Below are 109476 nucleotides of genomic sequence, written 5' to 3'. Positions count from 1 at the left end.
AGCAAGGAAGACGTTTTAAAAGCTCAAAGGAAATAAGGCACTTTAACAAAAGAAGCTGATTCCCATATCCCCACCGTCATCTCTTGCCCTCCAGCTGCCCCAGTGATTAAAACCCAACCCCCTGAGGAGTCCGGACGTGGTACCGGTGGGATGCAGTCCCCGCTCAGCCCCATCCCAGCAGATGTGCTGAGGAAGGACGATCTCTTAAAACAGTAATTGCCATGAAATTCCCTGGATCCGGGCACTGCAGTTTGAGGCTGACACGGACCGATCTGAGTTCCCCGAGGGATCACACTTAGAGTGCGATGAGGCTTTTTTCTTCCTTCTTTCACTCCTAATTGAGTTGTTCTGTCACCTAATCACCTGAGCAGCACCTCTAAAGGAAACTGACCCAGCCCGGAGTCCCCCCAGCCGTGCCCCCTCCACACCCCTGCCCCACGCTAGCCTCGCTTGGCCCATTCTGACTCTTCCCAGCTTTTGCTGTTATTTTTGTGGTCCTTTATTTCTAGATCCCCTGACTGCTGCCATCTGGGTCTGTCTCGCAGCTGGTGATAAAACCCTTCCAAGAGCTTGGGAAGTAACCAGAGGGGCGGTGAGTCCCACTGGGAGCCCCAAGCCCAGGGCAGCGCCTTCGGATTTGTGCCCCCATCCCCAGGCAGCGCTTTCAGCCAGCTCCATCATCCGCTTTGTCTGACGAGGAAAAGTTTTTGAGGATCTTGGGATGCTGCTTTGTTGGAGAAATTTTTTTTTTTTTTTTTTCCATGTTAGTGTTTGGAGGAAAGAGAGAGTTTAGTCTCCTGGCTGCTGGGTGCCGCTGTAGCGGGTGGTAGTATCTGTGTGTTTTGGTACCATGAGGTTACTTCTGCTTTGCAGCAGCCACCTTCCTCCTCCTTGCTTGAGAGAGGGAGGATGTGGGGTAGGAAAAGAGATATCTGTGCTGGCTTCTGTTCCATGGAAAAGGAAAATAAGAGATGGGGCAATGGCCAAAGCACTCCTTCCCATTCTGCCTCTCCATAACGGGTCAGGGAAATCCGGGAGCGGAGGGTGGGGAGCGTTACCCAGGCTGGGGCTGCACCCCAGAGGGAGGGAGGATTTTTGGGGTGTTATAGGGCCACATTTAGACCTTTTCATGTGGTGCCTTATAGGGATTTAAGCAGCTCTTGCCCTGTGCCCAGCCAGGTATCACCTCGCAGCCGGAGGGATGCTGGCCGGGCACATCCACCTCCCCCTCCTTCTGCCATCGGGATTTTTAGTTATTCAAGTATAAGAAACACGTGGAAATTTTTATCACGGCGTTGAGCCTCGTTTTTCTTGTATTGGCATAGCTGGCTTGGAAGGTTGGGCCATCGGAAGGGGAACACTTGGGGCAACTGTGGAGTGAGTAGGAGACTAACGATAACGAGGTGGGACGTGTCAGTGCCCTTCTTTGCCGGGCTCCGCGGAGCTCGTTACGTGGCCGGTCAGAAGCATTTGCCCTGAATTCCTCCGTTCACCTCGCGCTGAGCGATGGAAAACTCATGACATAAGTGGTCCCAGGGGTCTTTTCCCATTTCCCAGGGCAGATGACTGCAGCTGCCAGCCGGCTTCGCTCTCTGCTGTTCTTGTGCCCTGTTCGACTCCATCTGCGGTTTGTGTCCGCAGGGATGCCAGGGGGGTTGCAGCCCTGGCACAGGGAACACCTTAGAAATTCATAAATTGTTTCATCACCCTCATTTTGAACACCTAAACGAGGGGGCTGCTGGCGAGGCGTCCTTGGTGGTCTCTCCTGGTGCTGCACCAGTACAGCACGGGGAGCACTGGGCACAGGGCTTTGCTTTTAATTTAAAACCAAGTTCCCACCAATCAGTTTTCCCACGTGGTTGTCTCATGATACCCTTTCTTAGGAGGACTCAACCCATTTGATCTTCCCGAGGAGCCTAAAACCGGAGCTGCCTCGCAAAGCCCCATGCTGGGGCACAGCCATTCCTGTTGTCGGGGCACGGCAGTTCCTGGCATCGGGGCACGGTGATTCCTGGCGTCGGGCCACGTCGTTCACGTCGTGGGGTTTGCAGGAGCTGCCGTGAGCGAGTGTCCCGTGTCACCAGGTAACGCTGTTTAACTCTGTAAAACGCGGGGAGGGAGCTGTTTGTATGAAATACAAATAAAATTGTGTTGTTGTTTTATGTCTCATGTCATTTACCCGGTCTGTGCCCGGCCGCTGGCCGGATCTCTCCCATGGCAGTGCCCCTGCGTGCCGGGGTCCGTCGGTGTCCGGGTAGGGAGGTTACTGGAGAAACTTTAAAAACCATCTGGGAGACTGTGAGCTGCACTTCTCAGGGCATTGTGTGTCGAGAGTCTTGTTTGAGGTTTGGTCTGTGTTTTGGCAGGGTGTTGGTTGGTTGTTTTTTTAACTCTTTAACTCCCATCATGCACAAGGGCTGTTGTGTCTCTGCCTGTTAAGTGAACGCCCGCGGGTGCCCGGCTCCTGTCCACCAGCGTGATCCATCCTGCAACGGTCCAGAGCTTTACTGCTTCTGCCAGTGCATAAGGCCGATGGAGAAGAGAAGGCTCTGGGGAGACCTTCCAGCACCTTCCAGTACCTAAAGGGGCTACAAGAAAGTTGGAGAGGGGCTTTGGACAAGGGCGTGTAGTGACAGGACACGGGGCAATGGCTTTAAACTGGAAGAGGGCAGATTTAGATTAGATCTAAGGAAGCAATTTTTCACTCTGCAGGTGGTGAGGCACTGGCACAGGTTGCCCAGAGAAGCTGTGGCTGCCCCATCCCTGGAAGTGTTCAAGGCCAGGTTGGATGGGGCTTTGGGCAACCTGGTATAGTGGAAGGTGTCCCTGCCCATGGCAGGGGGGTTGGAACTGGATGATCTTTGAGGTCTCTTCCAACCCAAACCATTCTGTCATTAGGTTTATTAGTGGTGTCTAACCAGCCACAGTGCTGCTCCAAGGGTACTTTCTCCCACCTGATGGCCCAGGCTCTTGCCAGACCTGGAGCTGCAGCTCTGCAGGCCTGGGGATGACACCTGCCCCATCACCGTGGGAGGGATCTGGGCAGCACCCAGGCTGGAAAACATCCTTCTTGCCAAGGATGATGTAAACCACGGTACAGCTGTGAGCCAGCGGCGTTCCTGAGAACCCCTTTGCACAGCACTGGCTGTGGCACTGCTCTGGCTCATTCCCCGAGCCCGGAGCTGTGACACCAGCACAGCAGGGGCACAGCTGGTCCCAAAAACCCTGTCCCACCCCATGGTTGCTGACCCACAGGTGGATCCACAGGCTCACAGGATTTAGCAGCTATATGATGGAGGGATGTTTGCTTATGTAGCTAAATCTCCATAGCTCTGGGTTTAGTCGTTGATTGGTGTTGGGTTCTGGTACGTGGGAAAGCCAGAAGTAATGTGAGTTAAGTGCCCCCAACAGATACTTGATTTAAAAGGTTTTATTTGGAAAGTGTTCATATATGGAAATTGTTGCTTGGATGTGCCTAAAAATATTTAAAAAGACAAAGCCTCTGAGGATCCGCCTGTGGCATGGGAAGATTTTCACAGAGTCTGGGGCTGTGTAACTCCGTGTCTAATTAGTGCACATATTCAAATAATTAACATGCTTATAACTCTCCAATTAGTGGTTTTTCCGTTCACCTTCGAATGCCTACGGACGTCGGATGTGTTTATACGTTACAGCCACCAAGACCCCAGGGCTGCGCAGGGCTGTCCCCGGGGGTGACGCTGACGGGGGGCACACGGGGTGCCCGGGCACCCCCCAGCCCCCACACTGTCCCAGGGCAGCCCCAGCTGCTTCGGAAAAAACGACACGTAAGATCAGACCCAGCCAAGGGCACCGTTTATTAACTAAATGAGGTGGGACGGGGGCCAAACCGATTGAAGTTCTAATTGTTTAACTTTTTCCATGTATCATCATTAAAGTTTCCTACTTAGCCGGGCATTATTTTTACCACCACACCCCTTTTCTTCTGCTGCTTTTGTTTGGAGTTATTTAACTTTGCTTTTGTTGCTGGATGGCTGCCCCAGGGACCTTCAGAAAAATCTCAGCTGGTCCCTTTGTGTTAGGGTAAAAGTCCTTGTGCCATGGGAGGGAAAGACACTCTTTGGAAAAGTTCCCTCCACTCCCTTTCTCAAAGAGGCTATTTTAATTACTTCAGGGCAAAAAAATCTTCGCCACACGTATAATAAACCAGACAAAACCGCTCCTGACTGTAAGGGCACTTACCTGCAAGTTGTTTCGCCCCTCGGTTTGTCCCTGGAAAAGCACAGGCTGGCAGGAGACACCCCCAGAGCTCCCCCAGCCCTGGAGCAGCTTCTCACACTGGGACATTTAAATATTTTGAATTTTTACTGGTGCTGAAGTGGTTCCTTGGGGCAGGGCTGGCTGGTGGGGAGGGCCGGGGCTGCAGCCAGCTGCTGCTCAGGGCAGTTCCTGCGCACAGGGACACTCTCCTGCTGGGCAGAGATGCTGCTCGAGCACACTTCAGGCTTTTACTTTCATAACTACTTTTTTTTGAAGAAGAAACACCTTAGTTCTTCCCTCCCAAACCCAGGCAGGTGCTGGGAGGCCAGTGGCAAGTGTTTGTCCTGCCCAAGCTGGTTGACTTGGAGGACGTGCAAGCTGCTGGCACTGCAGCACCATGGCACAGCGGGGATGGGGCTCACCTGGGGGATGCTGACCCCTGTCCCTGGAAAAGCTGGATGGAGGAGACCTCAGGAGGCTGCTTGCTCTCTGCTCCTGTCCCCAGGCAGCACCAGCCACCCGGGAGGTGTCCAGTGTGCCCTCAGGATGGAGGCTCCCAGCTCCCCACCAAGGACCCAAGACCTTGGTGAGTGGTGGATAGTCTCAGGAAAGCCGACTCTGTTTGAATAGATACATTTTGGGGATTTTATCCCAAATCCTCACACGCCTGGCCATGCTGGCTCCATCTCTTTTACGGCATTCCTACCACAAATGCAATTGCTTGAAAAATAATCATGTTGAGTGTTTGTGTGCCCGGCTCTTCTTCGCAGGGGAAAAGCTGCCGCACCACTGCCAGGAACTGGGAAGCGACGGCCACAACTGCCCTGAAAAGCTCTATGTCCCGTAAATTAATAGGGTTTCCAGGGAGCCTCGCACCAGGCAGTTCTCGGCACTGCTCCGTGGGTCAGGGCATTGCTCTGCTGAGAGAGCAGCAAGGCCAAAACGAGTCAAGAGCCTTTTCAAGAATTGGCAAAGACCTTTTTTTCCCAGATGCCATCAGTCCAGCGGGATGTGACCCTAAAGGACGTGCTCATCGGCTCCGGTTGCCCCAGGGCAGACAGCAGGCAGGGGGGTGAGGGCAGGGCTTTGGGCAGAGCATGGCTGGGTGACCCATGTGCCGCAGCACCTGGGCGCGGAGCCCCTCGGAGAACGCTGCTGACTCAGCAAACACACTGGCAAAACGGGCTTTGCTTTACCTCGTCGATAAGAAAGCTGCCAAGTGATCCGAGCGCTATGCAACCAGCACGGAGTTACAAAACTCTCAATCATCACGTTTTTTTCTCAATTGCCAGCTCTCGAGATGGCTACTGGGAGGGTGACACAGTGGTCCCACCAAGGCGGAGGATCCCTTGAGAGGGGCCTTGCCCATGCAGAAGGGCAGAGCTGCCGCGGGCAGTAACGACCCTAACCTGGAGCTGACCAGGCGCTCCGGTGATGGCCGAGCTGGGCAGCAGTGTCACACACGGCCAGGGTGATGGGACGTGACCGCAGACGAGCAGGAGCCGGGCAGCTCTGTGGCCGCTGGGCAGCTTCCAGCATCACCGCAGCCCATCGGTGCCACTGCCCCAACCAACCTCTGCCCGACAGGTTTAGGCCATGTTAGAAAACCTGTCTGCACAAGAACAAAATCTTTGCACAAGAGCTGGTTTCTCAGCTACTCAAAGATTTGCTCCTTCTCCCCCTGGGATGGAGGTACTTGCTTTCGCTCTGCTGGCTCCTCAGCATCTGGTTTCACTTTACTGGCATCTCCCTGACTTCGTTTCCCACACACTGCTTTTCGTCTAATAGCTGACTGTGGTTTAGAAGGCTGCAGAGAAATGCCCTGGCTGCTGTCAGACAAGTCATTTGGGAGAACTAGGACTGGGCTCTCCTCTACACTCAATTTGCTCTGCGACTGCCCAAGCCGCTCACCAGCTGCTAATTTCATGTGATTTTCATAGTGTCCGTGCCTGGGTCGGAGCACCCCTGATGTTGGATGGTAAGTGGGGTCTGCAATCTGGGGAGCCCCTGGCAAAGGCTGGCAGGAGAGCGGCATCGCTCTGGGCTCAACCAGTGTGTGCAGCAGCCAGCGGTGCTGCGGCAGAGCTGGCTGGAACAGGGGGCATTTCTGGAACTGCTGATTTATTTAGATCCACAATATATGAGAAAACCCCGCGGTGTTTTCCTGTGAACACATGAAATTTATCATTCATTAAGGGTTCATCTGCAAACCAGATAAACCTGAGCATGTCATACATGTGTAACACTTTTATGAGCTAAATTTGCAGCCTAACCGCAGTTATTTACGAGCACTGCAAATCATTCCTCTGTACAAGATTACTGCTGACTGAATAATTATTACTATGGCATTAACATTAGTGCTTAAAACAATACACTCCTAATGCCTTATTTCCCCACGGGAGCAGGCACGCATGGCCTGGGTTTGGGGTGGCTCTCACCCAGTCCCAGGGCCGGGCCGGGCAGGGCAGCTGCCAGTCCCTGCCTGCTGCTGCCTGGGGGTCCCTGATCTGCCCCAAAAGCCCCAGCCCCAGCTGTCGCCCTGCCCTTCTCACTGGGGACAGCTCCAGCTGCGTGTGGCCCAGGCCTGGCATAGAGATGCCACCTCCACCCTGTCTCCAAGCAGGAGATATCCAAATCTTCCCTGTTGATTGCATGACATTGCCTCTCCATTCCTTATCCCGAGCAGCAGCAGATCTCTGCCTGGCCCGGATAAATGCTGCCATCTGCTTCTCCTCCCCAGGCATTGCTGCAGCCACCGCTCCCCGCTCTGCGCCTCCACCTTCCATGTCACCTTCTGATGGTCTCTGCTGCAGGGATGCCTCCCAGCTTGCCCTCGCCCACCGCCGGCACGGCCATCCTCGGCTCTGCGTGGCCAAACCATCCCGTTCCCGAGGGGCACCTTGCTGTAGACCCCCGGCAGCCGTACCGTGAGCGTATTTTAACCACCACCGCGTTTCTAAGTGCCCCTTGAGTTGTTTCAGAAGATGCCCCGGGGGGTTGGAACTGAATGATCTTTAAGGTCCCTTCCAACCCAAACCGTTGTGTGACCCTGTGACAGCGTTGCTGAGATTTCTGGAATGGCTTTAGCAGTTATCTACGTCTCTGACTCCGGGCGAAGCCAAGTGTCACGTGCAAAGCATTAATAGTTAACAGACAGGACACTGGGATAGAAAAAGCTCCTCTCCCTCGGCTGGAGCTTCTGAAGGCTCCTTCAGAGCACACGCTGCTGCGTGGAGTAAATGCTGGGAAAAAACACTGGGCTGCAGACAACGAGGGTTTTTCAGGGGCTGTGAGCACATTTGATTTCTAAAGCTGTGTCTGATGCTTTTCTCCCCCTGCCAGGGTGCAGGAAGGGCTCACCTCACCGCTGCCGCCAGCTCCGTCTGCGTTTCACCGGCTGCTGCTGCCGGCGAGCTGCGGGGGGGAGAGACCCCGCGGCTGCTGCGCTCCGGCTGTGCTCCCACCGGCCCCGGCAGCCCCCCTGTTCGTGGTTTGACCGATAACTGTCCCATTTTCCTGTCTATTGACTGTTGTCGGCTCTGCCCAGCCTTCGCTGAGCGCGTTGTGCAACAGCATCCGTCCATCTTGCAGCAGCGTTCCCGGGGGGATCCCGGTCTGGGATCCAGACACAACTGGATTCGGGGCTCCGGGAAGGGCTCGGGGCGGCGAAGCCATCGCGTTGCTCCCAGACAATCCCACCGGGCGCCGGTTTCTCACGGGCAGCAGCTGCCGAGGCAGCCCCCGCCCCACCGCAGCCCTGCCGGGGCCGGTCCCGGCGCAGCCCTGCCCGCCGCGGCTGCCGGCCGCCGCCGCCGGGAGCGACTGGAAATAAATCTGGGAAATATCCTCGGCACAAAAACGGAAAACGCCTCCTTGGAAAGCCCCGGAGCCGGCTGCGGGGCAAAGGCGGGAGCGGAGCGAGAGGTGCCCTCCGGCCCCGGGGGAAGGCTCCGGGGATGCTGCGGGGCGGAGGGGCCGGCGGAGCCCGGCGCTGGCAGCATCCCCCCCTCCCCGCCGGGACGCACCGCCTCCGCGGGGGGCCGGGCCGGGGCGGAGCCTCCGCGCGGGGTGTCCGCGGTGCGCGCAGAGCCGCGGAGGAGCCGCGCCGCGCCATGCGCGACTACGATGCGGCCACTGCCTTCCTGGGCGAGTGGGGCCGCTTCCAGCGGCTCATCTTCTTCCTCCTCAGCGCCAGCATCATCCCCAACGGCTTCAACGGGATGTCGGCCGTCTTCCTGGCCGGTACCCCCGAGCACCGGTGCGCCGTGCCCGGCGGGGCCAACCTGAGCAGCGAGTGGCTCAACGCCAGCATCCCGCTGGAGCTGCGGGGCGGGCGGGCGGAGCCGAGCCGCTGCCGCCGCTACCGCCTGGCCGCGCTCGCCAACTTCTCGGCGCTGGGGCTGCGGCCCGGCTCCGACGTGGAGCTGGAGTCGCTGGAGCAGGAGCCGTGCCTGGACGGCTGGGAGTACAGCCGCGATGTCTACCGCTCCACCATCGTCACCGAGGTGCGCGGCCGCGGAGCGTGTGTCCCCCCCCCGCCCCAGCCCCGCTCCCGGTGCCCCCCGCGGAGAGGCTGCGGCCGGACGGGCTGTGCCGGGGCTTTGCGGGGTCGTTCTGCCTTGGGGGGGGGCTGAGCGGGGGTGAAAAAGGAGCAGCAACCAGCGGGGCTGGTGGCTGCGGGAAAGGGTGCGATGGTCCGGGGAGAGGGAGGGTGTGTGGGGTGAAGAGCCCCGGGAGGAGCTGCCCGGCCTCATTCTCTCGGCTGTTTTCCCTTGAAACTCCAGCTTGGGTTTTTTTTTGGAGAGGGCTTTTCTATGGAGGGGGAGGCGAAGGCTGAAAATAGAAGCCCGATAGTTTCCTCCTGCTGGCACGCTGACCATCCCGCCTAATTTTCCATCCGCTGGCATCGCTCGTTCCCGGTGTCATCTCAGATGGGGGACATCAACACAAACAGCCTGGCTGGGTCTAGGGCAGTGGTGGCCCTTTGCTGGCCCCAGTACCCTGTGCCAGCACTGCCAGCCACGCAGGTGGCTTTGGTGGCCACCAGCACTGGGCTGGGCGAGTTGGTGTGAGGCAGGTGCCATGGCTGCTGCCCGCGGCGTGCCCGGCTCACTGCGGCAGGCTCCTGCGAGAACCTTGGCACCAGGCTGTGACCAAGCTGTCCGCTCGGATTTTATGGCTGTACAATGGCATCGTTTGTACCGGGTGTCTTGTGGGAACGTCGATGGTGACGGGTCATGTAAGTGCTTGTTTGGGTTTCCTGGCCGTGCCATGGTGCAGCGGCAGGGACGCGCTGTCTGTCCCTCTGCCCGCGCTGGCAGGGAGTGCGGAGCTCTGGTAAACACGAAGGAAAACCCGATTGCCCTAAAGCTGCAGGGTTACTGCTGCTCTTCTGTGTTGGGTGAGGGGGGGTGCGAAGGAATAATGGGCTCATCCTCACACCAGGCAGTGCTTGGGTTCGGCAGCTGGCGGGCTCCGCATCGTTCGGCTGAGCAGCATACCCCAGGCAGCTGAGGGCACCCTGTTCACGCTCCAATGGCTCATGCACTGATGGCTCACATGCTGATGGCTCATGCTCAGGGTGCACAGCATGGCAGGGAGTGGGTGCATGGCCCTCATCTCGAGTCTCCATGACTCAGCAGCAACATCTGCCACCAAAACCCATTGCATGAGGGCACGGCCAGGAAGGGTCCTGACTGAGAGGTGTGTGGCTGTGGGTCCGTGTCCCAGAGACACAGTGAGGGTCTGTGGTGGGGGTCTGCAGACACAGGCTCAGCTGCGCTGAAGCGTGCAGGGAGCAGCTGCGGGTAGGGGAGGGCAGGGCGCGGGCTGGGAATGCCAGCCTGCCCTCGGGTGCCCACAGCCAAGCCATCGGCACCCGTGATGCCGGCATGTGCCCATCTCATGCCATTTGTGCTCAGTTGCCAGGGATCCCTTGCAGCAGCAAATCGAGGTGAGGGTGCTCGGGAAGCTCGCCCCGCTCCCAGCCGTGGGCGAACTGTAGTGGCAGCCCGGCTGCAGCCCACGTGCTGATGCAGACGTGCCTGGCCGTAACCCGTGGGCTGGCACGGCTGCGTGGCGGATGGGCGGATGCCTCGTAGCCACCGCCGGCACAGGCAGTGTCGCAGCACTCGCTGCCGGAGGGAGGCTGGATTATCCCAAGGCAGCTGTGAACTCGTAATCTGTGGCTGGGAGTTAGCAGTTGCTCTGAGTGAGACAGCAAATGAAGCAAAAGGAGGAGAAACGCTGTTCTGTCTTAACAAGCAGCAAACAACTTGTGCTGGCAGATGCCAAACAAGAGACTTCCGTGCTGGGATCGGATGGGATGCAGCAGCAGGGTTTGCCACGGGGCCTGGGACACGCCAGAGAGGCAATAGCACATTCAGAGATGGAAACCCAAGTGCCAGGTTCCCATCTGTAAGCCAGATGGAAAAGAAGGATACTTGTTTTGTTTCAAAATTGTCACGGACATTTGGAAAAAACACAGAATTTGGGTTTAAAACAAGGAAAAACAGGCGCTGATGAAACCCTGAAAAGAAGTGGTTTGGTTAAACTCGAGATGATTATTTTTGTACCCAACATTTTTCTCTGTATTAGGAGAGACAAGCCAGGACATGCCATCAGGAGGGCTGAGTGAAAAACACATCTTCGGTTAAAGAACTCAGTTGAGGAGCAAAACTTGACGGTACAGGATTAAGTGCTGGAGGTTTTATTTGATTCGTGCTGTTGCATCAAATCCTGTTGTTACTGTTGCTTGCAAGGAACAGGCTGGGAGATGCCAGCTCAGCACCCGTGTTACCTGGTGTGCAGGGACATGCTGAATCCTGGGAACAGGGGATCCCAGACTCCATCATCTGCTTGGTCTTAAAACAGAGACGATGGCAGAAAAGTGAATGTGTGCACAGCACGGGTGAAAAGGGAAATGGCTCAGCCAGGGTGATCAGAATGAGTCTGTAAGTGCAGTGACAAGCAAGTGGGATGGTGGGGTCAGCGTGGGGTTGGGTGTGATCCCACGGCTGCCATGAAGGGGCTGCAAAGTTTCCTTCTGCTTCAGGGGGCTCAGCTGGGCGCCTCGGCAGGCTCTGGGGTGCCAGAGCCCCTTGGCCCCGTCCGCTGCAGCTGTCCCGACATAAAACTGCTGTTTTCCACCCAAGGAGGTGGCCGCGGCGCTGGGTCGGTGCCACCCGCGCTCGCACAAGAGGGTTTGAGACGATCTAGCAGGTCCTGACCCCAAAGCAGGGCTGGTTCCCTCTCACCACCCCTTCCACTTCTGCCAGCTGCGCTTTGAAATTAATTTAAACGTTAACATACGTATTTTTGTTACCTTGGGGTTTTTCTATCTGGAACTTAACCTACTTCTGCGTTAATTCCAAATAATGGTGCTGAGATCTGACCGTAATTAAAGGTTCAAGCACAAGTTTTGCTCTCAGCCAGTTGATTCCCTTGTGCCAGGCTGCCCAGCAGCACCTTTCCCTGCTCCCGGGGCCGCGCTGGCTGGGCTGCTGCCCACCACCGGGGCACAGCACCTACCCCTGGCACCTCGCAAGAGTCCTGCGCAGGGCAGAACGAGTCCTGAAGGCTTCGCTGGGCTCCTCACCACTCACCATGTTACCCTGCCCAGTCCCCTCTCCCAGCCCGCCCGCTGACCTCTCAGCCAAGGCAGAAACCAGAAGTTTTTGGACCCAGCAGAGGCGAGAAGCTGGATGCGAATTGCTGTGATTCGAAGGCATCTGAAGGATTTTTCTGTTCCCAGACAGCTTTTTCCAGCAGTGGTGAGCAGCCCTACCCAGCACTGGGAGCCCACCCTGCGTTTGGGCATGGAGGTGTCTGGGCTCATCGCTCGTGCGCTGAGTGGAGCCGGTCTCAGCGCTGGCCTCGGTGCCCGGGGTGCAGCATGGGGCAATCTGTGACTATTTTTTAGTATCTCTTGAGCTGTTTAACTTCAGATATACTCTTGGCAACAAGGTCAGATTTTCCCTGGTTTACAGCCTCGGCTGTTTGCACAAGGCTCTGCTCGTGTTTTCTTCTCTGATGTGAACGGGCTGATACTCAAGATGGTTAATTAGTGATTTCTGATTGAGAACGCGGGCAGCTGGGTCACTTCAGGTAGCCAGGGCACCTTCTCTGGCACATTCAGTTTTTCAGAAAGCTTGTCTGTCCATGGCGTTCCCACCAGCAGCATCCAGCAGAATTGGCTTTTCCAGTAGCTGGGAGCTCGTGGGAAAGAGTTGGAGGGATTTGATGTTAAGGAAGTTATTTAACAGTGTTCTTCTCAAGCAGCTCTTATTCCTAGTGTTCAAAGCACTTTCTTGGAAGCTTACATGAACTTTGTTCTCCAGTATGCTTAGCCAGGGACAGTACATAATTACTTATTTTCTGGTTAATGAATAATTAGTCCAGTACAGACAGTTTGGAAGTCGCAGCTGTAGGTGTTTAGCTGTGGCTGGGCTGTAGCTCCGGTGTCTGCGGTGTGCTTGGTGCCGGCTGTGATGGATGCAGCCTCGGAAGAAAGGGTCAAATAACTTAACTTTCATTTTTTCCCAAGTATTGCAGCGTGCAATGGATACCTTAAAGCCCTACACATCCAAGCACAAGTGAAATCTTACTGTGTCAACACATGCTTCATCACTGTGTGGTGTGAAGTCATGAGCCTCCATCAGAGCGAGCGCCTTTGGGGAGGGGATGAATGGTTTGGGTTGGAAAGGACCTTAAAGATCATCTAGCTCCAACCCCCCTGCCAGGGGCAGGGACACCTTCCACTACAGCAGGTTGCTCAAAGGTGGTACCTATAGCGTAGGGCTGTATAGATCATCGCCCAGGTCCCGCGCACCGTCTGTGGTATTGGATCTAAAATAGGCAGCGTGGTTTTTTCACTCGGCAGCATCAGCTATACCTGGAGTCGGGTGGATTTGATGTGTTCGTGTGTTTTCTGGTCGAATACAGCGTGTTCCTGCAGCCCGTGACCCCTCTCCAGCCAGCCGGGTGCTGTGTGCTGTTTACCACATCCCGCACATCTTAAAGGCTCGACCCTGCATAGAGAATTTTTGCTGCCTGTGCAGGATTCATGGGAAAAGGTGGAGTGAGCAGCTGGGTACGAGGATTTGGCACCAAGGAAACACAGGAGGCAACTCGATTTCGTGGGCAAGTTATTATTTAGCTGAGTTTATTTTGCAGCCAAAGCGCCTTTGGCACGGTGGAGGCATTTTAAAAACACCAACCCTTAACCTTGAGTGACCGAAGTCTGAAGGTCTGGGAGCAGGCACTGCGCTGGCAGCCCCAGAGTGGGGTGCTCAGCACCCAGATAATTAATACTAGTCTGTGTCGGCTGCAAATCCTGCCACCCTGCTAGCCAGTGGCCATGGAGCTGGGAAGGGAGGTGCAGAGGGACGTGGCAAAACATCTCCGGAGTGTGGGGTCAGGTGAACCCGGCCGGTGCGGAGCTGCCATGGGTCCCACAGCCTCAGGAGCGGCCCCTCTGCCGCCTTCCCTTCTTCCCTGCTCGTGCCATGTACAGAAATGCTTATTTTTAATGCCGTGTTTCCTGATGCTGAGTTTTGCTTCGTTTTGAATATGGAGCTTGATTTCCACCAAACTTCTTTACAGAAACCGCTCCCCGGGCACCGGGTGGGCGCTGGTGCAGGTGATGCCCCCGCTCTTTGATAGCATGGCTAATAATTAAAATTACGCTATCCTTTGATCTGTGGTCTAATTAGCTTACCTTTGTGTTAGAATTATCTGATCTGAGACTGGCGCGTTTGAAGTCTGTCCATGAGCGCTAACTGGGAGCGCAGGCACTGGGATGGGAGAAAGCCGTGGCCAAACCACGCTCGGCTGTAACGTCGGTGGACTGAGACTCGTGATGCTGTTTTTAATTTTTGTTCAGCCTCGTCTGGGGTTACGAGTGGCTGCAGGTGGAAGTTTCCACGCTGGCTCCTGTCCTGAGCCTCCAGCCCCCACCGGGTCCGGTTGTGAGGCTGAGTGATGGGCAGGGAGTGAGCCCTGCAGGCTGCGGGGATGGAAAGGGATTTGGAAACACACCAGTGTGGGAAAAGATATTTTATTCCATACATCTTCTTACATATGCTTTGTCAAACCCAGAAGTTGTAGAAATGCAGCAGGTTTTGTGCTGGCAGAGGTCAGGTAAATGGGAAACTGCCCCTCGCCGGGGATGGGGCAGCCCTTCGCCCATCTCCATCGCTCTGCTGTTCCGTGGGGAGCATCCCGGGCTGCGGGAGCCAGGCCCGGGGTGTCGGGGGGCTGATGGGTGTGGGGTGGGGAGCTCGTGCTGGAAACGGGGGCCAGGGCAGCCCCCGGGCCACACGCACCGGCTGCCCGTTGGGTTTGGCACCGCCGGCCGCTCACCCGCTCCAGAGGTGATGGGGTCCCGTCAGATGACCGCGGGGGTTTTGGGGGGCTCTGGCCTGGCAGGGCTTGCCGGGGGGAGTTGCCTGCTTTCCTTTTTACTTTTTTTTTTCTTTCTCTTTTTACTTTTTCTTTATTTTTTTCTTTTTACTTTTTTCCTTTTTCCTTTTTTCTCTTTACTTTTTCCTTTTTCTTTTTCCTTTTTCTTTTTCCTTTTTCTTTTTCCTTTTTCTTTTTCCTTTTTCTTTTTCCTTTTTCTTTTTCCTTTTTCTTTTTCCTTTTTCTTTTTTTCTTTTTCCTTTTTTCTTTTTCCTTTTTTTCTTTTTTTCCTTTTTTCTTTTTCCTTTTTTCTTTTCCTTTTTTCTTTTTCCTTTTTTCTTTTTCCTTTTTCCTTTTTTCTTTTTCCTTTTTCCTTTTTCCTTTTTCCTTTTTCCTTTTTCCTTTTTCCTTTTTCCTTTTTCCTTTTTCCTTTTTCCTTTTTTCTTTTTTCTTTTTCCTTTTTCCTTTTTCCTTTTTCCTTTTTCCTTTTTCCTTTTTCCTTTTTCCTTTTTCCTTTTGTTTCTTTTTCCTTTTGTTTCTTTTTCCTTTGTTTCTTTTTTTTTCCTTTTTTTTCCTTTTTTTTCCTTTTTTTTCTTTTTTTTTTTTTTCCTTTTTTTCCTTTTTTTTTCCTTTTTTTTCTTTTTTTTCCTTTTTCCTTTTTTCCTTTTTTTCCTTTTTTCCTTTTTTTCCTTTTTTTCCTTTTTTTTCCTTTTTTTTCCTTTTTTTCCTTTTTTTTCCTTCTTTTTTCCTTTTTTTCCTTTTTTTCCTTTTTTTCCTTTTTTTTCCTTTTTTTCCTTTTTTTCCTTTTTTTCCTTTTTTCCTTTTTTTCCTTTTTTTTCCTTTTTTTCCGTTTTTTACTTTTTTTACTTTTTTTCCTTTTTGTCGTTTTTTTTGCTTTTTTTTACTTTTTTTCCTTTTTTTCCTTTTTTTTTTTCCTTTTTTTTCCTTTTTTTTCCTTTTTTTCCTTTTTTTTCCTTTTTTTCTTTTTCCTTTTTTTCTTTTTCCTTTTTTTCTTTTTCCTTTTTTTCTTTTTCCTTTTTTTCTTTTTCCTTTTTTTCTTTTTCCTTTTTTTCTTTTTCCTTTTTTTCTTTTTCCTTTTTTTCTTTTTCCTTTTTTTCTTTTTCCTTTTTTTCTTTTCCTTTTTTCTTTTCCTTTTTTTCTTTTTCCTTTTTTTCTTTTTCCTTTTTTTTTCTTTTTCCTTTTTTTTTCTTTTTCCTTTTTTTTCTTTTTCCTTTTTTTTTCTTTTTCCTTTTTTTTTCTTTTTCCTTTTTTTTTCTTTTTCCTTTTTTTTCTTTTTCCTTTTTTTTTCCTCTTTTTTTCCTCTTTTTTCCTCTTTTTCCTTTCTTTTTCCTTTCTTTTTCCTTTCTTTTTCCTTTCTTTTTCCTTTCTTTTTCCTTTCTTTTTCCTTTCTTTTTCCTTTCTTTTTCCTTTCTTTTTCCTTTCTTTTTCCTTTCTTTTTCCTTTCTTTTTCCTTTCTTTTTCCTTTCTTTTTCCTTTCTTTTTCCTTCTTTTTCCTTTCTTTTTCCTTTCTTTTTTCCTTTCTTTTTCCTTTCTTTTTCCTTTCTTTTTCCTTTCTTTTTCCTTTCTTTTTCCTTTCTTTTTCCTTTCTTTTTCCTTTCTTTTTCCTTTCTTTTTCCTTTCTTTTTCCTTTCTTTTTCCTTTCTTTTTCCTTTCTTTTTCCTTTCTTTTTCCTTTCTTTTTCCTTTCTTTTTCCTTTTCTTTTCCTTTCTTTTTCCTTCTTTCCTTCTTTCCTTCTTTCCTTTTTTCCTTTTTCCTTTTTTCCTTTTTTCCTTTTTCCTTTTTTCCATTTTTAATTTTTTACTTTTTTCCTTTTTTACTTTTTTCCTTTTTTCATTTTTTACTTTTTTCATTTTTTTACTTTTTTCCTTTTTTCCTTTTTTCCTTTTTTTTCCTTTTTTTTTCCTTTTTTTTCCTTTTTTTCCTTTTTTTTCCTTTTTTTTCCTTTTTTTTCCTTTTTTTTCCTTTTTTTTCCTTTTTTTTCCTTTTTTTTCCTTTTTTTTCTTTTTTTCCTGTTTTTTCATTTTTTTTCCTTTTTTTTTTACTTATTGTTCCTTTATTTTCCTTTTTTTTCATTTTTTTTCCTTTTTTTCCTTTGTTTCCTTTTTTTCCTTTTTCCTTTTGTTTCACTTTTTCTTTTTATGCTTTAAGCAGGGCTTCCCGCCAGCGACCTCCGCTGTGGAAACAGCGCCAGTGCCAGCAACGGACGGAAACGGGAATGTGGGGGAACTAAATTTAATTACACGGAAACGTGTGTGTGTGTCTCCAGTGAATAACCCGGGTGCCTGGATGAGGCTCACCGCGGCGTTACGGCTGCGTCTGAGCGCGGGCCCTTCTCTTGCAGTGGAACCTGGTGTGCGAGGACGACTGGAAAGCCCCGCTGACCACCTCCCTCTTCTTCGTGGGGGTCCTCATCGGCTCCTTCATCTCAGGGCAGCTCTCGGACAGGTAACGGCCATGGGCAGAGCAGGGTATACCTGGTGCCACGGCTGGTGCACTTGTTTTTAAGAAGTGTAGAGGAGTTAAATGCCCAGTTCTTTGAGTTTTCCTTCAAAGGAGGTAACTGGCCTGGCTTCTTCAAGCATCCCAGCCTTCGTCTGCCCCAGGCAGGGATGAATGCCTCTTGGGTGCTTCAGGAGACCGAGAGCTGATCACTGCAACGAGCCCGTGCGGCTGCTTTACAGATCAATGCGGTGGTTTTCAGTCCACAACCACGTTTGTGTCTTTATCCCACCTTTTTAGTAGTTTAAAAGATGTTGTTCTTTGTCACTCGTTAGCGATGTTGTTCTTTGTCACACATTAGCTGACGGCCCATTCTTGGAGCTGCAGGGTAGAGACTTGTCCTTTGAAGGGAAGCTCTGCGTAGAAGAGATGGTTTGCTGGAAATAAAGTAAGCGTGTCCAAGAGGAAGGGAAAAAGGCAGCCTGTGAATGGATAGCAGTCATGTCACAGCATCTAACTAAGCAGATGTAAAATATCAAAAAATCAGTACAGGCATTTGACAACTATCTCAGCACTATTGAGGTTTTGGCCTTACAAGTGTTGAATGCAGAATATATGTTCCTTCCACTGATTTCTGCTTCCCTCTTTATACAGCCCATAGCCTTTTTCCCACGTCATTACGAGGGGGTCTCCACTACTGCTTTAATTGCTGCCTGTTAACGAGGAAGCTGCAGGACCAGGGGGGCTCCTCTGGCTGTTCAGCAAAGGGGTTTCGAAACTCGACAGGAGTCTTAATCCTAAAGCCTCCAGCATTAAATTCCATGTGATCCGTGTTTAATCTCCTGACTCCTACCCCAGTGCAGAAGTCAGTCGGTGTTACTGTCTGAAAGGGAGACGAGATAATCACTAAATCCCACTGGTGCCATGTGTCTACTGGGAGCATCGGAGAAAGCACGCGTGCCCCGGCGGCATCGCAGCTGGTCAGCCCGCCCGGCAGCCCGGGCACCGTCTGGCATCAGCTCTTCCTTGGAGTTTTTTGGAACTGTTCTGTCAGGACAGGGGTATGTTTGGAGCCAGTTTACCCTGTGCTGCTGCAGAAACCTGCCCTCAGGCCGCGGCCCGGGCAGCATCGGTGCGGAGGGCAGCGTGCCCTGGGCCAGCACGTGGGTGGGCAAACCTGCACGTAAGCTGGCTCTTTCCTTTCCATAAGAAACACTACGTACTTCCAATGCAGACAAGTGGGTGAGAGAAAGGGTGCAAGATATATGGCAGCTCAGAGACTGAACCCGGTTGATAAAGCTCTTTAACAGATTCACAGTGTTAAATAATTCATTGGTGTTGCAATGTTTAGATGCCAGTAGCCTCAACGCCAAACTGTGGCTTGCAGGCTTCATGTCTCTCACTTAGGTGCTGTTGTCTAGTCTCTTGAGTTCCTGTCTGGTGGCTCCCTGAAGTTTCTGCTCTTAATTTTTCTTTTTAGTTTATTCCCTGCGTCTTGGAAATTTTACTTTTTTTTTTTTTTTTTTCAGTCCTTAAGAAAATGGTAAACAAAATTCTTTAAAATGAATGAAACGTCAGGTTGTTCTGAGCTGCATCTCTTGAGGTTGGATATTTGTGCTCCCTCGTGCTCTCTTACATAGCCCTGCTCCATAAATAACCATCTCCTTTATCTTTTGCAAAAGGTTTGGCAGGAAGAACATCCTTTTCTCGACGATGGCCGTGCAGACCGGCTTCAGCTTCGTGCAGATCTTCTCCACCAGCTGGGAGATGTTCACAGTGCTCTTTCTGATAGTGGGGATGGGACAGATCTCCAACTACGTGGTGGCCTTCATACTGGGTATGACTATGTCTGCATTAGATTAAATGCTTGCTTAACATACTATTGTGGGTTTTTTTTTTCCTCTGAACCTGCGTTATTTAATTAGACAGTGGTAAATCCTCACTGATACAATTCCTAATTTAAGCCAGTATGATTTTTTTTTCTGCTCTTGGATACTCCAAGCCTATATATTTTAGAGGTTTAGAGAAAAAGAAGAGAGCTTTAGGAAGACTCTAAATAAACATCCCTTTCCCTCCTCTTTGGCAAAGAAGTTCAGGGCAGCGTTTAGGATTTGTTATCAGCAGAAGCAGGTCTGAGATGGAGGAGGCATTCGGGTCCCTCTCTCCTTCTCTGCCCCTTGGCAGAGGGGTTGGTGCACACCTGGGTGAAGCCTTGGAGCAAACCAGCCTTTCCAGGCACAGCAAACGCCAGGGGGGACCAGAGCGGAGGAGCCAGGTGGGTGTCAGAGCCTCGTTAGCCATAAAGTCACTGGTTTCAGTGCCGAGGCTAACGATAAAGTCCCTAATTTTAGCAACCAAGGTTTGTTTTATTTTCTGTGGGGAGCATAGAAGAAACAGCCAGGCTGCATGGGGACCCCATGGAGAAGGGGGGACCCCGTGGGGAAGGGGGGACCCACAGAGTCTCCTGCCAGTCATAGGGTTTTCAGGAAAGGCGACAGGTGAATTATGGAGAGGACTGATGGACACCTTAGGGGGGAGCCGGGATTTGCAAGAGCTGTCTTTAAAGTGCACACATATGTATTTATGTCAGCTTTTAAACCACTGGTGTCAAAATTAAAATACGAGATTACAATTTGTAGATCGTAACATGAGCTGGTCTAAATTCATGACTGTAAATTCATGTCTTCTCATCCTGAAGCACCCATGCCAGTCTGTGGTCCACAGACCTGCTTTCTCTCCTCCAGAAGTGCTCAGCAGTGAACTGCACATTACATCCCAAACGGGTGAAGTCGGGGAGCGGGCTGTGTCCCAGCTGAGCTTGTCAGGAAGGCTCCTGAAAGTCTGCCGGCCATTCCCCGTGCCTGCCCTTATCTGTCTTGGACAATGCATTAATCAAAGCAAACAGAAGTCACTTGTTCATCTGAAGGTCCCCGATAATCCCAGCAGCTTTGCTGTGCTGGGTGGGTCCGTGGCTGTGCCGGGCACCGCCACTGTCAGTGGTGCCAGCTCTTCGGGGCAGCACGGCAGCCCAGGTCTCCTCTGCCACCCCACAAACCGCTGAGTAGGACGGACACGGGTTTGCCTTCACGTTTTGTTCCCAGCTCGTTTAAAGTCCTGGCAGATGCGAGCAAGAAGGCTTCATTAAAAGGATGTCAGCTGTTTCACTTTGCCAGCCTTTGCAATAGAGGAGACCTCGCTGAACCGCGGGTCTCCAAACCCTCTGCTAGATCCGTGAGCAAACACTGATGGTAATCACTGAGAAACTGTGTAGGTGTTGCTGTTAAAACCATGTTTAGCATTGAAAATGGTTTTGTATTGGACTCTGCCAGACTCTTGGGACACCGTAAGAGCCCAAATGGTGCTGATCTCATGGGTGGTCCCACAGCAGCTCCAGGGGAGATGCACTACAAAAGTCTGGAGGAACCTCCCACCCGATTTATAGTGCCGTGATGATGATCATCTATTGGCCCATGACTCCTTGACAGTGTCCTCTGAAGAATTCTAAGAGAAACTGCTCTTTTCTGAGATTGCTGAGCTTATTCTTTTGTAAATGCAATAATTTAGTTGTGCTTGAACAGAAAGAGATAAAATGCTAATCCAACCTCCCTTGTTTTAAACAGGAACAGAAATTCTTGGCAAATCAGTTCGTATTCTATTCTCTACGTTAGGAGTTTGCATATTTTTTGCAATTGGCTACATGCTGCTGCCACTGTTTGCTTACTTCATCAGAGACTGGCGGATGCTGCTGCTGGCGCTCACCATCCCGGGGCTGTTCTGCGTCCCGCTCTGGTGGTGAGTGCCCCCACGCCCCCACCTCCCCTCCCACGCCGCGGAGTCGGGGGGTCCCTCTTTCTCCTCTTTGGGTTTTTTCTATTTGCAGTGTGAGGAGGCTTTGCCTCGAGGTGGGAATTGGGAGGATTTTTTTTGTTTGGTTGGGGTTTTTTTTGCAGTTTTAAGTCAAGTTAACGACCTGCTGAGCCTCGCGGGTGCTGGCCGAGTGCTCGAAGCCACGTTTTGGCTGGCTTTCGGAGCGGTGCGGGGATTCTGCACCTGACTCCTCACTCCATTGCGCTTGCCCACCCCAGCTCTAACGCACTTGCCCACGGTTGCTCTGCTCTGGGAGACTGAAAAAGCAATTTAGGAAACTCCCTGCTCTTCTTAGCTGGACAGAAGCATTGAAGAAGAGCAGATATCCTTGTTCTGTTGCTGCCTTGGTCATCTGTTGTTTTCTGAACTGGTAGATGTTTAGAAAAAAAGGGAAAGGCAAGGTATCATTCATGCTTAAGGATAATTTACCAACAAGGAGTTCCTCCATTTTTCCAAGGAGAGGAAAAACTGCTGCTGGCTGAAGGGAGCAAGGTAGCATCTGTTAAGATCAAAGGATTTAGTTAAGGAAAGGTGAGATTTTTCAGTCCTCTGTTTGGTGTTAATTCACTCAACATGTGCCTGGAATTGATTAGAAAATATCACCAGCTCCACGAGGGGACACTGCCACCGTCCCCTGCCTGGGAGAGTCTGCTGCAGAGCTGTAGTAAACCTGAGAGGTTTGTCTGTAAGATTCCTGTGACACAGAGCCTTTAAATATACCCTGTGCATATTTAAAGCATTTTCACATCGTGTGCAGTTTCCTAAGAATATTTTTGCTCAACGCTAGATAAGCCACCCCCGTCTTTGCTGTCTGTCTGGTGACATCTGTTGTTTTTTTTTCTAGTGGACATCAATTATTCCTTAAAAAACAACCAGCCAGGACAAGGGCCTGAGCGTGCATCTACTTCAGCATGAGAATAAACACATCCCATATATTTTAATTCTACTGTCCCACAAGTGGGACAAATCCATGAATTACGTTGCCCATAGCTTCTGTGCTGACTGTCTCTTGCTGCAAACAATCTGTGAGATGAGACCATAACTCCTAAAAATGATATGTGTGTTTTTAATAACTTCTGTAAAAGCGTTGAGTCGTTTTATTCTGAAACTTATTGCAGGATCATTCCTGAATCCCCTCGGTGGCTCATCTCCCAGGGAAGATATAAGGAGGCAGAAGTTATTATCCGGAAGGCTGCCAAAATAAATGGCGTTCCAGCCCCAGCCGTGCTTTTCGACACCACGGAGGTACGTTTCATACGTCCTGGTGCTTTACCTTGCTGGCAGTTTCCCCCTTTGCCCAGTTGACCTGTTGGGAAGTACCAGCAGAGGAATGGTTTGCACCAGCAGCTCGGGGGCTGTTGGTGAGAGGTGGGTGCTGAGCGAACGAGTTCAAAACGAGAAGCCAGAGGGGTTTTTCATTTGTCTGGTTTTTACAGTAAAACTCTCTTCCTCAGCAGTGGTCGATTATGGTTTTCAGAGCCAGGGAGACACAGGTTGCTTCATCCTTTGGGCACTGAGAAGACCCAGGGAAGATGTGTTTGTCCCCATTTCAGCCTGGCGCGGTGTTGGCCATTTGCAGTTTAACAACAGCCCTTACTGGGGCTCCACGCAGCCCCGGCACACGTGGGTGCTGATTTAGGGTCCCCTGCACAGCCCCACGTGTGCCGGGGCTGCATGGAGCCCTGAGGGACCCCTCAGGTTGCACAAACCAGCCAAAGCACCCAAGTGCTACGAGGGCACTTGAAAACCATGACATTAGCAAAGGCAGTGAAGAACATGAAGCTCTTCTTCAGGCTTGTTTTTTTCTTGTATTTCATATTTGTTGGGCAAAAGGAGAAAGCCTAGCACAAACCTAGCACCCCAGCGAGCTGGGGAGCGGCACGGCCGCAGCGGGAGGGCTGGATCTTGGGCTCATCTCCCTCTTTAGTGGCTCTGCCCTCACCAGAGCTCCTGCCGAAGAGGCACAGATGTTTTTCTCGTGCGAAGAAACCAGCAACGCTTCCAGCCTCACGTCAGCAACGACCGCGTGTCGGTACGTCAGGTCTTACTTTACTGCGTGACGCTACTGCCTGCGTTCTACACCTCCTGCTAGAGCAGAAAGCAAAGCACCACGTGGTCCTTCGTGGTGTCTGCAGGACAGAGACGTTGCGTGCTGCACCTCTGGCGAGCAGGATCCATCTCTCGAATGTCACGCTTACGTTCCGGCTGAGCTGCTGAAGATGTCTTTTCCAAGTGTATGTTCTAGTGTAATTTGGGGTGCGTGGTCCAGCTATGGGAAGCTCATCCTACAGAAACCATGGAAAAGCACTTTCCTTACATCACAGCCGGAGTTCAGATGTCTTTCAGACCGGACATGGACTTTTCCAGGCTCCAGTACATGAGTTTGCTTTTCGTGACGAAAAGTGTGCGTATTTTTGAGCCCAAGCAGCAGCTCAGCTGTCCTTGGGAATCTTGTGTGGGAATCTTGTGTCCTAAAGCGTCTGTCCACAAAAGCCCAAGGGTGGTGGTTGTATGTGAAGTACTCCGTTGGAATTATTTTTCAAACATTGCTAGGAAGACATTCCTTGGAAACCATCCTCTCTTCCTAGGAAAGAAAATCTCCGGGGTAGCACCATAGGGAGGGCCAGGGTGGTTCACTGCTTGGGCTTGGGGGGAAGCCTGGCCACGAGCGCTGGCTTTGCCCCGGCGAGGGCTCTCCGTGCAGGCAGAAGGGCACCTCAGTGTCACCCAGAAGATTCCTGCTTCAAGCCTCGAACTGGACCCTCCATCTCTGATCTGGGGTTGACAGATGCTCCCACGATGCGCCTTGGCCACCATGCCAAGCTCCAGCATCCATCCCCTTCCCTGGCAGGGTGCCAGCAGGCAGCAAAACTGGGTGACTTTCTGCATTTATGTCACATCGTTCGTGGAGGTTGAACAAAAGAGAGTTGAGTGGGCAGTGCACAGAAAAATGCCTTTGGTAGGATGTTACTCCTGGAAGTACTGTGTTAGATCCTTAAGGAAATGTTAATGCGTCCATCTTGCCAGCTCATCCTCCTTTCCAGTTAGCATGGTGCAGGGGGCTCAGTGCTACAAAAACCTGGAAACTACCACGAGCCCAGCTGGGTGCAGGGACGAGCTCTGCCTGAGGACTGCCCTCCTGGTGCAGAAGTGGCCCTTGGGCTGAGTAGTTATCCCCTGGTAGAGTCGTAACTGCCCAAACTTGTGGGTGTGCAGAGGTTATTTTGCTCTTAGGTGTGTGGGAATTTTTTTGGTTTTGTTTTCCTTTTTCCTTCAGATGCAGGATTCGAAGCCTCAGCAGCAGCAGAAGGCTATCCTTCTGGACCTATTTCGAACCCGAAACATTGCAACTATTACTATTATGTCATTACTTTTGTGGTAAGGAAATGTGTATTCCTAAAGTACCCAGGTGATAGAACCGTTTCTAATTTGAGGGCACACGCCACAGGTTTAGATAATGAGTCTCAGCCTTGGAGCCCATCTACACATGGTCCTTGGCCAGTACGTGGCCCTCGATGTCCTTGCACCCACAACACATTAATACACAAGAGTGTGGAGACAGTAGCCTCAGCTCAGATGTAAAATAGTTGGGAAACTGTGCGTAACAACTTGTGTATTTTAAATTCTGTTGCCTTTTTTTATTTTTTTTTAAGAAGCTCCCACCTCTATAATCTCTATTTGAAGAGCAATGTCCTTCTTGAAGCAAAGGCAGCAACCCAGTATCATAACAAGAACCAGACCCATGACCAGCGTTTTTGTTCTGGTTCTGTACAGTGCCCATCTCAGTGAGATCCTGGTCCCTGCCTGGGCAGCCACGAGGAATGAGGACCCAATAATTCCATTTAGATAAACCAGGACCCTTCTCTGTACATATTCCCCCAGCAGGAAGGAACTGGCTAGCACACTTGACATGCCACAGGAAGGCACTTTTGAGATTTGAAGCCCGAACGTCCAGCTGTCTCATGAAGATTAAATAAGATGTAATGGAATTGCTGAGGGTGGGAGACCCTGTCACTGGAGTTGGCTACAAGTAGGAATGTAGTTGGCGAGGGAAGCTTTCAAGAGTTATTTCATTGTGCCATTAATGAGTCCTTTGCAGTGAAAAGCCTTTGTGAACGACTTCCACAAAGCCTTTTACTTGGTATAGCATATCAGGAAGGACAGAGAAATCCGAGGTCTCTTCAAAGCGCTGTGGATATGATCACTGGAAGGGATGACAGAATTAGAAAGATGAGGTTGCCACTGAGATATTTTTTTTTTTATAAGCCACGATGCCCGTGGTGCTGCGTTGCGACATCCTGGTTTTGTAACAACATCTGAGGCAGCACTGGAGGCGTTCCGAGACGGGCGTTTCTGGAATCATTTGGTTTTATTGCTTTTCTCAGGTTTTTCACATCAGTTGGTTACTTTGGCCTGTCCCTCAGCACTCCAAACTGGCATGGAAATGCCTACATCAACTGTTTCCTCTCGGCTGTTATTGAAGTTCCAGCGTACGTGATCGCCTGGCTTCTCCTCCGCTCCCTCCCTCGGCGCTACTCCTTATCCGGCACCTTGTTTTTAGGGGGAGGGGTTGTCCTCTTCATTCAGCTGGTTCCAGCAGGTACAAGATGCAATATATGACTTGAGTACCTAAAATGTTAGAAATATTTTACAGTGCCATCTCATAGTTCTGTAAAATTCCTGGAAACCGTCATCAAATTTAGAACTTGAGGTCAAGTTTATGCTGATCACTTGCAGCCGTCATTATTTTTTTCTTTAATGCATATGTGTATGCTGAGTCATGCACAGCTCTCATTTATTGTGTCAAATTACTGAGCTTTTTATAGTCCAGGGGCACCAGCTTGTAAAATGAGAGCCAAAAGTGTGCTGTGACTTATCTGGTTGTGTGTAGAGGCCAAAAGAACCCGCAAGTCTTCTAGATTTCACTATGAGTAAATCTCCACAGGTTTTTGCAAAAAAGGGGCAGATTTAAGCTTGTACTTTGTTGCTGCGTAACCCAGAATTTTGTTCCGTTTCAAGAATGACGTTTTACTGGGAGGAACCCAAAATCTGAAAAGTACAAAATAACCTGAGCATCTGCATTATGCTCGGTGGGAAGTCTGGAGCCAAGTCATCTAGGGATGGGGCTAATACGTTGTGTAATTAAAAAAAAAAAAACAACCCAAAATCACAACCACTAGGACAAAAAACAGCGATATGATCTTTGTAGAAGAAATATGAGTAATAAGTACAGAGTGTTGTTTATTCACCTGGATTTTGTTTTTTCTCCTCCAGATTTGAACATCCTGGCTGTTGGCCTGGTGATGCTTGGAAAATTTGGCATCACAGCTGCGTTTTCAATGCTTTACGTCTACAACGTGGAGCTATACCCGACGCTGGTCCGAAACATGGCAGTCGGAGCTACGTCCATGGCTTCCAGGCTGGGCAGCATCCTCTCTCCTTACTTTGTTTACCTGGGTGAGAGATCCTGAGTTTTCTGCCTTGCGCTCTGCAACTGCCCAGAGAAGTCATCGGAGCTTCTAGAGCGCAGGCTCAGCGTTAAGTCCCTTCAGTTGTTGGCTTTTAAGTCCCTTCTCTCACATTGGCTCCAAGTTCACTATCAGTGTAGAAACAAAGTGGAGCTATTTGGGTTTTGCAGAAGAACAAGACACTTCTGTCCTTTCTTGAGGTTAGGGACCATCCATATGGCACCAAGTGGGTGATGACGACGATGATGTTGATAAACTGCAAGTGGAGTGGCTGGGATGAAAACTGGTCACATCCTGGCAATGGGTGTTAGCCCCAGGATGCCAGTTAGTTTCCCAGGAGAGTGTGACAAGAAGTGACCTTGCAAGTAAGGAAATCCAGCATAGGACACGTGTTGCATTGTTGCATTGTACTCGTCATGCGCATCCCGCCATGGGTATGTCCCGGGCAGATGGACCAGGCAGGAAGCAAAACATCCCCTGAAGCTGTGCTTTCGGGAGCAAGCTGTGGAAAATATGCAGATTAAGCAGCACAAGAATGTGTTTAATTGTGACCTTCATGAAGTGATTTTTATTTTTTTTTTAGTTACTAAACCAGGCACCTCAGCACTCATTTTTTTTTCACACCTTGGTTTGTAAGCAGAATTACTGATTTTCTCACAGGCTTTTTTCTGACACTCATTAGCATCCATTCTGAGTGCTGGACAAATATTAATTGATTTTTTTTTTTTTTTTTAAGTACACAGAAATGATCCTCGTGTTGCAGACAAGAAAGGGTGACAGAGATTAGAGGATTAAGGGTGGGAGAATCTGAATATCAGCTGCAGTCCGGGGTGCTCAATTTCCTGTTCCTTTTTCCTCCCACATGATTTATTTCCTTCCACTATCACTGGACCTGTCTCAGCTCTCCCCTGCATCTACAAATTTTGATTCCTGCTGAAACCTTTGATACTAAATGAGCATGACTTTGCTGGCTCTGGCAGAACATTGCAGATTCACCAGGCCAGAAAAGGGGACAGGAGCAGCTCCCCTGTGTTGTCTCACCTCTGCGTTCCAGTGTGACTGTAACACACTGTACCAAAAAAGATGAAAATACGTTTTCTTTATGTGGTACTTGAACAGTGCAAACATAAAGTAAAAGGGACAGCAGGACTGTGATGCTCCTTAGGGTCTTCAGTCTCCATTGCAGAACAGGTAACAGTGATAGATGCAGACAGGATAAAGTTTTTACTGTTTGGTGGGGTTTTTTCTCCCAGGTTTTCATAGGCTCAGCCTTTAAAAAATCTTGTTCCAGTCATCAGAATAGTTTCCTAAACTTTAGGAGCTTTTAGGAGAAACTCCTCAGCTGCTGATACTTGCTACGGCTAAATTAGGACCTCGCAGTTAATCCAGCTCATGAACACAGACGAGATCAAATCACAAACTTTGGCTCTACGTGTGATACCCAGGGGCCCTCACTTTAATCTGAGTTTATTCCTTACGTTATAAAAGCGTACTGCTCTATCCCAACTGAAAAATAAAGCTGTCAAGTCCAGTTTGGTACTTTCTCTACCTTAAATACTTGTAACTTTTAGCTAATCCTTTTATTGAAAGACCTTTTCACTGCTGTGCTATTGTGACTTGAAGATCTTGCATCCTGCCCAAACACTTGTGTCCCAGCTTCAGGCTGCTGGCAGGGGCCGCTGCCTTCTAGTCCAAAATAACATTCTGAGTAGCCCAAGGTCAGAGCCTCTTGTCTGTCAAGGGAAGCCTGACGCCTCCTCCCTTCTCCCTTTGCAGTAAGTATTTAAGGATTCCCCCATTAATGGCCCATTAGTCTGAAACTGGCCTGTTCAGCTGCCCTCAGCCTCTCCCCTCCTGTTGCAGAAGGATGCACGATCCCGGGCAGCTGATGAGTGGGTAGTTGCTTGCAAGCACTTTTATTCCCTCGTATTGAATTATTTAATGGAGGATTTGGCTCCTGATGATGGTGTAGTACTGGAGACTCCAGCAGTGATCCCAGCAGAGGTGTTACCTTGCAAAGATGTTGACTATCCCAGTTGAAAATCTACAAAAAACCTATCAGCTGCTATACAAACATGAGGGATGGCATGATGCTGATGGCGGGCGGTGACCGTCCTAGAGCGCATGTTGTAGTTTTAAAATTGAAAAATGCCTTTGTTTGCTAGCAGATACCAGATGTAGCTCGGTTTTGGATTCACCTTTGATGTTTATGAAGACTTCAGCTAATTATTCCAAATTAGTTCTGCGTTCCAGCTATGTCTGGAATGTAAATTTTACACGTGAGTTCATTGATTGTGGACATGTATGTACTGGTGTCATGTTTTGTGTTCTGTCAGGTGCCTACGACAGATTCCTACCATACATCCTGATGGGAAGCCTGACTGTGCTCATCGGGATCCTCACCCTGTTTCTCCCGGAGAGCTACGGCAATCCCCTGCCTGAGAGCTTTGAGCAGATGCTGAAGGTGAAATGGTAAGGCGGCTGTCCTTCAGCCCACGCTTCTCAGGAATTCGGGACCTCTTTCTACACAGAGTCCCTTTTCACAATCAGTAAACATGTTTCATCAGATCCACTGCAAAACGTCAAAGCTTTCAAAGTGCCCTTCAGGTTATTTTGTTGTTTTTTTTTTTGTTGTTAATTTGACAGACATTGACACAATGCAGTTTCTCCAGAATCTCTGAACCTCAGAGCTGATGTGCTTGAAAGAAGGTGCTCACAAATCAAGGCTGACCTTGAGGCTGTTGTTTTGTATCTCCCAACACTTTCCACCCTTTTATATCATTCACTATCCTTAACTCTTCATTTAAACTACTCATTTAGCAGGAGGATTTACATTACAAAACACTTCACTCTCTCAGTGTAAGTTCACTAGGTACCGCTCCAAAGTACACCCAGGATTTCAATATTCTAGCCTCTTTCGTTTGGGAGGCTGGAGGCACGCCAGGACAGCTGTCTCCTGCTTTATTTTATTTAGCTGTAAGCAGTGGCAGTTCTCTTGCCCCACCACCATTGCTATTTAGGGTTCTCTGAGCAAACATCTCCACTGCAACCCGTGCGCCTACGTTACAGTGCTGGTGCAGTGGAGATGGCCAGAGTTCACCAGTTGCTATTGTGGGAGGAAAACTCTTGGGAGCAGCAGAGGGAAACTCATTTAGCCAAGAGTGCAGCTGCATAGCTACCATCCAGCTTGCTGAGAGCTTGTACCGGAACAGAATTTGTCCTTACAAGCAATAAGAGCTTGAAAAAGCTTGGAATTGCCTGTATCTAATCCCTGGTCGGTTTAGGGAGCTGTCATTATGCTTCCAGGATAAAAATTATTCTCAGGCCAGGTTCCTGAAGAAGGGCACGCTGCACTTTATCACAGTTAGGGGCTTCTCGTCTGTCTGACATACAGCTTGACGAACTGCACCTAGAAATCCCAGAGTCAAACCAGATTCCCTCCGCAGGCTTCTCGCACAAACAGGCTGACGTAACTGAATTACAGTCACTGAATTACCTCCAAGTTCCAGGTGGTGGTTGCTGCGCTGCTTCTGCCTTTTGGAAAGGTGTGCTTCCCAGAGCACTCTCTTTTTTTCTAACATGGTTATTGTAGCAGTGCTGATTAGGAGGGGGAAGTGTCTGGGTTACCCTGTAAAACGTTCTCTGGCTTCTCAGTCTTTTACTCACTTTCAGTTTCAGAAGTGGGCCACAAACCACTGGCATTAGGGATTCAAAGGAGAGTCCTAAGACTCTGGCAACCCCCTTGTGAAGAAGGATGCACGCTCTTGGAGGGGCTGAAAGAAGAACAAGATCTTCTCAAGACGCATTTTCTGCCAGAGGAAAACAAAACCCAACAGTCAATGCTACTGCACCGTAGTTATTACCCCCTGTGCTACTGTACCCAAATACACCGTTCGCTGAACAGATGCTGTCTGCTCCCATAGGACTCGTTGTCTGTAATTCCGTGTCCTGATGCCTGGGGTTTGTCAGCAGATGCAGTCCCTGTTGAGGGATGGGGGCCTGCCTGTGCTAAACACCATCCGAGGACTAAGCTAGAAACGAGCCTTAGGAATAACACAGCAGTGACTCCATCAGTCAGGTACTCAGTTAAAGCTGCTTAAAGGGAAAAAAAAAAAAAAAAAAAGATGGCAAATGTAACAGTGATGTTTTCTCCTGACTGTGCGTATTGACTGGATGAAGGGGAGCTGGGTGTCTGTCTGTGACAATCTCAGCTCGTGCCCCTAAAGGGAAGACCCCGGCCTCCTTTGAAACCTGCGACCAAAGCCCGAGAGACTAAGTGGGATCAGAATTGAGTTGCAGCAAAGCAGACACAGAATTCACTGTAAGTACAGGTTTTTTTAAGCAAGACATCAGAGTATTTTTTGATGTTGCTTGCTTTTCCCAGGACCTGTGATCCACTTCTGATGGACTTGTCCCTGTAAAAGCTGATATTTTTTCATAAAGCCTGAGCCTGCTGAGGTCCTCAGACTTCATCAATGTCCGATGTCTTTGGGGACGGGGAGAGCCTGTAACCCAGAAAGGACTATACCTTGCCGACCTGATGGGCCATGCCTGCTCTCAAAAGAAAACAGGCTTAGCAAGTCAGTGATCCTATCCAAACACACTGTGCAGTTTTAGTATTCAGTTTTTTCACGGAATATTGGTATAAACAGTTTTTTGGATCTTTTGAGGGTTTTTTTCCAAAGCATTTAATTTCTCCTTTGACTAGGTACCACATTGTTTTGTACCTTCAGAGAAAGCTCACTGCAGTTTCAAAAGCCTCTGCAAAATCTTTGTGCCACTTACAAATTTAAAGGGGATTTGATGCTTGAAAAACCTGATGTGCTCTACTGGATATGTTCACCTGTTAAAAATGCAAAAGGACTAATTTGGGACCACAGTTTTTTTTCAAAACAGAAAAAAAGCCAGCAAAGCCAGTGTTTTGTTTTTCAAATCCTACAGGTTATGTATGCATTTCTAACAGTTCAGCAAAGCCAGACTGGATGAAAACTCAAATGTAGAGCTCAGAGTTGTGCTACTACTGTTTTGTGAACGCTACACGGTTTGAAAAAAAGTATAATACCTTTTATTTTTCTATTTATTGGCTGTGCATGCACTTCTTGGCCACATAAAGTCTATCAGACCTGGCAGACTGATTTTTATTCTCTGTAAAATAACAATTAGCCACGATTCACCTTCTGTAAGGGCCAACAAAAGCACTGTTCATGGCAAGTTGTCTTGTGCTGGCACTTGGCAGGAATGAGGCTCTCCCTGGAAGTTCAAGCACAACTATAAAGCTTCATAACACGTAAATGTAAGGAACTTGTGCAATTATTTCAAGCTGCTCTTTGGGGTGCGGAAATACTATTTCGTATTAATTTTCTGCAGTTATGCTTTTGCCATAAATGTAACGTGGTATGAGGCAACCTGGCACGAGGGGTCCTGTGACCCCTGACGCTCTCATCCCTTCTCACGCTGGAATTTCTCTAATAACAGCAGTATTTAATCTTGTTTTTACTTACTACAAAGTTAATGTACGGAACAGGTGTTTAGACATAACTACATTTCTCAACATAACCTTTGTATCAGCGTAGGACAGGTTTGAGGACTTGGTTAAATGCAGGTGGCCGTATTTTTATGAAATTTTTATATTAAGTTGATACTTATTTTATGTGATCGTAGGGTTGGGTATTTCTAAAAGGTAAATATTTTTGTACTCTTGAACTTTGTAGTGTCTTAAAGCTTAGTTTTCCTTTTTTAAATAAGAAAAAGGGTTGTGGGGTTTTTTAAATATCTTGTTTTAATCAGTCTCATTTTTCTTGCTTATACTGTTGATCTCAAGCTAGTGTCACATTTTAGTATTTTTAATGGTAGATTTTTTAAAACCTAATCTTTCACAAGACTGGAATGCCTTTCTGAAAAGTATGTGATGTTGCTATAAGGCCTTCAGGTGTCTGAGCATAGTAAAAATGAGAAAAGCAGATTGCTTCAGCTGATGAAGCATTTGCAAGGAGGATTTCTGTCCTCTGCCAGTATCTTTCCCAGGCTCCAACAGGGATTCCTGACGAAACCCAAAGAGCAATAGTCTGAGGAAGAAACTGGGATGAAGCTGGAGGGCAGGAGTGCCTGTTTCTGGCGAGTTACTATTTTTTTTGATTGTAAAGCTGAGAAAACAGCTATTGGTGAAAACTAAATGTATTGCAGGTGAGCTGCTTAAGCCTCTCACTGCAATCTTCAGTGAGTTTTCGGTGTGTCAGACACCCGGCGGGGCTCAGCATGGGCCCTGCGTGCTCGGGCACAGGTGGGGGGTGTCTGTGAGGCTCTGACCTGAGGACGGGAGGGATGCACTGGCTGGATCGCTCCTGCTGACCACAGGGGTTGTTGCACCGTGCCCCATCTGGCACCTCTGGCATCTTCACTTGGGTCTCTCTGTGTAACCTTCGATCCTCAGCTGGGTTACTGGATCTGCTAAAGCATGTATGAAACTGTAGTAACTGTCACTTGTTCACTTCTGTCTTTGTTGTAATAAAAATGTGCACTGGCACTGTATGACCCACTTTCTGTGTGCATTGTAATTGAAGAATAGTCTCTGAACTTAAACACTCTGTGTTTAAACAAAGAAGTTTAAAGAAGTAATTTAAAATTTATTTAGCATGGATAAAGTATGAAAATCAACCCCTAAAATAAGCTCTTCCACAAATAAGCTCTTCTACACAGGAAGAGTGTTACGGCGGTAGTTTTTCTGCTTTCGGATGGTTCAACGCTGACGCTGCAATCCTGCTCAGCCCGAGACACAGACCCCACCAGGCTCAGGGATGATTTCAATGTTTTACTTTCTATTTCATTTCCTGCTTTTGCGATTTTTCACAATTGTGCAATAGCGACACGGAATAAAACCCATTTTTAAATACAATAATTCAAAAATGCTCGGCATTTAAGGCATACGCTCGGCTTTTAACAATTAGAGGCGGGGAAAACAGCAGATACAACAAGAGCGGGGATTTTCGGCCTGAGAACAGGATATTATTTATGAAACACATGGCACGTGTCGGTGTGGTCAGCAGCACCTTTTCACAGACGGGACGGCGGCTGCTGCAGACGGAAACAGCGCCAGGAACCGTCGGAACGGTTGGACCTGCAGAAAGCCGCGCGCCGTGACCGTGTGCGGAGCGGGGCGACGGCTCTCGGCCCCTCCGTGGCACCCCCCGGACCACGTTCACCGGTAAACCGGTGCAGGCAGCCGAGTAACGATTCGATCCACCTCAAGCGCCGTTTCTCAGCCCTTCGGGCGGTAAATAAAGCGTCTCACGCCGGTATAAACGGGCGGCTTCCAACACGGAGGCACCACGGGGCAGCGGACAGCCCCCCCACCCCCACCCCCGGGGCCGCGGTGCTGAAAGCGGCCTCCGAGCGGGGTGACGCTGGCGCGGAGCCCGCAGCGGGGCCCTGCCGCCGGTACGAGCCGGTGGAGCTCCTGCCCGGCACCTCCCGGCGCACCGGGGCCGCCTCTCCCGGCCGCCGCTGCGGACACGGGGCCGGCGCCTTCCCTCCAGCCCGGCGAGGCCGCCCGGCCGGGCCACGGCAGCTCCGCCCGCAGCGGCGCGGCCCCGAGCTCCGCAGCCGGCACCAGGCCCGGCCTCGCCTCCGGGGCCGAGCCCCCGCCGCGCCTCCCGGGCGGGCGGGCGAAGGGCACGCCGGGAGCCGCCCGCGCCGCGCCGCGCCGCGCCGGGCCTCGGCGGAGCGGCGGCCCCACCTGCGGCGCCTCCGCCCGCAAACCCCACCCCCGGCCGCTCCCCCGCCGGCCAGGCCCGGCCCATGGCGAGGAGCAAGGCGGGCTGCGCGGCGGCCGCGTTCCGCCCCGCGCCAGACGCGCTCGCAGGTAGCGGCGGCCGCAGCTCGGCCGCGCCATGCGCGACTACGAGGAGGTGACCGCCTTCCTGGGCGAGTGGGGCCGCTTCCAGCGGCTCATCTTCTTCCTCCTCAGCGCCAGCATCGTCCCCAACGGCTTCAACGGCCTCTCCATCGTCTTCCTGGCCGGTACCCCCGAGCACCGGTGCGCCGTGCCCGGCGGGGCCAACCTGAGCAGCGAGTGGCTCAACGCCAGCATCCCGCTGGAGCTGCGGGGCGGGCGGGCGGAGCCGAGCCGCTGCCGCCGCTACCGCCTGGCCGCGCTCGCCAACTTCTCGGCGCTGGGGCTGCGGCCCGGCTCCGACGTGGAGCTGGAGTCGCTGGAGCAGGAGCCGTGCCTGGACGGCTGGGAGTACAGCCGCGATGTCTACCGCTCCACCATCGTCACCGAGGTGCGGGGGCTTGGCGGGGGGTGGGGGGGCGGCGGGAGCGGGGCCGTCTCGCAGCAGGAGGTGCGGGCGGGTTGTACCGGGAGTGCCAGGAAGCGTGGGGTTATCATAGCGCCGGTATCTCCTGCAGCTTTCCCGTGGCCGCACGTCCCTGCCTGGGTATCGTTCTGCTGTTGAATTTGTTTTTTGAGATCTTCTGTTTGCTCCCACTGGCAAAAGTGGTCTCCAAATGCAGCGCGTTTCCTTGACTGGCGCGGTATGTGTACGGTAACTGGTTAATGGGTTTCATCTGAGATGTGTGCAAGTGGCTCGGAGCAAGGGTCAGCGCGGGGAGAACGGGCTCAGCTCCTCGGTGCTTCAGAGAGGTCTCTTTGAACGGGTTTGGTTTTTCTTTCTCTTAAAAAAACCAAACAAACAAAAAAAAAAACCCCCAAAAACCCCAAAGGTAGTTGAAGTCACCTTGAGTTATAGAATCATAGAGTGGTTTGGGTTGGAACAGACCTCAAAGATCATCTAGTTCCAACCCCCCCAGCCATGGGCAGGGACACCCTGTACAACACCAGGTTGCTCAAAGCCTCCTCCAGCCTGGCCTTGAACACTTCCAGGGATGGGGCAAAGCGCAGCCGTCAGGGTGCCCTAGTTTGATGCTGTGTCCAAAAGGACCCTGAACTTTCCTGTGTGCCCACGATGCCTCTGCTTTGGTCATGCCTGCTGCTTTGCTTGCCCCGTGCACCTGCCAGGTCAGGTCAGGTTCTCCTCGGCTCAGATATGCCCCTTGAGTCGAGCTTCTGGTCAGGGCAGCCAACCAAAGTTGGAGCTGTATTGATTGTCCCTCTTGTTTCAGGTCAAAGCTGTACAGACCCACTGGTGCTGATTGACTTAAGATAACAAGGAAATGGATTTTGAGGAATATTCGAATTTCAAAACATGTAAAAGTTTTTTTTCAGAAGGCTTACAGACCATTTGTACAGCCCCATTGCCTGATTGTGCCTGTGGACAAGTTTTATGGAGCTGGAACTATATTTGCCTTTGTTCTTTGCTTTGCAAAATGGGTTGTGATGGGTGTTTGGATAGTGATGGGTGTGAGCACTTAATGACTTTAAGCCGATCTGAGCACAGAAATCTTCCTCAGCAGGAGGACTGGGGTGAGGAAGGGACGGTGGGAGAGGAGGCACGGAAATGGTGACACTGGGGTTGTTGGAAACTTCCCCTGAACATGCACAGCAGCAGGGTCTGGAGTGTGACAGGTGGCACAAGGTGTTGCCTCGCCTGTTTCTAAAGAAGTGCTGTCTTCCTCGAGAGGAAAGCTGCTCTGAAGTCCTAGACCCTGGTCGTTGTGAAAATGGGCTGTTGTGACAGGCTGAGGTGCTCTTAGGGCAGTTGGCATCTTCTCGGGGCAGTGCCGTTCACGGTGGACGTAGAGGTTTTGTTGCAGGTGCCTTAACAGAACAGTTGGCCTGGCTCAGGCGTGGGTTCAGCCAGGACTTTGCTTCTGGAGCTTCTTCGCAGAGCTTTGCCTGGGTGCAAATTAAAATGTCTTGAGCTACCAGAGTCTTACAGTCTCCAAAAACCAGGAGCTGCTCACATTGTGCTGAGAACCCCCAGCAGCTCTGGCCCGCGTTCTGTATGGTTTGGCAGATGTTTTGTGTCTGTGGGAGGTAATGTTTGCTGCCCAGACGTTATGCACTGAGGCAGTATTTTTTTTTTCTTCCCTTGAATATTGATGCTTCTGCGGGAGTTTTGCAAGAGCTGTGGCCTTTCACACACTTAGAGGTTTTCGGTGTTAAACTTGTTTAATTTCTTGGCTTGGTGCTGCGGCTTTTATGATTCACTAATCCTGTGTTTGGTTGCATATCTCTAACTTGTTGAATAATCATGAGGACCTTTGTCCCAGATTTCTGTAGTCAGCGCTGGGAGGGGGAAGGGGTTTGTTTTTTTTTTTTTTTTTTTTTTTTTGAAGAAAGCTTTTTGCTGCATCTCTCATCACTCTAGAGAAAGTCCTCGTTTATGGTTCCGCTTTTCAGGCGAGACTCCAAACATTCAGTTCTCTCTCATTTGAAGAGAGACTTCCTTTTCTCACACAGACTAACAACAGAAGGTTGTTATTAGCTGGTCTGCAGGATTTAACCAGCTCCTGTGTAGCAGAATCCCTTTCTGTCTTTTATTTTTTGAAATCCTGTATCTCAGGGAATAAGAAGAGCTTTACTTTGGCTCAAGAAGCCATCTGTGTCATTCTTATTGCTCCATTAAATCCCATTAAAAAAGAATTTTGGAATAATAAAAGTTCATATGTGGTAGTAAAAGGAGTAAACCCAGGGGTTTACTAGAGGCTAACTACTGCTGGTCATATCTGTTATGGGGCTATACTGAATAACTGGGAATAGAATGGAGCAGTGGAGTTATTAAGAGCATGAGTGGACTAGAAATATGATATAATGAGAAGACAGTAGATGATACAGCAGCCAAAACGCTTTAGCTCGTACAGGAGTAATTCTTACATACTGAAACATGAATAGACACTGAATTTTGTATACATGTATTCATCCTCAACTTCTAAAAACATGTTGGATTGTTGATCGATTTGAAATGAGTTCAGTGCAGGAGGTGTGCTGCAGAGCTGCACGTTTTGTGCCTGTTGTGCTCTTAACGAGCTTCAGGGCCTGTTTGGCTTTTGCTGAAGAAGGATGTGCATGGTGGGAATCGCCACGTGTCCTGGGGCTGGGCTCAGGGCTAGGGCTCTGGGTCTCGTATGGATGGGCCAGGAGAGAAAGTTCTGGGCAGATACGAGGACCCAGAGGTTTCCATTCCTGCAGCCCAGGGATTGAAGTGCCCTGCTGTGCTGTCAGACCCCCGTCCCTGAAGATCAGTGGGTTATACCAGACCTTCAGGAAACACGTGGAGGCTGCAGTGGTAACATCTGGAATGACACAAACGGGCACTGTGGTACAGGTCTCAAACTGGGGGTTTCCATGTTCATTCTTTGTTGGAAGGCAGAGGGATGTATTGTTTTGCTTTACCAAAATAAAAACACAGGCTTGTGTTAGGCGTTGTGATTTCCACAGGCTCTTCTAAGAGTGGAGCCAGCAGCTGAAGTGTGAATCAAGCCCGTGTCATCTGGGTTTGGCTCTGACCAAACTCCTCATCAGTGTTAGTCACCTCCCTTATTCCTCATCTTTTAAACTAGATGCATCCTCTTTCTTGCTGTAGGTTAGTACCTGCCTGTTTTTCTGGCTGAGGTTCATATTGACAACTTCTCAGCCCCAGGAGCTGATAAAGCTATAGGAAGACCTTTCAGGTGCTTTGTAGCTACAAAATCTGAATATTATTAATCTTGTCAGAAGAAGGAAGAAAAGTCTAGTTTTCATTTTATAAGTAAATACGAATGTCTGACAGATATACAAAAGTACTTCTAAAATGCTGAGGTTTTGAAGGTGTGATTTAAGAAGCACATAATGCAAGATTCTTCAGAACTGTACAACATACAGACATTTCTGACCTTGCAAAGTGAAATAGGGTTGTTACTATTATTAAAGAATGATAGGCCTGCAGTTGATATCATTAAAATGGAAACAATGCTCTTTTAGACGTACCCTGGACCATTGATGGTAGGGTAAAGTTCCCATTATGCTGTCTGTACTTTTAGATGAAAACTCAGCTCATGTTTCTCAGTTTCTGATGTCAGTGCCCTGATTCCTTGTTCTCCAGCCGTCTCAAAAATGCAACGTGTAGAGGAGAGTTAAGTTTCTGCACTGGAAATAAATTATGAAATATTTGGCACTTGACCTTCCTGTTCTATGCAAGTTTTACCTCTGTAAAAATTTAAAATGACTACAAGGGGAGAAATTGAGTAGAATGTATATTTTGTAAATACAGACTTCTGTTTACATTTAGATAATAGGCCTTAATGTAACATCTAGAACTTCAAAGTTTTTGAAATATACAAATGTATTTTCACAGGAAAGGGTGTTTAATAACACTCATGGCTCTCAAGTAAGCAGAGAATATTTATAAGGGTATAAACAAGACCAGATTCTGAATCGAAGGTCATAAGTACTCAGTTGTGAGACTGAGATTTTTTTTGAAGAACCTGCCTCTACTTGCAGGGAGAAGCAAGTGGTAGGAGAGAGCACAGGATATTGGATTAGCTTCAAAAATTCTTGCCAACGTGTTGATTTTTAAAAGAAAATATTAGCACATAGGACTATCCCACTTCATTTTTCAATCATGCGTGTTTTCTCAGCAAGAGGGGAAAACAGTTTGAAAAAAAAACAAAGGAGTGGGAGGGCACGATATATTGTAGCTGTAAAAATTCCTTTTCCTCTAAGGCTTTTGCTTATCTGACTGGGGTGTATCATAGAATCATAGAATGGTTAGGGCTGGAAGGGACCTTCAAAGGTCATCTAGTCCAACCCCCCTGCAAGGAACAGGGATATCTCCAACTAGATCAGGTTGCTCAGGGCCTCATCCAACCTGACCTTGAACGTCTCCAGGGATGGAGCATCCACCACCTCTCTGGGCAACCTGTTCCAGAGAGGTGGTGGATGCTCCATCCCTGGAGCTTATTCTGTAACTGAATAAGACTCTCAAAGTTTTTTTATTTGTCATAGTTCATCTTTGTTTAGGTTCCAGTGATGCTGTTAGGGAAGTGCGAGTGCTCCTGCGGTGGAACAGTTCTCTGTCATCTGAGAAACACGCTTTTTTCAAGAGACTTCCTAGGTTGTGTTGTTGGTGGTCTTGCACCTACTTCTGTAACTTTCCAAACATATTTGGTGACGGTCTGTATTTGGTTGCTGTGACGCTGTATTGCATGAACTTTTGACGTTTTGAAGAGCTCCCCTCTAATTAGACTTGCAATTTCCATGTTCTGATGAATTAAAAATAATGGGCAAATTTTGTGCTCGAATAAGATAGGCATCTCGTTATTAGCAGCTAGAGTTTTGTTATTCCCGTTATCCCATCTTGTAACAGATGACAAAATTGGGGTGAAAATGAAGCAGGAGAAGGGATCTGCATGGGTGTCTGGCTGAGAGCCCCTGTGGGATTTGACATTAGTGATTCCTGAAGTGCCAGCTCTCCTTTCGAGGCAAGTGGTGTTCTGCAAGTGCAGTGGATGCACAGCCTGTGCGCAGGAAACTACTCTTAAGGTTTTGAAGTGCATAGAGAACTTAGAAGAACCGTATTTTTTCACTTCTGGTATGGCAGTATCTTCAGCCAGGCTCGTGCCGTCCTGTCTGCCTAAACTTGCCTTGCAATTTCTGTTTGATACTCTTATTTTATGCTGTGAAACTATTCCACAGTTTGCAGTTTAAAGAATTCAGATGTTTTGTCTTGGAATCTGAATTGTGTTGTGATTGCAGTGAAAATTATAGGGTAGTTTTCTTTTTGGATAGAGGTATTATATTAATATTCAGTTTAATACTGGAAAGTGTAAGACAGTGTCAGTCTTGCTAGACTGGTATTTCCTGAACTTCGCTGGCACTAAGCACATACTTCTATGCATGCTCCTTACTGTAATTCTAGCTAAACCTGCAATCATCCTTCTTGTTCAGGTTGTGTTGTGCTAAAAGGCTGGAAGATAATAAAACGTGGCTGGGGAGGGTCTTGTGTTTGGGAGAGGGAGGAGGTCTGAGGGAGTAGTTTAGGGTTTTTTATTCTTCTCAGTTTCGTGACTGGGTTTGTCTTATGGCAAGGGAGTGGGGATGGGGCTCCAGGTAGCTGATTTGCCATGTGAGAGATGAAGCAGAACTTGGAAAGTGCTCTCCTAGAGAGACACTTAAGTGATGACTGTAAGTACCTACTCATACTCACCCCAAACCTGTGCTTGAGAAGCAACGGCTTCAATCCCTCTCCCCTGTGGTGTCCTCCCTCCTTCTCCCCCAAGCTGTCCACATTTTCAGGCCTTCTCCACAGCCTGTCCTCTTTTTCCCATCCCTTCTTCCCACCCGTCCTCACCAGCAGCTGGCATCAGCCAGGAACCCGTTACGAGGTGCGTATCTCACCATGCATCTCGTGTCTGATGTGTAGGTGGTTATTGCTGCTGTGTGTGAAGCTGCTGCTGAAGGCATCACCCCAACCTGATTCCTTGCTTGGGAAGTAGCTACAGCAGAAAACATCTGCAAGCTGTCTGAGTAAGAAGATAAGTTTAAGCTGCCACAGAGGATGTCCTCTTCTAAAGTTATAATAAAATTGAGAATGCCCCCAGCCATGCCTTGAGTGTTGAGTACCAGCGTTTAGGAGCTTGATGCTTCGCAACATCAGCAGCTGCTCTTTGAACAAAACTGGGATGTTTTTCTCCTGTTTGGAGCCCTGATACCTTGCTGAGGTTAACCTTATCTCATCCACGGGGGGCAAAGGCCGTTACACCTAGCAGGCTGACTCAAAGGATACTAGGAAGTGAAAATAGCACATGATTTAAGAGCAGTGGGTCACGGTGTACTGTGTCCAAACAGCACTGCCAGCAGCAGGATTTAATCAGTAACTGCTCCTGGGACACTTGCTCTTTGCCATGCTGGTCTTCTAACAGTGATGCTTCGTTGACTTCTTTTTGGGCCATGTACGGTTGAGGGAAGGGTCCGGTTGCAGAACAGTTCTGGAAGACTGGTGCCACCGTCACTGACAAGCAATACAGTAGACCTTGTTGGTGAGTCATTAAAAAGTTGAAGACTTCAGCATTCATTTACCCCAGGGCAAGGGGTAACAGACCTTAAAATCCCTTTGTTCTGACTGCTGTGCGCCTGTAGAGTCTGCAAATAACTGGCATTGCACAACCAGGGTGGTTTTCTCTTGGAAATTTGATATTGAAGTTCACGTTGGTGCTGGGTTCAAGTGAGCATCAGCGTAACAGCTCCTAACGTTGCTTTAATAGAGCAGACAGAAAAACAACCTGGTGAGCATTGCCACGTTTTAAGGACTGATACGCTTCCACCTGGCAAAGTAAGGAGCTTTTGGCAGAACAGTGCAAAACATTTTAATACCATGAACTTTTCCAAGCAACGTCTCTACCTCAGGGGTCAGAAGAAAAGGTTTGTTACTGGGCACAAACGTGCCAGTGTCTGGAGAGCCAAGTGTTGTGCAGCCTTGTGCCAACGGGCAGAGTGTAAGATGGATAAAAGGAGATGGGGCTCACAAGCACAGGGTGATCAGCTGGAAAATAATGACTCACTTCGTAATAACGGACTATAAATCACCAAACGAGATGTTTGGCTAGTTAGATTTTAATTGTGTTACTGAAGATGTCTGGCTCCAGTAGCTGGTACGAAGATGATTCTTTGTGAGTAGGCAAGTCTTAATTAATGCAGGATTTGTACTGGGGGTGGTGTTTGTGTTCCTGCTAAGCACGAAGGCATATGAAAACCACCAAAACCTTTGGCCTAGATTCAGTAACGATAATTTACTGGATATGCTCAAGGTGCAAGATAGGTTTTGCTGAAGCTTCCTGGCTCAATTAGCCTCTGTGGTCCTCACAGAATGGCTCCTGCTTTCTTTGGTCTGTAATGAAGGAAAGCTTCTGTTGAATGCATACAGACTGAATTATGAATGTTAATTACACTTATTAATCTAAATTATATTTAGAACTGTGGTTAAGTTATATCAAGCCTTAAAACATACTCCAGGGTGTATTTGTAGCGTGAACCGTTAATAGACTGAGGGTTGTGAGATTCCTGGAGTCGAAGGCTTAATGCCAAGGAGATGGGCTTGGTGGGCAAAGCAAAGGCTGGCGTTCCCATGGGCAGGACCACGGGCAAGGTGGATGGCAGAGGTGGGACACACGGCAGCTCTGCCTCTTGTGGGGCAGATCAAAGCATTGATGGGTGTTCCAGTAGAAATTAAAAAAAAAAAACAAACTAAGAGGAAAACACACTATGCTTAATTATTTGTAATTGAGGAGCAAGGGGGATTAGTTATTGGGGTCAGGGTGAATGTTTTCTTTTCATTTCAACCTTTTTAATAGACACTAAAAAGAGAAAGTTTCCGTCCCTAAAACATCAGAAGGTGCCCTGTGGGAGCTGTCCCAGAGGTGTCCCTGCTGGGTTTTGACTTTTCTTCTAATATTTACATGGGTTTTTTTTCTGCCCCAGATAACCAAAATAAAAGTGAGACTCTTTCAATAATAGATATTGATATAGATACAAAAATAACAGAAGTCTTATTTCAAAAACATCAGAACGAAGTGGGTAGGAGATTGGAAGCTATTACATTCTTCATTTCATAAATATTTTGGGTTTCTTCCTTTTTTTTTTTTTTGTTTTCATTTTGGAAATCTTTGTTTGTTTGGTATGTATTACAATTTGTATTCCAAAGATTATAATTATCATAGAATCACAGAATGGTTTGGGTTGGAAAGGACCTTCAAAATCATCCAGTTCCAACCCCCCTGCCATGGGCAGGGACACCTTCCACTAGATCACGTTGCTCAAAGCCCCATCCAGCCTGGCCTTGAACACTTCCAGGGATGGGGCATTGACGTTAGTTAGGTTCCCAGTAAGCAGTGAACAGTCTCCAGGCTCTCAAAACCAGTGAAATGTAATAAAGGAGGAGGTTTTTTTTCTATATTCTTATTTGCATAGTCCAATTTCTCTTAAATTAGAAATGTGAATTTTTAATGACAAACTTTACTGTATGCAAGAAGAATCAAGTTTGGGGTTTATTCTCAGTCCTTCCAAACCCAGCAGAACTGGAGCAGTTTAGGGAGCTGCAGAGCCTTTGAAAGGGAGTTGAACCAAGTGCATGATGAAATTATTAGTTACTGTCACTCATAGGTGTGTAGGGCACATACCACAGCTGAAGAAAGAAAGAAAGCCTGAAGGTACCGTTGGGGCTCTGGATTGCTCCCAAGATTGTTCAGGATGGGTGGCCTTTGCCCTCTGCTGCCCGGCATCCCTTCCCACTTGTCCTGGTTTCTGCTGGAACAGAGTTAGTTGTTCTTTGTAGCAGCCAGGCGAGCTCTGTGTTTGGGATTTAGTTCAGGATTTGTTACAAGAAGAATGTTGGCAGCGCACTGATGGTCCTAGTAGGTGCTGAGACATCAAGGACCTTTCAGCTTCCCGTGTTCTGCCGGTGTGCAGGAGCACAACAGGCTGGGGGGGGAATGGCCAGGACAGCGGGCCCCCAACTCCCCTTAGGATTTGAATTCAGGCTTAGGATTGAGGGGCAAATTGGCCAATGGAGTATTCCATATTATGCACTGTCATGCCCAGTATAGAGATGAGGGTTGACTGGGAAGTTTGGAATTATCTTCTGTGGGACTGGCTCGGCCTGTCAGAGTTCTCTCTCTCTCCCCTGCCCCCATTAATCTGGAGTTGTGATATCAGGACTTACGTATTTTGGGATCACTTGCCAGGATGGGACATGTGTTGGTCAACGGGTGGTGAGCAATTATACCGTGCATCACTTGTTTGTATATATGTTTATCATATTATATTTATATCTATTTGTATATTATTTTACCAGTATTAGTTTTTAATTTTATATTATTATCATTATTATATTGTTCTTATCTCAACCCATGAGTCTCCTTCCCTTTAATTCTCTTCCCCATTCCCCCGGGGGGTGGGGGAGAGTTAAACCACGACACCGCTGTTTTCATGGAGCTCCACCTGTGCAGTAGGTTTGTTACTCATTTCTCTTGTGGAGTTTTTCTGTCCAAAGGGTACGTTTTCATCTGGGCTCAGCCAAGGCGTTGAGAAAGAGGGAGGGGAAATCCTGTTTATTAGAAGATTTTCATGTTCTCTCTCCCTACAGTGGAATCTCGTATGCGACAACGACTGGAAGGGACCCCTGAGCACCTCCCTGTTCTTCGTGGGTGTCCTGCTTGGATCTTTCATATCAGGACAGCTCTCAGACAAGTAAAGTATCTACACCAGAGCTGCTGGCTCTTTGATGCTGTTCTGTAAGCAATTCTTGGGCGTGAAGTTTGCTCTAAGTGCCTTTCTACAACTACTAACACGTCTTTGTTCTGTGCATGTCTCATCTGAACGTGCACAGATTGTATAGAGTGAACGTCCTGAAGTAGAACAGACTGTAACAAAGATTGTTAGTGGGTGTTATCGCTCCCTGTTTGGTTTTGTTTTTGTTTTTTTTTTTCAAAATCAATTCTGGAGCAAACTGTTTTTATGCCAGAAAACAAGTGTAGGAGATAAGTTTCATCTGGAAAAAATCAGATCAATTACATTCTCTTCTAATTACTTTGGACTATGTTCAGACACTTCCCTGAGGCTTGTTTTCCTTTTTTGAGGTCAAACTTCAAATTCTCTTTAACACCCATAGCTTCTCTTCCTCCTCATCAAATGCAGCATCTAAGTCCTGTGACCTGTGTTGGTGGAAGCTGCAGAGCATGAATGCTGTTCAGCTGTACTCCAGAGAAGCCAAACTTTCTTGTTTGGGGATTTGTTTAAAAAGAATTTATTTTTTCGGCATTTCTAGTCCCAGAGTATGCTGGCTTTCTTGAAAATGGAAGACACTATGCATTTTTGTGATTTTTATTTTTTATTTCTTTTAAAGCTGAGTTTTTCTGATTATCTCCCTGAGATTTGCTGTGCTGTCTTCCTGATTCCCAGAGAACAGTATGTGGCCTGTAATTTGCTGATTTACTTGTCAAGTTTCTGTTTCTTTGAAACGCAGTCCCTATGCCACAAACCTCGTAGCATCCATTCAGGGCCTTTGAGTGGTTTCCTACTTATCAGGTTGGGCCAATCTTGAGCTTGGAGACAAAGATCCTTGAAAATCAACCAGCTCTCCTGGACTTCTCTCGAGAGCTATGTTCCATGGGATTTTTCCAAGCAGATCCCAGCTGCTCTCCCATGTGAGGGGCAATTTCCCCATCTTCACCGCTTCATCCTGGTGCTGCTGCTGAACTTGGGTGCTTCGTTCAACAGAGCTCCCAGCCCCTTACCTGCTACAAGGGCACCGAGTGTCTTCCATGGTGGCTAACTGGCAGGTGAAGCAGGAGCTGTTCTGGTGCCAGAACGGTGTGGAGGAACGTTGGCACTGACTTAGAACAGCTTGATGGGTTGGGTGTAGTTTAATTTTTATTTTTTTTAGTACTTCATCAGTAAAATCGTTAGAATCCCTTCAATTGGTTCATTGTTTTACCAAGTGGAATGAAGATTGCAGCACGGGATCCCCTACTGATAATGGTATCTTACAAACCTGAGTTTTACCTCTCTTTTCAGAAGGTTTTTTTGTTTCTTTTCTGAACTCACTGATCTATGTCATGAGCTGTCTGCTCCGTAGAGGAGAAGGAGCATCTAATGCTCTTGCATTTTACGTAGTTTGCTGCTGTGTATCTGTCTCCCGGCTCATCCTATCAGTAAGAAGGGAATGACATTCCAGCACATATTTAAAGGCAACTTCACTAGCAGCCCTTGGAATATTATTTTCTCTTGACCAGTGGATTTTTTTTTAATGTATTTAGAATAGTCGTCCCTGTGTCGTGTTTCCTGAACCTCTGCTTTTGTGTCTCCCTAAGTATGCATTCGAGTAATCTTATTTTTCTGTTGGTGAAGATGTTGCTCATGCTGTTGAATAATCATCTCTTTTTTTTTTTTTTTTTTTAATCTATCCATGGAAGGTTTGGCAGGAAGAATGTGCTGTTTGCAACTCTGGCAATGCAGACTGGCTTCAGCTTCCTACAGATCTTCTCTACCAGCTGGGAGATGTTTTCAGTGTTCTTTGTGCTGGTCGGCATGGGACAGATATCTAACTACGTGGCAGCGTTTGTTCTTGGTATGCAAGTCCTGCTGGGCACAGCATGTATTCTTTAGTCTTGTGCTTTTCCTGCTCCTTTTCAGTACTGTCTTAGGGTTGATTTGTTTTGCCAAGCAATGGTGTTAAGAGTGTGTACTCACCACCCATGGATAACTCATGATCTCCTTGGAAGTTTCCAGTTGATAGAAGTGCAATCTGGATTAGGTCTGTGGCTTACCATCCTAGAAAGGCAAAAAAAAAAAAAAAAAAAAGAAATTGAAAAAAAAAAGAAATTCCAAACCAAATCTGTCTTCCACTTGGAAAGGTAAGACATGATTTTTCAGGGATTTGTGTTGTCATTTTGGGGCCTAAGTGCCTATTTGATGTAAAAACTTGTGAAAGAGGAAAAAAAATCAAGTAAGCGTTACAAAGTCTCCTTAAAACAGCCTATAGTAAAAAATTAAATGGCATAATGATTCCTGCTTGGTATATTTTCAATTTAACTAAGACTGTATTTGATCAGATGGGAATGTGAATTACCTTATGAATCTGGGATTTTTTTTTAAAATTAATATGATTTACAGTGGCCTCACTGTCCAAAGTACCAAACATTGGCAAGAAATGCCTTTTGGGCCAAAGAAGAGCACTGCAGCTGTGAAACAGTGTTTGGCCAACCTCACTGCATGCTTCCTGCTGCAACTTCTGTAATCTTTAATTTTTGTGGAAATGAGGAAGATTGTATCTCTTACAACGTCTCTTGATTTTTCCAGGACCTAAAGCATTTCAGAGGGAAGCATTGGTCCTTGTTAGTGCATTAATTCCACTATGAGTAGCCTGGCCTTTCTTAGTGACCCTCCACGTGTGTATGCCAAAACACTGCAAGATTTTTGGCTAATAGCAAAATAGTCCTTTAGAAGGTGATACAGGTCAGGAACCTAATTTAGGTGTCTCTGAATAAAGAAGATGGTCTCTTGCCATAAGCTGGAGAGGACCCTCTAGAGATCAACGTGAGTGTTAAGTGTCATGAATGTTTTGTAGTATGTCAGGGGGTTTTAGCTCCTCAAGTAAAACGTGAGATTCTAAGAACATAGGATTATAGAAGTTTTAGCTACTTTGAGCTACAGAAATACTGTATGGCCTGGTTCTCTTCCTTTTATATTTACCTGGGTCGATGCAGGATCACTGCACGGAGCAGATCTGTGGTGCCTCTAAAATTGGATGGCAGAGCACTCCGTAACTACGCCGTGCAGTGTATTTCCAAGCCAATCAGTAGAGGTATTTTTGGTGAGTTAACTCGGTTGCTATTAAGTTAAAACACTAATCTTCCCTCTGTTGTTTTGAACAGGCACAGAAATCCTTGGCAAATCGATTCGCGTGCTGTTCTGCACTCTGGGCGTTTGCATATTTTACGCGTTTGGCTACATGCTGCTGCCACTGTTTGCTTTCTTCATCAGAGACTGGCGGATGCTGCTGCTGGCGCTCACCGTCCCGGGGCTGCTCTTCGTCCCGCTCTGGTGGTGAGTGTAACTAATTTACAAGACTTCAGTCTTCAGAAAGTCCTGTCTGCAGTTTTTTAAGATCCAGAGTCCTGAGCCAACAAGCCTGTACCAGTGGAATTGGGAAATGGGCAGGTGAAGAAGGGATGTTGTGTCCTTTACTCTTCCCAGTCGTTCAGCTGTAAGTCTGTAAGCTTTGTGGGTGACCTGACTCATGCCTGGAAAGCCTGTGCTTCATTTTCTGTAGGCTTCTATAAAATTAAGTGATGCAAAAAACCAAGTCAGTAAAACTCATCCTTCTGCACCAACGGAAATCCATGAGCTTTGATGAGTAGCCCTGAACTAAGGGCAGGATGAGAAAGCAGTTGTTTTGGGAAGCTGGGCAGCACTAGGGTAACAGAGATATAACAAGCTGCAAAACAGTACTTGCTCATCTGTGAGACTTCCCTGTTCCCATCCGTAGTTAATGAAATACTACTTTAAGTGGCATGTAAAGTTTAAATAGTCCACACGGTGGTGGTGTTTCTTCACTTACACTGGCATTTATGTTTGTGGTTCCATCCTATTTCTTACAAAGTTGAATGACTCAGGCAAATTCTTCTTTCTGACTTGCCTTTGTATGATGGTATTTACAGTTACTAATTTTATATTTGTTATTCTCTTAAGGATATGCCTCTTAATGTACAGCATGCTGCTGTGTATTCACATTTCTGAATTTCTTTAATCAAACTGTTTCCCCATTCTTTGAGGGTTTTGGTTGTTCTTTTTTGTGAGTCATTCTTTATTTCTTTAGTACTTCTAAAATCCACAGACACATTGTAGTCTATTCTTGTTCAGTGTGCCAGTCTGCTCTTGTCAGCCCGATTTCTGTTGTCATTGCTCTAGTTTCTGCAAGATGTGGCAAGTTTTGAGATCTTCATGTCTGCAATAATGTGTATTGGTGCGTGCAGCAGTGCTTTCTGTGGAAATGCAGGTTTGTTGTTCTGAACCTTTTCTGCAGGATCATTCCAGAATCTCCGCGGTGGCTCATCTCCCAGGGGAGATTTCAAGAGGCAGAAGACATCATCCGAAAGGCTGCAAAAACTAATGGTGTTACAGCCCCAGATGTAATATTTGACCCTAGTGAGGTAAGATTTCATTCAGCAATCCAGTTATTTGCTTGGACCTGTTAATGACCATGTAAAGGGATTAATTTCCAGACATATGAATGGAGTTATGCCTGCAGTGTGTTACATGCTTCTCCAATGGGTAAAAGATCATCCTTTTCCTGAAAAGCAAACTACCTTTCCCCACTTCATTAAGATTTTCAAAGCCCTGGCTGTCCCATTCCCATGGGAATGCCAACGTGCATTCTAATGCAGACGTCTTTTTGATCTGGTTTACAGCCACCTTTTTGCTCTTAAACTCTAGGTTTTGCAGGAAGGTAATGGATTCGAGGTACCTGTTGCTTTGTGTTCTAAATGCTTGTGCTGAACAGACATTATGCTTTTGCAGTCTAAGACTTCTATAAAAATCCTAACATAGGACTAATCCTGGCCAGTGGCAGTGGAAAGAATGTCGTTCTAGTTCAATTCCATGTTCAACCCCAATTTCTACTCCACATTAAGGAGAGCAAAACTTGAGCTCCTTTCAGGTGGAGTAACTAGCAGTATGTTTTCTTCTCTATCCATTTCTTTCAACATGTTCTTGTTTCCTCTAAGCAATCCCGTTTTTCTGAGCTGCTGGTGACCTTAAGATGTCAAAGCAGTTCCACACTTGTTCAGACATGACCTCCAGAAGTCAGATAGACAAACTGTTTGCATAATCCAGGAGAGTGGGCAGCTTTCTAGGGAGATCTGTAGAATCTGTCTGGGCAGTTGCCTAATTGTGTTCTGGTTGACAATTGACATTGTCTTGTGGTTGAAGTGAAAATACCGTGTATATTCACTTGCTTTACAAGGCCCCTGTACCAGACTAAGGAAGAGGGTGAGCCATTAAACCATGGTGTGTTTGCTATTGGGATTGAAACAGCTTCCCTGGGGTTGAAGTTAGCTGAGGTGCAAACAAACCTGTTTGTCCAGACTTATTTCTAGATAGCAGGACAGACATCCTGGTCTTGCTGGAAGAGAGTGAGAATGCCAGGAAAACCCAGGCCTTCTTATGACAGCTTTTTCCCTGGATTTTTGTTAGAACATGCTTTTTTTCCTTTTTTTATTTTTTTTTCCCCCCTCCTTCCTTCTTATGCTATAGGCCTGAAAACTCGTCCATTGCCAGCAGTACAGTAGGAGAACGAAAACTAAGCTCTGGCTCCAACATCTGCTTGAGGTCACTGTCCCTGGAATCCTCCATCTCCTGTTCTTAGAAAGAAACACTGATCTGTTTGCCATCTCTGAACGGGGCTGGATGACGAAGCAGCAGAAGGCGAGGGCAAGAGTAGGGATGTTGCCCCGGGGAAATGCTGACTTCTGGAGCAGCGTGGGCTGGGGTACACCCTGCTTCTTTACAGATAAATCGTTGCACATCAACTTTCAGAAACGCAGATTAACATGCTGACACTGAAAGGAAAATGAGCTCGATGAACAGGCACTGTTGAAATGCAGAACTCCGGTCCATCTTTTTACTTTTTAAGGTAAAAGTAGTGCCGTGACCAAAAAAATCTACAAAACTTTTCTTCATCAGCAGTCTGTCCACACTCTGCTTTCTGAAGAGCTGTAAAGCAGAAGGTTTGCAGCCTCTCTTGAGCTTGTAGGAAGCACATTTATGCTGCAGAGAGGTTCGCAGAAATCTGACCCTTAGCCCTCGTGTGACTGGAACGTGAGTTCTGGATGGAGGAGCAACCTCAGCTCATGTTTGGAGTATTCCTTGAACCTGTGCAGCTGGAGAGCAGCACCTGCAATACTTGGGCTCCAAAGATTTCAAAACCACTTAGGATCCAGCAGGTGACTAGTTGCAAACAAGGTGCGGAGCACGAACAGAGCCTGCTTGGCTGAATTATCCCATATGAGGGCGATAGAAATGTTTGGATGATAGATTTAACTTCAAATCATTGTTTTACCCTCCTTGCCTTCATAGCTTCATGTTATAGCCTGTCCTATTAAGGATTATGTTGTCTGCTTATCCAGCTCCTAAAAGGAAGAGTCCTTTTTTCTCATCAGCTGTGACCCTGAGTATTACTGTTCCTGGCTTTGTTTTGTGGTTTGTTTTGGTTTTTTTCCTTTTTTTTTTTTTTGTTTCCCCTTTGCTGGTTTCTTGGCAATGAATAGTGGCAGAACTGGAGCGTACTTAAAAAAGATCATGTGATTTATGAGAAAGGGCTGGGAGCTGTAAAGCTGACTGCAGCTCCGTGGTGGGAGGTTTGGCTTCAGGCAGGATGAAGGCTGTCGGCTCTGGAGAACTGCTTGCCTTTCGTAGAAAACGAAGATGTATGGAAGCAAATACACTGAAGTTTGGTGTGCACGAGCATCAGACTGCTATTTTATCCTCCAGGTCCTTAGGACAAAATATCCCTCAGTTCACAAGACATTGAGGAGATAATGTATATTTTGAGTTGAGAGACAAGAGTTAAGGGGCCCCAAATGAGTGTCCAGCAACGAGCTTGCCAAGAGAAACATCACTAACTGAATATGGAAGAGAGGCTGATGAGGAATTAAGTTTAATTAATGGTTGCTTTTGTCTCTTCAGTGTTGTGTTGTGTCCTGCAATGCATCCAGCTACTTCTGCTGGACCAGCCTGATATTTTAGGGGAAGAAAGTATTCCAAATTGAACTAATATAGAGTAGAGGATGGTATATTAGACCAGGTGGAAAGAGTTCAGAAAGGAGTAATTGCACTATTCTGAAGTTACAGTTTTTTATTGGTAACCATTTGCACGTACCATGAAGGAGTACGCAGTGCCAATAAAAGGCATTCAGTCTTTAAACATTTTGAAATTTAATACGTCGTTCTCAGGTCACGCTGACTTAAAAAATCAAGGGAGCAAGTAACCTTTGCATAGTTTATTGTGCTTGCACGTGGGAGAGGTCTGTCAGGCAAGAGTGGTTCTTCTAGTTGTGGAAAGAGAAGTCTTCACTTAAATATTGTGAGGTGTCTTGGCAGCTTACAATTCAAAAAATGTCAAAACGAAAAATATTGCAGTATTACCTTTTTTTCATTTGATAATTCTGAGCTGCTAAGGTGGGTGCTTGTTTTTTTCTTGGTTAGATTTCTAACTGTTGATAGAGTTGCAGACTCAGATGTAATGTGAACTAACAGAAAAAAGAATCTTCTGTGGAAGAGTGTAAGATCAAAATATTATTAATGTTCTTACTGTAACACTGTTAAAACACTGTTAAAAGTACCATTAAATCAATGAGTAAGTAGCCTGTGATAAAGCCTGAAAACATACCATCTCTTGCAGTAACAAAAATATGACCCGTCTAGAAAACTGGTTCTTCAGCCACAGTGTTGCTTTACCAGGATTGATAGTTTTAATCAATGGGACTTGTCCTCTTAAATCACCTTTTAAATATTTTGAAAAATCTCTGCCTTGTTACTCCTCGTTAGGGGTCTAAATTAAAGTCCTAAATGAAAAAAAGAAAAAAAATTTCCCTTTTTACAGTCTTACCAAGCATGAAACTAGTTTGCATGCTTCAGGGATGAATATCTTTGCACTGTTTACATGGACGTGGTTTTATTTTGAGGAGCTGGAAAGTTTCGTGGGGAAAGAAGTTTGTTGTCTTTCTGCTTATATTCTTAGAAGATCTCAAAAGCAGGCTGGATAGTGATGGGGGAGCTCTTCAGCTCATGAGCCAGTTTGTCTCAGTTTAAGTACATTGCTGTTAGGTCCAGCATGAGGAGCCATTCACTAAATCTGTCCTGCTGCAGTTTAATCTTGTTATTTCTTGCCTTGCCTGCAGTAGACGTAGAGGACAGTTTATCACTTTTTTTTTGCTGGTCTTAGAAGACCATTCTTGATCTTTTAAGATGCCCTTGGTCTTCTGGCCCTTAGGCTAAATAAACCCTCTACTTCTACAGATGATGTTTTTCAAATGTCTCATCTGCCTTGCTGCTCTCTTCTTGCCTGGGTGCAGTTGGTTTGCGTGATCCTTAAGGTGTAGTGCTCAAAGCTGGATGTAAGAACCCACCAGTAATGACATATAAATCATGAATTAATGCTGTTGCTTTATCATTCAAGTATAAAAGTAACAATAAGCAGGCAGAGAAAATGATTACTAATTTCAGCCTATATTTTAAGTGACTTTAAATTAGAGAGGAGCAGCTACTTTGACAGATAGTTGGCTCTTAAGGCTCATACATGCTTGGTTAAAAGTGAGGCACCAGTTTCAGCTCTGCAGCGCATGAAAATACTGATGTATATGTTGGGGGAGACTTATTTTCACAATAATTCTGCTTGCAGGAAGTTAATGTTCTCATGGTTGGTTGATTTGTTTGGGTTTTTTTCCAGCTGCAAGACTTGAATTCCCAGAAGCAGCAGACGTACACCATTTTGGATCTGATGAGAACCCGAAATATCCTGACTATCACAATTATGTCAGTGATTCTTTGGTAAGCAAGTGTGATTCAGGAGTATGTAAGAACAAAAGCAGCAAAACAATTAAAAACTGCTCTTAGAACATTAAGGTATTCTGAAGATACGGACAAAACCAGCTCCAAACCCAACGACCTGCTGGCTGAAGCAAAAAAATTCCGATTACGTAGATTCTTCATTTCAGTAACAGTCTGGGAACACATCTGGGTTCTTTCTTTCTGAAGCAGTCAGGCATGTCCTGAACTGAGCAAGAATCAGATCAGATGGCAATGATGCGTGGAAATCCTGCCTGATATCAGGCCTTAGGGAATCCTCATCTGACTGTAACAAAGTCTTTTAAGAGGAACAAGTCATGCCCTGTCCTCCAGTCAGACATCTACTGCCCGGGCGCCTGAACACAGCGATGCCTAGCTTATGGGGAGAGTCTTCCCATCTCTTTTGTATTGTCTGTTAAAGGGAGAAAGCTGCCTTTGAAGTTCTAATCTGAGGTTTCCCTAGGCTTTCCTGCTAGCTACTCTGTCTGCCTGCCATCGTCAGCTTGGTTTTGCACTAGCTGAAGCCATACTTTGTGCTCAATTCGATTAAACGGTTGTCATTTTCCTTTACTGGAAATCTCAGTGAAGCTGTAATTGCTCAGGAGAGAAACTGGAGCCTGCCAGAGGCTATAAAAGTGAGGTTTAATTAGTACATGTACCTCCAGTGTCCTAACCAAGAAGGTCTCTCAAGTGCTTTGCACCTAACGAAGTCTATTTGCTGCCTTTTTGGACAATGTTCCTGTGCTTTAGTAAGGCAAAGCCTTGGAGTTCAGACCACTGACCTGCTGGTGTGTACAAACTGATGTGGCTTTTTGAGTCAAAGGATGACTTTGCTAATATAATATTATTATATTATATTATATTATATTATATTATATTATATTATATTATATTATATTATATTATATTATATTATATTATATTATATTATATTATATTATATTATATTATATACGCTGAAAGGCGTTTTACCACATGATAAATGAAGTTTTATGATAGGCAGAAAGAGTCAAACGTGCAACTGACTTACATGTAAATCTGACCTCCTCTTGCAGAAAAGTATTCAGTTGATTTGGGCTATTTTTCCACTATTTTTATCTTGCATGTGAGTTGCCTAGACTCTTTTTACTTGATTTTCCAAAATACAAAGCATCTTGTGCTGACTCACAGTTTTCCAACCCATAGTATACCTATGGTATATTCTGTGTTACAAACTGAAAGATCTCGTGAAGGAAGCTCTGTAAAAGAGGATGGTTGCAGATGGGGGTGTATCACCTTATGTATTGCTGAGTGTTTTGTTAATTTTGAGTAAGCTGCAGGCCTTTAAACTAATCCCTTTGCTGGGTTTGCATCAGGGAGGAGGAAGTTTGGCTTCTCGTCACCCTGAGATGTGTAAACACCCTTAAAAGTTTTCCTAGAAAGTGTATAACTCTATCAAGGTTTACCAATGTGATAAACTAAAGCAAACTGCTACTGAAAGTGAGTTCCAGAAGCACAGTTTATTGTATATAAAAATAACTCCGAGGAGCACCGGGCTGGGGGTATTGCACAGCATCGTGGAAAGCACACGGCTGCTTTTGAGAAGAACAGCTGTAGCTGGCAGGGCACGCGCAGCAGCAGTGGGGCTACTCCCCAGGTACACTGGGCAACTTATTTTAAGGAATTGGACCGTGAAGGCTCTTCCCATGGGAAGTGAGGAGGAGGAAGAGCTAATTGTTTGTCAGTGATCCCCTTTGCGCTGTGCAGTGATTTTGCTCCAGGTTCTGTTAGAACAGAGGTGCTGAAGGAGATGAGGTCCTGATCCAGTGCCACTATTTCCTTGTTTGCCACATGTTACTTGTTGGTGAAGCTTAACCTTCTCTTCCCAGCACGTCCCAAGACACGACAGGGTTTGTCTCCAAGGCCAGTTGTGTGTTCCCCTTGATGTGTGGAAGCCAGCTCTCCTCTGGCAGTGGCACGGTTAAGATGGCAGTGTTCCCGGCCACTGAGCTCTGTCCTGCTGCACTCACCAGCCCAGGCATCGAGCCATGCAAACGTGACTTGGATGCTGCCCAGCCAGCTTGGGGCATGGCAGAGAAAATCCCAGATTGTTTGGGTCTGTCAGGATACCATACTCCTCCTCTTTGACTTCATACACAAAGCAGGAAGGCTAATGACCCAGAAACAATGTTCTCCACCCAGAGCTCCCTGGTAAAGATAATGAAAAGCTACTGTAGTCCTCAGCAGCAGTAAAATTCAGTAGCCCAAACTTTGAGGCTGAGGCTGTAACTACTAGTAATAGCATCTGCTGTGTCACTGCATTGTGAACGAGTATCAGTTATCTCCTGGGGTGACCTGAAATAGAGGGGCATACATGAGGAGTAGTCAGCCCCTCTCTAGCCACATGTCTAGCAGAGACAAATTAAATGTCTAAAAGTGACAGATAAGCAGAGTTTCCTTGCAAGGTCTGAATGAGAGTGGGATGGACAGTGGCAAAGTCATGCAATGGCATCAGAAATTAAGTACGACCACTGTAGCTGCAGGACCATCCAGCAGTGGTGGGCTCATAGGGCTGTGCCTCAGCAAGGCTAGCAACAGCTCCGGAGTTACCTGATTGTGTTAATGCTAAATAGGATATTTCTCATTTTTTAAAAAATGTTTTATTCTTTGAATTCAAGAGCAACTTGAAAGATAAAAAGCATCAACGCTGTTTAATCGTCATCTTGCTGTTTCTGAAGTCAGCACTTCAGAGGTGAATGAATCTGGCAGATGCTGGATTTGCCTTACATAGTGATTTCTGTGCTTAATAGAGATGTAAAAGAGGTTCATGGCAACCTCAGGAAGAAGAGAAACGTGTCTGATCCTGTTATTCTGCTCCTTTCAGGATGATAATCTCTGTTGGTTATTTTGGACTTTCTCTTGACACACCGAACTTGCATGGAGACGTCTATGTGAACTGCTTCCTCTCGGCAGTGATTGAGGTTCCAGCCTACATTATTTCCTGGCTGCTGCTTCGAAATCTCCCTCGACGGTATTCAATGGCTGCTGCGTTATTCTTGGGAGGCTGTGTTCTGCTCTTCATTCAGCTGGTGCCTTCACGTATGGAATCGTTAGTTGATCTCAAATATGCATGATAGGTGAAGTGCAGTGCCACGCACCGGGCAGATGTGAAGGAAGAGTGGTCTGAGCAGGCTAAATATGGATACTCATTCTCTGTCTTTGCCCCTGTTCCTTGGTTCTCAGTGCTGCTGCACAGGGAGCTCACACAACGTGTCAATTCACATACGTATTTAAATGTGGGTCGTTGGGTTTGTGGTCTGTTGAGATCAGCTCTGTAGTCCAGTTTTGCCTTAATGTACATCCCTGGTGAGGTGCCCTGGTAAGGTCCAAGTGTAAAACCAGGACTAGACCCACCAGAATTTGCTAAGAGGAGGTTACCCAGGCGCTGCAGAACTTACATCCCAAACTACTGTAAATGACTGTCTCTTTCTGGCTTGTTTAAAGAGTTACATTTGTGGAAGTCATTGCGGAAGCATTTTTGATAAGCAAAGATTCTTGTACTGAATTACTGTTGGCAGTTAAAATAATGTTTGGCAACTGGAAAGGAGGACAAAATAACATTGGATATCAAACCATATATATCTTTAGGCTGGTTATATTACCATCATCTTACTGGTAATGATGTTGAATATGATGAGGGGGTGTTGTTGCTTAGCACTTGTTTACATATCAAAGAGTAAACAAAAGAGAATGCACAAGAAGTGCCTTGCTTAATTAATACAGGTAATACATGTTGCATTCTCTTTCTCTAATCCATTGAGTCAATTAGACACTGATACGATCTAGTTTCATTTTCAAGTCTAACTGTCCCAGTTGAAAGTCAGCCTGGCTTTCTATAATTAATTTATTGACTTGTAGTTAGGAATTTTAATGAGAAACCAGGGCAGGAAACCAAAAATGTTTAACCTTGTTCACCTTAATAAAAAGGGATATATGGTATTGTTTGCAACAGTAGAGATCTGGCCCCTGAAATCTGAGAGCATCTCTCTAGTTCTTGCCTTGTTCTCCTTTTATTTTACTTAGTAAGAAGCCCCATGCTCAAAAGGAAATGAAAATGTTGAGTCCTAGCAATTTTAAAAAAGAGAAAAAGTTGCTTATGCTTTTAGACACGTACAGAGATAAAAAGACACCAGATGCTGGAATGAATTAGACAGGAGTTATGCAAACACAGTGGAATTAAGAGATACCATGAATTGTCAGAGCTTTATTGAAATCCTTACTGTGTTTTGATTTCAGATATTCGTGCATTATCTATTCTGCTGGTGATGTTAGGGAAATTTGGGATCACATCTGCCTTTTCAATGGTTTATGTTTACACGGCTGAGCTCTACCCAACAGTAGTGAGAAACATGGGAGTTGGAGCAAGTTCCATGGCCTCTAGACTGGGCAGCATCCTCTCGCCATACTTCGTTTACCTCGGTGAGTTAACTGGTCTGTGCCTGCACTGGGGAGCTGCTGGTGGTGGAAGGCAATGCTTCTACCCAGGTCAGCATCCTGCCGCTGCGGGTTGTTGGGTTTTTCTGCTGTTCTTCATTCCCAAATCCAGTTGTCTTGTGAAGCTGCAGGTAAAAATAGGTCTCTGAACAATGGTCATAACAGAGAGAAATGTTGTGCCCTGTTGAAAAATGCTTTGAAGACTCATCATCCTATTGACTCAATAGGACAGCTCTTAGAGCTATTGTTTCCCAGTCTCTTGAGTTCCTAAAACCACATTAAATACAATCTATGCTTTGAATGCCAGACTGGGAGGGGCTTTGGTTTGTTTGGTTTTTACTGAAAGCGTAAATCTTGCACAGATAAAGCCCTGTACCTAGGTGCAGACATTATTGGAGGCTTCGAGCTTATGCTAGCTTTGTTTGTTGTTGGTTTTGTTTTCTGCTAGGTGCCTATGATCGATTCCTGCCTTACATCCTGATGGGGAGCCTGACTGTGCTGTCAGGAATTCTGACTTTATTTCTGCCAGAAAGCTATGGTATGCCCCTTCCGGACACGATTGAGCAAATGCTGCTGGTGAAAGGGTGAGTGTCACCTTCTGATCGTAACACCTCTGTCCTGGGAAGGGGAGCGGACCTGCCTCGGTGTTGTCAGGGGGAGGGACTGGTTTCCATAGTTCAGTTAGTGCTCTCTTGAAGGGGGAAGAACTTGGCTGGAATCCTGGTCCTGCTTCCCAACTGTATGTACATCATTAGGCTCCAAATTTATCATTTTACGCTGAGGACTGAATAAAAGTACCTGCGAGGAATGTGTTTGTAAAAGTGTGGGGCTTTATGTAGTTGCTTTTAAAGGTCTGGGGACACTTTGTGGGTTATAATCTATCTTTCTGGGTTCTGAAAGTCATGTAAGTTCTGAAAGTCATGTTTTTAAAGTTATTTTCTTTTCTTTTCTTTTTTCCCCATAGGTTAGAATACAGGGCTGCATCTAGTAGCACAAGGGATTCCAAGGAGGAAGAAGAAAATCCAGAGATTTTTAAAAGCACAGCTTTTTGATGGAGCTCCTGTGTACTTCCTAGCGGACTGAAATGGACTTTTCTTCTAATATTCATTCTAGAAAGGGCTAGTGTCAACACTTTGTTTCCTGTCATTTTAACCTTATTTATTAATTTAAACACTGTGTTCTATACATTCTCTTTTTATATGACCATAAATACTGTATAAGCCTTCAATGAGATGTTTTCAGCCGCGGTTGTTTTAGTGCAGTAGTACCAAGGAACAGTGTCTGATCAATCCGTGTGACTTTAAGCATATAGTTCAGCTGAAAGATACTTGAAAATGAATTCAAGGGCTGGCAGGGTACCTGGATTCCTCAGTGAACCTTCTCCAGAGCTAACGCACATCAAGAAGTAAAAATTGCCAGAAAAAGCTGCTAATTGGTTTTGATTCCTTGACTTCTGTCTCTGAACAGAAAACTTATTTATTATAGTGAAGGTTATGAGAACACGCCTGTCCGTGGTCTTACTCAGATGACTTTGCACGTGCTGAATTTGTTCCCAAATTCAGAAAGATGCAAAGACAGATTTCGAGAATTAATTCTAAGTCAGCAGAGGTTGAAAGGATTGTCTTGCACAAAATGTTTGTAGCACTGAAGTTTTGCTCACAAAATTCACTTTATTCCAATGCTGGTTTTCAACTGTGCCTGTATGGCGAAGCTGTTTACGTCTGACCCTGGCTGTGGCCTGTTTCCAGGCTGTATTTATTTTAAATCATGCAAAAAGTTTCATCTGCCTGTGGAGGGCGCGGTGTTAGATTGTGGTTCTGCCCCTTTGATGTGTGGTGGAAGTTTTCTGTCTAAATTGTTTTAACGTCTTCTGTGCAATTTGGGTGACGGAAGCAATTCGCCTTTGTTCTGTGCTTCTCACACGCGTGCACACACGCACGCCATTAAATCATTTAGAGATAAATTTTTGTGTTAAATCTAGGCCACTGCTTTGACCTCATGGTGGAACGTACTGAGAACAAAATTCAGAATGTATTTCTGACCGCTGGTTCTCGATTCTCAAGTGCCAACTGTACGATTGCTGCGAGGTCTGTTATTTCACTTAACTCGTGTCATCGGTGAATCGTTCTCAAATTGTTCAAAAAGACAAAAACAAAAACAAAAAATCAAAAACCAGATCTTGTTGAGAGCCAAGAAGCTGTTTCTGAGGTCGTGGAAGCACCTTTGGCATTACCTGTGTTTCTTTGAATATTACAGTATATACGCTCAGTCTCGTTTGCGCTATTCTGATTATACTTTGACAGATGTGAGTGGGGAAAGATTTCTCTCTTGTGGCACTTGTTTGTGTTTTGTTCTGTCTTGTAGAGACTTAATAAACAGAACCTAAACCTTTGTGGCCAAAGCTGCTATGGGCCTTGCTCCCCGCTGCAGCAGCTGGTCCTGGAAGTTTTGCATTTTCCTACTGTATTTAAATACATCAGTGTGGCTGATTCCAGTCTTTCATTAACCAGTACCCCATATTCTGTCCCCAGTAACCGGCTCCAGTGGTCAGCCTGGTGTGTGCCCTCCAGATGCTCGTCATAGAAACAAGAAAGTAGAAAACACCGTATAGACTGCAGCGTTTTTGTTTTGTTTAAACTCTTCCTACCAGTGTCTTGATCATTGGGGTTTGCTCTGCTTTCCCTGTGTTTTCTCACCTGCTTGTTTAGTATTTGATTTCTGGATGCAGCAGGAGGTTGGCTGATGTTACTGGGTCAGAGAATGATACTGAGGAACATAGTTTTGTCACAGAATCACAGAACGTCAGGGATTGGAAGGGACCTCAAAGGATCATCTAGTCCAATCCCCCTGCCTGAGCAGGACCACCTAGATCAGATCACCTGTCGGTTCTTCCCAGGTGAGAAATCAGAACGTTTGGGCAGGTTGCCAGGCCCTTGGCAGGTGGGGTTAAAGTGCAGCGTGTGATTTGAAGCTAGTGCAGAAGTTTGGGAACGTGGATTTTGCACATCACAGAATAGCCTTGACATGAGCAAATACATGTCAGGAGAGTGCATGTAACAGCCGGTCTCTCTGCCCAAAAGACGTGATACAATTTGTCAGGCTTACCACCTTTTTCAAAATATTCATTGCAAACATAAGGGTATGTGCCAAAACTTGGTAGAGATGTTTTTCTTTGTAACCCTCGTTTCTAGGAACTGGAGTGTTTAGAAGAAGCCCCTTTTCCATGTGTTGTAGAAGAATTATCTGATAACGCAGGAATCTGAGGCAGAACACATTTAGCTGCAACTTCCTTGTGATGAATTTGCCAATGTAAACGACTGCGTCGCGTAAGTCTCTTCCTGTAAACTGCTTCAGAAAACATCCTGAAATGTAAGATAAGTGTGGAAATTCCTGTCCTAAGCTGCAGAGTCCACTGAATGTCTGATTTAGCTGTAATTTCTTATCCCCCTGTTTTATCCAGGTATGTGCCGTGACAGTGAGACTTTTGTTGAATATTTAAATGTTCTGATGTTTACTAAAGTTTTTTGTAGTTTTTTTTGGTTATTTTTTTTAATCCAGACAAATTAGGGAATTTCCTGGTTATGACTAATACAACAAAACACAATGACAATCTCTTTGTGTCGAAAAAAGAATACTTTTTTTTTTTTCCTTGCTTATCTCTTTATAAAGTATGAGTCAGAAGCTTTAGACTATATTTAATATGGCATACTGGCTTGTTTTGTATTTACTTTTTTATCCTGCTCTTTTCAAGTTTGTCTCTAAAACAAGGAACTTGTTCTAATGGGTCAGCAGAACTCAGCTAATAGGTATTTCCAAAAGAAGTTGAGGGAGTGTTTTAATCTAGGGAGGTGATCTGTGCAAATAAGATGTAGACGAAAGGACCTGATCCAGTCGTTGGCAAATCTCAGGGTGGCATCAGTGCTGGCAACGGGTAAGATTTGCGACACGGAGCGTGGCTACGGAGATAGCTGCAGAATAAAGCACTGGTGCTGCACCATGACTTGGCTTTGAAAGGTGCCTGCTGAGCACCACGTTTTCGGAGGTGCCTGGCTCCCAGACAGCGTACGGTTTCATCCGTAGACATGGTGGCACACCACTTTGCCATACGCTGGTGCGAAGCGGGATTGGGACCGACTTTGTGAGATTCTGCTGTAAACAGAGCACTTTGTAACTGAACGGTTTCGAGATGTGTTCCGCTCAGCGCCGAGCTGTGCGTGAGTGTGGTGAAACGAGCCAAGGTCCACGTGGGAGATGTCCACCGTGAGCTGGAGAGAAACGTGAGGGATGCACGGGACAGCCTGGAATCCTAAAGTGAAGTCACACAGAGGTTGTCCCTTCTGTAAAGAGCTGATGGGTTTTAGTACCAGTGCTTGAATGCACCCGAACACACCAGTCTTGCCCAGTGTGGTTGGTGGCTGGTGGGGCAGGACCTGTGCTGCTCTCTGCGAAAGCCACTTTTGCTCCTGTTATCCTCCAAGAAGTAGTGAGTGACACTTTGTAAGGGGGAAGGGACAGAATTTGCCTTTAGAAAGGGGTTGTGGTAAACCTCCTCGAGGAGCTCTGTGTGCTGGGGAGGAAGGCAGTGCAGACTTTGGCATTCAGGGTGACCTTAACCTGGGAACTACCACGTGGTTTTGGTGCAATACAGCAGCAGTACAGGTGGTACAGAATTACCTGGTCAGGCAAAATGCTCTGTTGCTGGAGAACAAGGCACACTACAGTATCTTCACCGAGGAAAGTAGGGGAAGGGCTCTTTATATTAGTGATGGGTGATAGAACAAGAGGAAATGGGTATAAGCTTAGTCAGGGGAGATTCAGGTTGGATGTTAGGAAGTATTTCTTCTCTGAAAGGGTTGTCAGCCACTGGAATAGGCTGCCCAGGGAGGTGGCTGAGTCCCCATCCCTGGATGTGTTTAAGAATAGGGTGGATGATCTACTTGAGGATATGGTTTAATGGGGATTAGGGACGGTTGGACTCGATCTCTAAGGTCTTTTCCAACCTAGAAATCTATGAATCTATAAAAACGGCATGTGGCCTCTAGTTGGGAGCTAGGATCCCTTCCTTTCCAGCTCTTAGACTGACTTCTTTCATCATCCTGGGCATGTTGCATAATCCTGTGACTTCAGTTTCTCTGCTTGCAAGTGGAAATACCGTTAACTCCAAAGGTACCATAATTTCTTGTGATGCTCATGCTCCACAGGCTGTGTTTGTGAGATTTCTCTGGCGCTCCCGACAGTGAATGTAATGGCTCACATAAGCATCATGTAGTATTTCATCTTGCAGAAGAAGGCAACTTTTGGTGCCTTCTGACACTGTGTTGGTTAAGAGGTGCGAACACCTCCTGCCCCGTTCCCAAGTTACCGTTTGGGAGAAGGAAGCACGGCGACGTGGTGCGTTGCCAAGGGAATTGGACTGCAGTACATCGGGCCAGGACTGGGGTTTGAATGCTTAATCATGTTCTTTTAATTGCACAACCCCTTCCCAGCTCCACGAAATCACCGGCAGCGTGTGGGCTGTGAGGAGGGGCGTTACTGGGCATGGTCACTGTGCACCTGACCACTGTAAAAGTCCTGTTCAGAGGACTTTCATGTTGAGACATGATGATGATGCTAATAGTGTATCGCTGATCTGATGAAATTTGAGATGAACAGGAGTTACACCCATCTCTGCTTTACAGCCCGTTCTGTTTTACAGTCTCCCCTGGGAGGGGCTGCTCTTTTCTGTGCTGCCCTGGGACCTACGCACACGAAACTGATGGGCCTGTCTGCAAATAAATACCTATTTCAGTATTTGTAGAATAGAACCTTAATCCTGGCAGTTATAAACTGTTTTCTTAAAGCGTAGAATCGCCTTGGGCACCATAATGCCTTCCTTGCAAATGCCTTTGTGGGTACTTTAAACTACTAATGGCAGAGTAGTTTATATCTACATATAGCAGATAACCTATACATAGTTTATATAAAGAGATACAGACATTTCTTCTAAGAATGTAAATATTCGTAGCTGTAACTAAACTGATTGGTACCTTAGTTTTTTATAGAAAAATGCTTGTTATTTGTAAAATTCAGAATAAAATCATGTCCGGAATGATCTTTAGAATGAAGTATTCTCATAATTTTTTTACATCTTCATGTTACAAGGTGTGTTGTATAACAGAGCTACTTCATTTTTGTTCTGATCTTGTAGGCTTTACCTTGCTTAATCTTGTATTATATATGACTTTTTTCCATGGCTTTTTTTTTTTTAAATACTTGCTCTAAGCAAAGAGGTGGTCTTTGTAACTTGAGCCCTGTCTGTAGCTGCTGTCCATGGGAGAGGTGAGTGGGAAGTGGGTGCCAGAGCAGCAGCGTGGGCACTGCCTTCCTCTCCTCCCTATGGAGAGGTCTTCCCGTTGGATCCTATTCTCATGGAGCATTTTCCAAATGCCAGCAACACCGAGAATCAGTAATTCAAAGTTTATTTAGAAATGGCAGGTTCAATTGAAAAATTGGAAGAAGTTTCTCTAAGGTACTACTTAAATGTTTGCAGCAAAACTGTATGGGAGCCTTCACGTGGCCCGGGAGAACAAGCTGTGCAAACGTCATCGCTAGATTCAGTCTCTGGGGTTTCATGGGGTTCCCCAACACGTGCTACATGAAGCTGTGTGCTTTAGAGAGGCAGAGGTACCACCAGCAGGGTCAGCTGACTTCCATACACCAGGAGGTTTAAGAAACAATTCAGGGACTCTGCCCGTCGTTGCCTGGTTTTTCTTACTCAATAATTAGAATTTGGCCCATCTCATACATGGTACACACAGGTCTGGTTTATCTGTAAAAAATCTTTGCCCGTCTTGTAAAGAAATCGCTCCTCTGAGTTTGGACCAACCTCCAAAAACTATCTTTAAATCTGGGTCACTTCTATTCTTCTAATATATTTTCTTCCTTCCTTTGAAGTGAATGCAGTAGAACAGCAAGGAAGTACAAAGATGAGATAATGGGGCAGGAATTTGCTTAAGATATTTACAGAACTAAATACTTGGCTGAGGGTCCGCAGATAAACCGCTGCTCTCATCGCCTGAATCGCTAATTTTGAGCGTGGGAGAAGAAGCCCTTGTCCAGCAGGAGCTGGGTTGGAGAGCAGCTTCCTCCTTCACTTTCCAGAAACCCACCCTTGTGGGAAGGGAGCGGGGGGCAAGGGCAGGTGTTCCTGCCGTTGATGGGCGCACGGTGCCCCGGGCAGCTCGGGGAGGACGTTCCCCATGGCAATGTGTGAAAGCTGGGCTGGGGGTGGTTTTATTTTTGTTTTCTTTAAAATAAATGAAGCGGTGCAGACATCTGTAGTGCAGAAATCCTGAGATATGAAGGGAAATGGATATCTTTAAGACAAAGCTCCTACACTGTTGAAGAGACCTGGGGTTTATTTTGGAGGAGTCACAAAATTTTTGTCTGAGAATTACGGGAGGAAGAGGCTGTTCTGAGCAGCTGTGACAGCAGAGGGAACAGCACACCTTGCTCTTTCACATTTGGAGAAGTCCAGAACCATGACTCGGATAAAGGAGGACTGCAGTTTTTTTGAGGAGTTTATGAATGCATCGTGAAACACACACACTTTGTTCTCCCTGCATCCATCAATCTAAATGATTCTTCCCAAGTTCTTTGTTTCCCCTTCAGTTCTGTCAAGGATAAAAGATAAAAGTCTTCAGAGATGCAGAAGTCTGCGCTGTGCACCAGGTGTCACCAGGAGATCTGTTGGCAGCCAGGAACAGGTCTTGGGTCAGAGTCTGAAACTCTGCAGAGCGAGTGGCGGGACTAAGCCCAGCCCTGAGGTGTGCACCCCCGATACCGCGGAGCCAATTAGACTAAATAACTGGGTGACTGGTTCCCATGACCCACGTATCAGATATGATTTGGATAACTGAAGGTTCCATACGTCTCCCCAGCAGCTAAAATTCAGGTAACACGTCACCTTCGAAGCAGCACTTTGGATTCCCAGATCAGTTCAGCACTTCTTGGAAACCTGTGTAGTCCGTGGGATGCTGTACCAGGACTGGGGGCTCTGGGGCTGTTCCCTTTGGAAGTTGTTCTTGTTTTCCACAGCTCACTTTTTTCCACCTTCAAAATAAGGGGCATGATTCTGCAAGTTTATAAAACAGTTGTACACAAGTACAGGCTGGGCAGAGAATGGATTGAGAGCAGCCCTGAGGAGAAGGACTTGGGGTGCTGGTCCATGAGAAGCTCAACATGAGCCCAGAGAGCAGCCCAGAGAGCCAACCATGTGCTGGGCTGCATCCAGAGCAGTGTGGGCAGTGGGTTGAGGGAGGGGATTCTGCCCCTCTGCTCTGCTCTCCTGAGACCCCCCCCTGCAGTGCTGCGTTCAGCTCTGGGGTCCCCAGCATCAGAAGGACATGGAGCTGTTGGAGCGGGGCCAGAGGAGGCCACGGAGATGATCTGAGGGCTGGAGCACCTCTGCTACGGAGACAGGCTGAGAGAGTTGGGGCTGGTCAGCTTGGAGAAGAGAAGGCTCCGGGGAGACCTTATAGCAGCTTCCAATACCTGAAGGGGCTACAGGAAAGCTGGAGAGGGGCTTTGGACAAGGGCATGTAGTGACTGGACACAGGGCAATGGCTTTAAACTGAAAGAGGGGAGATTTAATTAGATCTAAGGAAGAAATTTTTCCACTCTGAGGGTGGTGAGGCACTGGACCAGGTTTCCCAGAGAAGCTGTGGCTGCCCCATCCCTGGAAGTGTTCAAGGCCAGGTTGGATGAGGCTTTGAGCAACCTGGTGTAGTGGAGGGTGTCCCTGCCCATGGCAGGGGGGTTGGAACTGGATGGTCTTGAAGGTCCCTTCCAACCCAAACCGTTCTATGTTCTACGATAAACACCAACCCTCTTCCTTTATTTATCCCAGTTGTGACAGGTTTTAGAAACATCCTAGGATCTCTTTGAAATGCTGTTAGTGTTTGACAGCCAGTCTGGTGTCTCTTGGACTGTTTGGATACTGGATCCTTTTGCAGAAGGGGTTACTGTGTACGTCCGAACAGCACCAGTCCTGCAGGCCCCGGGGTGCCCAGCGGCCGAGCCAGCCTGGCCGGAATTGCTGCCAGCAGCCCTTGTGCAATCGGGACTTTTGCAGCCCCACGGGGAGCCGAGCGAGCCCTCCCCGTGGGATTCCCCTCCCTCGCAAATGAAACAACAAAACAAAACAAACCCTTTTCAGAACGTAGAACCCTGAGTGCCCCTGGCAGCCCGTGCACTGGGGTGTTTCTTAGATGTAGAGTTCTTCTGTGTGGAGACTGGGAGCCACATTCTGCAAATCCTTGTGCAGAAATGAGTACTTCTGAGAAAAAAAAAAACACACAAAACAACAACAAAAAAAACCCAGGCCTGTGCTCTGCTGAGCCAGTGCAGCTTCTGGGGATGGATATCCATAGCTGCAGGGAGACAGTTTTTCTGCCTCCCTTGCACCATGCATCTTGGACCTCTTAGCTAGCAGACCTTACCTCCATCACTTGCCTTTCCCTGCCTTCGGAGCACACCTGCTGCTAGCTCCTGCGTTAGCGTTACCTCGAGGCGAGGTAAATAATAAGAGCAATAAGCAGGAAATGCCCAAGAACACCAGGGAACTGATGAAATTCCTGAAGAAAATAGCTTTAAAGCATTAGGTGAGCGTTCGCCGTCGCAACATCCTGCCTTCGAGAGCGTGCAGCCGTGGTGCAGGAGGGCTGGGGAGGTGCGTGGTTCCTGCTAACTGCTCGTAGGAGCCCCAGCTCCGCTCCCCTCGGCTGTGGCTGTGCCAAGGTGGAGAAGCTCCTTGTCTGCTGGCTCCCTCCTGGCAGTCAGGCTTCTCAAAGCATCTTAATTGTCACCATCTGGAGGGTTCTTTGACCTTGGTGTGAACCAAGTTAATTTCCTGTTGATTAACTCATTAATTGCCCTTAGCCATCAGAAATCTCATGGCTCTGATTGCTTTTTCCAAGCTCCTGGAGTTCACATGGGCCCTGCTCCCAAGGGCAGAGAGGGGCTGGTCGGAAGGAACTCCCTTCTGTTACGAGGCTGCTTTCCCTCGAAGGTCGCTCTCTACATCCCAAACGCCTCTACTTCAAATCCCGAAAGGTACATCACATCGTAGGGGCCAGTTCTGTCACATCTACAGGGATCCTGGTCTCCTGGGTGATGAGCTCAGGTACCACCTTGCCCGCTCTGCTCCACGCCGTGGGAAACACGACCCGTACGCAGCCCAGGAGGAACCAAACTCACTTTGTAACGCGTGAGTGAGGAACCAGTTTGACCACCACCGGTCTAAGGTACCCCTGGCTCCAGGTCAGCCCCCCCCGGGGGCTCTGCCTGGGCTGCTCCCTGCCCTGGGCTCCCCCAGCCCGGCCGCTCGGGCCCGGCGGGGTGCAGGGGATGAACCCCCCCCCCCCCAGCCCCTTCCCCGGAGGGCGGCCGGCAGCTGAGGCCGCTCCTCCTCCGCTGGGAAAGGGAAAGTGAAAGCGCAGCGAGGTGTCACTGCGGAGCGGGGCCGCGGCGGGGTGGGGGGCGGCGGCGGCTCGGTCGGTACCGCGGAGCGGCCCCGCCGGAGCATCGCCGCCGGAGCGGCCCTACCGGAGCATCCCCGCCGGCCCCGCGGGAGCAGGAGGTAAGCGGCGCCGTTCGCCGGTCCCCGGGCATCCCCCGCGGGCTCGGAGAGGGGGACCCTAGGCGGGAAGGGAGCGGAGGATCAGGGTGCTGCAGGAAGGAGTTGCGTGTGCCTGGGGAGCCGGGCTGAGCCCGGCGGGAGGCAGCGCATATGGATCTATAGGTACCTGCCGGCAGCGGGTGGGCGCCGGGGCAGGGCAGGTTTCGCTGCGGGGGGTGTAGGGGAGCCGCTGCCCCCGGCTCCGTTCTGTGCTCCCCGGTGCTCTCCTCCTTCACCGTGGGCAGCTGCGATTTTGGGTGAAATAACAGCCAGTTTGGCGGATAAGATGGTGATAAAGTTTCCTCCGTCCCCCCTTCCCGCTGCTCCCGGGGTCCCGCAGGCTCCCTGCACCCCAAGGGCCTGACTTGGACTGCTGGGAGCTCCTGGTGACGCTGGCCCCTGTGAAAGCCTGACCTTTAAATCAGAATTTGGGGAGTTTTCTTTTGTGCGCGTGTTCCCGGAGACAGCAGGTTTCCAGCGGCTGTTGGTGAGCTGGGCACCACTGCCCATCGCTCCGGTTGTTCAGTTTATCTCACTGCAAGTTCCTGTTTCCAAGCTTCCAGTTGCTTATAACTGCCAGCTTTAGTTGTTTGAGCTTTGGAAAATTGAGACAATCTTCCGTCTTGGATGTCTGCCTCAGCTTGGCTTTCATTTCTGTATTTATTTCTTTTATTCCAGCCAAGAGGGAGGAAGGGATTGACCCTTGGCTCTGAGGGCCATAGTTTTGCTGGCCTTTCCTTGGAGCACCACTGCCCACCCAGCCTCCCTCTCTGCTCCGAGCAAGGAAGGGAAGGGAAGGGCAAGCAGATTTTTTGTAACGATGTGTTGCCTGAGTACAAGCTGATTTACACAAATTATAATAAACCACAAGCTCAGTTTTCCTTCTGCTCTACGTCAAGTCAAGCATTAATTGAGGCTCTGACAGACACTGCTGGTGGTGCCGCAGCAGGAAGAATAGGTCAAGGTCAGGAACCTGGAAGGGTGAGAAATAAATGTGGATTTAGAGGAGGCCAGTGGAACTGTGTGAGCTGGGGGGCTGGGACAAGCAGGCAAGGCTAAGGCTGAGCCTAGGCTGAGGACGGAGACCAGTGGGGACAGGGTCCCCTTGCAGGTAGCCACTGCCGGAGCCGAGCTTTACCCTTGCCTTCGGCAGGGGAAACTCAGTTTGTTCCTCTAGCAACAGCTGTGATCTGGAGTGAGCAAAAAATGGGTGCTGCAGCTGGGGAGAAAATCCCAAGGGTCCCTTTGGAAAGGCAGCCTGTGCTCAGTCAGTATTCGCACCGCTGGCTTGGCTGTCACCCTGTGCTCACTTTTGCTTCTTTTTAAACTGAGGGCATGTGCTGACCGAAGGTGTGTGCCCTGCGGGCACTGAAAGGGCTGGAGCTGGGCTGCAGGGTCACGGACACACTACAGGCAGTGGCTGGGCGAAGGCTGCTCCGACATCCTTGAACCAGGCTTGTGTGTTGTGCCCAGGAGCCGGGATGGAGGGAGCTGGGATGGAGGGAGCTCTGGGAGCGACGGCTGTCTTTGGAACCCGACCTGCCAAGGGAGAGGGTGGCAGTGACGGTGTGGGCAGGAGCAGCAGCTGAGGAGATGCTCTTCAGACATGCTTGGAGCAGCCATGAGAGAGCTGAGCTCTGGGTATGTAAAGTGTTTGTTGCTGTCGTTAGAAAATGAGGTGGTGTAGGTCAGTCACTGGGATGGCAGCGCTGTCACTGCGCTGTCCCAGCCCAAGAAGTGAGACTGCACAGCCAAGTGCAACAAGTGTTCCAGCGGTGTGTACCTTGGAGGAGCTGGTGAGATGATGCAGCTTGTCCTCAGAGCAGGGTTTTACCAGCACGGAGAGAACGCCAGGCTCGAGCGATGCGGAGAAGCAGCGAGCGAGCAGCAGTCATCTCCGGCAGGCAATGGGGTCGGGGCAACGGAGATGCCTTTGTGTTGCCTGAGTGTCTTGTCACCATGCGAGTTGGGGGATTTCAGTGTTTATTGTCTGAGTTTGGGACCGTGGCCCCATTGTTTTTCCATCAAAACATTGCTCCCTGAGCGCTCGAGCCCGTTACGATTCTGTACCTAAAGATACAAATTCATCGCTGGTAAAACTAAGCGTTGGGTGAATTTGGCTCACGGGTTCTTTTTCAGCTTACTAGGTCTAGAAAATCAGCACCAGTTTATGGTAGTGGGAGCTGAGTGCTCTGCGCCGGGCTTGGGGGTCAGTGGTGGATTTCTGAATCTTCAGCTCCAGCTCTGTCCGAGAGCATCCATCTTCTGCTTCTCCCCCAGGAATCAGCCCAGCCCCGCCGTCTTTCTTACCCTTCTTGTGTTTATAACAGCAGTGTCAGCAGAGCTTTTAGAGTTGTGCTCAGGACACAAGGCTGGAGTTTGGGGTGGTGGGGGGGATGTCACAGGGGGCCGTGGGTGTTGTGAGTCCTTGTTGGAGCTATGTCGAAAGCACCCAACTGCCGGAGCCCGTGGCGCAGCGCCCTTTCTTGTCTTCCACTTTCCATTTTGCAAACAAGCCGCGCACATAAAAGACTTCTTTTATGATTAACTTGCTGCTACAAAGCAAATACCCCTCGTGCTAGTGCACACGTAAAACACGAAGCTCTGTTTCCACTTTTTGCGTTAAGGTGTAGATTTTATTTGTAGTAATCTGACTGGCTTGCTAAGAAACGCCTTCAAAGCAGAAATGTTTATTTGAAACCCTAGGTCGAGCACGCCAGTGTGGCCAACGTGCTCAGAGCAAGGTCCATCCTGGCTGGCAGCCTGTGAGGTGGCTGGGCAGGAGCGCTGGGCTGGGCTGGGGCGCGGGCACTTCCCGGGGCACCTCCAAAACCCGTCCCCTGCAGCCAGCAGGCTCGCTGGGAACTTCTCCTGGGCTCTCCGTGCACTGGGGAAGAGCAGGGGATGGGAGCAGTGCTCCTAAAGCCTGTCCTTGCTCTTAGCTGCACCGCAGGGAATGTTTCTTCTCAGCCGCAGGAAGAGAAAGCCGGGGGAGCTGGGGGCTTGCGGGGCTGCAGGAGTCCAGCACGGGGTGGGAGGGAGAGGGTTTAGCTAGCAGGGGGTCTGCCAGCCCCTGAGCAGAAGGGACTTGTGCAGGAACAGCGTCTCCCATCATGGCAGGGGTCTGGTGTCTCCTCAGAGGGCCCAGGAGATGCTTTTGGTGGAGACCTCATGACCCCAATGCCTGGAAAAGGGTAGAACCTGGCACTGGTGAAGGATCACCATCCCTGGGAGCTCTTGGCCACCGCTATCTGTCTCAGCAGCCCGCTGAGGGACTCTGGAGGTGTCCCAGCAGCTCACCCGTGCTCTGCTCTGGAGTGATGTATTTCCATGGGTGGCCAAAGACCTCCGAGCTGTCACTGCCCTGCCCTCTGTCCTGCTGTGCCCATGACCCAGCCGCGTCTCGGCAGCGTGGAAATCTTCAACAAAGACCTTCACGCCAGTTGCCAAAGCTGTTGCCCTCCGTGCCACGTCCCCCCCCGCGGTGCTGCTCTCTGCCTCCCCACCTCCACTGCTTCGACTTCCACTTCCAGCCCCAGCCGAGCGCGTTAAGGCTCCTCCGACTCTTTACAGGCTCTAAACGCAGCCTGAAGTCGCTGGTCCAGACCAAGACATCTGTGCTGGGTCAGGTGTGTCCCAAACTACGTGACCCAAGGCAGCGCGTGGCCACGGCTCCGCTCTCGGGTGCGTGGGGCACGTTCAGCTGTCCTTGGGGCTGGCTGTGAGGGGGAAGGTCTCCTGGAAAGGATGTGGGTGGAGGGATTAGTGTGGGAGAACACGCTGTCTGCTCTGGCTTTTGGCCGTTCCTCGGCACCTTCTGCAAGAACCACAGCCGGTGCAGTGCACAAGGTGGGGGGTCGGAGCCCCCTGTTGCCCCCAGTGCTGCTTCCAGTGCTCCCACTGGGGGTAAATGTATTTCTTCAGATGAATTATCTTCCGGGCTGGCATTTCGTAGGGAATTCCATGCAAAGTAGGGCTGGAAGGAGAGGCTGCCAGAGGGGTGTGCTGGCAGCGTGGTGCTGAGCTGCCTCTTCCCCCGGGGACTGCAGAGGGCAGTGGCATCCACAAGAAGCATGGGTGGCCCTGGGTGCTGGCCAGAGCAACTGCCCCAGAGCAGCTCCTGCCAGGCAGGGTGGAAGCCCTGGGGTGGGCCTGGGCAGCCACGCAGGATGCTGCATCCCTCACTGGGCTCCGTCGTTCTGCACGGATCGCCTCCCTCTGCAGCATCCCAGTGTGGGCAGGTGGCTCGCCAGTCTGGTCCCAGCTGGATCTCCTGGCCCCGGCGCTGGGTAGCAGCTGCCTCCGGGATGGTTCCCTCCCGCTGCGCTGATGGCGAACGCGGTCAGTGGTCCGCAGCAATGAGAAGGAGCCGCAGTCGGGACCAGCGCTGTTCCAAAGGTGATGTGAACCGAGCACAGCGTGCACTTCGCTCCTGCCTTCTCCTTCCTTCCACCTGTGATTTCCAGAGCTGGCTCCCAGGGAAGGAATCTCCAAGTGCCTGGCATGGGTTAAAACTGTTGCAGAGCACACAGAGAGCCCATCCTATCCCCCTTCCAGAGAAGAGACTCTGGCGTGGCACTCTGTCGAGGTCTCTTTGCCAGTGCTGATGCAGAAGTAACCCACAGAGCAGCAGTTACCCTCTGCCTGGGCAGGGTGTGAGGGTGAGGACATGGAGCCTGTGGAGCACAAGCGTGTGGAGATTTCTGGGATGAGGTTCAGCAGCAGAGACTGGAAGATGCTCAAAGCGCAACCAGGGAGGCCCCGCGGTCATGCGGTCCGTGTGGCCTCAGACCTCGGAGATGCTCACCATCGTCTGACCCTTCAAGGCAGCCTCCACGTCTGCATCTGGAGGAGGGGGTCAACTAGGAGACCCCAACACTTGCTAATTGTGGGGGACTTGGACACTCTGAAGAGCTTCCAGATCCTGAGGAGTCCTAGGAGGAGATCAGCAGCTCCAAGAGGTCTTGGAGGAGCATCTTGGGTTGAGGGTAGAGAACTGCTGGTCCTATCAGAGCTGTCAGATGCAGCTGTCAGGAAGAAGTGAACGGAATGCACTGAGTCCAGTTTAACCAGTCTGTGGCCAAAACCTTGTACCAGAGCTTTGCCTTGAGCACTTGGAAGAGCGTGTGGTTTTACTCTTTGCCCTTCTCTGCACTTCATTTTCCTCATCTCCTTTTTTCTCACCTGCTGGAAGTGCAGCTTCCAGTTGTCACTGTTTCTCAGCAGAGCGTTTCTCCGTTCTGATTTAATCCCACTAATTGCTGTATGTTACAGTCACACTGACAGGCGCAAGGCAGTGTCTGCCGTCCTCCCTAAGCCCTTGCCAAACTTGTGCCCAAAACGACTTTCTTACCCTTGGGGCCCAAAGCTCCAGCTGCCAGCCTCCAGTTTGAAAAGCCTGGGCACGGTTCCATTTTGGTTTGGCCCTTTTTATTTCTCTGGAAGCCCAAGTCAGCCTCCAGCAGTGGCTTTGAGCTGTAGCGTGGGAGCCACGTCTCCCTACTTGTCCTGAGAACCTTACATGGAAACCTTTAGCTTCACTCCCATGTTGGGTTTATCCTCAGGGCTAGAGGTCAAGTTCAGGTCTATGGCATGACAGCAAAGAGCTTCTATGTAGGCTGCAGTATGGCTGAAGAGAAAGATGAGAAAAACATGAAAAGCACAACTGGCTTAGGATCTGTGCCGCGCTGGGACCCGTAACGTGTGCCAGGCAGCTCTGTGGGGCTTCCTTCCCTTGGTGGCCCAGGAGGTCTGCGGTCGCCTTTTCAGCATCTCTGGCGTGTCAGGAGTTTCAGCCTCCTGCCTCGTGTTTGTCGCAGCTTGTTCTTGAGCTGACACCCATCCCACCCTTTCCTGTCTCATCTCGAGCTGCTGCGGGGGCAGGCGAGCTGCTGCGGCAGCCGCGCTTATCGCTCCGCAGCAGCCGTGGACATCCGCCAAGCACAGCCCCAGCCTGCAGCCGGCTCAGCTACAAAAGCTTAAAAAAGGCAAATACAGTCGTTTTTCTGAAATACTCCAGGCTTTTCAACGTAGGTGCTACAGAGCATCGTGGGGAAACGGCTGGACACCGCACGTGGGCAGAGCTCTGCCACCTGGAAGGGAGTTTATTTGCAGGAGAGGGTCAGGTGTGGCGGATCCGATGGAAGAAGCGATGCCAAGCTGCTGGCATGCTGTGGTTGAGGAAGGGAAAAGCAGGTTCTTCCCTCTCTAGCTCAGATATGCTCCCCGTGCAGTCATTTTTCAGTGGATTAATAAAAATTACTCCAGTTTGTTACGGTGCTATTACTGGCCAGCCCAGCCCGTGGCTCGCAGGGGTCCAGCGGAGCCGTCGCCTGCCTCGGTGGGATCCCCCGCTGCCGTAGCTTCCCGCTGGGTCGGGGTCTGAGGCCTCGCAGAGGAATCTCTGTTTACAGAGACATGATCCGGTGAATTTATCGGGATACAGACCTCCTGCAACCCGGCTCATGTCGTGCAGCACAGAGTGCCACCCGTGAGCTCGTTAAATTGCTCTGCTAACGAGGGGGTCAGCCTGTGCTAATTCAGCAATACATTCCGTATTCCTCCTCCAGCACAGCCCTGCTCCCATAGCCATAGGGGAGTCCCTGCGCTTCCTACGGCCGGGAAAACAACGGGGACATCTCCAGTGTGGCCCCGTCTGTGCTCATTTGCCCAGGGACTGGGTGGGGATCTTCACCTGGGGGGTGATGAAGCTGCTGGTGAAAGCACCCAGTGACTTTGGAGGAGTTTGGGTCAGTCCCCTTTGCCTTATAGAGCCTTTTGCATTTATTTTAGCAAAATACATCTGCAACTTATCCATACGCTGCTCAGTTTAAGGACGTGAATAATTCTCTCCCAGCTGAGACTGTGTCCCTGGAGAAAGGGGAACACCTTACGTGACTTTGTGGACCTTGGTGGTCATGGTGAAAAGCTGCAGGGCAGCTTCTCCTCTGCTTCACCTCCACCAGCTCTTGGGAGGACGGATGGTCACCTGCTGTTGGAGGGGAGGCTGTGGTTTCACGGGTGAGATGCTCTTCATTCATGAACCCTATTTCAAGAGGTTTTCACTAGTTTTACAAGGTAGGGGAGTTGGAACTAGATGATTTTTGAGGTCCCTTCCAACCCACACTGTTCTATGATTCTATAAATGGTGTTGACCTGGCATACAATTAATTAACCCAGTGATTAAGCTGAAAAAAGCTCACTTGCTTGCTCTGCCTTACAAGCACCTTGTTTTCCACCAGCAAACGAGCGTGACCCAAAGGCTGAGAAACCAGTTCTGCCGCTCTCTTACAGGAAAGGGATGGTTTTAAGCAGGACTGTCACCAGGCAGGGTGATGCGAAGCATGAATCGGAGGTGCCCGCTGTCGCCTGGATGCCACTCAGTGGCTTTGTCTGCTCTGCAGATGGAGCAGCTTTTGCCTTTGCCTCCTCCGACAGCGGAAGGTGCAGAATGGGGAAATCCGGAGGTGACAAACTTTGAGCCTGCGCGTTCTTTTCTCTGAGTTTCCTGTGGTACCTGTCAAAAAGCACCCTTGGGCTCTGTCTGCCCAAAGCTGTTACCCACAGGATTACTGAAATGTGGTAACCTCTGCGTCCCGCAGCGTTTCTGCCAGCTTAAAAAATGGCATTGTTCCTTCCTGGGCACGCGGGCTGTGAGCCATGTGGTACGGAAACGAAAGGCACACGGGTCCTGGGCTTCACCCTGCCTGGGTCCCACTGAGCCGTGATGCTCGGGGCTGCCCAGGCTGGGGTGGGGAGGTGGGCTGCGGGTCCTGCCAGTCACCGGTGCGTGGGTTTGGGCAGCCTGCTAATTACCCTCACGTCGTTACGGAGTCAGTGACGCCTGCTGGTGGGAAGGACTGAAGTGATGTTGCTTTCTGGAATCATAAAATCATAGAATGTTTTGGGTTGGGAGGGACCTTAAAGATAATCTAGTTCCAACCCCTCTGCCATGGGTGCGGAAGGGAAGCGCGAAATTGGTTTTAAGGTGATGTCAGTGTGCCTTAATTAATTTGACTGTAGCCATCCTTGCGTGTCTGGAGCCAAACGCAGTGAGATGCTGCAGGAACGTATGGCCGCAGGAGTCCACGTCCCGCTGTGGCTGCCAGAGGGTCCTGCAGACAACGTGCACCACAGCCAGGTCTGCGTGGCTGCCCGTGCCCACTGTAATTTTTGCACATATTAAGAGTTTTGCACATATTAAGAGTTATTAAGTAGCTGCTGGGTGAAAGGCAGCCGCACAATTTCGCTTTTGAGAGTGAGAGTACTCTCGCAGTCTGAAACTGGATTTGGTTTTAATCTGGAGAAAATGGAGTTTTATCAGTCTCCATTTATCATGCTTCTGTCTGCATAGACTTGGATGTGGAGTTAATGATTTCCAGAGGGCAATAAAAGATAATGGCTCCCAGACAGGCCGTACGGTGGAAAGGTTATGTTGCCAACTCTATTTGCTGTGGCCGGAGCGGCAGCGTGCCCGCCAGCTCCTTCACCCCGCAACGCCCAGCCTGGCACGCCGTTGCTCCCAGCTTGGCACTCGCCTCCGCGCCGCTTTGTGCCACCGAGGAAATGGCTCTGCGGGTCGACTGATGTAATAATTTTGCTTCTAGTGATTCGTTCTTGTCTTACCCACCTGCTTTCAATGCATGTTCATAAATTACTATTTATCACCTGTACCTGTTTTTCTCCATAGATGATGTTGTGGTTTCAGTCCTTCCTTTGTTGATGTGTGATGTAGCACGTGGGACTGCAGCAGGTTGGTGATGATGGAGGTGGCTGGAACTGATGAAGCTGAGCTGATTTTATGCCCCTTATGAGAGAAGGGTAACTGCAAGCTACGTAAAAGAAAAGAGGCAGATGTTTTAATTCCACGTGTCTTATTTGCATGGATCAAAGTTCCCCTGCATGGTCCTTTCCCGGGTGGAGCAGTGCCACATCCACGCCCTGGCAGCAGTGTGCCGTGGCAGATTGACCAGTGCTCCCAGCCCCGTTTGCAGCCCGAGCAGCACCGTGGCTGCTGCTCCCAGCTGGGAAGATGAACTGAGCACTGGAGAAACCAGCATGTATCAGCTGGAGATAATGCAGCAGAAAAGAGATTAGATGGAGAGAAAGGATTGTCTTATCCACTCAACCCTTGGAGTTCAGCCTCCAGGGAAAGCCAGAGCGGGTGCAGCGGGGGAGGATCAGGGGTCAGGGACGTTGCTGCTTGATTTCGCCGCTCCCCCCACTGCATGCACTAATTTTTGGCCTGCCTTGCAGGAAAGAAAAGGCACAGCTAAAGGCATGGCTTCTTGAGGAGGTCAGTGAACACGGCAGCGACGGTTCCATGCTGAAAGTCTCTTTTCTGAAACGATAAACAGCATTGAACGAAATAGCTGGCACTTCCCATGCAGCCGTTGCATCATCTTCCTCTGAACAAGTATTGTGGTTGATAAAAGCGCAGTGTGCGACAAGCCGGCGATAATGCATAAATATGAGAGGTCCCTCAGCACACGAAGGTGCCCTGGGAGACCTGTCTCTAAAGAACTTGAATTTATATGGAATATAGGGTGCAAATAAAACTCTCTGGTGCTGGGCAGGCAGCGTTGCAGTGCAGGTGGCACATGGTCCCAGGGGATGTGCTGGACAGGCCACAGGAGCTGCTTGAGAAGATGCTCCTGAGCATCTGCCTGGGTTACGTGGAGGGCTAGAAGCTGGTCTGGAAATACAGCGCAGCTGTTCTGATGGTGCTGCTGGGGTATTTCCTCGCAGTGACTGTGTTACGTTATACCCAGCTGTGTTGTACCCTGCAGTGCAACTGTTCTGTTAGCTCCGACAGATGGATTCAGTGCACTGTGGGGAATTCCCTGTGCTGCCTTTTTTCCCTGCTTATCTTTTCTGCTGTGTACAGCAATGAAAAGAAAGCGGGGTTTTCTTTCCCTTGAATGATGGATCACTGGAGAACAACATTAGTCATCTGTGTTCCCTCGTTATTCCTCATGACCAAAGCCTATTGGGGACAGCAGACCCAGTGTCCCTTGCCTCTTGCCTTGGAGAGGAGAGGCAGTAGCAGCATGGTCATCACCCAAACAAGGGCAGCCTGGCTTGGCAGAGGCAACGAGCTCCCCGGTGCCTCCAGGGTTTTCTGCAGAGTGCCCAGCATGGGACTATCCTGCTGCCCTCACCCACACACCTGGTGTGGGTCTCGGAGCAGAAGGAGCAGGAGCAGCAGCAGTTTCAGCTTTGCCAGGTTTATATGGTTGTATTTCCTCGTATGATTCACGCAGGCTCACCCGGAGAAGAGCCGGCCACCTCTGCCCGCTGCCAAGATAGTGCTTCACAAACACTTCAAGCTGGAAAAGCCCTTCCCTGCTCTGCTCCCCGAGAGCTCCTGCCCACCCCGGGTGTCCCTCTGCAGTGGCACGTGTGGCAGCATGGTGCAGTCGGGCTGGCAGCAGCGGAGGGCAGGACCCATGCTGGCATGTTCTGCAGGCACTGAGGTGCGGGCACCGTGCTCCCCTCCGTCCCTGCCCCGCGCTGGCCCAGCTGAGCTGCTGAGGACTCCCCGGGACTGCCCGGTTCAAATCCAGTTTGTTCTCTGCTGTGTCAAGCAAACTATTGATTTAGGAGCTAAAAGCAGGTTTTCTTGTGCCAACAACCCAACCTGCAAGTTCTCCTCCTGGGTTGGTTTCCTTGTTTAGAGAGCGATCGCCCGCGTGCCACCGCGTGCGCTCCCTTCGTGCGCGGGAGCGGCCGCTGTTTGCCGTGGCAGGGTCCCTGCTGTTGTTTTAAGGCACTGATGCCCAGGTGAGTTTCTCAGCTGGGAAAGGACTTTTTGGGGGTTTTAAGCAGTGAGCCATCCCTTCTCTCTTTGAACTACCCTCCGTCCTAGTTGGGTGTAGCCAACTACATGGAAACCTAAAATACAAGGTATTGAGCTTGAAATTCCTAAGGGACCTTGTTTCTAGAGCTTCTAATTGATGAAGTCAGCATCAAAGATGGAGCAAAATCCTGGTTTCACCCAGGTGGAGAGGAGCTTTGCCGTCGCCTTTAGCAGCATCACAGCTTACCCTGCAGCTTCCTCGGGATGAAGCACTCCAGAAATCCCATGAGCTTTCCAGCTTTCCTCCTTTCTTCTGAGAGAAGAGCATTCCCTAAGTGCTTTTCTTCCTGTTAAGCAAATTACTTAAATTTTTGACACTTAGCCCATTTCAAATGGAGTTTTGAGTTCCGCTCTGGGTATGCCATGCGGCTCCATGCTCCAGCAAAACCAGACCTGTGACCTTGCTTACGGGAATCATGTCATTAGCTCGGGCTTTGTTTGGTGCGTGCGTGAAGGACGGAGAATGCTGTCTCCTGGCCAGTATAAACAGAATCGAGACAGTTATAGCAAAAAAAAAAGTTTATCTGTTTGTTGAAGTACATCTTCCCCACTAATTTATCTTGCCCATCCTCCTTTGTTTAGAACCAAGTGAGGTTCAGACATGGAGCAAGGGACAAAAAAAGCCTGTATGCGTGTTCAATATATGACTTTTCTCTATTATGGTCAGCAAACCTGCTTGATAATGCCTGTTCTTTTGCCTTGGAGACACGATGGGAAAAAGAAAACAAAAATACTTCTTTTATTTTTTAATTTAAATCATACAGCTGGAGTATGGATAAGCTTTGGTATTCAGAGTTGTGTCTCCAGCTACTGCTCTCTGTACGTTCTGGGCTGTGGAAGTCCTGGTCTTGGGTCTCCTCCATGTCCAGGCAGTGGCGTGCACCATTGCCCTGTCCCCCTTCTCCTCATCCCTGCTTTCCGTTAGGAGACACTTGGCCTGGATGGGAGCATCCAGGTCTCCATCCGAACGGGAGCGGCTGGAGAAGCGAAGCCAGGCTTGCCAGACCACCTTATAACTACCCCCAGCTGGGAGGCTGGCTGACTCCGCAGACCCTGCAGCTGCGTTTCTGACCCTGCACGTGCCCCGGGGTGAGTTTTGCCTTCCCGGTGCGCCGTACGGCACTGGGTGCTGCTGGTGCTGCTGGTGCAGGCTGGACGCCGATGTCGGGGGGCGGTCAGCTGAGGAATTTGGGCTATTTTGAGCCAGATGAAGGTGAGCCCAAGAACATGAGTGACTGTGTTACTGCGGTCAGATGGGGACTTTGGGGTTATTTTGAGCCAGAGGAGGGTGAGCCCAGGAACGTGACTGTATTATGGCCTTGAGCAGGAAGTGTTGTAGCTTCCAAGTGAGTTTTTTGTTTGTTAGGGCTTGTAATGTTGACATGTTGGATTTGGACACGTACTTGTGAAGGTGTCTGGTTTCCTCTCGGCGCTGCTATATCTGAGAACAGATTGCTTCACAACGCAGAGACAGCGCTGGCGGCCGAGCCCACCTTAGCAGAAACCCTCCTTTGTTGCAGTTATCATCTTGGAAAAACACCCTGCTAAGGAAAGGGGGGGAAAAAGAAAAAAAGGAGAAAAAGAAAAGGGCTGAAGTAGTGTTCTGGCCTTAACGTTGGTTTGAAGCTGATGGGCAAATTGAACGGGGAGCTGGCGGGTGGTGGGCAAGATGATGGACCTGGGTTGTTGATTCTTGCTCCCACCATCTGGTCGTTGCCGCTGTTGAAGTACGTAATCGAGTCCTGTGTAGCTTCAGTATAACTCAGAAGGCAGAGAAACACAGCAACATGAATGAGAAATAGCTGGGTGCGTGCCAGGGGCCGGAGGGGTTCGTGTGTGCCCGTACCGTGGCGGGTCGGCAGAACCACTCACTGCCACGGTCACAGCGGCTGGGCTGCGGAAACCTGGCCGCAGGAGTGGGGGAGGCTGAATTAAGCAGGAATTAGACACCCTGGGAGTAAATCATGTGGTTTGGAGGAACAAACCCAACCGTGATGATCAGAGTGAACTGCGGCGAGGAGCGTCCGCGATGGCTTTCAACCTGCCGGGGCAGGTAGTGCCGTGTATCGCTGGCGCCAGATGAAGGGTCACCGTGCCGTGAAGGAGAAGCTGAGATGTGCTGCACGGAACCTGAGTCATCGGAATATGAAATATTGCTTCCCGTAAACGAGGGTGAAGCAGCAGAGCACGCAGGGCTGAGCGGCTGATGAGGCTGGTCTGGGTAAAGAGAGCAGCTCAGCCCAAAGTGGGGTACAAGCACATATCTGTTTGCCAGAAAACTGGCAAAACAAAACTATTTTCGTTCTTCTACGCATCGCTGCAGCAGCATGTAATGCACTGAAAATTAAAAATATTGCTGAGGGAGCTTCCTTGGAAAGTAAATAACGGCTGCAAGCGAACTGTTTCATCGAAAACTCCAGCTTTCTGCTAAGATAAAGCAGGTTGACAGAAAAGTTTTGGCTTTCCCTCATGTTTATGCAAGGAAGTGGGCAGAAGGCTTCCTACCCAATTAATTGCAGCCTAATAGCAATCATAATTTTGGCTGCTGGACTGCGTACACAGAAAGCTACTCTGATGTCCAGGTATTATAACATGCACTCATAAAAAAATTTGAACCATCTTGCTAAATTAATCCTGCTCTACAGCATAATCCATTGCTAATGGAGATATATTTGATTCAATTATGACTATTTAACAAATCCGGTTGGCACTTTGGTTTTGGAGTTGTGTTACAGCCAATATTTCCGGGACTTGTTTATATAATTTACTTTTATTTTAGTCTTACTATTTTAACCCTGTAATAACCCTTCCAGCTGCCTTGTGGAGCATCTTTTCTTGTCCCAGTCTTCAGTGATAGGAAGAAATGGCCCCAGTAACTGCGACTTGGAGGCGGTGAGGGGAAAATAAAGTCTTCCTGTTACGGATCTCTAACAGCATTGCAACGTACTTGATTTGAAAAGGAATATTCAGTTGGGACACCTTCTGAAGTACTTAGCTGTGGCTTTTGGACTTGTTTCATTTATTTCCAGAGCACTTTCCCCCCCAGCTCCTCTCAATCACTCACAACCTTTTTGGGGTTTCCTATCTTCAGCCCTTTTTCAGCTGAACCTCTCCAGTTGCCCCATAAGCATTAATGAAGTGTTGGAGTCTGCATCTGCAGGCTGAGAAAAAGGGCAGTATTCCTGTTTTATAGATGATGAAGGTACCAAACAGAGAGGAAAAGCAAACAGTGGCAGGTTTCCTGGGCCTGATCTTCTGCTTTAAGCGTTGCGTTGCGCTTCCTGTTGATGCAGAGCAGTTCCGCCGATGTCCTTCATTATGTTGTTGATTCACGTGATTTAGGTGAATAAAATTATCAGAGTTACTTAGCGAGAGAATCAGGCAGCCGAGATTTTTCCATACTCTTCATTGTGCTTTGTTGTTTCAATTGAATTACTAGAATGAATCAAGGCTTGATTAAGGTGATAATTAGATATTCAGGTGTTCCTGGGATGAAGCAGTATTCCTATAGAAATTCTCAGGCAACTGAAAAATAAATGGTATGTTGCTCGGGAGAAATGGGAAGCTGGAAGCTTTGGGGCACACGGACAGAGACGTGCACCCACACACTGGCACCACGGCAGCTCATCACGCATCCTCGTGCAATGAGCTGTGCCCATCACCTCCCAGAGCCTGCAGGAGAGGCAACCTCTGGGGCAACTTCGGGAAGTTGGTGGTGGTTTCTAACAGGAGCTGGTGCTCAGAGGAGCACGGGAAGCGCCCGGGCAGGAGCTTCCTTCATGCTCAGGGGTTTCGTCCACGGTTGCACGCATGGGGATTGTAAAGCTTTTATATCCTTGAAAAATAAAAACAACCCCCCCAGGGAGGCAGGAAAACCTGTGTTATGTGTGTTGGGTCAGGCCCGAATGGCAAAGTGCTGCAGATAAGGGAGCAAATGCCGTGGAGCTGGTGGAGGCTTCCAGCAAGGTGCCCATTTTCCAGTGCTCCTGTAGCCCCAGTGGGCAGTGCCGAAGGCACGTTCCTGTGGTTAACTCCCTCGATGTGGGGATTTCTGATTAATTGTGTTCAGGTAATTGTCTTTGAGTTGCCTCTCACTTTCTTCTGCGCCCTCCGACCCGCGGGGCCGAGGTCTCCCTGCCCACCAGTGCTCTGAGCCACGGGCGAGGGCTGTAGCTCTTCCTCATGGGCACCTGTATCCTTGGGTGTCTGGGCTCTTGTAGGAAACGTGACCCTTAGGATTTGCATTTGCTATGGTGAAACGCTGCGATCAACGTTTGGAGGTAATAAGGGGGGAGGATAGGGTCTGCTCCGAATGATACAAATCCCTCTGGGAGGGTTTTGTGGGAGACTGTGGCGTCGCGTGAATTCGCAACAGATGCATTTTGATTAGAAACAAAAGAAACTGAAAATATGAGTCAACGGTTTGTCATGCACAAGGCTGACTCAGATATTTCTCGAGGCTGGAACAGCTGCTGGCTGTGCCCTGGCCACTCTCCAGCCCTGCCCTGCCCTTGGCACTTGCCCATGGGTGCTGCCTGGGGACAGCGGGAGTTCACCCAGGGCTGAGCCTGTGTGGCCAAACTTCAATAATAGAATCATAGAGTGGTTTGGGTTGGAAGGGACCTCAAAGATCATCCAGTTCCAACCCCCCTGCCATGGGCAGGGACACCCTCCACTACACCAGGTTGCTCAAAGCCTCATCCAAGCTGGCCTTGAACACTTCCAGGGATGGGGCAGCCACAGCTTCTCTGGGCAACCTGTGCCAGTGCATCACTACCCTCATTGTAAAAAATTTCTTCCTTAGATCTAATCGAAATCTCCCCTCTTTCAGTTTAAAGCCATTGCCCCGTGTCCTGTCACCATATACCCTTGTCAAAAGACTCTCTCCAGGTTTCTTGTAGCCCCTTCAGATACTGGAAGATTGAGCTGTCTAGAGCTGGACTGGCATCCTCAGGGTCTGCCAGCGCTTTGCCCAGCGCGTCTCTTAGGAAGCTGGCAGTGGAGCGTGGGTACCCCAGCTCCGCGGGGCTGCTTCCAGGCTGGCCGTTCCCAAGCTTTTCCATCTATCTACAAACCACCCCACGTATTGTGGGCTGCACAAACCTTGACACCAATTTCCCCATTTTCAATTTTTTGGTTGGTTTTTGTTTGGTAGCAGGGTAAGAGAAGCTCGATATGAGCCGGCAATGTGCTCTTGCGGCCCAGAAGGCCAACCACGTCCTGGGCTGCATCAAGAGGAGCGTGGCCAGCAGGTCGAGGGAGGTGATTCTCCCCCTCTACTCTGCCCTCGTGAGACCTCACTTGGAGTACTGCGTCCAGTTCTGGAGTCCCCAACATAAGAAGGACATGGACCAGTTGGAGAGGGTCCAGAGGAGGGCCACGAAGATGATAAGAGGGCTGGAGCACCTTTCCTATGAGGACAGGCTGAAAGAGTTGGGGCTCTTCAGCCTGGAGAAGAGGAGGCTCCGGGGTGACCTTATAGCGGTCTTCCAGTACCTCAAGGGGGCCTACAGGAAAGATGGGGAGAGGCTGTTCAGGAGGGCCAGTTATGATAGGACAAGGGGTAATGGTTTTAAAATAGAGGGAGGTAGGTTCAGGTTGGATATTAGGAAAAAATTTTTTACTATGAGAGTGGTAGAACACTGGAACAGGTTGCCCAGAGAGGTGGTGGATGCTCCATCCCTGGAGACGTTCAAGGCCAGGTTGGACAAGGCCCTGAGCAACCTGATCTAGTTGGAGATATCCCTGTTCCTTGCAGGGGGGTTGGACTAGATGACCTTTGAAGGTCCCTTCCAGCCCTAACCATTCTATGATTCTATGATTCTATAATCACAGCGCGTTTCCCATGGCATCGCAATGAATTTCCAGCAGTAGCGTTCATACTCCTGTAATGTCGTGGCTGTTTGCGTGGGAAGGATGCATGGGTGGCACAGTGTGTGCCATGGGGGGGTTACGGTGGTCTGGAGGAGCTGGGGCTGAGGGCAGGGCTACGCACTGGTTTCGGTGTCATGGAACTGGAAAGTTCTGGTTGTCGTGGGGGCTTGGTGGCCGAGGGGCGTACATCCAACAGAGCAGATATTTTTTTTTTGCAATTGGTGAACTGATTAACGTGGATGAGGACGTGAGCGTTGAGGGATCAGCTGAGAATTAGGCTCTCGTGGTCTGTCCTCAAAAGCAAACGCTTCATCCGTGTCTCTGGAAAGGGGCTGTTCGCTGCTGGCTGTGCTGGAGGCTGGGCCAGCCCTGGGGAGGTTCGGGAGCCTCCGGGGTGTTTTTCCAGAGCTGAGGGGGGTCAGACGAGGGTGCACATGGAGCCTCCTCCTTGGCAATCCTCTATCTTTTAGGTTTTAAAGCTTTTGGGTGATTTTGCCGTGAGAAAGCTGACCGCACGCACCCGATGCGAGAACAGGAAGAGCTCGAAGTAACATTTACATGTCAAAAAAAAATTTTTAAAAAGTCAAAGAATCAAAGTAGCAATTGAAAAAGGGAAGAAAAACACTTGAGCACGTCAAACGTCCGCTTGTGTTTGATGCTCTGAGCGTTTCAGCCTGGTTGCTTCCATCCCATAAGCATGCTCACCCTCCACCCTCCCCTTGTGTGTTTTATTAATAACCTCTGAACCTGAACTGCCTGGGGAAGCTCTCCAGGGCGCAGAGCTGCAGCCCAGCCCGGAGCTTGGGGCAGCCCTGGATCCTGTGGGGTGAATTAGCACGTGGGAAAACCTCCGGGAGCGGCTCCTCGTCCGCAGCCGTTGGGACACGGAGCCAGTTTCAGAACCCAAGCTCAGCCGCAGCGTTCCCAGCTCCACCGGGCACCTCCAGCCCCACCAGACCGAAGGGTTGTGGTTCATTAATGCACAAGAGCAGAGGATTAGAGACGTCAATCCTCCCCTGGTGTAAGCGTCACATCTGCACTCGCTCGACGTGCGTCCAAGGCTCTTGCGTGGACCTCAGGTACTGCAGGGCTCACGTTGGAGATCTGGGGGGGGCTGTCAGCAAATGGAGCTTTCTGTGCTTTGCAGGGTGTTGTGAGAACGTGTCTGGAGCACACGTCCGCTCGTGGTGCTTGTGCACTAACACCCCGCTGGTGTCGTTTCCTCCACCTTCCCCTCTGCTTTCAAGCAGGGCAATAGCTTGGGGCCTCGGCACGTACTAGGTGCTTGGTGAAGTCCCCAGCAGGATGGGGAACCCAACACGAGCTCCATAACAGGTGGAAAAATGGAAGAAAAATCAGTCCCCAAAGCATGTACCCAGCGAGAAGCTGCTTGGGAACTACCTTCCCATGGGGAAGCACCCAAATCCTTACCCTTTTAGCTCTGAAGGGGCTGAGTCTGCTCTACAGAGATAGTTTTTGATGGACTCTTAGTAAATAAGTCAGGTCTTCCTCTCCCAGCACGCTCTACCCGCCCTGGGAGCTGGCACCGTTCGTAAGAAATGCTGCGACTGGGCCGGGCAGATAGGCGCGATGCCAAGGCAAGGCGCCTCGTGCTTGACCTAGGAAGACTAAAAATGTTGGGTTTCGTATGGAAGAAAAAAAAAAGACCCACTTGGAGGAAGTTATGAAAAGTCACACAAACGCGTCTGGGAACTTGGCCGCTGTACAGCGGCGGTGCCGAAAATAGCTGCAAAAAGTGGTGAGGAGCAAAGCTTCAAGAGCTGAGGCTTCTGCTGAGCTGTGAGAAGCAGGAGGTGACAGGACGAAGACGGTGCCACATCTCATGGCGAGGGCTCGCTTCGTCTTCAAGAATTCACCCGGTCTAGCGTCTTGCATGTTTGAAGGGCAGCTTGTGTTGGTTGCCTTGTTTTCAGATGGGCTCAAAAGGCATTTGCATGAAATTTGGAAAAAAACCCAACAAAATCAAACCCAAAAACATAAGTGAGTGAAACACAATCTCCAGAGGAAATTTATCATCGCTGTGACTCAACTTCTTAACACCAGCTGTATTACATAACTGTTGGTCTCGACGTTTTCTTCTTATCTCATCCTGTGAGTGTGCTGCTGGATGTTAATGTAGATAAAAGAATGTCAGATATGAAGCTGAAAATCCAAATTTTCAGGGTTTTCAGTCACTTTTTTCCAAATATAGCATAAGAAGAGTCTCCACTGAACCCGGCTCTGGGGCAGCTACCCCTGTTGTGCTCCTTAACCCTGCAAGAGGGCAGGGTGCCAGGGAAGTGTCCCGTCTCATTAGCGGTGATGAACTTCCATGAACGTTCCAAGATTTAATTGAAGGTTAAAGAGATGGTGTTACGAGCGATGTAGGGTGGCGAAGGACTCGGACCGCATGAGTGGGATCAAGAGGTGCAAAAGTTACTTCGAACCTTCATGGCTTGATGGTAGCTCAGATGGACACGGGTCACAGGCTGAGCAAAAGTTAAATGTCTCAGCTCATTTCCACAAGACAGCTGTTCTTTGTGTTGTTTGGGCTTTTTTTAATAAACACAACAGAAACATTTAATTTTGATTTTATGTTTATATGGGGAGATTTAAGCAAAATTCAAATGTACTTGTAGGAAATTCCCTTTTGTTCTAAACCATGTTTTCTGAGACAAAAGCGCTGTGATGAGAAAATTCCAAACAACTCAAATTTCAACGTTTGTTTTGGTTATTTGAGACAAACGATGCTCTGCACGTTGAAGTATTTGATTTCATCTTGTTTCATGATGTAACCGAGTGATCCCTGCATGTTCATGTGCTTTTTATTGCCAGTAGTGCTGGCTGGGTACGGGGTGCAGGTGACAGACCCCGTGAGAGCGATGCCAGTTTATATGACTTTCCACTGGCTACATAAATAAATAGGACTGTTGTACAGGGAAATCCAGCCTAAACATGGTCCAAAGCCCTGTAAATACAGGGCACAACTGCAGCTGCTTCCCAGGACGATGCAGGAGTCAATCCCAGCCAAACGAAAGCCGCTGAGAAGTGATCAAGCTTCTCCAAGGGCTCGTCCTGGAGTTTACATCAGCTATTTCCACCCTTCTCTTTAGTGGCTGTGCCTTTTGTTACTGACAAAATAACTACTCCAACTAGCAAAAAGTAAAAATAAAATGAAATAAAATAAAATATCTGTAATATACCCTTTGTGAGCCATCTCTACACCTTTTGTACAGGCAAATACCTTACAAAATAGGAGTATGGATAATTCTGATGTAGAGGACAACAGGAATTGGAGCTGGGCTGAGGACACTAAGGAACGTGCGTGTGCTATAGGATCTCTGAGTTCATGCACAGAAGATACATCTGAGAATGGAACCATCCCGTTCGATTTAAAGACCATGTTTAAACGGGTGGTGGGTGCCCCTGGCTGTGGCTGTGTGGGAAATACTGTTAAGAAAAGAGATGTTAGGAAAGGGGTTGCCTTTTTATGCCACTCGTCAAAATCGTTATTCCAACTGGAGGCTTTGCAAGAATTTCTTCTGTTATCTTGCCAGTAGAATTCTGCCTGATGGTTGTTGCTCATTAGTGTTGGTCAAGGAATTTTGCATCATTCAAAAGGCATGCTTAGCGTCGGAGGGGGAAAGTCCAGCTGACTGTTGACACATACCATTAATCAGTGCCTTCGTATCTATTAAAGAAAATAATCTGAAATGCATGCCAAATACAAAGCTTTTTGGAGGACCAGAACGATCTGACTTAACTGCTTGTTATTTACATTCCCTTTTCCAGAGACTGAAGATGCCAGAAACAAAGGAGAGGAGCTACTTTGCAGAATTCCCAGTGATTTTACAGATTGAACTTCAAGTTACTAGAAATCTGCCTTGGGATGGGGCTGCTGGTGAAGCTGGGGGCTCGCCTGCTCAGCCGGTGTCATAGAGAGTGGCTGAAACTGGAACCAGTTCCTGAAGCATTCATGGTCTGGAGGTTCACCAGGGCTTTGGTTTGAGACGTCAGACTCTAATCAATGAGTTTTGGGAGACGCGTTCACATGGCCGCGTGGAGCATCTCGGATAGCGTCTGTCTGTCGGTGAGGAGTTGGTCCGTCTGTCCCGTCATGGCAACGGTCCCATGTGCTGGAGAGGACACAGGTATGAAACTGGGCTTTTCCTCCATCAAATAAAGCACTTTAAATCAAGTTCTGTGTGTATGCTAAAAAAAAATTTGATTATGGGAGATGAACAGTGCAGGTGCTTAGAGACTATCATTAAACCATCTTCGAGGTGGTGGGGAGAGTATCTGTATCACTCCTGTTCTGTCTCATTGCATTTGGATTGGGCCCCCACGTAAGCACCATTAATATGTCAGCTGTTGGACTTCTTCCATTCTGTCCCTCTGAACTGGTGCACCAGCAGACATTGTTGAGCAAGAAAAAAATTGTATTTGTTTTTTTAATGTGCAAGGTAACAGGACATAAAGACTTGGCGTGACTTATGGCTGTAATATGTCACTTTTGTTTTAAGTCTTTTGATTTATCAGTCCAGTTTTGTATTCGTTCTCCCTCCTTCATGTAACTGTTCTTCAAAGTATGAGTTTTCCACCATGCTAGTGCTCAACTTCGTTGTTCCATACAACAGAATTTAGAAATTTGTCACAAATAAGGAGTATTTTCAAGTGGCCATCCATCATTGCAGTATTCATTATGAAATAAGGACAGACTTTTGGATTCTGATGTTATTTTTTACTCACTTAGCACTGATGTAGTCTTAATTACACCACTTCAGTTAATTCTCACTTATATGAGAAAAAAATAGGACAGTGTTGGGCCCGTGTCGTTTTTATCCAGAATGACAAAATGGTTTATTCAGTCAGCAAGGAGTCTCAGAATAATGCAGATTTATCTTCTTTTGCAAGAGTATGATAAATTTGATTAATCTGATCTTGTGGTCATGAAAATTAATGTATCTGATGTGACACAGAGCTGTTTGATGATTGTACCAGGAGGGGTTGTTTTGAGGTCAAGACTTCTCTCTGCAGATGCTGTGCAGACAATGGTGACTTCTGCTGTTGAATGTCAGGCTCTTCTCTACTTCTGCTTCCTGCACTAGACATGGCTCCAGTCTTATGCTGCCCACTCACGTGGAGATGATGTGTGCTTCAAGGGCTCGAAAGGGAAAGTTTAGTTTTGGTCTTGAGCTTGGATAATGCCAGTGGTAGATCCAAAACCACTGAGAAATCGGGTCTTCCCTTCCTGCACAGGTGCTTCTGGCTCGTTTCACATTAGAGAATGTTTGTTTTATGCTGGATGGCAACGAGATCCTGGAGTCCACCATTAGCTTGACTAAGAGTTAGGTCAGGAGTCCCCAGCATAGAACCATAGAATGGTTTGGGTTGGAAGGGACCACAAAGATCATCTAGTTCCAACCCCCCTGCCATGGGCAGGGACACCCTCCACTACACCAGGTTGCTCAAAGCATCCTCCAGCCTGGCCTTGAACACTGCCAGGGATGGGGCAGCCACGACTCCACTGGGCAACCTGTGCCAGTGCCTCACCACCCTCAGAGGGAAGAATTTCTTCCTTAGATCTAATCTAAATCACCCCTCTTTCAATGGGTTTCCCCCATGGACCTTGATCATCTCTTGGCTATGTGGACTGTTACCAGCTTGAGGATGGAGTGTGATGAGCGGAAACAGCCCAAGTGTCAGGAGATGCTGCTTTTACTCAGCTCCAGCCCCGGCCCGACATCCTGTGCAACTTTTAAGCAAATCACTCTGTCTCTTTGCATCTCCATCCTTGTCCGGGGTAATCACACCATCCTTGCTTGTAGGGTGCCGCTAGAGGAACTTCAAGCTTTGGTGATTAAAAAAATGCTTTTTATCAGCTGATCTAAAAATACAGTAATATTCAATATGTTAACGTTGTCCCTTTCCTTACAGAGCTCCATACATGGTTTAAACCCAGAAGAGGCATGGGATGAAGCCAAGGCTGGGAAACCTTCCCCGTGGAAGCAGGGTTGCAGAGGTGGTTTCTGGTGGAGCAGCAGTTGATGCTCTGCACACTCGGCAGCTCCGGTGCTCCCGGCCAGCGGCCGGGTGACAGCCAAGGGAAAGCTCTCGCTGTCCAGCGGCTGTTGGGTGCCTGACGTGACAAGGGGACACCACAGGGAAAAGTGGCAGAAAGACGGTCGAGTTAGTCCTGAATCTGAACTCAGGTTCACAGCCACGTGCTCTGCAAGCGATAAAGATGAAGATCTTCATTTTGGCGTTTCTTGGGCGTTCTGCAGCCGGAACATGGCTCATTTCTGCTCTGTGTAAGACCTTTGGGAACGCTGGCGTGCCAGGGCTGTATTTCTAGGTCACATCCAGAGAATTGGATTTATTTTGATGGAACCAGCCAAGCGCCTCGGCACTCAGACGTGTTGTGATGAGGATGAAGGACGGTTTCCACCTTACATCGTCCCGCTGTTGGGGGTTTTGACCTTGCTCACACATCTGTTACTGCTTGATTTATCTTCACTGACGTTCAGACTCTGACCCTACCAAGATCGTTATCAGACCATCTCTGGATTTCAGTGGCCAAGTGCTCAAAAGCAGGAGCCCCCAGCAAGAGCTTCCTCTGCCTGACACAAAATAAAGACCAACCTCTGCTGAACTAACTCGTCCCACTTCGATCTCTGTCTTCAGGAGGTCTCTTTGCCTCCCTGAAACCACTTGGTTCATTGGAAATTGGCTTTTGAATGTTATCAGAAATGTAGACCTGATATTCTGACAGGTACATGGGGACGTGGTGGAACAAATATGTGTATCATATCTTAGTAACCTGGTCTTCTAGGGTTGGCAGGCTTTCTGAAGGAGGTTTGAAACAGGGACCCGTTGTCTCACACCAGGCATTGGGTCCTCGCTGAACTAACTGTGCATCCCCATGTAGATTTCTCATCCTAAAATATAATGCTATACACTAGTCAGATATTCTTTAGAAGGTATTTGGTAAGTAACACCTGCTGCACTGAAAATTAAATTAAGGGTGTTAAAGAGGAGCTTAAGAAAATAGATTTTGGGGAAAAAAAATCTTGGAAGATACTTATTTTAGTTCAGATTTCAAATTTAAATTTCCTCAAAGGTGTTGGCAGGATTCATTTCTCTTTTGTACATGTAACATATTTGTTCATATATGCCATTGTACAGCTCCTTTCAAGCTGAGTGTTACGCTGGAATACAGAAAAAGCAAAATTTAAGATATGAAACTGGAGGAGACCATATTTCATACTGCATAAAACGCACCTCTAGAATTTTCAGTTCTTCATTTCTGCAGTATTACAAATGCCTTTATAAAGTATCATGACTAATGAGCTAAAAAAAAAAAAGACAAAAAAAAAAAGACAAAACCCTGTGGCTTTGGATATATTCACTTCAAGTTTGTGGTTATTATTTCCCAGGCTGCTTAGAGGTGAGAGCAAGTTCAGTCATCGCGCGGCTGCTCCACCGGTCCCTGCTGGTGTTTCTGAATGACTCTGATAAAAGATTGTGAAAAATGGACCCGTGGTAGATTGCATCATCCTTGTTGCTGGCTTTTAGGCTGGGAGCACATGGCACAAGCTGTGTGTCGGGGTCACATCAGCATTCCCGTGCTCTCCCCTCCATCCCCGCAGCCGGTGCCGTGCAAACCCGCTGCGTTCCGCCGTGACTTCATTGCGTAACGCTGCGACTCGACCAGCGCTGGTTTCCTCCTCTGCACTGGGAATGTCACGTTAACCAGTGCTCGTGGAGACACCAGAGTTCTCTTTGATGGGAGATAAAAGCCTTGAAGAGGCTCCGAGCCGGAGGCAGCTGTGCACAGGACCCCAGGAGCCGTAAGCGTTCCCTTCGTTTTCCCACTGCCCGCGCCCTGGGCTGTGCAGCCGCTCTTTAAACCCTTTTGTTCCAAAATATAAATTGCTTTTTCCTTCTTAATCTTGGCAACTTCATTGCCAAAACCCGAAGCAGATTGAGATGAAGCAGCTGATAGGCGAGAGGAGCTACAAACTTGCAATACAACAGCCTCTCCGTATGTGTCTTGAAAGGATGTAAATTGCTGGGATTTCCCAGAGGAAAAAGTTGGGAGTTCCCGTTTGGCAGAGTTATGTCAGAAATTAAAGCCAGCCCCAGCCCTGTCTCTCTGGGTCCAGCCAGGGCTGTTGCCTGCGGTGGGTTGTTGCGGTGCTGGGATACCTCTGTGTGCTTTATTTGTCTGTAAATAGAATCATAGAATGGTTAGGGCTGGAAGGGACCTTCAAAGGTCATCTAGTCCAACCCCCCTGCAAGGAACAGGGGTATCTCCAACTAGATCAGGTTGCTCAGGGGCCTCGTCCAACCTGGCCTTGAACGTCTCCAGGGATGGAGCATCCACCACCTCTCTGGGCAACCTGTTCCAGTGTTCTACAACTCTCATGGTAAAAAAATTTTTTTCTAAAAAACAGAAGGAAGCAGAAACATAAACCCTCCCCGTGTACCTGCCTACTCTAAAATAAACCCACACAACCACATACTTTGAGGGAGGTAACGCAGATGCCACCACCGTAACACGTTTAGTTGCTGGATCAGCCTAAAACCACGACACACGTGCAAGTGTCCCCGCTCGCCGCTGGCTGCTCTGGCCTGGGCGGTCCCCGTGGGGTTACGTTATCCTGGGGGTGTCCTGTGATCCCCACATGCAAACCCAACGTGTGTCCGTGTCCCACAGCAGCTCCTGGTGCTGTAGGTGTACGTTAGATGCCTCAGCCCAGAGCTGCACTGCCAGGTAGGAGTTCGGTGGTAATTTGTACCAGGACTTTGGTAATTCTTCCCAGCATCCATCTATCTGTGTTTGGGCACCGAACTGCCACGTGTCACCTGAACCTGCAATGCTCCTTACTCTACATCTTGCTTCTATCATTATGTGGTCATCTACTACACCAAAAAAGTCCTTAAAACCTAGCACAAGTAACAGATCCTTTTGGGTTTAGTATTTTCTGCCCTGGGTAGAAACAAGTCAAGCCTAGCAGCAGCCAGCCAGTCTGCAACTGGGAGGGTACCTTCCCTATGGCAGATTTTGCACGAGAGGGAAAACGGGTATCTTAAACAAGAAGCGCCCCATGAATGAGTCCCTAGACCATGGTGTGTTGGCATTGGCACCCCGACACCCTCGGCAGTCCTTTCACTTTCCTGCTCATTATAGAGCAGGATTGTGTGTGAAAGGAGGTGCCTGGATGTGAAACCAGCTGAGAAATATCCCAGCGACTTCTCTTTTCCCATCAGCAGATGTTGCTTCAGTTCCCATTTCCTAACACTGCGTCTTGCAGCAGCTCCAGGCCCTTTTCACCAGTTGCTTGCCAGGAATTTCTGAGCCTCAGACCAAGACATGCTGTAGCCATTTTAAGTGAAATCTTTGATATTCATATTGCATTTGGTCTTCAAATGGGCATTTATCATCCTTTCTACAAAACATTTCCCTCTTTTATGATTACAAGCAATACAAGCTAGAGTAAGGTATTTACACCGTGCTACCTGCAGGGCTCTGGCCGTGGAAATAATCTCTGTCCTCCTCTCCTCTTGCCTACACCCGACTTCTACCCTCTCTTCCTTTTAGCCTGACCCTTCTGCCAGCTTTCTCTTTTATCCAGCCTTGCGAAGCTTACCAGACCTTTAATATTAAAGTAAAACATACACCAACCTGTATCTCAAACACCCTGGAAAATTTGTGAGTCTCAGACCAGTAGATAATTCCTCAGCTACTTGCAGAGTTGGAGTTGGCCGAGCGATACCTGCAGTCACACTCCCATCATCTCATCCCTATGTTGCTACTTCTGCACGTTGGTAGCTTTTTGGGTATTTAATTAGTGCTGATCCCATCACAGTGCCCCGGGGCCTTGTTCTCCACCATGGATGGTGCTGCTGGTTTGGGATGATACAGCACAAGAGCAAGGAGGGGGAGGAAAGCTGTTCTGATGGTGCCATGCACACCTGGGGTCTGGGTGTTAATTTGTGCTCCCACAGTGCTCGTGCTTTCTCCCCAGGCTGTTGGACCGAATGTACCTCGTACTTGAGCAGACACCAACGCTAATTTTGGCCAGGAGCCTTGGTGCTGCTTCAATGTAAAAATCCAGTAAGAATTTGCTTGTTTCCAAGAGACCCTCCATCAGGTGCTACCAGAAAGGAGTAGATTCAGACCCAAACTGCCTTTAGGCTCTGACAGCCCAATGCTGCGTCACCGAGCTGGTCCCTCCCCACCCTGGGCATCCCTGTGCCCCACGGCCAGGTATTGCTGGCACCAGAGCTCCTCGCATAAACCAGCCTCTGCACCGCGGAGCATTGCACTGGTAAACAGGTAGGAAACCAGTAGGAAAGCTCAGGCTGGGAAGGGCGGGGGCTGGGGCCCTGGCTCCTGAGGGTGCTCAGCCGGCCCCGCAGCAGCATCCGTCCCACCTGCCTGATCACGAGCAGCTGTCCCAAAAAGCCCCGACCTTTGCAGCTATTTTTTTGCAGAGCTGTAAGGAAAAGGCAATAGGAAGCAGAGCTGCTGGGTTCTGCTGTGCTCCGATGTGTCGCCGTTTACTTTGTGAGTATTTTTTGTTTCTGTTTGCATCTGCATGTTGTAAGCAGCTGCAGCCCTTCCTCGGAGCTCAGCCCTCTGCTAATACTTCAGGTTTTCCACATTCCAGTGGCTGCATCCTGCTATCTGCAAGGGCTGTGCTCCCTGTGATCTGGCACAGGGAGGAAGGAAAGGAGCCAGGAGATCTATTTGTCTGGCAGCAGGGCTCCTGGGGTGGCAGGGCCAGCTCTGCAATGCCCTGGCTGCGCGTTCTGCCCCGCGCTGATGTGCAGCAGAGCCAGGCTGGAGCCTGTCACATCAGCTCCAGGTACTCTGCTATCGTTTGAAATGTTTATTGCTTGTTGCTTAAGGACAGAGGTGGTTGAGAAGAGCCAGGAGTGCAGTGCTGGTGGTGGGGACGTGCTGCTTTGCTGGAGTTAGAGGGCAGACCCCCAGCGAATTCACTGGCTGGAGAAATAAAGGCAGGTAAACCACACGGCTGGGGTTTTAATAACTTTTGATCTGTTTTAGAAACACACCTAAGGCAGTTTGTGTCTTGTTGTTTGAACTACACATGGCTTAGAACCGCTGCGGTCATTCCGGGCTTTAATTCCGTTTTGCCCCCAGAAGATACTAAACGAGCATCATCGTTGGCACGCAGCGGGGGGTGTGGGCTCTCGGCCCTTGGCACGGGTCGAAGTGATTGAAGGGCATTGCTGAGTGTCCTGAAAGGGAGGAGAACAGGACTAGTGGGGCTGCCTGCACAGAGGGGTCTCTGGCACGCGGAGAATGTTGTGTTTTAAGACAAAACGAAACTGTTTCTTCCTTTTTTTTTTTTTCATTCATAGACAGAAGCCAAACTCTGCTGGCCTTAGGCTTTCCTTTTTTTTTTTCCTCAATATTTCCGGGTTTTCCTCTCTTTCCTTTCACTGGACCTGTGCTTTTCATCGTTTCCACCGTATGGGACACTTCTGTCCTCCTGTTGCAATGCTCTGGCTGGGGCCAGTGCCTGAGGGCAGGTGGTGTCTGCCCCCGGTGAACGGGAATGTCACACAAACAAGGGAAGAACTTCCAAGGCACCAAATCCTTCTTCCTAACCTGTCTCTGCCAATTGCCCTCCACTCCTGTATAAGTCAGTAAGGAAAGAGGAATTGTCTACTGTGACTTATTCTAGTAATAATGCACATTAAAAGTGCCTTCCGTGGAGCTTCCCATGTTGTACAGAGGGTGAGGGATCTCTTGTGCTTGAGTTTTCTGCATCTTGGTTGTTTTGCTCGAGAGGCTTCCTGAGAAATTCAAAGCACCTGTGAGCAGAGCTGCCCTCCCACCACAGCCTGGGGCAGGGAGGGCTTCCCAGGGCTTTGCAGAACCTCTGGTTGTGCGTTCCTCAGTGTCCCTCAGGAGGCAGGAGCAGGGGTGGGCAGGTGGACCTCAGCTTCTTCCCACAGCAGCAGCCTTGAAAGGTTATTCCTCACTTCTGATTGAGTGAAAGCTTTTGGTCTGATGTTTCTCGGTTCAGGGGTGTGTGGGGTTTCTTGTAATTGATGATTCAGCTTTCCTCAGTGAGTTTTTATTTGGAGATGGATAAGCAGATACTAAGGCAGCACCTCTGCACATAGAACGTTGTAGCTCGTGTGAAAGACTTTGGTAGAAATGCCATGTAAATTCTGGTTGGGATTGGCCTCTGCTTTTGAAGCTGGTGTACATGGTTTCACCTGGGAGCTTTATGCGCAGCAGAGAAACCATCCAGCGAGTGAGGGAACGGCCACCCATAGCTGGGTTTCTACGGCCGTGAGGTGTGGAAGAACAGGAGACTTCCACCAGTCCTTAACTGAAACATAATCAAAGCTTAACCAGAAAATTGCTGGTCTGGAAGCCAGCTGCTGATTGAGTAAAGATGATAAACAGATGGCAAATCAGTGCAGTAAGCAGGAGAAGAAAGCAAAGAGCTTCATGTGAACTGCACCACCTGCAACAATCTGCTTGCTGTTGGAGGAGGAGCTCCAGTCCAACCTCCTGCTTGAGCAGGGCCAGTGCTGAGGTCAGACCAAGTTGCCCTAGGCTGTTTCCAGCCTTGGAAGCCTCCTTGGATGACCTGTCCCACTGCTTGGCTATCCTTGTAGGTTAAAACATCTCCCGATACCCAGGCTGAACTTCTCATTTCAGCTTTTCCCCCTTGTCTCTCATGCTCCTGCCATGCACCTGGGAAGAGCCTGGCTCCACTTTCTCAGTAAACCCCTAGCAGAAGTGAGTGATGGCTCCCCCAAAGCCTCTCCTCCAGCAGAACAAGCTCCCCTTCGCCCCCTCCTCTTACAGCAAGGGCTCCGTGCCCCTGGTCGTGCTGGTGGCTTCAAGCTGTTTGGGCTTATTGATCCAGTTTTTCAATGTCTTTCTTGTACTGGGGAGACTCAAAACTGGATGTGATATTCCCAGTGTGATCTATGGAGTGCTGGGTAGAGGAGATAACTCCTTCCTTTGATCTACTGGGTGTGCTTCTGTTTGTGTGTATCGACATGGAGGTCTCAGTAGACAAGGCTGGGTAAACTGGAGACTAGAGCAGGAGGTGACCTGGTGCTATGAGGTGGAGAGCAGGGCAGGGCATGTGCTGAATCGGGGCCTGAATCATGGGCACGCTGGATTTGGCATTCCCATGACTGCAGTAGGTAGGGCCGGAGCTGCCCCAGTGCCCCTGCTAGACCCTCCTGTGCTGATGACCAACGCCAGCACCCAGCCCTTCTGCTGGGCTTCTCGCAAGGGATGTGAATAATGTTGGTGAAGCGTATTTTTAAGTGACAATATATAACTTGTGGCTTTTGCACAGGAGACCTCCCAGGAGCTCCTGTGTGTTGGGGGTCATCATGCAAAGCCAACGTTCTCCGAGCATGGAGATCTGTCTTCTCCTCTTCACTGTACGTGGCCTTGTGGCCCCAGGCAATGCTGTCTGCTGGACACTTGTCCGGTATGGACTGGGTAGAATTGAGTGCCTAGAGGGGTAAGAGTGAAAATACATGCTTATGCAGTGATCAGCCTGCCAGATCCATGAGGTCATGAGTAATGGTCGAGTCACTTCTCGCCTGGTTGGTGAGATGTGGAGTGGAGAGGAAGGATAAAACCATGTTGGCTGTGGGGAAAAGAGGATATCTAAGGAAGCAAGTTCTTGGTTCTTCAGGTATGGCCCTACCTGATGCTCACAGGTGCTTCGGGCAACGCTCCTGCTGCAGTAGCATTGGACTGCACGCCCCAGCCAGGCATGCCATGGAAACAACTTAGGTGCAAAGTGGTTTAGACTAAATCCACAAGGGTTATAAAAGCAGCTTTACTGCTGCCTCCCCAGGGGAGGTTTCAATTACAGAATCGCCAACAGCCACGCAGGACGCGCCCTGATTTATGCATCAAATACCAGGAAAGGCTGAAGTTCTGTTTGTCACTTAGCAGGTGGCGACGGTTGCTCCAGCATGTGAAATATTTCATGCCTGACACCTCATTTCAGGAAATAGTGGTTTGCTCAGCAGAGGTGCAGGAGGCAGCAAGTTGTTGTCGAGTATTAACATGAGCCTTTCTCATGGTTTTTCTCCGTTTACTGAGTTATTTTCCAGAGCAGAAAGCTGGAGTGGGCTCTGCACAGAGGGCAGCTCTGTGCCCCGGGTGGCACAAGCAGGCTCGGGGTGCCCACAGCAGGGGACACCTCCCAGGTGCCCAGCTCTCGAGTGGTTGGTTGGGTTTTTTGACACCGGAGCGAGTTCGTTTTCCTGCAGGGCTGGGCTGGTGCCCTGCAGACCTCGGTGGCAGAGGTTCCTGTTCCTCAGACACGAGGAGCCTGAGGTTTGCCGAACCACAGCGAGTTCATTGTGAAACTGTGCCACCGCCGCGGCTCCAGCCGCCCCTGGGTTGTTTGTTGTTCTGCAAAGCGGGGTGAAGTCAAGACCTTACCCAGAAGCCGGGGGGCTGGTGCAGAGCCGTGCCAGGAGGACGCCGAGCCCACCCTATGGTTGGGAGGGCAGCAGTGGGTTTCCTGCACCGTCCTCTCGATTTTGAGCAGAGAGTGGTGGGTGGCAAGGACAACACCTGAGCCCTTTGTCTCGCAGCTCGTCAGGTCCTGCACTGAAAGCAAAAAAAGAAACAAGATGGAAAACCAGCATCTTCCTCCTCACCTCTCCAAAGGCCATGTAAAAAGGTCATGGAAGTGATGCAGCGGCTCCTTCCAGACAAGGGCACCGGGAGGCTGGAGCACAGCCCCTGGCACGGCTGCTCCCACCGCTTCTGGGACCTTCTAATGTCGAAAGAGCTCAGTGTGGGTCTGGCAAGTGCCAGTAACTCTGGGAGGGCGGTGGGGCTGGGGCACTGCCAGCAAGCCAGCCCCTTCCAGGTGGGCACTGCTGTGAAATCCCCACAGTGGGAAGGAGCCGGTCGCTGAGAGCGGAGCGGAGCCCATCATCCCTCTCCCGCGGGATACGCAACGGTGCTCGGTAGCTCCCGGGGTCGGGAGGGAAACATCTCTGCTGCAATGTGATCCCCACAGCCTTTAAACACAGCTTGGGGTGTGAGTTATTCTTGTCCATGGCAGGAACTTTCTCCAGGGCAGTTCGCTCGTTTCCCTAAAATACAGGAATTTTGCCTTTACTTGGAGCCGACCGTCCGGTACCGTGCAATGTGTTTGGGTGGCACCGTGTCAGCGGCCAGGCTGAGCCCCTCCCTGGCAGCAGGAGCTGGCACCCTGACAAGGAACACAGAAGAACATTATCTCCAGGCTGACTGGAGGACAATGAGCTGGGGTCTTTCCCCTGCTGAGCTCTTCGTCAAGGATGAGGATGAGGGGTTAGCCGGTGCTTCCAGCAAAGTTCTCTGTGCTTCTCCATGAGGAATTGCTGTTTTGAGGGAGGAGAATTTTCATAGAGTCATAAAATCATTAAGGTTGGAAAGGACCTCTAAGATCGTCAAGTCCAACCGTCAGCCCAACACCACCGTGCCCACTAAACCGTGTCCTGAAGTGCTACATCTACATGGTTTTTGAAGGCTTCCAGGCATGGTGACTCCACTACTTCCCTGGGCAACCTGTTCCAATGTTTGACCATTTTCAGTACAGAAGTTTTTCCTAATATCTAATCTAAACCTCCCCTGGTGCAACTTGAGGCCATTTCCTCTCAACCTATCGCTAGCTACCTGGGAGAAGAATAATAAGAAGATCTTCTTGAAGATAAGAATTATGTCCAGGCTTTGCCTGGGCTTTGCTGCTGGCACACATGTGGCTGTCGTGTGCCACTGCCCATCTTGAAGCAGAGCCATGAGAGGTGTTCAGCTGCAGGGATGAGGCCACTGGATTCAGAACCTTTGGGATGAATCCAGGATCTGGGAATTAAAGCCCCAAAATCAGTCAGCTCTGTGTACAGCTGGGCAAGGGTATGATCTAGGTAGGCCTAAGACTTTTAAAATCAATGGAAAAAAACTTCTGCTGTCTTTTGCTCTAAAGGAAAATAATGTTAAATCAGCTAAGAAAGGGTAGATTTGGTAAAAGCACCTTAATTAAAGACACTGCCCGTCTGAAATTTGGTCAGTAAATGTAAATTAAAAACAGGGCTAAGAACATACCTATTAATTGCTGTGGGGTTTTTAAATCCACTTCCTCTTCTTGGTGATTGCATTCCTCTCCCTGCCCCATGGAGAAAAAGCCACCCAGCAAGGCAGGCTGATGCGCCGTGTGCGGAGGTTGCGCGTGTAGCATCGGCGCGCCGTGCTGACACGGACCCTTCCCCTGGTGCAGCGAGGAAGCGGCACGTTTCGGATGCAGCAGGTTGTTGTAAAACTTTTGCAACCCTGGTGGTTCAGCTGATGTTCTGTAGGCAACATCTAAGATGCTTTTGCTGTGGCTCAGACGCAGTTGTTGGTTGTCGGTGTGAGCTTGATGGGTGTTAAGCCTTAGAAGATGCGAGCTACGTGAGAGTTCTGGATGTGGTGCAGCTTGTGCTGGGATTTTGGCAGGCAGCCTGAGATGACGCAGCCTGAGATGGCACAGCCATCGCGTGAGCATCAGGCCATGAAGCACAGCTTTGCCACAGCCTCAGCCCACACCGGCCAAGCTGGCACCCGGCTGTGGGGTGAGGCTGGGAGGCATGTGGGGCTGCGGGGCAGAGCGAACGGGGGGTGAATCACTGGCACCCAGGCAGGTCACCCCACTGCACCCCAGAACGTCTATCTGTGGGCTTCCACGGCACGTGGAGCAGGAGAAACCCCGGTGAGGCTTCCGAAGCCGATGGCGAAGGATTGCTCTGGGAAGGAATGGCAGCTGCTGGGCATCACACTGCATTATTTCTGTGTGAGACCTGTATGTGCTAACATGGTTCACTCACTGACTTTAAATAAGGCCACTGGTAACCTATGCCTTCTCCCTCCAGAATTTTTAAAAAATTGTCCTAAAAACCAGTTTACCAGCCACGGGGCTGGACACAAGCCAGCATAGTCCACGCTTCGCTCTCTGCTTTCATCAGCAGTAAAGTTGGTGAAAATGAAGTTGTACCTGTCTGGACTTGGCTTCTCAATTAATTTCTTCTTCCTGAAAACTGTCGGGGAAACCTTCCTAGTATTTAGCTCATGACAGAACAAACTCAGTGAAACATATTCCTGCACTGCAGATACTAAAACTGGCCATGTTTTGTAGCTGTCCTGGGTCTTGTTACTTAATAGCCCAGCTTGCAAATAGCTGATGTGTGTGATGCTGGAGCTGGGTTTGCTTTGAACCAGAGCCAGCATCCCTCGGCTGTTTTCCATGCTTCATTCTTGGTGCTATGGCTGCTAAACCACCACATGCTTTGGAAAGAGTAGGACCTTCCATCTACTTTCCGGTTGCCCAGAGCTCCTCTGACCATTACCCTGCTCCTCCCAAGGAAGCCTGCCCTTTAACCACCCCCTTGCTTTTGTGTTTTTAACCATTGCTCTGTGCAAACGGAGCAAACCAAGTTCTTCCCTTGGTGAGGCAGCTGTTCCTGCTCAGGCAGTCGTGTGAAGCTGGTGAGGTTGAAAGCTTCTGGGGATCTTCCAGGAGAAGCCGCGCACACATCTGGGCTTGCCCTGGCGTTTCAGTGCCCCGATGCCGTGGCCATGTGCCTGCAGCGTGGTGCGTCGTGGCCGTGCACCAGGGGACGACACACAACAGGCAGGAGCGCTGGCTTGGGGTGTGACATTTCCTACACTGAAATAGGTGGTGGGTCCGTCTGCGACGGCTGAGCATCCTCTGCGTGGGCATCGGCAGTCGTCATCGCTCAGGGTGCTTTTCTGGCCCGGGAGCTGGGTGCTGCTCGCCAGGGAAGAGCCACTGGCAGCCTGATGTACCTGCCACCAGCTCAGCCTTCTGCTCCCTGCTGGTTGTTGGCAGCCGAGGAGATGCTGGTGAGCTGGAAATATTTCTGGAAGTTTCCTGATAACCCAACATGCATTCGTCCTGGCTTTTTTACCAGCCTTATGTACCAGAAGGGATGATAGGACAAGGGGTAATGGTTTTAAAATAGAGGGAGGTAGATTCAGATTGGATATTAGGAAAAGATTTTTTACCATGAGAGTTGTAGAACACTGGAACAGGTTGCCCAGAGAGGTGGTGGATGCTCCATCCCTGGAGACATTCAAGGCCAGGTTGGACGAGGCCCTGAGCAACCTGATCTAGTTGGAGATATCCCTGTTCCTTGCAGGGGGGTTGGACTAGATGACCTTTGAAGGTCCCTTCCAGCCCTAACCATTCTATGATTCTATGATTAACTGCCTTGTACTCATGCAGAAGCAGACCCTGGTAACTTTAGGACCCAAGTCCCAGCCTGCAGTGGTTTTGGACAGGTGGGTGATGAGATCTACCCACTCCTTGGCCCTCGTCGTCTTCTAGCCCTGCGGCTACAGATCCTTCTGGCTACCCCATCCTCCTTGTTCCACAGGACATGCTGTCTGTGGGTTGGCACAGCTCTTCGCCTTGGTCAGCCAGGCAGTGAGTGGAATGAGCCTATGATGATCTGTGCCCTGAGTCCGCAATACTGTGTTTTGACACCTCTACTTACATCCAGCTGGTAAGAAGAGATGCCTGCCAGCGGGACGAGCAAGTTTTCCCCGTGTTTTAGGTGTTCTATGGCCTATTCTGGTTTGGGTTCATGTGGCCTTTGAGCGTTGGGCTCGGTGGCAGTGCACACCATGCTCTTGTTCAGACTCTGGAAAGGGCCATGGGAAGCTTTCCCTGTCCCTTCCCACCTGCTGGCAGTGGCCACTCCCAGAGTGGCCACCTGCAGCCCAGCTGGATTTGCATCCTGGCATTATCGGAACAGGTGAGACCAAAGGGCAGAGGGGAGGGGCACAGCAAGCAGGTAGCGTGAGCTACACGCACCGTGCTATGGATGCACTTTTGTTATTGGCTTGTTTCTTTTGCGCATGGGAAGGCTGGGGAGGGACGGGGTGAGTTTAAGGGTGAGAGAAATATTGAAGGGGATGGAAAAATGTGGGAGGAAAAGGAGCTCTGAAGCGCAGTGCTGCGGTGGGAGTTGGACCGAAGCACTTGGTGTAGGAGAACACACAACTTAGATACAATTTGTCCATGAGAATGTGACTTTCCTCCCTTTCTAGGAAAGCTTTTTCCCCATCTAAGCTCTAAAACTGACTTTCCTACAGATGATTCTTCATCCCTTGGCCCTCGTGAGCCCTGGGAGAGGTTCCTGTCCTGCAGAAGTTTCTGTCCTCCTTGTGTTGTGTGTACAAATGTAGGGGGAGGAATAGACTTTTGGGGAACCGGAGAGGAGGAACAATCCAGCACAACAGCAGAGAAGTGATGTTTGCAGTCCAAGACACTCAGTTGCTATCTAAAGTCGTTTGCCTTTGCACCGCAAACAAATACTCCACTGCGTTTTGCAGTTATAAACCCATACCTTTGGTCTGAAGCTCTGCTGTGCTTTTCAGGTGTGATACCATAAATCATGTGACTGCCTGGAAATGTGTCTGATTATCAGGATTTGATCACCACAGCAAATAAAGGTGAGACAATAATTACAGGCTCCGCTGCCTGTTGGGCAAAGCTCGCGCACGGTGCCACCGCGCTGGACAGCCGGCGGTGCTGAGCCGCTCACAGCTGGCTCCTAATGAGCCATTAAATTATGAGCAGTGTGCTACGTGGACCGCAGGGGAGGAAATTATCTTCCCCTCTGATTATGGAATGCCATTTTAACAATCCATTAGGACAAAGATCAGGGGAAAAGCAACGACTCTTTATTTGTAAGTTGAGGGTTTTCACTAGGAAAAACATCTGCAGTTAATAGATGAGTGATGCCCTTGCCTCTGCACCACAGAAAATCCCTATTGGCATGAACCTAGGTCTTCTGCTGCCTTGGTGCAAGATGCTGCAGCAGCAAAAGCTGTGCCTGAGTCACTGAGGGCTTCCCCAGGTTCAGGTTGGGGGACTCTTATTTTCAGGAGGTTTTGTCCTGTTGACATCCTACTGCTCTAAAGCTAAATAGGGAGAGGTTTGGATTTCTTTTTTAATGGTTTCAAGGTTTGCGAGTAAGCTGCAGCCGGTGATGGTGTAAGTGATGGAGCGCTCAGCCTGCCCAGCCTGCAGCAGTAGCTCCAGTCACTTCCCAAACGACACTGATTATACAACAGTTCCTTTTTGTTTTCCACCATGGAGACGTGATCTGTCTTTATTTTTACAACAGTTGCGTTACCTGTAGGTCTTTCTCACCGTGATGCAAGGTCCATAGCACAAGAGACACTTTCCCTTCGAGCCAAAAAAAACTTTCCTTCTATTGCTTTGTCTGGGTTCAGCAGGGGTGAGCTCTCTCCTGGCATGTAATTGCTTCTGAGCTGAACATAGCTACATGCAGCACTTTTCACTGGAAAAATACCCAATGTGCAGTCGGTCACACTGGTACCTTGGCAGGTGATGAAGCAAAGCACCTCCTCTATCCTGGTAAAAACACACTTGGAGCATCTCTGCAACAGTTGGGAGGCACTAGCTGCTGTTTTCTTCTGCCCTTGAATCTTGGGCAAACCTTGTATGTGTGAAAATTTAACTGCTGGGGTATTTTTTTAATCTGAGCATAGCTGTGAAAAACTTGCTCTTTTCAATGCATGAACGGGCAAATTGATCTCTGCCTTATTTTTAGCACTGTTTGCATCACAGGAAGTTTCCCTTCTCTCTCCCCGCCCTGGGTAACAAACTTGCAGCGGTTCCTAAACAAACGCGGGCTCCTGCGGCGGTGGGGATGGCGTGGAGCTGGTGTCCCTCCCGGGCCGTACTGGGGCGGCTCTGGATCTGGCAGCCCCATGCTCCCCCCCAGCAGCAGCCGCTGCCGGGGCACCGGTCTCACCTGCTGGGTGATTTCTTTGCTTGTGCACAAAACATTCCCGCTCTAGACCTGCACCGAGTGGTCGTTCAGGACTTTAGGATGTTGTGATCCTGCTGTTTTCCTGGGAGGCAAAATCCTGCTGGTACCCAGGGAGAGGGTCCTGGCTGGATGGATCCCTTCCCGAGGAGTGAACCCTCAGATACCCTGCCAGGGAGTGTGACGGCTGCGGGGGGACAGCAAGGTCGGCATCCCGCGGCTGCCACTGTGCAGAGCCAGGATGAGCCCATGGGAAGCTGCCCTCTGCCCGCGGCTGCCACCGTGCAGAGCCAGGATCAGCCCATGGGAAGCTGCCCTCTGCCCGGTGCCACTGGAAGGGTGCTGCCTGCAGCGGGTCATCCCGGAGATAGGGCCGGTTAATGACTAACAGGCACTGCCGGAACGCTGCCCCTCCACCTTGCTGGGCTGGATCCAAACCTTACAGCAGTGCTGGATTTGAGACCCACCACCACCTGCTTCCTACAGCGCTTATATTTTTTTCCCCTCTTCCCTCAGCAAAGCCCTGGTCTGTCCCTGCAGTCCGAGTCACAGCAGAGCCTGTGCCAAAGGCTGTAGGAAACGTCCGCTTTGTTCCAGCCCTTTGGGTTGGGTCTTCCTCTCCTGCAGCCCGATGTTCTCCTTGGTCCGCCCTCGCCCTTGCTCCGTGAATGAAGTTATTCCCCAAAGGCCACCCCAGCACAGCTTTGTGCAGCACAGGGGGTTTCCAGGCAGCATCGGATGCTGCAGCTGGAGACGCGTTACATCAGCCACACTTGTCTCTCGTCGCCCACCCCAGGCGACGTGGTAACGTGCCAGACCTTTCCAGCCCGAAAGCATGGCAAAAGAATTAAACATACAGGGGAAAACCAGCCTGCTTGCCCCTGGCCTTCAGAATTGTGCATGTGTTTTCTTTTCAGGCAAACCCGAGTTGTTTAGCAAGGTCATCACTGCTGGTCGTCGTATCGCAGAAGCTGACGGCGTTGCTGATGGGGACATCCATGGCAGGGACTTGGTGCATGGTGGGGTTTCGGTAGCTCTCAGTTAGGTCTGGCTGCTGCAGATGATGGCAGATACAAACCAACTACCTGACACAGGCACAGGACCTGGACTAGCAGGATTCCACCCAGCAGCTGCACTGGGAAGGAGGGGGTGGGTAGGAAACAGGAGCAAACTCTGCTAAATTTCCTATGATTTCATGACTCATGAAAAAAAACCCTTCAACCGTCTCTGTCAACAGCACATCTGTTTGGGTATTTTCAAGGAATCTGGAATGCATTCTCAGAGCTCTCCCATGAGAAAAAGTAAACATGTCATATATAAAACACTTTTATTAAAACAAATATACACCACTTTATATACAAAAAAAAAATGTACAAGAAAACAGTCTTATTGCAGCTTAGTGATTTGATTCTAATGTATTACATGCAAACTAAAACCTCTTCCGTCCCGCGCGCTCCGGCCCGGGGTGGGTCTGCGGGGCGGTACAGCTGCTGCACGGGAATCCGAGGGATCTTGGAAAGGCACGGTATGAACAGCGAGCTCGGCTCCTATCAGTGCAAAAATTGTTTCATGCAGCAGCTCAACTCTTACGTAGTAGATACAACACGTAGTAGATACAGCATGGCTAGGAGCAGGTAACAGCCTACGAGTGGACCTGGCTAACTGTGCGATGTGGAAGCAAAGCCTAAACTGAATTTTCACATTTTATTGGTCTAAACTATTTACACAGTTTAAAGGTTGGAAAGATGAACTATGTGATGGAGTAAATCACAGAAGAGAGAGCCAATTAGTGCAATTTTCCTGACTAAGTGTGCTGATAGGTGTTAAGGTCAATGTCCCCAGTGTTGCACAGGTAAGCAGCAACCAAAACGAGTAAGTGAGAGATTCCTTTGCAGCATCTCTCCCAAGCACTCTGTGGGTAAAGTGCTCATCGCATCTCACACGGGGGGGGGACGGTAACCCCCTCCCCAGGCCTCCGGCACACGATGCCGTTCAGCGGTACCCCACCAGGTCGGACCCCGCGGCACAGCGGCAGCCTTCCAGCAAAAGCTTCCCCTCCGAAGCGACGACAAGGTGCGTACTGGGGCTGAGCATCTTCAGTGCCAGGAGTCCTGCTACTGAGATGGGAGTCTTTTTTGGTTTGGGTTTTGGTGGTTTTTTTGGTTTTGTGTTTTGGTTTGGTTTTTTTTTTTTTTATACTGGAGTTTTTCTTGCTAACCTTTTCAGGCCTAAATGTTAAACGGAATATAAAAGCTACTTTCTTCTTTCAGTCAGTAACAAACAATTTCTTCCATTCTCTTCAGGCTTGTCAGACTTTCTACCCAAGAGTAGTTCATGGTCAGAGGAAGCCAGGGGTTTACAAGCCACAGGGAATGACTTGCATGGTAGGTCTCACTGTATCCAGCCAGGAGAACTCTAGGCTGCTTTTCTGGTCAAAGAACCTGAACTCCGGCTCTCCTAGACAAAATAAACCAAGAATGAGTACTGAATCACACGCAGCAAGAGCAGACTAGTGCATATATGAATATATGTACATATATATGTGTACACGTGTGTGCGAGAGTGTGTGTATGTACATATAAATATATCAAAAATTAGAAGATTTCTCAGATGTGAGTAAATACCTTAGACTGGTATTTTGCTAAAATACTCTAAACACTTTCTATTAAACTGTCCCATTTCAGCTATTGCTCGTGGAGTTTCTTCTGCTACATCACGAGGGCTTCCTGAAAGCTGCCATAGCTTACGAGTGTATAACTTTAAGCCGAACCTGTTGTAGACTCTTGCAACAGGTATTTTTCTCCTTTCCCTTATCAATAAATTCCCTACAGCCTTCCGACAGGGTACTAGAAATCTCACAACACAAGGATGCACGAACTCCTCTATCGCGTCGCTCCCTCCCAATTAGCACCTTGCATGAAAACCCTCATCTGCGCCGTCCCGTGGCCCGGCCCGTCACCGAGAACCGAGGAGTCTGTACCTGAAGTCGTGTCGATCTCCCCGTCCTGCTCCTTGTAGCTGAAAGTGCTGTACAGGGTCTGCGTGCCCGGCTCGTTGGTGAGAAAGCCTTTCCCCTCGACGCTGGTGGCACGCCAGTCCTGGGCTGGTTCAAGCAGCTGCAAGAGAGAACAAGGAGATGGGAAAAACTGCTGCTGCTTTCTTCCTTTCTCTAAATTAGAAGACAGGTAAGTGAAAAAGATCAAAATATATCTTCTTATGCTAAATTATATAAAACTGTTTACTCCCAGTTTAAAAAAAAAAAGAAGTTAATCAAAAGAGGGAGGGCCAGAGCACC

At 48.8% G+C, this 109476-nt stretch overlaps 3 protein-coding genes and 1 long non-coding RNA gene across 5 annotated transcripts in view; 3 read left to right on the top strand and 1 right to left on the bottom strand.

Annotated features, from left to right (window-relative positions):
* The first annotated feature begins 8351 nt into the window (after positions 1-8351).
* Positions 8352-30183, top strand: SLC22A4 (solute carrier family 22 member 4). Its single transcript, XM_086621342.1, has 10 exons — positions 8352-8744; positions 17003-17106; positions 18783-18937; positions 20721-20892; positions 22086-22212; positions 24245-24345; positions 25353-25567; positions 26242-26424; positions 28772-28907; positions 30108-30183. Exons 1-10 carry the CDS (start codon positions 8352-8354, stop codon positions 30181-30183), a joined length of 1662 nt encoding a protein of 553 aa, XP_086477468.1.
* Positions 30184-34321: 4138 nt separating this feature from the next.
* Positions 34322-59347, top strand: LOC104379451 (organic cation/carnitine transporter 2-like). 2 transcript variants are annotated; one of them, XM_086621339.1, is made up of 11 exons: positions 34322-34787; positions 40232-40260; positions 44453-44556; positions 46281-46435; positions 47742-47913; positions 48893-49019; positions 53315-53415; positions 56297-56511; positions 57709-57891; positions 58355-58490; positions 58871-59347. In XM_086621339.1, exons 1-11 carry the CDS (start codon positions 34322-34324, stop codon positions 58956-58958), a joined length of 1776 nt encoding a protein of 591 aa, XP_086477465.1. In that variant the 3' UTR covers positions 58959-59347. The 2 variants fall into 2 exon arrangements, with proteins under 2 accessions (XP_086477465.1, XP_086477466.1); XM_086621340.1 differs by lacking the exon at positions 40232-40260 and having other exon boundaries at positions 34322-34714.
* A 30012-nt stretch (positions 59348-89359) lies between these two features.
* On the top strand, positions 89360-92530 carry LOC147527626 (uncharacterized). Its single transcript, XR_015222595.1, has 2 exons — positions 89360-89446; positions 91233-92530. It is a non-coding gene; the product is annotated as an uncharacterized LOC147527626 (long non-coding RNA).
* Positions 92531-107491: 14961 nt separating this feature from the next.
* Positions 107492-109476, bottom strand: part of IRF1 (interferon regulatory factor 1) — a 6864-nt gene continuing 4879 nt past the window's right edge. Inside the window, exons 9-10 of the mRNA XM_086621645.1 lie at positions 109162-109297; positions 107492-108638 (exon numbers count right to left, since the gene is read on the bottom strand). Coding sequence (XP_086477771.1) covers positions 108538-108638; positions 109162-109297 — 237 coding nt within the window. The 3' untranslated portion in view covers positions 107492-108537. The remainder of the gene's footprint in view (positions 108639-109161; positions 109298-109476) is intronic.

This window comes from Tauraco erythrolophus, chromosome 16 (genome assembly GCF_009769465.1).
Source record: "Tauraco erythrolophus isolate bTauEry1 chromosome 16, bTauEry1.pri, whole genome shotgun sequence".
Lineage (NCBI taxonomy): Eukaryota > Metazoa > Chordata > Aves > Musophagiformes > Musophagidae > Tauraco > Tauraco erythrolophus.
The sequence above is the reverse complement of the archived record's forward strand: the minus strand, read 5'-3'. Positions and strand labels throughout refer to the sequence as shown.

What these genes read in the sequence shown, in the direction of transcription:
- SLC22A4 (XM_086621342.1), top strand. Translation starts at nt 8,352, where the DNA reads ATGCGCGACTACGATGCGGCCACTGCCTTCCTGGGCGAGTGGGGCCGC. An exon ending in GCTCCACCATCGTCACCGAG is followed by an intron (nt 8,745 to 17,002) that starts GTGCGCGGCCGC and finishes CTTCTCTTGCAG; the next exon opens with TGGAACCTGGTGTGCGAGGA. An exon ending in CAGATGCTGAAGGTGAAATG is followed by an intron (nt 28,908 to 30,107) that starts GTAAGGCGGCTG and finishes ACTCACTTTCAG; the next exon opens with TTTCAGAAGTGGGCCACAAA.
- LOC104379451 (XM_086621339.1), top strand. Translation starts at nt 34,322, where the DNA reads ATGCGCGACTACGAGGAGGTGACCGCCTTCCTGGGCGAGTGGGGCCGC. An exon ending in TCAGGACAGCTCTCAGACAA is followed by an intron (nt 44,557 to 46,280) that starts GTAAAGTATCTA and finishes TATCCATGGAAG; the next exon opens with GTTTGGCAGGAAGAATGTGC. An exon ending in CATTCAGCTGGTGCCTTCAC is followed by an intron (nt 56,512 to 57,708) that starts GTATGGAATCGT and finishes TTTTGATTTCAG; the next exon opens with ATATTCGTGCATTATCTATT.